Here is a 117,592-nt window from a genome sequence, read left to right on the forward strand (position 1 = left end):
CCCATTCGATTTTCAGTAACAAATGTTAAAGTATTGTCGTTCCGACGTGGACATTTTACGGCTTCGCTGTGGAAAATTTCAAGACCTGTTCATGAAACACGGAGGGGTCGATCCTTTGAAAGAAGCTTGCACCATTGCCAAAGCATGTTCCTTAGTGTGCAGACAACGATTCATGCCTGAAAACACCCTGGCTGTCATCAGTCCTCAAACGACCAACTTTGCCAAACGTAAATACTCGGTCAAAACCCTACGCTGGTTGCATTATTTGTGCGACAAGGAAGACACATGGATTTAGCACGCCCGCAAAGGAGGGGGCGAAAAGACCATCGGAACGTATTCGGTTGGTGGCTGGGACTTGGAAAACCCCGAGATTGTTTACGAGTTGAACGGTTGCTTATTTCACGGATGTCCCGTCTGTTACCCTGAACGTGGCACTAAAAATCAGTTTTTACAACGAACCATGGAAGACTTCTACCAAGCCACTTGTCAGCGACGTTTGAAGTTAGAACAGCAAGGATATCAAGTGGTGGAAATGTGGGAACACGAGTACGACCACCGTTTGAAAACAGATCCCGAGTTTAAACGCCTCGTGGAAAGTTACAAGTTGATGGACCCCTTCAACCCGAGGTATTGTTTGTACGGAGGACGGACAAATGCCCCCTGTTTGCTGTACCACGCTGATGAAGAGAAAGGAGAAGAAATCAAATACTTGGACGTGTGTTCGCTGTATCCCTACATGTGCAAATACTGTCGCTTTCCTGTAGGGCACCCACAATTGCTGACGAAACACATCGACTTGGACCACATTCGACAATACGAAGGCTTGATCAAGTGCAAAGTTTTGCCTCCACTTGTACCATCCCGTGTTACCTCACCATTGCCAAGGCAAACTGATGTTTCCCTTGTGCCGTACTTGTGCCGAGACGTGCAACCAAGACCAGCCTTGTCAGCACACACAGGAAGAACGTGCCTTCACGGGAACGTGGGTCAGCGTGGAATTGTTCAAGTCTCTGGACATGGGATACCAACTGTTAGAAGTATACGAAATTTGCCACTTTCCCAAGACACAACAATACCACAAGGGTGAACCAACTCAGAAAGGCATTTTCGCAGACTACGTGGACGTCGTTTTGAAACTGAAACAAGAAGCCAGTGGCTATCCTTCCTGGTGTCACACTCCCGAAGATGAAAAGACATTCAAAGAGACATATTTGGAACAAGAAGGCATCACTTTAGACCACATCGAGAAAAAACGAAGGCAGGCGATCGTTTGCCAAAGGGATGTTAAAGTGCTTGTGGGGAAAAATGACACAGCGACCGTGTTTACCTAAGACGCAGTATTTGACGGAACCTTCCCGCTACTTCCAGATGATTCACGACAAAACCAAATACATGAAACACGTGGACGTCGTTCGTGAGGATTTAATCTTAGTCAATTGCGAAGAAGATCTGGACTTTGTACAAGCCGACAAATTTGGAAATGTCATCATTGCGGCTTACGTGACAGCCCATGCTCGCTTAAAATTGTACGAAGCTTTAGAACTGTCAGGGAATCGTGTCCTGTACTTTGACACGGACAGTTGCATCTACTTTGATCGCACGGGACAGCAACACCCTGACATCGAAGGAGACCGTTTAGGAGCCTGGACAGACGAGCACCCCGACTAGAAAATATTAAGTTTTTCTAGTGGCGGTCCTAAAAATTACGGCTACGAATACCGGGACAAACAAGGAGAAGTGTACACAGAGTGTAAATTGAAAGGACTTACTCTCAATTATCGTACCAGTCGAGTGGTAAACTTTGGGGTGTTGAAAGAAGCCTTGCAGTCTGGAGAGGATGAAAACTTTAAAGTGACCACTTATCAACCGAACAAGATTGTACATTTACCCACTCACCAAATCGTCAGTCGACCCTTGAAAAAGGTATATCAAATCGTGTACCAGAAGCGAGTGAGGATTCCCAATCACTTCACTTTACCGTACGGTCACATCGATATTGGTCAGCATATAAAAAGGGACAATATCCAAGATCGATAGTGCATTGAGTACCAAGACCAAGCAAGCAAGATGAATTCTTTCAGAGAAGCACAAACGAAGTTCAGAGGACTGTCATGGACATTCCTGAAAGACCAGTTCGGGAGGACACTTGTGTTACATTACCCCCTGTAGAACCTGTCAGAACATTAACCCTGTCCCTAGGACATCTTAGTTACCAAACACATGTTGAACAAAGACTTGTTACTATTCCACTTTGATCGGTTTAATGTGCATTTTATCGTTGTACTTAACCCTTTGGGTTTTATGTATTTTAGTCTTTCGTGGTTTATTTTTAAAAATCAATAAACGTGTTCTGAAAAAGTATATGAACTCTTGTCTTGTCTGTCTTCGTGTCACAAGTGACATTCCTGACACTATGGCCACCTCTACTGTCTCTGCTCCCTCTTCCTCCACTTTCAAATTCATCGACGACCACTTAGATCGTGCCAGTTGGGAGGCTTTGTATCTTCGTCATCCCTTTAATATGCTCATTGCTGGACCTGGCGGTTCAGGCAAAACCGAATTTGTTAAACGTATGATCGAATATAAACATCATTTGATCGATCGTCCACCTCAACGTATCGTGTGGTGTTGCAAAGAGTGGCAATCGGCTTATAGACAATTGCGAGAAAGTCAAGGCGATTCCATCGTGTTTGTGGAAGACATTCCTAACGAAGACGACCGAATCGTGTCTGATGCCCGTCAAACCCATCTGGTCATGTTCGACGACATGTTAGGAGAAAACGAAGAAGAAATTAAAATTTGGTTTACGCGCAAAGGGCATCATTGTAAAGCCAGTGTCATTTACATCACTCAAAATTTGTTTCAACAAAGTAAAGCCCATCGTACCATCAGTCTCAATGCGCATTACGTGGTCTTGTTTAAAAGCCCTCGAGATAAATCGCAAGTGCAAGTCTTATCCAAACAGTTAGGAACGCCTTGGCTGACTCAGGTGTGCGCCGATGCCACTCAAACTCAACACGCCTATTTACTCGTTGATTTGAAACTCACTACCCCGATTATTTGCGATTTCGTACCCATTTGTTTCACCACTGGTGTCAAGACGGAGGGCTTGTCCTGTACATGTCTCCGTCTTCGACTTAACCCCCCAAAAATATCTAAAAACCTCAGATACTTTTCGTCTGTCTCATCCAGTGTCATCATGACGTCCCTTCAGTCTCATCTTCCCATCAAATTGATTCGTGGCTTGTATGGCATCAGTCGCGAAACAAATCCACAAATACGTGCTCGTGTCTTAGAAGCCAGTCTCAAAGAAGTCTTACGATGGTTCACGGTGACAGCACGTCAATTACTGCAAGGCATCATTCAGATTCTTCATCAAACCAAACGCTTTTTTGATAGAAACAAAGTAGCTCTGACCCAACTGGCCGATCCCCGCATCGACTCTCAAACCAAAAAGCAAATCATTTTGAAACCTGGAGGGAGCGGTACTCTAGGAGGGGTCATCATTCGCTCCCTCTTAATATGGGATCCTAATGTTCCCAAATTTCTCCCCAAGAAGAAAGCCACAGAGAAGTCCCCAGAAAAAGAAAAGCCTACAGAAAATAGCTTCTACTCGCAAGAGAGGCACTTCCCCCAGTAAGCAACCTTACATTTGCAAACCACGGCCTGCAACGACGGTGACCGCATCTCTGGTAGCCTCAGGTTCATTCACATATCCGTTGCTGACAATGCCTGCCCAACCCCATTTGACACCCGTTCGTCCTCAGTATATGACACCATGGAAACCCGTGTCTCCAAGAACTTCTCCTCCAGCGGTGACACTTTCCTCCTCTTTAGCTGCAGTGGCAGCTGCTCACAAAATACCTACTCCAAGAGAGATCGGGCATGTTTCAGAATTTACTGGATTTGTCCAAGCAAGAACTGACTCGATTTAGTCCGTTGCGAACCCTTTCGCGACATGTGATGCCTGTCATCAAGTTGATACGACGTAAAGACAATCAGTGGCGACGCGTTCCAGTATAAAAAGGGCCTGAGGACTCAAAGATGTCACCAAAAAAAAAAAACATCCCTCATGTGGTGGAGTACAACGTGGTGGGACACACATCCGTGCCGTTACTGCTTGTTATTCCTTTCAAAGTGGATAGTACCACGACCAATGACCAGTACACCGTGAATTTGTACATCCTCACTATTTGCCCGTCAGTAAATCGTATTTTGACACTGTCAACATTGCTATAAAAGGAGATCTGGGACAAAATATTCCGTTCTCCAAAGGGAAAGTCACGCTGAATTTCCATTTTCGAAAACGATTCTCTAACGAATTGTAAGTCATGTATCCAGTGTACCGAGGCGTTGCTCGATAGCGAGGACACAGTTTATAAGATATGTTAGAATCAGCCTTTCGTTCGGTGGCTCCGGTGTTGAAATCGATGGCGACACGAGGATTGCATGCCTTGAAAGATGTGGCACTGACACAAGGCAAAGAATTTCTCCAAAATGTCATCATTGACAAACAAAACCCTAAAGAAGCATTCTTGAGGGCAGGAAAAATGTCTTGCTGCAAACGGGTAAATACATTATGGGCCGACGAGAAACTCCTATAAATGCCCTGAACGCTAACGAGTCTGGCATTCCTGCTTCCCTGACGCACACAGTAAGGACAAGGCAGAAAGAGAAGACGAAGAAAAGACCCCTTCACAATTCTTCACACTTCTAAAGCTAGAAAGACAAACAAAAAAAGAACTGCTCGAGACTTAGACGTTTTTGATTATTAAAAATTAGAAACAGAAATGATGTACCGAGAGTCTTGCGCCTGTTCCAAGTCGGAACTGGATCTGTTTACCATCCCACCCACCATGATGACAATGCGAGAATCCCAATGGGTAGAATTTCATCCCGTTTCCTCTTTGACAGATTCAGCTCCCATTGAGTTTGAAATCAAAGGACAATACAAAAATTACACCGATCTGAATAGCAGTTACTTGTACCTGAAAGTCAAAGTGATCAAAACGGATGACACTGCTCCAGGAGCCGATGCTAGAGTAGCTCCCGTCAACAATTTCATGCATTCTTTGTTCAGTGAAGTGGATTTGTATTGGAATACCAAACTGGTCAGCAGTAGCATGGATACTTACCCTTACCGTACGTACCTGGAAAATCTCTTGACGTACGGAAAAGAGAGAAAGAACACTCATCTGGATGCTAGTGTGGTATGGAAAGCTGACACAGCAGGTGAGAACACGTTTAAGGACACAGCTCTGACAGCAGATGACGATTCTCACAATGTAGGTTTTAACGATCGTACAAAGAAAATCCTGCAAGAACGAAGTTTAGAACTGATGGATCGTTTGCATTTGGACACGTGGTTGCAAGAGAAGTATTTGCTGAACGGTGTGGATATCCGCCTGAGACTGAATCGTAGCAGTACGCGTTTAATTTGATGGCCCATGCTAACGAGTACAAAACCATCATCCAAGAAGCCAGACTCTACGTGCGTCGTGTGGAAGTGTTACCTAAAGTGGGAAACAACATCAGTCACACTTTGAGCAGAACATCCGTCAAGTATCCGATACGACGTGTGGAAGTGAAAACTTTCACCATTGCCTCTGGACTCCGAGCCAAGATCGAAGATCATCTGTTCCATTGACAGTTACCCAAACGTTTAATCGTTGGCATCGTGAGCACTGCAGCACTCAACAGAGCCCACGATCAAAATCCATTCGAGTTTAAGCACTACAGAGTCTCCAAAATCGAAGTCAGTCGCGATGGCAAGGCCTTGTGTACCCGACCTTTCGAACCTAACATTAACCAGAAGAATTACTTATCCCTGTTCGAAGCCACCGGACAGTTAGGGACCAACACCAGTCACGGCATTTCGTACGATGATTATGCAGGAGGTTACACTTTGTGGGCTTTTGATTTCACTCCAGACCAAGGCATTGACGAGGGACATTTCCACCCTATAAAATCTGGTCAACTGCGTGTGGAACTTAGTTTGCAGAAGCTCTACCCCAGACGGTGAACGTCCTCCTGTATGCAGAATTCGATAATACCATAGAAATCAACAGTTTGAGAGACGTCATTCTAGACTTTTAGAAGTCATGTAAGACTGTTATCCATCTTTACATAGTGGAAAATCTTCGGACATGGAATATAAGGAGACTGTGGAAGGAAATCCCCAAGACAAAGACAAAAAGGACATCGTAATAAAGTCCAGATGGCTAGAACAAGAAGAACATTTAGTCTCCTGTTTTGCTATACCTGTCAGAAAAAAATAATGAATTGATCAAGAAAGATTGCTATGGATGTCACAACGATCATCCCAGTCAAATTCAACACGATAAATTTTTGATGCTGAGTCAAGAAGAACAATTGGACGAATATCTGGATGAAGCTTGGAGTCTCATCTCGGAAGAAGACGTTTTGAATCAGTGGTATAAAGGCTTGCGTGAACATTCTTGTCCTTCATTAACGATTCAAGAGATCTATCACATCGAAACTCTCTTAGCTCAGAGTTGGGAGACGAGGCGTAGAAACGGTTACTTTTCAGACAAATTCAAAGAGAACGTCCGGATTGAATTGATCACTTATTATCACCTGTGAAGAAAAACAAGAAAAAGAAAAACAACACAAACATGGATACCTGGGAACTTTATTACGTTTTGAACCACAGTTCGTACACTGCTTCTTTGAATCCGGTCGTGTGCGCTAAAGATGAACTGCCTCATCGCAAACCTCAAGACCATCAAGCTTACGTGATCAATACGGACGACAGCCATCTCCCAGGAACCCACTGGGTAGCCGTCTATTTTCCTCAAGAAGGATGTGTGGAGTATTTTCATTCGTATGGATTGCCCCATTTGGAAGACGATATCATTGACTTTATGAGAAGAAATTCTCAGGTAATACGATCCAATAATGTGAAATTACAAGGCACACATTCATTGGTGTGTGGACAATATTGTGTGTATTTTCTGCATCAACGCAGTCTTGGATATTCTTTAGATCATTAAGTGACTTTTTTTGATCGTCATTCTTCTAAAAACGATGAGAAAGTAGATAAATGGTTTTGTGACCATTATGGTTATATTTTGTCTCTAGCTAGGAAACATAGTGTACATCATTGGCCCAATGACTTCCAACAGTGGAAATCTCAATTTAATTCACAACGTTGTCAACCATGTCCAAAATAGATGGTTATTGAAAAAATGTTTGTTATTGAATTGAATGGTAAATTTTTTTTTAAAAATCTTTATTGTTAGTTGTAAGTTATTTGAATAAAAATGTTGTGTTTTGTAGAAAAAAGCGTTTGTCGTTTGTTTTGCCATGGGTACTATGAACCATGCTCTTTGACTTCTCTCTATCCCTCACATAACACTAATTTAGCGTGCCGACTCGAAACCGTGTAGGGATGATTTCCTTCGCGTCCGCGCTTTTACCATAAAGTGGGCAGTCTCCTGTCTGACCATCCATTGTCGACTCATCCTCCTACGAAGATTAGCTCAAGATTAGCCAAGCTGAACGTAGCTTACGTGAATTTGCATCTGGTCATGACAAGTCTAATACCATGACCTGAAGAGATGGACAATGTTAGAATGTTGAAAGTCACTGAAGACCTGATAGAAGAGCTCTTCAGAGAGGAAATCAAGAAGGAGAAAGAAGAATGGACGGAAAAGTATAGACTTCAGAATCAGCAAAGAGAGCAGCAACAAGAGCAGCAGGAACCAGATAGAGGTTTTGTCGACTGCCGTGTCGACACCAAAGAGTTATCCTTCTCTTTCCGAAGAAGCAGACCCTATCCTGTGGGAAAGCCTGTCGCCAGACGAACCCGCAATTTTAGATCATAAAAGATTGCCATTGCTCCTCGTTCATACAAAAAACAGCCCTCTTCAGGGCTACCCCATACTCCAAAAAAATAAATAATCATTCCATTGCCTAAACTATGTTAGTCAGTTAGAAAAAATTAGAAGTGCGTCTATAAGCACATGAATTCTTTATCTTGGTTAGAAAGTGCGTGTATAAGCATTTTCTTTAAGTTGCTTGTCAAAACTTAAAATATTGATTGTCCTCCGGTTTTGGAAATCCAAATAATTTTTTAAGAAATGCCTTTGTTCAAGAATTCTGTATGAGTACTCAAAAAATATGTCCAGGGAAACGAATTAAACCTTTTAAATCCAAATACGCAGAAGAAAAATTAACATATAACTCGAAACCTGGTTTCAACAGAAAGAAACGACTTGACATGAAGCGTTTTTAAGCCCATACTGTGAGATCTCTCTCGAAGCAATGGTTTCAGACTTGAATAATGCATAGAAAAGATGCCCGGATAAGGGTCACATGATCATGTTTACATTTTTTAAAAATCACTCAGCCCCTGTATATCCTTGATAAGAACCAATCATTTTACTCCGATAATAAAAGCTGTTTACTTCACTAAAAACTATTTAGGGGGCGCTCGCCAGTTATTATGTACTTTCGAGAGAGTGACGTATGTAAGGTGAAGTTGTTTACATTTGAAACATGCACTGAGGAGCGAATGTTGGCATATCTCTATACTACTTTCATGTAATATGGCTGAGCAGCAGGGGGGGCGAATCTCACACGGTTTTTAGGCAAACAACCGGTTTTACCAATCAATTTACAACAGTATCCCGCGTTCGGGAATACAAACCCGCTCTTTAGCCACAACGACAGCGGAGATGTCTATTTACTAAAATAAAGGGTTTAATCGTGTAGTCAAATCAACAAAAACGTTATTGCTGCATCGGTTGTGTATGAAAACCATCGTAGATTCGCCCTCCCTGCTGCTCCCAATTTTTAACTAAAGGTTTATCGGTGGAATTAAAAATTTGGGATAAACAATAATGGCCAACATTGGAGAAGCACATTCTGCTAAACTAGCTCGAGAGCGACTAGAAGCAATAAAAAAATTTCTTCCTGTACGAGATTCTGTCAAAGAAAAATTACAAGCGCGTCAGCAAGCACAGGTTGAATTTGTAGCAGGTGCAGAACAATTATTTAAACCAATTACTGAGCCAACAAAAAAGATCGCTGAAGCCACCGCGCTGACACAACAAGTTATCGCGGAATTGCCAAAACAGATCAGCGAAGCAATAACGTCTGCTGATAAAACACGTGCTGAAATCGGAGACGTTAAGGAGATTGTCGAGGGTCTATCTAAACCAGAATTAAAAACTAAATATTTTTCTCAGCAGGGTTATGCAGAGGTTATGGCCAATCCTGTTGCGGTCGCTGCAGCGGGATATCAAATGCGTCATCGGCTTCTGAAGCCAGAATTTCATAACACTCCAGAACATGAATGGAACGCTAAAGTATTTCGCGAGCATGAAGGTATTTCACAGATCAGCAAAAAATATAAGCGCGAATATGATGAGTTTGTTGAGCGAGTTAATGAAACGAAAAAGGGTATTTCACCAGCTGCTGAAACACAAACGAAGCATCGATCTCGACCACGAAGACATCATCGCCGACTCCGGTAACCGGTAGTGGTCTCGGTGATATCTGCCCTGATAGCGTTATCAATGACGTATCTCGGCTGGAAATTCTCATCGGAGGAAAACGTGCTGGAAATAGCTCTCCGGAAATAATTAATGAAGCGGCTGATATCTGTCAGCGACTATTTCGCAGCGGCATCATGGACGCGCCCATCTATCGAGAACTTATTGATGAGCTTATCGACGATTAGAGAAATAATAAATAAATAAATGTTAGTACACAATTCTCAACGCAGACCAGTCATGGTCCACGTGGTAAATTCACGACTACCTGTATACAGGATGACTTACGGAAACGGTTTCGGTGATGTTGTTACGAAATTCTTTGCTGGAGTTGCACCTAAAGCAATTCCGTTCGTAAAACAATTAGGAGCAAAAGCTTTTGATGTTGTTAAAGATAGCGCTATTAGCGCCGTTGGTAGCGCCGCCGGTAAAGCAGTCTCGTGGGTCAGGGACAAACTATCACGATTGGTGCGCAGAAAGAAACCTCCACGGGTAGCATTACCAGCCACCGCAGACATGCCAGCGAATGTTAGTAAAGTAATAAACGAAGCCGCAAATCAAAGGCTGGCCGCGCTAGTCGACGAACTCCCTGAGCAAATAAACACAAGTTTGGTCGCGGGGAGTGGTCTTCGTTTTAGACGATAACTTTTACAATAAAATGTACAAATATGAATCTGACACGGCATTCGACGTAGACGAGCCAGCCTCTAAAAATGAATCAGTGCGTGATTATCAGTATTATTCGTATGACGCACGAGAACCAAACGGACGAAGACGAATTGAACTTCAGGTTCAGGATACAAGTAGATATTTCCTGCCTTCTGAAGCATTTATTGAGGTAGAAGGGAAAATTATAAAAACCGACGGCACAGAATACCGACCCGACTTTAAAGTCGGTTTTGTCAACAACGGAATTATGGCGCTGTTTAGTAGCGCTATTTACATGATTGATGGAAAAAATATCGAATCGATTCAGAATGATGTCGATGTTGCCACAACAATAGTTGGTTTAGCGAGATATTCTGACGATTATACAAGATCATCTGGCCCATCAATGATGTTTGCCAAGGATAATACTGATCATCCTAATCCAGATCAATTTCGTTATATACAGGTGCTGCGTGATACTGCATCTGATCCACAGCCAGCTGGAACTGTAGCAAGACCAGGTGCTGCATTTTTGATGCCACACAGCCACAACCCTGATTATAACCTAGGTTTTGCGACGCGTAAAGTAATGCTAAAAGGTAATAGCAGAAAGTTTTCGTGTGCAATTCCGCTGTCTCATATCTTTGGATTTTGCCGGGGCGTCAGAAAGGTAATTTTCGGAGCAAAGCATACAGTCGTGCTTGTTAGAAAAGGCGACGACAGTGATGCGCTATGGCGAGAAGCTGGTGCTGGTGTTGGTGATGATGGTAACGTAGAAATAACAAAACTGTCACTGTGGATGCCAGTGCTGTTCCCTTCACTTGTCCAAGAACAGCGACTGCTTTCTTTTATGGATCAAGGTGGCAAAACGCTGCTATCGTGGCTTACAACAACCACAGTTAGTTATCAAAGTAACGTTAATGGTTTATTCTCGTGGAATATAGCAACACAGCAGGGGGTTTCAGCGCCGCGACATATTTTCATTGCTTTTCAGGATGTTGCACGATTAAACTCACAAACACGTTCGCATATGATATTTGATCGACTTGGTGTCACTGACGTTTCTCTGAAAATAAACGGTCATCAAGAACCAGCCGAAAATATACAATTAAATTTTGATAACAACCATGTTGCACGTGCATATCACCGATTGACAAAGTATCTAGCGCGCGATCTAAATATCGACACTGGTTTGCAAATATCACAGTTGGATTTTATATCTCATTATCCTATCTATTACTTCTCGCTGGAGCATCTTGATTTAACCAGACAGTCTGTCGTTGATATTCACTTCAGGGCTACCGTGAATAGAGGAGCCATAGCTAATTACAGAGCCGTCGCGGTTATACTTTCCGATAAAGCAATGCTGCTTGAAGGTACTGGCGGCAGAATGAGAGTCATTGATGCACCAGTGGAAAATCTATAAGTTTTCGAAAGCATGTCAATTAGAACAATCCCTGATAAATAAAATGTCATATCATCACGCTAATGTCGCTCTGACTCCTGGTCAGATCAACAAACTGAAATCCAAGCAAGCATCGGCGTCTGGAACGTCAATAACACTTAAACACGCACAACTTAGTGGTGGTCAAAATAAGTTATCGGTTACTCAAACACAGCTTAATCAAATTAATCGCGCAAGAGCATCAGGAAGCGGAATCAGACTTGATTTTACTGCCACAGCTGTCCGTGACATGATTAAATCTGGCGGAATATTTCCACTTCTCGCAGCGATACCAGGAATAATCGCCGCAGCAGCACCAGCTGTAGCAAAGGCCTCAGCGCTCGGAGCAGTTGGAACCGCAGCAGGAATCGGGCTTAAGAAAGCACTCGGACAAGGATATAACAAACGAGGAGGAAATATATCACAACTAACAAGATCACTTGTGCCAGCGATGACTGCTGCCAGAGGCCTTCAACAATCTCTTTTTCCAACATCCAGAAGTCTTATGGAAGCAATAGCACCTGCGATAGCACCCCACATTCCGCGTCTCTTGTCAAGAATCCCAAAATCAGGATCAAGTTATAAAAAAACAGGCCGCGGTCTCAGACTCCCAGGGACTCCCGCGTCATGGTACCCAAAACAGTTTTAAAAACGCTTCCAGCAAGTAATTTTGATTTACTTGATGCTGTCAGAAAATTGCGCATAAAAAAATTTCGGGGGGTATTTATGCGAGATGAATTACCGGCACGACCAAACAACTCCGAGACAGGAATTATTAATCTTGAAAACCGAGAAGGTCCTGGAACTCATTGGGTTGCTTACGCGATCGATCCACGTGGAATTATCTATTTCGATTCGTACGGGCTAGCACCGCCAGTTGAGTTTCTCAGGTACATAGCGAGATTCTCCAACATTCCAGTTTGGCAGTCAACGTTGCCAACACAAACACTAACTGATCCACCTATCTGTGGGCAGCAGGTGCTAAATGTTCTCGACGCAATATCAAGAAATCCAGCAATCCCTCCTCACAAAGTCGTGCACGAATACACCACATTTGAAAACGGCGGTAACAAATAATGGTTGACATTTACGGAAGATCAAGCAGAACCAAGGAGCGCCGCGAAGACGTTGATTTATCGAAGTATGCAACCAAAGATGACGTTGATAATCTTTTAAATATAGCCGGGGTTGAACCAAATGAGGTCGTTGTTTTTCAGGACATACACGGCAAACTAAAAACCAGCAACGTTAAATTGGGCGACATAATTATCAAATTTTCTGGAGCTGTCCCGGACAACATTGTTGTATTTTCCGACGGCGGCAGAATCAGAGATTCACTGATATCAATCGCGATGATTCGAGATGATGCACGAAGAGTCGCAGCGACGCGTGTAGCAAAGACCGGCGACACAATGACAGGCGAACTCAGCATGAACGGCAACAAAATAACTGTATTAGCAGATCCAATAGGTCTCGAGGACGCCACAAATAAACAATATGTTGACGCGCAATACAGACTCGTTGCTGGCTTAGTCAATGACAGAGTAATAAAATCCGGCGACACAATGACAGGCGAACTTGTCATGAGCGGCAACAAAATAACCGCGTTAAAAAATCCCGAATCTGACCAAGATGCCGCAAACAAACAGTACGTACAGGACGTTGACGGTAAACTAGCCACGTTGCGGGCAGAGTATGATGTTCACGTGGGCGCGTTTACAAGATTTCGAAGAAACGCTCAAAAAACCAACGAGGCCGTGGATAAGTTTTTTTGGGACTCCTCCAGTCGTCGATGTGAAACTCGTTGATATCAGGACCGACATCAGCACGATCAAACAAACACAGCAGGATATCGTATCGGGAATTCCTGAGATCGTAAACAAAACCAGTTTGATTAAAGTCCCCACTGGAGTTACCCCCGGGCATATCACCAACATCGTATACACGGTATCATCGGGATTCGCAACATGGTCCCGACAAAATAACACTATCAAATACACAGCAACAGTTACTGGCGTGTACAGATTGTCTGTGTTTTCCGCTGCTAAGTTTGAAATCTTCACAACGTTTCCCTGGAGACATTCCACCGATAAATATTCCGGGGTTTGCACTGTAATACTAAACAGCGGAACCGAAGAAATATTTATACTTGAAGCCGCAGACGAAAAATTAACCGCAACATCTTACTGGTGGTGTTTGGAATTCGTCGCAACAACGCCTCAATTGGTTACCGCGTAATTGAAAATCGCCAGCGATTTTAAATAATGTCAACGACAACCGAAACATTTCCAGATGCTCAGCAATACCGGTATGATCAGGTACGCGAGTGGCAATCAACGTTGAAAAACACCATTGACATATGCGCAACAAAAATAAAAAAATACAAACGCCGCGTAACTGCACTAGATATAACAGTGTACTCGGTATCCGCCGTAGTTGCATCCACGGGTGTGCAATTGTCTGCGCTGACACCAGTAACTGCTGAAATCGCGATCACAATCACAATTTCTGCTTCAACGGCGATTGCGGGAGTCGCCAATATCATCGCGAAAAAAATATCCTCGTGCGCGATAACAAAATTGCACGAGTATCAACAACTAGCCAACGCGGCCAACAGCGCCTACTCGAAACTGTCCTCGTTGATCTCATCCAGCGTAGACGACAACAACATATCAGATCCCGAATTCACGCTGATGTCCAGTATTTACAACGATTACGAACGTGCGAAGAATCTTAATTTGAAAACGATGAAGATAAATAATGACGGAGATACTTCAAGAGATAGCCGCAAATACAACTCCGACAAGGACCACGATGATATCAATATCGTCGACGCAACCAGAGTTCAGCATTAATTTTCCAACTGCAATTCCAGTCAAAGAAATCGCGCTGGCACAATTACGAGTATATCACAGTTGGCCCAATATCAGGTCGACGTCATTTCACGGACAGTTGCCGAAAAACTCATTTGTTTTTTCGTATCAGAATAACGCTGGTGGAACACCAGATTGGAACGTCATTGTGTTACCCACTGGGAGTTATCAGATAGAGGAAATCAACAAAGAAATACAGCGTCAAATAAAACGTTTCACCGGAAATGAAGCAAAAATATCAATTACTGCACACGAGCCAACATTGTCCACGATCATCGAGGTTGCTACACCGGGTTACGCCATTGATATCTATAAAAGCTCAATCAGAACCGTGCTGGGGTGGCCAACGGAAAAACCACTAGCGATACCGCCTCCACCAGAACCTGTAAAATCAGATTATATCACCGACGAATCGGAGAAGGAGGAATTTTTCTTTTTCGATCGGGATAACATTGATAGAGAAAGGTTGCGTATTATCCCGGCAATGATTGATCCAGACGATTATAATGCGTTTTTGGATTTTAAATATCGGTTTGGGATAGTCGGCTAGGATTTGTTCTACAAGAGAGTCACTCAGCCCATAGTTTTTTTACAAGGAAGGGGGGATTACCAGTCTATTTAATCATTATCGTGAATTATACAATCAACGACTAAAGATATTACGTTCGCGTCTTCAATCACATATTAGCGATATAACAACCCCCCGTGATGATATCATCAGCGAAATCAAAAAGTTAAACAAAATCGCAAATTACATGGACACGCTGAAAAACAGAGTAGTTAAATCCATAGTCGAAGCGTTCGAGTACGAAAAAAGAACAATGAGAGAGGATGAAGAAAGGTTAGCAGAATTGAGGAGGGTTTATCGTGACAATATACCCCCCTTTCCTCACCACCAGCTTCTTATAGATAGAATAAAAGAAGAAAAGGGTTTACGTGCTATCCGAGAAGCACTAGTTAAACTTAACATTAACGAAGATGAAATTGCAAATTATAAACCCCCCGGATACGTTTCCACGGCTGAGTTAAAAAAATCAGTCTCTGATCTCATCAATGAATCCTTCACGAATATCCTTGTCGCGTACAAGAGAACACTGCCAGAGCCTGACATCTTGAAACACGACAATTCCACAAGAGGTGATGGCCGGCACATCTCTCCCGGGATTGTAAATATCACTGATGTCGTCGTGGTCAATCTTGTACGTGACGTCATCGATGGCAGCTACAGCATAAACACGAGCGAATCAAATCAAGCCCGGCAGGGGTTTATATTGTATTCGTTTACTCCTACACAACCGCCTGGATTTTTGATTGTGCAAGAACCAATTAATCCGGTATCGTTGCGGTGTCATAATCCGACGCTGACAAGAATAAATTTTAAAGTCACTGACCAACAACACAGACTGTTGGACCTGCGCGGGGAAACAATCAGCATAAACCTGCTTGTAAAATCCTAAAGGATTTTCATCGGAAAAAAAATCTTCAATTAGCGATATCAACGCGTAATAGTATATGTCTTCGAAACGATTTCACAGCGAATCTGAATCTGAATCACGAAGTGATTCCAGTGATTTCACCGACAGTGATTGGGAACCTGAAACTGAATCAGAATCTGAATCACGAAGTGATTGTAGTGATTCCAATGATAGTCCCGGGGGAAACGCCAGCGGCATCACAATCAACGACAGCAACGTCGTGATAAATTATGTTAAATAAACACAACAAATATATAATGACTGAATACCAGCATGTTCGCGTGCACATACTTGACGGAAAGGAGCTTGCCGATGCGATCAGGGCCGCATTTACGCGAAATGAAAATGATCGATACCAGCTGAAAGACACCCGGATACGCGTGGGTAACGCAGAGCGTTTCGCAGGCACCGATAAAATGTTGCTAAACAACGACGATATCACGCGGCTACGCGACCACGATCACATTGTCGTGTTCTTCAGCGATGATGAAATTTTAAACTACGCGCACTCGTGTTTGTCACGAGAGCAGTTAGTGGATGTTCTTGCGGGAGGAAATATTTAGCTGTTTTCGAGCTCACGCAATTGTTGTTCCCAGTCCGAAACACTTTGTGTTTTGGTGGATTTATCCGCGACGACACTTTGTGTTTTAACCACCACTGGCGGGGTAAATTTTACTCGTTTCTTTTTGGGCGCCGCCGTAGCGGGTTTAACCGTCGCAGCTAATTTGCTGTTATCTTGCTTTAGCTTGTTAAGTTTCTCGTTGAGTTCATTGTTGCGCTGTTGTTGCAGCATGAACTCGCGTTCGACTACAGCTCTATTTTTTTTTAGCTGTTGAATCGTTTTTTCGAGTTGCATAGTTACGCCCAGTTCAAGGCATTTCGCATCCATGGAGGCTATCACGCCGTTTAATCTATTGATTCTTCGCGAGCGTTCAACAGGTCGATGACGAGTTGGTCATTAGCTGCCGTTAATTGTGCCGCTGACTCCTCAAGTTGTTTGCAGCGTTCTACGGCGGAATCTCGTTGGCGTGTCAACGATGCTATCTCGGCGTGATTAGGCTTCGTTGAAATTTTTGGTCTGATCGAGTCGGGATCGCGTTGACACCATATTTCGTAAATTCTGTTATAGCCGACATGAAACCGTTTGGCGATATCAGCGATCGGAACAACCCCCCGCTGAAGCTGAATTTGTTTGACTTGCTTGTCATCAAGAATTATCTTCATATGGTAACAGCGATAAAAATTATCATGATAATAATTACGGCGGCGTAAAAAAAAATATCGCTGAAAATTTTTTTATCAAAAATGCTGCAATTGTTCGCTAAAATAATTGTTACGGTAATTATTTCCGGAAATTCTTTTCGGGAAATTCTTTCCGGGAATTGCTTCTGGAAATTATTACTCATCGATGAGTAATTTATCGAGCTTATCAGAAAGAACCTTTGAGAGTTTTTCTTGCTCAAAGATCTTCCCGATGTCGTCGAGGATCTTTTTCAGCGTGCGGGCCACCGGCACAAAGACCTTAATTTGATCTTTATGCTGGCAGATAATTTTGTACCTGAGCTCGTCGTTGAGCAGCTTCATAGTTCTGTATTCGCGCTTGTGAGTTTTGTAACCTTGCGCGCGAGCTTCTGCTATGCTATCGTACTGATCCTGCAACCAGTCAACGTTGAAGATCTCACTTGATGCTGTGAATTTTTTTAACGCGTTGATTTCATCGGTAAGTGTTGCAACTGTTTCCTCGTTCATATACCTATAGCGGGTTTGTCTCTCTAATATAATGTCAAGGCTGATCAGGTTCGTAAAATGATATGAACCTGTCGTACTTCTCTGAGTATACTGTTTTCGTCATAAGATTAATATTTGCGTAAATTGATCTCGATTGTGTTTGGAAATATTTAGCAGCAGAATTCATTGATTGAAATTCGATTTCATCGGAGTCCATGACGGCAACGACTGGCCTCCGAGGAAGCCTTTGAGCGACTCTTGTTGAGTTACGATTATTTTCGCTCTGAGTAACCGCTCTTAGATTTTCCACGCGATTATCCAACGGATTTCTGTTAATGTGATCAATAACTAATCCTTGCTTGATTGGTGCATGAAAACATTCAAAAACAAATCGATGAAGACGATAAGTTTTCTTTTTGCCGGATTTACGTACCGTAACATATTTATAACCAAATTTATTAATATTTCCTATTGGTTTTTTTAGTTTACAGTGCCTGACTGTTCCATTTGTGGAAGCTTTGTAGTTATCACAGATTGGGTGTCTTCTGAATTCCATTTGTCTATGTTAGATGCCTCTTGTTTGTCTAAATAGTAGATCGGGTGACCGTTGATGTATTCTTGTTCGGTGTACGCGCGATTGTGTTTGCGCCGATAATATCTGGCCAGCTCACGAAATCGTTTACCGCCACATCCTGAACATAACTTTGTTTTTCCACGGACTGTAACGTCGCAGACGACGCAATTAACTCCGCCGTTGGATCCTCGTTTAAAATTTTGATTATGAGATGCGCAGTATTCGCCAACACATCTTCGTTGGCATCGCTGTTTAGTTCCCGCAATTTTCCAACCACAATAGTTTTCAGACATATATATATGATATTTTTCTAATTAAACATATTTGTTTTACTGTTATATATGGATGAATTTAACAGATTATCATCGATAAGACCATCTCCCGGGCGCTTTGACCTTGACAGGTTAACCATCAGCGCGCCTCGAAGAAACTTAGCACCGTTTAATAGCTTCATCAAACTCGCGAAACAACAATTTCGTGACGATGGTGCATCTCACGTGTATTCGACATATAAAATTATTCGTATACCGGCGGAAGATATCCTTGACGATCTGTTTGAGATTCCAGAGGAAGATTTCATTGACGCCACGATGACGGATGCGCGCGCGAGATATATCATTGATCAGCTTGACGCCGATAGCAAGTATTATGTGTTAATAAAATTTATCTCTGTCGTCGTCGATGGTAAAACCGGCGAAGAGACATATATTATCCGTGATAAGCGCGATCCTGTCCTTGCCAACACGAAAACGGTTTTGTTGAGTCGTCATAGCAGACCAGGAATGCTTGTTGAAATTGATAGTCCATATTATGCCAGAGCGTATCCGGCAACCGCAGTCGTTTACGGGTTGCACAAGGTAAAAAAAAAAAAAAAATTGATAAACTTGCCCCGATGCGAATGACTGCGTCAAAATCCGAAGGATTTTCTGGAAACGCAAGCGTTTCTACGTTGAATTGTGTGGCCGAGCGAGTGATGGAACATTTCAACAACGCAGCGCGAGGCAACGGTTTAACGCCGTCGAGAAAATCAAAGATAACAGCATGGGCTAATCGAGTCGGCGACGTCGGAGCAACAATAGCTGATGTTGCCGCGTTAGAAAGCTCACTAAAATTTCCTATAACTGTAAAGTCGTTAACCGGAGAAGAACTATACAAATCAAAATATAACCGCCAAGGATCCCCGATAGCAATTATTGATCACAACGGCCACGCCTGGACTGAATCAGTTATGGTGTTTCCGCGAGACGGTGTTGTGAGACACTATCACGGAAACATATTTGATTACATCTATGAAACGAGCAAAACAGATCCTGTGTCGGTGTGGCTGTTTAAAAGCGAAGAAGAATCCGAGTATGATCAATTTGTGAAACCCAACGGAGAAGTATACAGAACTGAGTCGCTGCAACACGAAATGAAAACCCTCGCGGAAAAATACTCAGTTCCCGCTGACTCGTTAGATCAGTTGTTGACGCGCTGTTTTACTGTTCCTAGTGTTTCCGCGCACATAGCCAGGGATAGAAACTCGTGGAAACCAACCAGCGACAGATTCCTCGAGGATATCAAACTGAGCTGTGTCGAATATGGCCACGGCGGATTGTGGAATACCAGATATGATTACCGCGACATGATATCCGTGGATATGACCGCGTGTTACCCGGGAAGCTTCCTGGGATACGGCGAATGCAATGAATACTTTAACAGATTTGGCCACCCGACAAACTTGATGACAAGAGTATCCGTTGATGGACCGCTGCCTGATTTCGACCTGACCGGATTCGCCAGGGTAACATCGTTTCGATTCGCTGCGGGTTTGCATCCGATCAACTATGCGTGGTTCGGCAAGCATCTTGCGGAGCGAGGCTGGGCTCCGATTGTGTTGTTGCGATACATGCTTGACAGTAGCGTGCTAACATCGCTGACTGTCGGTGAAGCAATTATATGCTATCAAAGACAAACCCAAGTTTGGTTACCAACTCCAATTGTCTTCGTTGAAAAAGAAATCATGGAACAATGGACCCCGAAAGAGATCAAGACTTACCTTGCCAGCAGGGAAAGCGCAGCGAAGGATCTTGGACGAAGACTAATAGGAAAGTTTACTCAGGGCGCAGCATTTGATCACAAAATACATCACAGCAGATTAATCCTTGATGAGGCCGAATTGAATTTTATAATAGCTGATGCCGCCGCCAGAGATGTGTTTTGTCACCGCGAAGATGCGATGTTATCGAACGGGAAAAAATTGGGCACAATTGTTAGTTACCTTGACGGGGAATCGTGTCAGTATACACATTTGAGAGCCTCAATGCTGTCGTATGTTTCTATAAATCTGCTGTCGATGGTAAATAGATTTTCCCGGACCGCAGTGAGAGTTGCAACGGATTCATTTTATATATCACGAGAACACCTGCCGCTGGTAAACAGCATCGTACCGGAATCATCAGCGTGGGGTTGCTGGCGAGTAAAGAATGAAAGGTTACACGAATACTGTGAATCAGCTGATGTTGAAATTGAAGATGTTTATGTTGAATCAGCGATGACAGCGTCCAGCAAGTTGTTACCGTCAGTGCACGATCCTGTTGCCAGACACAGAACTGTGTACTTGAACGGACCAGGCGGTTGTGGCAAGACAACCAGAGTAATTGAGCTGTTTAGAAATTCTGACATGATAGTGTTAACCCCCACACACAGACTTGCGCGAGAGATGAAACAACGTGGAGTTAACGCTTGCACGTATCACAGTTTTTTCAAATACAGTGGAGGCGAATGGACTCCTGAGCGAATGCGTACAAAGTATATTCCTGAAAAGGTTTTATGGGATGAAGCAGCCACTGTGCCGCTAGATACACTAAAGCGGTTCCTCGAGTGGTTGTTGACGAAGAATACTGCAGTCGTTATGTGCGGTGATCACGGCCAACCACCGCCATTTACAGGCGAATCTCCGCATGATTGGTTGAAGAATTTTGTTGACTATTACGAAGAGATCGACGACGACATCAGAGCACTTGATGATAAACTAAAGAAGTTTAAAAAGCTGATTAGGCTACAGAGCAATAAAACCCAGTGCGTAGCTATGCGCAAGGTAATTCCAGAGACGTCAATGAAAGACTTCCTGGAAACGTGGAAGCCAAGTGATCTTATAACGGCAAGTAGGAAAGTAGTTAGAGATACACTTCAGCGGCGATTATTTCAACTGCATAAAGAAAAATTTCCAACGTTGCCGGTACCGTTATGTTACAGACCAACAGATACACGATTGCAAAATATCGATGTTACTATCCCAGGACAGTCGGAAAAGCAACAGTTAGTGTTAAATGACATTGTGTTAGTCGATATTGATGTTGTTGATGCTGCGCTTGCCGCGAACAAATCTCCGTGGATGTTAGGATACGCTATGACAATTCATTCCGCGCAGGGACTAACCATCGAAGACACAAGGGTCTGGATCGCTGATGATCACATCGAGTGGTCAAATTTAGTTTACTTAGCCGTGTCAAGAGTGCGAAGAATGTCTCAGTTGGGAAGAATTGTGTTAGATGCGCCAACGACATCGGTCGTCGACGAGTCAGCGATGATTGACACGATAAGAAAAAAATTAACCGATTACAAACACAGCGACAAAAAAAATAATCGGGAGTTTGATTTGGGTGTTGAATTCGTAATTACGCTACGACGTCAACAACGTAATCGCTGCGTGAATTGCAATTGTGTAATGTTATGGCGATATCAAAAAATGACCCAAGACAGTTCACGTTGGACAGAAAGCATAGCAACCTTGGCCACGTACGCGAAAATATCATGCTGACCTGTCTTGAGTGCAATAGACGCAGAGGCGCAGCTGCGCTAGTGGAATCACTTTAGTGATCGAAATCACTTCAGTGATTTGGGTGGTAATTGTGTATCATCGGGAATCACCTGAAGCTGCTCACGGGTAAATCCGCGCTGAGGAGCAGTTGAATATAATCTGTAGATTACTGGTTTGCCAGTGGATCTTGTCACGGTGGATATCTTATGTGTGGTAACACTCCAAATGGGATCAGTCGCTCTTCGTTTACCACCTTCAAGTTCGCCTGGTTCGTATAAATATCTAACTGTAACATTACCCAACACTGGCTGTGTTGAAATATTATTTCGTTGTATTTGTATATATTTTTTTGTGATCGCGATGGCAGGTTTCATGTTGATGGCTCGGGTGATCTCGTTATTTAGCGCAGTTATCACGCTTGGTAATCTTGCAACCCATTCGCGCGATCTCGCATCTTGAATAAATTCTTTCGCGTATTGATATCCAAATAATCTTTCGGCGAGTGTTCGATTAAATCTTTCAACGATTGCCTGATCACGATGAATTTCAGTATGTCCTCGTCGTATGGTAACGTTATGTTGCTTCATCAGCGATGATACTGCACCCTGATATTCCTTGCCAGGATCAACTTGTAGCAAATGTGGCCATCGTAGAGGTCCTCGCTGATAAATTCGTTTAAACGCATCGGCTACTTCAGATGCTGTCTTTGTTGTCAACGGCGTTGCTTCCTTGTATCTGCTTGCAACATCAACCACTGTTAACGCGTATTTGTACGTTTTCCGACGAACAACATCGTGAGGCAGGAATAGTATGATGATGAACTTCGTTGGGCACATTAACATCGAAATGTGCAAAGTTGATTTGGCTAGGCGGCGGTAAATAAATTTGCCATATTGCTTGTTTTGTTAGCCAATTTTTGGCAGTAACCGCCGTAACCCCTGCTGCGCTGGCGAGTTTACTGATTGCCGCGTTACCTCTCCAGTATCCGATCGGGGAATAATAAATCGCCTCCATTATTAATTACTGTTGCCTAATACTAGTTTAGCTTTCATTGCGGATTTTATTAACCAGTTAGCGAGTGATTCTCTGAGGGATTTATTTTTGATGGAGTTTAACGCGTGAATTAATTTCACATCTGCGACATGTCGTTGCTGCAAATCAGGGATTTTATAAGCTACATCATGAACATGACAAGCTGCATCGATAGCGTTTATCGGATACTCGCCGGGTTTGGGCTGGTTGTCGCTGTAAAGTCTTATGTCAAGTCTGGTTCCAGGGCCGCAGTAGTTGTATCCGGGAAGATGTTTCTCTCCGGGATACTTTGCCCAGGGAGTTCCAGGGAGCTTTCCAAGTTGGGCTGTGATGTCATCGCCGCTAAACTTTTTTTTTGGAATCTAAATGTCTTTGTACCACAACGAGCACATCTTCCTGTAAGCGCTTCTCGGTTATTTTTTGTTGTAATCGTTGTTAGATCGTTTGTGGGAGTTCGTGCCCGGCACTTCACACAATATAAATCCATAATATTATTTATTTGTATACAAATGGAAGTTACCGACTTTTCTGCGACGAAGCAGCGAGAACCAATTAAACATAACAGTGTGCTACCCAACTCTATCCGGATGATTATCATCGGGCCATCTGGGTCGGGCATAACACAGTTGCTGCTGAATATGATAATGAAGTGGATGAAGTGGGATAAACTGTATTTGGTAGCACCGTCCGTGGACGATCAGCGGTGTTATCAAGTGTTAAAAGATTTCAACGAGAGTGCAAAAGCAGCATTTGGGAGCGACGAAGACATAGTTGAATTTATAACTGATATCAATGATGCACCCGGCGTAGGAGACCTTGATGGGGAAATTAACAACCTGGTTGTGTACGACGATGTCATGCTGGATAAGCAGGCGAACCCGGCAAGAATATTTTCCCGCGGTCGCCATAAAAACACTGATGTGATTTATGTAACTCAGCGGTATACACAAATTCCAAAAGTGATCAGAGACAATTGTAACGTCCTCGCGGTATTTAACGGCGTTGACGCACACACGTTACGAAATATTCATCAGACCTGGTGCAGCGGAGATATGGATTTGGTCAAATTTAAAAATTTATTTAGTCGTGCACAGCAGCGCCCGCACGGGTTTGTAACAATAAATTTACACGACCCTCGAACACGGTATCGAGTTGGACTTGATACACTTTTTAGTTAAAAATTGGGAGCAGCAGGGAGGGCGAATCTACGATGGTTTTCATACACAACCGATGCAGCAATAACGTTTTTGTTGATTTGACTACACGATTAAACTCTTTATTTTAGTAAATAGACATCTCCGCTGTCGTTGTGGCTAAAGAGCGGGTTTGTATTCCCGAACGCGGGATACTGTTGTAAATTGATTGGTAAAACGGGTTGTTTGCCTAAAAACCGTGTGAGATTCGCCCCCCCTCCCCCCCCCCCCCCCGCCCCCGCTGCTGGCTGACATTTCTTTGGATATTGTACTTTTGGAAATTGTACATGATCTAAGCACACTGCTAACTAAAATGACTGCTCCCTTGTGCTAAGAAAATCAGCCTGAATTAGTCTAAAGTACACTATCTGTAGCAGCTATTAAAATAGGGAAAATGAAATATGCCAGACAAGACAATACGAGCTTCTGAAAGCGCAATGAATGAATTACCAAATATATAAAATGTAAAAAGGTTATCGGCTCTTTTTTTTATACAACTTACCTCTGAAGTTCAGGAAGTGAAAATGACCGAGTGGAGCTAGCACTTTTTTGAAAGATGCACATCTGGAGTAAGGCCAAGGTGTATACTCTATAACCCATATTACACCAATCAATCATAAACCAAAATAAAGGGAATTATAGGTTCTTCAAACTATGCCTAAGATATACAAGGTTTGTTTTAAATTACCAGTATAACCAGTGAGGAAAGCCGGGGAAATTATGTTTCTTTAAAATTCTAACCTTTGCAAAATATGAAACTTTAGAGCGCCACCTTACAAGTCCATGGTCACGTATCCAACACTCTCGATCTAGACCTTATTATTCCCACAATAAAATAAGTTTAAAAAATTGTTCACGTGGCGGATACTAATTTTAAATTAAGGTCAGGAACAAGGTCAGCCTTATGTGTTTACTAAAATGAACAGTCAAAGTCAAACTATTTTCTGGAAAAGAATCAAGTTCCTAATAAACGAAACTACACTATTTTGACATAAAATGAAGTTTAAAAAATAAAAAGATTTTAAAACTTACAAAACAATTAAATCAGATATAAATTAAATCAAATATACATAACAATATTTTGTATAATGCAAGAATACAATAATTCGTTTTAAATGCAAATTTGTTGCATAATGAAAGAAATACAATAACTTGGGTTTTGAAATGTGAATATTTTTTTAATGATGAAAAATTTAATATGTAAAATGTATTATACCTTGTGTCTCAGTTCTTAAAGAGATTGCCGAAAGGTCAGATCATTAACGACGGCAAACACTGAAGATGTCCTTTTTAAATGCTTATTGCTAGAGTAAGTGGTCCTGGGCAAACCAATTTGCCAAACGTTTTATAGAACACAAATCACTTGTTTTTAATCTTCCTCCACAACGCATCGGGCGGTCTTATAAAGAGTGACAAATCGGCTTACACGTTATTCAGAGAAAAGTCATTGAGAATCCATATCGTTCGTAGAAAGAATTCATCGCGAAGACGACGGGATCGTTTTCAATTTTCATCAAACACGTCTTGACATATTCCATCGCATGTTAGGATAAATATGAAGAAGAAATCAAACTTTGTTAACACGTGAAGGACATGATCGTAATTGGGGAAATAAAACCTTTTTCAACTAAATAAATCGCATTACACCTTGAATCTCATGGCACATTATACTGTGTTGTTTACAAGTCTAAAATACAAATCTCAAATGCAATTGTTGGCAATATATTCTTGAGCAGCTATCTAAATGATGTTTTTTTCAGTCGTTTTCAATAAAGACATGAATAATAGTTATCAAATTGTATGTATTTTTAAATATACCACTCTTTCTTGGTACCTATGCATTTAAGACATATTGTATTAGAACATCTCTGAATGATTCATGCTATGACAACGTTTTTTTTATATAATTTTGTTGATAACTCAAACATTTGAGGGAGACAGTGAGGAATAATGCATTAATATGTGTGATCCATAAGAATGTGTTCTGATTAGTTGGTGTAAGTGCTGGTCAGCAAGTTTGGGCATTGGTCAATAATGTAAATGTTTACATTCCCCTTTGTCCCAAGATCGTCTCACCTCATGAAACCGATAAACATTTCTTACATTACCACTTGCTCTTGTCATCATATCGTCCCACCATGTTAATCCTAATGCTAAATTTCCGCTTGTTTCCATATCTTCCCACCATGTTAATCCTAATGCTAAATTTCCGCTTGTTTCCATATCTTCCCACCATGCTAATCCTAATGCTAAAATTCCGCTTGTTTCCATATCTTCCTACCATGTTAATCCTAATGCTAAAATTCTGCTTGTTTCCATATCTTCCCACCATGTTAATCCTAATGCTAAAATTCTGCTTGTTTCCATATCTTCCCACCATGTTAATCCTAATGTTAAAATTCCGCTTGTTTCCATATCTTCCCACAATGTTTAAGCTACATTTAGATTTTTTCCATTACCATTCCAGTTGTTCAAGGGTCATACTAACGTCAAAACAAAAGACGTTTTTAACTTTGAATTTCTTTTACGCCTCAGGGAATACTAAAGGGAAAACACGAGCATGGTCATAACAATAACATTAATCAATATCGTTTTGTTGCTCTAAGTAGTAAATTTAATTTTATCGTGCAGTAGTGGTGTGGCTCAGCAACGTTCTTTTAATTCACCGTTAAAGAAAAGTGTATATTCTCTACTTTTTGTACAGAACATTAAAGACACGTGTAGATTTAAATCGAATGTTAAGTCTTACATTTTGAGTCAAAGTTAATAAATAGAACAGAAATCACGGACATTTTTTAAAACTTCGATTGACTTCTAGCGATATATTTTAATTATAAAACCAAATTTTAAATTTGTTTACACCAAAGCCATTTCTTCGCCTAGTGTATCTCTGCCCCAAAATGTAATCCGTCAGATCCGAATGAAAATCAATTTTAATAATGTGATACATATATTCATGTTGTGTCTGTGAAGTAATTTTTCCAAAGCAAGTATTTTGTTTTGATTTGCTTTTATAAAAATATGTTACTCATAATAGCAACGTTAAATAAAGTTGCTGCTGTCTTGTCGCGTCTATCTTCAGAAGCATAAAAGAAGTTGTAAAATAGTCTGAAACAAAGTGTTTCATATCGATCTTGACGTTTATTCAGTAACTTAAATATACTAATAAATTGATTTATTATATTCGAAAACGCAAACAAATCAACTCATATATGTATCAGTATGGTTAAAATCGAATCCCCAATGTACGTAGGACTGACGAGATTTGATTTTAATTATAAGAATCTACGAATTTAATATCCAATTTTGGATATTATCCCCACGCCAATCAGTTCTAAGGACACGTCAGGATGTTAAGAGTAACAAAATATTTCCAAACGTTTGGTCCCACTACTTTCTTTATTTTCATGACTTGGTGAGGTTATTTTAATATATGTCTGGATTATAATTTAAACTAAGTAAATTCTGCGTAAAAATGCGTTATGCACCTGTTTTGGCAAAACGTATTGATGATGCTTTTTGGACACTTCCGTTGTCAAATCTTTGGTTTCGGAGGTGCGTAGATTGACATGTCAAGCTCATCAATTTCGGAGGCAAGTAAATCGTGCAAACAGTCGGCAATCCCATGATGCCAAGAAAGATGTGATGGGCCCGAACACAATTAATTTTACTATATATTCTTTACATTTGTTTCTCAGTACTGAACTTTAACCTGTGTGACAATCAATACAAATCATATGTTAATCTAAAATACCATCAAAGATGACTTCACGGTGAAATTCTTATCATAGGTTCACTGGCATTTTATTTTAAGAGGTTGGACTATAAACAAACCAACGTGCAATGGAATACAGATTTCACTTCCGGATCATCACCAAGACATTATTACTCACTGTACACTGTCGCCGAAACACACAAGACAACCACACCATAAGCTCATATTCTAAAGAATAAACAATTACCTTTAAATCTATATCAAGAATGCCTAAATCCAACTATTGTATCAGTACCAAAAGGAGACTGAAAAAAAAAATGCTCTAAAATAGACTGAGACTACATTCGTACTGAACCGGAACTATTAATTGTGATATGATTCCTGATCAGTTTTTGAGAAAACACCGGAACTTGTGTAGTTTAGATATTTTATTTAGCTGGACCTTTGTAAATATAATAAGAGACCAGTCTACGATTTGTTTCCTCTCTGACATTTGTTTTTCTGCGGGAGTTACAAAGTGTCACTAGGCTTATTATTATAATCTTTAATTTTTAACATGACATGCTTTTAGGAAATGGATGATTTATTCTCCTTAATAAGATCAGCAGAGGGAAGCTTCAAATCTTCCAAATTTAAGGAGAGTTCAGCAGAAAATTTGAAGATTAAGTCAGAATTAAATGATGTCCAGAACGAAGCATTTCCTCTGTCCTTTCATATTGCTTGCGAAAGTAACATAATTGTGTGCGAATATCTTTGGGTAAATTGATATTTGACTGACAATACATTCAAATAAGATCAAATAGGTTAACCCTAGGTTTTAACGAAAGCTTACAGGACGTGTGTCGGTGTGAACCAATTAAGAGTCGCAAGACGTTTGGCCCCAAGATTTACCGGAACAAAAATGCAATTACCGGAACAAATATATATATATATATATATATATATATATATATATATATATATATATATATATATATATATTATTTTATGTACTTAATACGTATTATTAGTATTCATAACAGGTAATTATTCAGTCAAAGTCGGGATGAAAGATATTCTTTTTACATTATATAACATAAAGTTCATATTAAATTTGTCCCTAAACCACTAGTCTTTCAATGTAGCCTGGAATGCTGTGTTATCGCAGTACTTAATGTTCTTATCGGTACATATTAAAACTGTTTTGCTATTTCTGCTTACTTATAATTTATAAAGTTTCTTTGACTCTCCCTCTATCTGTTCCTATAAAAAAGTCTTTGTCAATTGAAGCTCATAAATGTAAATAAAACAGCATATGGATTAATGTACCATGGGGGCAACTCTATATTATCACAGTATTTACCTAACATATGTATGGTAGCATGCAGGTATTATAATAAACATAAAATATAACCTATCTATGAGAAGAAATGTCCACTTTTGTACTGGCATTATATTTTCACAATAAATTATAGGATCCAATGATAAACTCAAACACAAATGTAATTCAAGCGTAAATCCATGAATAAAAACATTACAAATTAAAAACAATTATTATTTAACTTTATATGAATTTAAAATACAATGTGGGCAAAGAAATGTATGTATATAACAACTATTATTAATATTATTACTGAAATATTTCTGATTTCAAGAAAGTTGTAACTGTTATTTTATTCTTATTTATGTATGAGAAGTATGATCATAAGCAAGATTTTGTAAATTTTGGTCCATATTGGCTACCATGAAATAAAATTGCAACCATAACCTTGTAAGGATATGTATGTCACCATCATTATATGACCTATAATCATCAAACATCAGATGATACACTAAATATATTTCATAATCAAAGCCAATGCAGGTCAACTGGAGTTTTTTATATGATGATCAGCATAAATGAATGCACTTTACAAAAAAGGGATGTTCATTCTTTTTCATTGTAAACATATAAAAAAAAGTTGACATTTTAGAGGAAATTCTGCTGTAAGATATTTGCAGCCTTACTGGCTACAACTTTATATTGGTAAACAACCACTAGACAGTGTGTGTCCAATTTTAATCGTAAAATCCTGTTTGCTACCATAATATAGAGTCTGTGATAATACAGCCTTGGCGTATAAGATGTGTCACATGTTATTTATATTTTGGTGCCACATTGTAGCATTGGTACTAATTCATGAATGTTTGCATTAAATTTTTTAAGTGACAGTGTTTGTATTTTTGTTGTTTTGTTTTGGCTGAAATTTACACATTCTCTTGAATTCCATTAAAAAGATTTCTTCATGAATTTTGAGCGATAAATATGTACAAGTAAGCTGTCTTGATGTTGAGGCATATTAGTGATAAATAAGGTGGGGATAGCCTGATTTGAAAAGGTGTTGTCTTCACATGAACTACGGTACTTTCATAAATGTGCAACACTAGAAAATCTATTTTGAAAACAAACCATTAAATGATCATTTTGAGATGAAAGCATGTCTTTATTGACATAAAGTGTTCAGGATTATTGCCAGTGTATTACATTTGTTTTGTTTTTCCACCATGACTTTTTAACTATTTGCATATGAAGTGCAAAATTTTAAATCTTTAACAAAATTTATCTGCTTGAAACTTATTTCTTAACCAGTATTACGGAAAGTTTGTAAAAGCAGTCCCAGGTGATTGAAATGAAATAGAATGTGTAGATTTCTGCTAGTTATAAACCAGCAAAAAGTACAGTCAATGCACCTTTATTCTATGAATTTTTGCCTTGATACTGACATCATTTTCATTTTTGCTTTTATTACTGATTGTGTGCCTTATGTAACTATGGGAATGTTATTGCAATACATTTATTTCTTTATTTCCAGGAGAAGCAGTCTTTGCAGCCTGAATGTAGTAGCAAAATTCTTGAAAAGGCATCTAGACAGCTTGAAGAACAGTTATTCAACATAAGAAGTACTTTTTTATGTGCTTACCTATTGCATGAATATTCAAGATTGCCAGAATGGGAACCAGAATTTTAAAAAAAAACCTTTTTCATGATTTTCTTAATACTTATATTGAGAATGTTGATTATTGATGCAGAGGTGATATCCACATACCAGCATCAGAGTTTTCATATTTTCCTCATCGGCATTTTGCAGATGGTTAGATATGAGGAAACTTTTTTGACATTATATGTTATAATTGTTTTGCAAGTCATATACAGTTGGGGTACATTGATCGGCACCCATAAAGGGACAAAACTATTAAACGCTCATCCTTTTTGAATGCACCAGCATTTTATATTTTCCATCTTTGACTTGACACTGTGAATGACTATGATGTAGTATTCTTTCTGATTGCTTAGTGAAAGGAATGAGAACTAAAAGCACAGCATGCAACAGCTGTTTCTCTTGTCTAACATTAGTTAAAGGAATATAGCAAATACAAATATGTAAAACAATCACATTTTATTGCATATTATATTGGCTTGTAACGTAATGTCTAAACAAAGATTCCACAAGGAAAGTTTTTCATTTATCTTAAAAGTTTAGATATAGGAATAGTGGCAATGGAATAATGATAAAGTGAACCATAATGATGTAAACTCCAATAAGCACAAAATAAGTTTCTTGTCAGGGGTGGCCAACTTCTAGAAAGCTGGCTGACAACAAGACACCAGGTTTGGTTATCCATCAATACAGTACCATTATAACCATAGGGGGCAGACTTTACAGACTATGAAACACCATCAAAAAGGAAATTTTGTATCCTGTTTTATTTGCTAATCTCAAACACATTAAGTAAGATTGTCAGTACGTGTGACACATAGCAGGACTGATAGAAATCGCAACCTTGGGGCAAGTGAAGTAACTTATCAGCCAACCTAAAAACTCATCTGGGCAACCAGTTTTCCAAACCTGGTTGCCCAGGTCAACCACGGTTTTAAAATTTTTTTACCCCTAAGCATATGAACTTGCTACATTTCTTTTTGGTCTAATAGTTAAATCTAGAATAGGTATGAATGTTGTTAGGTTTGCATAATGACATGTAGTGAAACTGTTGCCTAAAGGTCAGTCTTCAAACTATTTTTAAAAAAATTCTCACAAGCTTAATTGCCTTGAGATATAGTAGTCATTTTTCTCCCAGCAGGAGCATCGGCAGTTTTGAAGTTTTGCATTAATGTTTTAATGTTAGTCAGTAATAGTTACAGTGTCAGGCATATAGATGTTGAACATTTTTTACCCTTTTGTATTCTTAGGACTGCTCCACATCATCATTGATATTATTGCTTGCCTTATCAGGTGATTGTCTTAACTTTCCATTTATTTCATTATCACCAAGTGACAATCATCATTCCAAAAATTGTTGTGTTGCTTAATGTCTTCTCTCCCCTTCTCTCCACAGTTTGCTACAACATAATGCAATGATAAAAATGCTGTCATATGAAGAAATATTAAATTCTACGGCAAGCAAGTACTATATTTGTTCTTTTCCTGAAAACAATGTCCATAAAGATGCAGCATCAATTACTTTCTGATGACCATGACATTAACACTGGCTTAAAGTTGTAAAATTCAGCTTAGATCCCCATTGGATTGGTAACTGTTGCCATTCCATATGTAAACAAAACATGACCAGCTGTCCTTTGCATAGTGAATTTAGGAAGCAGTGTCAACATTGGATGTTCAGACCTCATCAGAGTGCTAAGATGTTTACTAAATTGCAAAACAATGGAATTGCTTGTTTGTTTGAACCAGTCTTCAGTACAAAGCAACATCAATCACATGACTTTGGAATAAATAAAGACTACAAAGAAGAATTAAAATTGCAATTCCACAACCGGCTTGATAAATAACAAATGGAAACTATCAGGCTAAAGGAAGATTTCACTGTTGAAGATGAGTATATGGTATTAGTGCAGTGCTTAAAGAAATTTTCAAAGACTTTAAAAAACATCATAAGCCCTGGCTGAAATTCCACAAGCCCAGTCTCCAATTTCCATATGCCCAAAATGTACCCATTTTTATATTATTTGTCACACAGTATTGCAATTGCTACAATTCAAATATTAATTCAGTAGGGGGTTTGAAGGTAATGCAAGTGTCGTTAGTCTTCATCTTTGCACTCACTAGGGACTAGATGGTCCTGGTGTTCATCACTACACTCACTAGGGACTAGATGGTCCTGGTGGTCATCACTACACTCTCTAGGGACTGGATGGTCCTGGTGTTTATCACTACCCTCACTAGGGACTGGATGGTCCTGGTGTTCATCACTACACTCACTAGGGACTAGATGGTCCTGGTGTTCATCATTACACTCACTAGGGACTAGATGGTCCTGGTGTTTATCACTACCCTCACTAGGGACTGGATGGTCCTGGTGTTCATCACTACACTCACTAGGGACTAGATGGTCCTGGTGTTCATCATTACACTCACTAGGGACTAGATGGTCCTGGTGTTCATCACTACACTCACTAGGGACTAGATGGTCCTGTTGTTCATCACTGCACTCACTAGGGACTGGATGGTCCTGGTGTTCATCACTACACTCACTTGGGACTGGATGGTCCTGGTTTTCATCACTACACTCACTAGGGACTGGATGGTCCTGGTGTTCAAACTTCTCTGCTGGATTCTCGGAACGAATCCTGGTCAGAACTAAGTTGACATATGTCAGTATGTTTTGTAGTATGTTCAAAGAATTATTTCCCCCCCCCCCATTTTTTCTGCTGGTAAAACTGCATCAACCATGAGCGCTGAAGTTATTTTTGTTGGGCTTTGCTATTAGTTAATTGCTGCCTAAATCATCTCAAAAATGAATCACACTTGAAGACTATCGTGACAATTCAAATGATTATTCTTTGCATTTTATATATGCAGTAAAATTCAGCTTTAAGAAACATTGCCCCTGTTCACAAACTTGTCAGAAAGCTTTAATGCACCACTCTCTCAATAGTTTGCACCCTGATAACTCATGAACCTGCTTATAACACGGGGTCAGGCATGGATCCTTTTTTTTAAATCAGAAAATACCCAAATATTGATCCTTATTTGTTGAACTTGAAGAAAATCGTGATCAAAATTGGCAACAGAAACTTGAAAAGATAGAACCTGGAAATTTTAAATCAGCATTTTGAAATATCAACTTTTAATATGAAGTCATATAATCTGTTACATTTTCTTTCCAAACGACATTCTTGTAACACCATTTTTAATGATTTTCAAGGAAATTTTTATCAATGAAAACGTCACTTATGCCTTGTGGAGGCAGTAGTTTAATAAATAAATACCAATTAAATAATTTTTTCATTAATTGAACTTTATGTTCTAGTTCTGCCTTTTAGTTCCTTTTAAGTGTAATCATCATAAGTGCAATGTGTTCTCTTGTAATTAAACGTAAAATGTGTCAATCTACCGTAATGTCCAGGAGAATTTCTCGGAGAACCTACTTAAGTGCCAACCATGTTTTCATATCTGACTAGCAGAAGCATTTACTGTATTGTTGTACTAAATTAAAAGCTGGCCTCTTTTATATTATCACATTAATTACATCTTTTGAATCAAAATAAAGGAGGTGGATTAAAAAAAAGCATTAAAAGCCATACAAATCCTACAGGCTTAAGAACCAGTGGCCTTGGTTGTATGTTGGGTAACTCATTTCAGTTGATAAGTCATAACTCATTTCAGTTGATCAAACACTGGTATAATTGTTATTGTGTACATAATCTAGTTAAAGTACCTTAAATTAACATATTTGATCATAACTGATTAAAGATAACATGACAACCAAGTGTAATGAATACGTCGTAAAATAACGAACTTTGTTTCACAGATACAGACTATTGTGAGGAAAACAAGTTTTTGAGAATTCATGAATTCGCACATAGACCTATCCTCAAGGATGATAAGAAGTTTCACTATTGCAATGAAATCATGGCATCAGTATTTTACTAATTGGACAATGCAAAAATAGTTTCAATGTAGATGATTCTCTATAGAATTTTGTTTGCATGTTTTTGATAAAATGTAATCTTGTTTGGTGGTATATCAACAGTTTGTCTGGTTCCTTGCTTCATCGACTCCTTGATTCGCACAATACAGTAAAAACTGTTATTAGTGACCTCTGCTATGAGCGACCACCTGTCATTTCCAACCGCAATCGAAATGCACAGATTAATTTTATTATATAAATGCTCTGTTATGATAGATTACCTGCTGAACTCGACCGGAGACCACAATGTCTTGGCAAAATATGCATTTCGACACTGCTGTGAATGACCGCATTTCAAAAACATGGATAAACTTCACCAATCTTTATTTAATCCAGTGACTGGTTATATGGTTATATGTTATTAATTTTGAAAAAAAGTGATTGGCTGTCAGTATCTGAAATTTTGCTTATTGCTTTTCCATTAGAACGTTCATGGGACCCAGGGAAGGCACTCACCCAGAGATTCAATTTTAGAATTTTCTTATTTTAATATGAACTCTGTGAAATCAAAGTAGCTTGGCATCTATTTTTTAAAAACTGCCTTCCCTGGGTACAATATATTTTTAAATGGAACAGACCTCATAGTGTTTTTATATTTTCTATCGTAAACCAAACTAAAGTACCTGTAGAGTATCCCAGCACTTAGCCTGGTTCCTGGACGTACAGTAGTTAGTGTTCATATGTGCAAGTAGGATCCAGCATCGAGCTCTATGAAAAAAACAGATCGCGAGAACAAAGATAGACACCACTGACCTTTATGTAATTATTTGTAACAACAATCGTTCGGTAAAGATTGTTCTGATCAAAAACACACATGAAAAGAACAAAAAAAAAAAGGATTATGGCTACCAGTTTGTATACAGTGACGGATGGTACAGTCTGTAAACTAGGCTAATGTACATGTCACAAATTCCCATTGTGTTGCCGAAATTAAGGTAGTGGTCGTTTATATTGTTTATCTATTGTTAATCCGTATTGCCTTGGGGTGAATAAGGTCTTTGTCTATTAAACCAGCAAGTGAGTATTGTTTTTGTGGGAATTGATTGATAGTGTTAAAGGCTTGTGATGTTTGTTGTTTTATTTTTTTTCCCCCAATGTTACATTGATTACATCCCAGTCACCAAGCTATTGTCTATTCAGGTTGGTGTGAACGGGTTACACACTTTGTTCGTAGAGTTATTCCCTGTATGTCTTCTTTGAATTCAGCCATTGACTTTGGTCTCTGAGTAAATTATTATGTTTCTGGATGAGATAACTGTTTCTTTTTATTTCATTAATTGTTTTATATGCAATGCACATGTATAGATTTTTCATATTTCCCAAAACCTAGTCAAAACTCTTTACAGGCAGTGTTACCTTAATTACAATAGTAGGACCTCCAGCTAAAAGGAGACAAATTTTAATGCTGGAGAAAATAATTATTGTAACTGAATGAAGTGAAAAACGTCTGTAAAATCAAATTTAGGCTGTTACAAAGTAGTAAATCAGAAACTGTTTCATATGCTAATACATGTACATGTGATCTTCAGATGAATGAATGCCATATTTTAGCAAGAACTATTAATAAAGAATATAATATATGTACAGTGATTGTAGTTATTTTACTTAAATATTTTCTGAAACTAGACCATGGAAACTGTTCTTTTTTTTTTTTACAAACCTGTTATGAGAGACTACCTGTCTTGACAGACCATTTTTTGTTGGCTCTCATAACAGGTTTTACTGTACTATTAAACACTGCTCCGGGAACCAGACAAATAAAAATCAGCGATTACATAATACACAAATGTTTTTGCATACCTGTGTTGGTTGTTGTAACCATTTGGTATAATGCTAACAATCGATCAGATGTTGGACATTTTGAAAATAAATGTAATTTATACAGAATAAGGAACAACTTCGTCAGAAAAAGTGCTTTATTGACAATTATTCATGACGAAATTATAAAACAAGGATTCATTCATCAAACAGCCTAGTTCCCACCCCAACACCTGTGGTTCTCTGGATGTCTAGCGGATGTTTTTTAGGTTCTTCTGTAACTTGTCTCCTTGCTTATAGTGCATTCTATGTCTTTGGACCCCATTGTGCACGAGTTATCGAGGGAGAGGTTTACATATGGCTTAAACATTCTCATTCATTCTCATTCATAGCAATGATAAGTAATAACTTTTGTTCTCCTACATGTATTCTCCTACATGTATCTAGCATCTCTTTGACAAACCTATATTGGGTTGTTCCACGTCCTGCTTGTACCTCTGCAAATTAGCACAGTGGGCTCACCCACTGCATTCTTCAAATGTATTTCACTAGCTATTGTTAGCCAATTAAGTAATATATATAATGGTATACCTGACCTCTTTGTCTTTTAATTGCTGTTATTTAAACTGCCTGAAGGATGGTTTAACATCAGCTCTATTTGTGACTGTTTATCGTATATATATGTTACATGTAATGGGCATATACTGAAAGTGGATTTTTTTTTCTAATTTCAAAGATTACAAGAAATTATGTTTTCTTGAAATACTACTGTTTCAGGGGTTTGGGAGTACAAAGTCATGTTTTTAGCATGACACACCGTGTTACAATTTGATTAAATTCAGATCTCCACATCACATTGGACAGTGGTGATCTGATTTTAATCAGATTGAGCCGTGTTATAGCAGGTATGTCAGCATCTTGAAAATACATTCATGCATTTCATCAGCACAATCAAAGTTTTCTCAGGCAAGTTTGATTATGTTTTGGACAAGCTTGACCAACACCTCTCTTAGAATACAGGGCGAGCCTGATCTGAGATTATAGGGTCCGTTGGCATTGGGCTATTGGATTTTTTTACCATTGTAGTGGATCTTGAAACCTTATCAGTCTCACTCGTTCAGGAAATAGTATTTAACAGTCATGTTGTTCATTTCATTTATTATGCAGGAATACAATTAGAATTGCTTCACCTGAAGAATTGAAATCCATGAAAATTTTTACCAAAATTTTTAGACACTCATTTGTGGACCTACAATTACATCCCATATTTCATAGTGTCAGGTTTCAAATACATGTACCATATTAGCATGATCAAACAAGATAAAAATGGACAACAAATTATGATTATTAAAAGCACTTGTTTTCATTTTCAAATATTTGTTTCATTTCAGGTTTGCCAGTAAACAAAGCTGTTCTACACGTAGAACTTGTTATTTTGTACAATTCATTGCATACCAGTCTTCTACAAACAAGAAATCTGACCTCAAGGGTGACATCAATCCAAAATCATAGCCAAGAACATGTCACCAAATCACTGTACAGAGGTTTGATCAACTTAACTGATTTCTCTTTCCTTTGTCACAATTACTAATATCTGACATGCATTCTATATTTTCAATTTTGCCACTATTCTGTGGTTGCCCGTGTCTGTCTTCCCATTTGTCCATCTCTTATTCAGTTTTCTTTGTAAATTGATCTCCACCTACATCAACAGGTCATGTTTTTGGTTAACAGATTACATGCTTGGACTGATACTGTTGGGGTGGGGTAACTAGAAACATAATGTAGCAGTTATATCTGACAGGCTTCATAGCATAACAGCTTTTTAAAAAAATATCTTTGTGAGTTTATTTTGTAAGAATTTTTGTTCTTCATTTTGTTTATTTACACACTTAAACGTAATGTTTTGTGTGGTCCCTGCAAGTTCATTTTCTAGCTAGGAAGAAGACGCTGTATTTAATTTTCAATTTTCACTTAATTTCAGTTTGCAATCAACTCTATTCAGCACCTGATTTGTAAATCATTTTCAAACACAATTGTGGTGCCAGATAAAATTACTGCTCAAATTTTGTTACAATATTACATAAAGTTTGGTATTCTCTAACAGGCATGTGCCTTTTGTGGCATAGTATTACTAATACTTTATGGATGACACATAACAACAGGTGATGTAAGTTCAGTCACTGACAGTTTCCTTCATACATGTAGAAAACTAATTATGAACAAGTTATTACTAGAAGTCAACTTTGTTCTGTTTGGAGTTTGTTTTTAAGCATTTCTTTTTGGGTCCTTGTTGATTAAATAAATGCATACTAGACTGTTTATGGTTGACATATTATAAGGTCAGTATGTACACCTTGATGTGGGGAGAAAGCAAATTTTTAGTAAATTATGTTTCTCCGAGAATACTTACCCGATCACATTAACGTTAGGGATATAACCCTGCTACCTCTCGAATCCAGCCCTACTCAAAGACGACAATTCGTCTTTTCTGTCTATCTCATATAGACCAAAGGGCAATAACTCTTGCCCCTTACCTCCCCTTGCCACCGCCAGGTGTCACTAGTTTTTTAAGCTGAGCAATATATATTATACAAGGATGCTTGCATAGCGGGGTGGTTGGGAGGGTTTTTAAGTAATGTGATCGGGTAAGTATTCTCGGAGAAACATAATTTACTAAAAATTTGCTTTCTCCTTGAAATATGTTCCCCGATCACATTAACGTTAGGAGAATAGGTAATAGGAGGAGGGAATGCTGAGCATCCTACCTCCATCCCGGGTACCTTCTAGGGAATGATGGCTGGATTCCCCATTTGAAAGATAACCCGTTCTCCTAATTTCATCAGCAACACAGCCTAGGGTCCCGTGATATGTGACCCCTATATACGGTTAAGAAGATAGTTATTGAAATCTTCTTACCTATGAAATTTCACTGGCGAATCCAGCGAAGCCAATAGGCTGTGCTGATTGTTTTAAATGGGTCTGGTGGTCATCTGGGCTGCCGACACCGGACCTACCAGATTCAAGGTTTGCCTTTGTGAAGCCAAATCTCTGAGATAAAAACTGGAGAAGGTTGACTCTGCATGCCAGCCAACAGCTTCTATTATATCTCGGATTGAAACATTGCGTTCGAATGCAAAGCTCGCCGCGATTGCTCTAATCTCATGAGCTGTAATCTTCATGAGGCGACTCTGATCTTGTGAGACCTCAGAGTACGCTGAGCGTATAACCCACTTCAGCCATGAAGCAAGGGCTTGAGGGGTGATATCCCGTTTACCAGCTTTGACCGGAAGAAAGAGGCACTTACGTGTGTCCCGACATGCCTCTGTGCGTTTTAAATAGTGCTTGAGTGCACGAACAGGATCTTGCATGGCTGTTGCTCTTGACTTATCTATGGAAGAGAGCGAGCGAATGACGATTCTTTGATTGCCAATGGATGGTAACCTATTTTTGGCTATAAAGCCTGGTTGCATCAGGAGGACCACCGAACCATCTGATCTGGACTGAAGAAAGTTCGGGTCACTGGAAAGGGTATGTAACTCACTCACCCTGCATGCTGAAGCTAAGGCTATCAAGAAACATGTTTTGTATGATACTAGCTTTAACGAAGTGTGGGCTAAAGGTTCAAATTTGTCTGAATTGAGCCATGTTAAAACCCAGGACAGATTCCATTTTGGAAACAGGGTGAGAGATTTTGGTTGATTGAAATCAAAATTGGCTAAAAGATCTGATAGATCTTTGTTATGCCCAATATCACATCTACCATGATGGCGGAATGTGTCTGATATCCTGGAGCGGTAGCCTTTGATAGTAATTGGGGCCAACTGTTTCTCCTCGAAAAGCCAGTGGAAAAAAAAGGTCGGCCAGCTGAGGGATTGTGACACTCAAAGGGACGATGTTATTGATATGGCACCAGTCCCTGAAAACACGCCACTTTCCCTCATAAGCCTTCAGAGTGGAGGGCCTTCTTGCTCTTGAGATTCTCTCCACAATCAAAGGTTTAAATTGTTTGTCTCGCAAGGCTGTCCAGACAAGAGCCAAGTGTGAAGAAGAAGACGGTCTGGGCAGGGGTGGAACACCCGTGACTGTGGTTGTTTGAGAAGATTTGGGCTAGTTGGAATCTTCCTGGGTAGATCTGTCGCTAGATCGAGTAGATCGGTGACCCAGGACTTGTTCCATCTGAGAGGGGCAATCAGAATCATCTGACAGTTCTGACCCCTTAACCTCTGGATTATTTTCAGTACCAAAACCGTGGGAGAGTAGGCAAATGCTCACAACCCCTCCAAGCTGATTGACGGAGCGTCCACGGCCCAAGCCTCTGGGTCTGGAACTGGAGAGACGAAGGTGGGCAACTTGCGATTCCACCTTATCACAAAAAGATCGATCATCGGATGCCACCCCAAGTGTGCAAATCCAAAGAAAGACTGATTGATGGAGTGACCATTCTATGTGAATGACTTGACCTTTCCTGGATAGAGTGTCGGCCAAGACATTGAGTCTGCCGGGAATGTGTCTGATTTGTACGTTGATGTGGAGGTTGTCGCACCAACGTAGAAACTGCCAGATCAGAATGCACAGGTCTGGTGATTTGGTGCCCCCTTGTTTGAGGAGGTAAGTCAGCACCAGAGTTATCTGGCATAATGAGGATAGTTTTTCCTGAGAGTTGATCCTTCCAGAAATGAAAGGCATTGATGCCAGCCCTCATTTCTAAAAGGTTGATGTGGAGAGGCCTCTCCCCTGGCTCCCATGTGCCGCTGACTGTAGCAAAGTCCGGCAACAGGTGGGCACCCCAACCGTAGGTACTGGCATCGGTACATACCGTTATCTTGGGGCATCTCTAGAGGAATCCCCGTGGACAGCCAACCGGGGTTGTGCCACTGACGCAGGAATGATCGTATCTCGGGCGTGGTCATTATTGTTTGATTTATTGGACTTGAAAAGGGGTGCCATTGTGCCAGTAACGTCATTTGTAAGGGACGCATAAAAAGACAGCCAAGTGGGATCAAGTCCGCCGCTGCATTGAATAATCCGAGGAGGTGCAAGAATTCTCTTGCTGAAATCCACATCCTGTTGGAAACGGACTTGACGAGTTAGAAGATCCGGATTACGCGAGCGCGAGGAAGCCGTACCAGATTCAGATCGGTGAGAAACTCCATACCCAGATGGACAATATGCTGGGATGGACGGAGATCGGACTTTTTCCAGTTCACGAGAAAGCCTACATGATCTAAAAGTGCTAAAAGATCGTTTCTGCCTTTGAGCAGAATAGAACTTACCATATGTTTCTGGAGGATGTCGTCCAAGTACACTGCGTCCCTGAGATGAAGTCGAGCGGAACAGGGTGACGACACAATCCATAACCTTGGTAAAAACCCAAGCTGATGTTGAGGCCGAATCGGAGAAATTTCCGTGACGCAGGGTGGATTGGGACGTGAAAATATGCGTCGGTCATATGTAGACTGACGGCATACTCGTCCCGCCGGATGGAAAGACGGATTGATCTTGCTGTTTCCATCTTGAATTTCGGTGGTAAAATGTATTGGTTGAGGCAACTCAGGTCGATGATCGGCCTGAACTTGTCGTTTGCCTTCTGGATAAGAAACAGCCTGGAATAAAACCCCGGCGATTGCGTTTTTTTTTCACAATCTCCACCGCCCGTTTTTCTATGAGCAACTGTATCTCCTGTTGTAGAAAGGTATCCTTCTCCCAATCGGATGGTACATCCATGAAGAGGGGAGAGGAGGACGGGGAGGGGGTTGGATAAATGAAATTCGAAGTCCCTCCAAAATGACCTGGATCACCCAATTGTTCTGAGGAAAAAAGGTGGTCCAGTGGTCCTGAAATTGCAGGAGGCGGCTGCCCACAGGTAGGCTGTCCACGGGTGGTGGGGAGGGTATGTCAACTTTTAGAGTTAGGAGGCTTGAAGACGGAGAAACTTTGTTTCTTACCGCCTCTGTATGGTTGCCTCCTAGCTTGATTACACTGTTGTCTCCTGGCATTGGATTGGGATCTATACTGCACATTTGATTGTAAGGATCCCTTGTCCCTGGTCCGCCAGTCATCCCTCCGCTGTGGCAGGGGCTGATTTTTTATTATTTTTTTTTTCTAAACGCCTGCGAGGGTTGGGTGGCAAGTTGGAGGGGCAGTTCCTGAGCTGCCTGCTTCCGAACTTCTTCAATTTTTCCTCCAAAGAGTAAAGGCGACCCAAACGGAGTCATCCGTAAAGCCAGAGTATGATGGGGCTTGAGCAACGTGGACCGTAGACATGTGTCACGTCGTATCAGGTCTAAGTTGGCAGAAGCAGTCAACGCATTAGCCATGGAATGGTGAACTGCCCTGTTAATAACTCTAGCAATCCAGGCTGTCGCTTCCCAAGCGTGGTCATTGTTCGGATTTTTCTGCAAGTCGGAAAATGGCTAATGAAGCCAAGTCTAACATTGAAGACGTAGCGACTACGTTCCGGACTAGCTTTGACGTGGCTTGGAACACATTTTTGTCCACTTTGTAAAACAGTGGAGCGGACATGTGAACTGCTGCCATATTTTTGTCCAGGGCCGGAAGATCCGTACTGAAGGCGTCTGAATGAGTTTTGTACCAGCGACACGAGAATGTCGCTGGTACTTGGCTTTCTGAAAAGAATGCCTTAGCATTCCCTGGATCACCTATTCGTCCTGATAGACGATCATTGATCTCCTTAATTTTTGCCGACTGGGGAAGGAGCCGAAAGGAAGGCGTCTCTTCCTCCCCGTCAAGATCTACAGATGCCTTAACTTTGTAGTCTTGAGTGGCGGTAGGAGGTGGAGGGCATTCTGAAGTTGCCAACACCCTATAAATTTCTTCCACTGCTGCCTTGAAGCCAAACTCAGTCTGTTCCATGGTTGGATCTGTGTACGGCTTATTTGCAGTGGTTTTGTCACCCTCACTGTTTGCCGAGTCATGTTCTGGAATAGCTTGCATCTCTGGATAGAGCATACCAGGTGGCATAGATGATGCGATTCCATCATCCCTGACACTGTCACTAACTCTCCCTTGTGAATAAGCCATGAAGATATGGATTACCGGCCCTGCCGGCTGGTTTGTCTGGCTTGTGGTCGGCCTGAATGTTGGCAACAGTCCTGCTATCACCGGTACCGGCTGCTCCAATGGCCTGGCTGGACAGACAGATTTCTCACTAAAATCTCCGCCATAGCATTGGTATGTTACTGGCGGTACACCTTGACTGACGGATTTATCACTAAGATCCCCGTAAATCATATTTGGTCGGACCGTTTTAGCAATAGGGTCTCCATGCTGGGACAGCTGGACGGCCGGTGACGTAGAGGTTGTATAATGAAATGGATCCAGTAAAAACCCCATGCATCCTGACTTACAGGCCTGAAGGCCATGCTCGGACATGCGGAGGGACTTACGCCCACTGGGCAGCTTAAAATTGGGGGAACATTCCCCCAAAGAGTCAGAAAAAGCTGTGGAAGCGAGCGAGGGAAATAAGGGTAATATCTGGCCTGATGTCAATAGCTGCGTCATCGTTTCCTGGACCAATGACGCATGTGTTCAAAGGTGGACTGTTGTACCCTGTCAACATTATTTTCCTCCATTGCCACTGATGTTACTGTGGCTGACGGTTGCAAACGACGAACTTTAGGTGGAGGGGGGACCCCAACGTCCCCCCTGCCTTCTGGACTACATCAGCCCACATTTGCTCTGTCCAAGTATTACACACGCTGCATGGTATAGATGATGTACACTTGGTACATACAATACAAGAGTCATGGTTGTCTTCTTTTGCTTTGAACTTTTTGCATTTCATGCATTTAGTTGACATTTCTACTGACACGACACAAGAAAAGAAAACAAAGCACAAATTAGCAATTCAGCATGTTATTAATTCGCTAATACCACAACCGTTACTAACAGAGTAAGCGAAATTAGTCAGTGTCGCGTTAACTCTTAATTGACAACACGAGTTCAGTGATAGCGTGTGTAACATGGTCTTCAGTAGACGAAATCCGTAAGGGTGACAAAGTCACTCAATTTTGAAAAAATTTTTAAAATAATGTATACAACCTGTAGAAGAATGATTGTCCAACGCAATAAATCCAAATTTAACTTCGGATGGTCCAATTTTAACGCTAAGATGGCTTGGATTGTTTGGAGGTATAATGTACATGTTATCAGTACAAGCGAAGCTTAAAAACTAGTGACACCTGGCGGTGGCAAGGGAAGGTAAGGGGCAAGAGTTATTGCCCTTTGATCTATATGAGATAGACAGAAAAGACAAATTTTCTTCTTTTAGTATGGCTGGATTCAAGAGGTAGCAGGCTTATATCCCTAACGTTAATGTGATCGGGGAACATATTTGAAGGAGAAAGAGAGCAGAAGAAGAATGAAATGGGTCTAAATAGGGCAATACGGGTCTCAGTAGCACACATAAAGACATATATCTTTGGTTTTGATTATATTTAGTATGGAAATTTTCTGCTATATTTGGTGTATTGTTTCATGACGATGAGTAGATGACAATGAAGTTTATATTCTGGATCCAGCCCTAAGTGGAGGAGGGGGATAACAAGCAAAAGGTCACATTTTTGCAGAAGCTGTTTTTGCAACCTGGACTCCATCTACACTGATTAAATATGGCAGTGGGAGGGTGGGGGCATATTAGGTATAGTATTTCACCAGATGTGTAGGTGACATCAGAAGTTTCAGAGCTTGAATGCAGCCCTTGGGAGAAGGTTGATGGGGAGGGTGCTACATAGAAATAAGTGATTTCTCTCAGACCATTGTTTATATTCAGTTTTTGACACATGTAACAGCTGTCAGTTAACTATTACATATAGACTTTCTAATAGATCTCTGGCCAATCCAATCACTCAACAAGCTATTTGCAAGAAAGAAACCATTCCCAGAACAAACTTACTCTATTTTTTTCATGTTTATTGGTAATTTTACTTGGTGGCAGGGAGGGTGGAGCTTTATTTTCTTGCATTGTGGTCTCATTGTATCATTAGATCTGCTTGTCTGTTCTAGTGTTCAGTCACTACTCGATGCAGAGAGAAGGGTCAAAGTCACATGAGCAAAGTGAAGCTATCAGAAGAGGAGGATTTCAGTACCTAGCTGATCTTTGTCTCAGTATTACAGGTGAATTAGTACCATATGGTTATATTAACCAAATAGGTAGCTAATGTATGAAGTTCAAGATTACATAGTTAGACGGAAGTATTGCCTGATGGAAGAGTTACCTCCCCTTAATCACCCCTTCTTCTTGACATAAACTACATATGTCAGAACCATTGCATTATTTATCACTCAGTTCATACAGATATATATCTTGCAATTAATTTACCTCTGTATTCATTAAGAGATAATATTACCAAAGATTTAAAGAGTGTAACAAGGTTTTCCAAATATTGTTGGGTTTAACACAATTTTTTTAGCACATGGCAGCCAGTATATTTGGTGGAAGAAGAACCCATCAAGAATGATTTACCCGTGGAAAGTTGCTGGCAAGTTTATACGACAAAAATATAGGCACCTGGTGCAAAATGCATTAGACAGAAATATTCCAGTTGCAGTGACAGATCCAGAAATATCTTTGGGGAGTGTAAATAAGTAGGCAAGGGGTGTGTGGAGGTGTCTCAGAGGGCAAGGCCTCCAGAGGGTCATGCATATTAAGCATTTTCCACATCATAGTTTTAACCATTTAACTGTACAAAGAACACTATTCTAGGAAACAGAGTTGTTTGACAGGAATTGTTAGGGGGCACTGGGATCGGACATTGACTTGGACCCTTCTTGTCTAATCTGCCTCTGGGTTGATTTTGAAATGATGTGGTGGGGCCTGCTGCTGAAGTTGATGAACATGGCAGATAATGCATAGATGTTCATGTTATTGCAGATGGTTGTGCAAGATAAATAATGCAAATATGATGCAAAGTTTCAATTGGTATGGACTAAACATATTCATGGTTGAAATTGAACAAAAAATGTTGCATGACATGTGATCTGCATGTCAGATCAGGAAAAGAAAACCTCCTTTACATCAGATAATCACATACATGTCCTGACAGCTTCATTAACACTTCACACAGAATCATGATCATGTTTGGTTATTGAGAAGAGCCTCTATTGAGCAGATTTTGCTCACACACAAGTGTCAGCTGATTCAAGGCAAATTTCAAAGGAAAAATCTTTTGTTACTGCAATGAGAACTGCATTTTATATTGCAAAAAAGAACATTGCTGTCAGGATCTATACAACATTTTGGGAATTTCAGTAGAGAAATAGTTTGGATTTGTAATGGAGAAAATGTTACATATTCGTTTTTCCAGCTTGAATTAATTAAATTATTTGCTAAAGCTTGAAAAGAAACTGCAAGCTAATGATTTTTTAACAGTTATGATTGACAAAACTCAGTCATCTCTGTACAATGAAACTTTTAATTTATGAGAAAGTAGCTGATTACAATCCTAATAAAATGTTTTTTTTTTAAATTCTTAATGTTTTAGATGTTAATGCAACTTTTTAAATGCTAATTGAAATGCTGGGGTTATTTCTGAGTTCAAAATATGTATCCTGGAGTGAAGATGTAGGACTTCACACTGTACTTCCATTCACTGCATGGCTCAGAGACTGAATATATGTTCATGAAAAGCAGCAGATGAGGTACAATATTTGAATGAAATGTTTGAAACAGTTATAAGTTCACAAGCAAGATTGAAAAAGTAAAGGTCCAAATGATTCTTTATTTCCTGATGATAAAAATAAGATGGTTCTGTCTGTCTGCATCATAAAAGTTTGTTATAGTGTTGTTTCTTTTATTCTTTCTATTTAAATTAGCAACAGGAAGTATAACATTTGATACCAAGAGTAGTCCCTGAAAAAACTAAAAATTTATATTTGAAAAGTCATTCTAAAGTCATTGAATTTCATTTCTTATCTATATGTAACAGAAATTAGTGTAACTGAGAATGGAATGTTTTTTTCCTAAAAAAAGAAAGAACAAAAATTATTTAATATCATTATGAATTGTTGGTTGTAAAATAGCAAATAACAGAAAATTTGTTGTACAGAACGTAATGACATTTTTGCATTTTTGTAGATGATGGACATTTTACATTTGTAAGTGTCTTTCTTAATCTGGTGTCATTTTGTAGATGATGGACATTTTACATTTGTAAGTGTCTTTCTTAATCTGGTGTCATTTTGTAGATGATGGACATTTTACATTTGTAAGTGTCTTTCTTAATCTGGTGTCATTTTGTAGATGACAGTGGCCATTTTACATTGGTATGTGCCTGTCTAATTCTGGTTTCATTCCTGAACATTCTGTTTAATGAAACAGAAGATGCCTTCATTGGACTACAGTCTATCAGAGAGAAATGTGACAGACTTAAGGTATTGTATTTGTTATTAGTTTAATTATATGTATCACTTAGATATGTTGTTTTTTCTGATAAATTGTTTTACCCAACATTTGGATAATTTACTATCTGATTGTAGGTTTTTCTGTTTAGTTCATTTTGATGTTGTTTTAATAGATGTAATACGATTATTTCAGTTAATAATGTTTGCCAGGCAGTTGTTGTGGGTGTATTATTTTGCCTATATTTGTGATCCATCTGTCTTCCATTTAAATAAACATCTGAAAATTTTTTGCGAAAATAAATATTTACAATAAAGAATAAAGAATAAAAGATATCTTATTGATAACAGTTTAGAATTCAACTGCCACAAAACTGTTAAATAAGAAAGTTGAGATTAGGACCTCAAAAATAGCATGCTGTGTTTTCCAAGAGCATTGATAGGTTTATGATGACCAGTCCTTGCCATATACCAATTGTCACTCTAGGCCAAAATTAGGCTAATATCTCATTAATTGACAAGAATATTTATTAATTTTTGTGTAACTTAAAAGAAGACCATTTTGTGAGGTACATTTAAATGTATGCGTTATAAGTAAACATTTGCACCTATATAACATATAACACTATGGCGGTTATTTGTACATGGTAAGATATAGTCTTGTGCTGGTACTGTACAGGACTCTAAATACAAATTCTGCCTCGTGAATTGGAGAATCTTAGGTCTAAATCTGTGGAGTCATGTTACTGTATTAAAAAATACAAAGAATAAAAGCTTTCTGTAAAATCTGAATACTTTTCATGTATGCAGTGTTAGCATTTGTGTGCATGTAATTTATGTGAGAGAAGTGTTTTTCAACATAAAACAATCATCTTACAGGCTGAAATTTAAGTCCGACTTGAAATTTGCAAGGGAAATGCCTGAAGTCTAGACTTAACTCAAGAGATGTTTTTGGTGTAACTGAGGCCAGGTTTATCTCTCTGTTTTTAGATTCCCCCAGAAACTGTGCCTGCCTACGTTCTGCCTTGGGGAAAATTATTGTCAGAGATTGTATACTCAGATTTGATTGTATCTTCAGTCCCTAGCAGCTGTTACCTGTCCGACTTTGTCAGTTTGTTAATGGGAGTCATCAAGTTTCAACTAAAGAAACCAGTAGAATGTTTAAAGCACCTCGATGAGATATCCACAATTTCTGATTTTCCGGGAGTTGCTTTTATTAAGGGTAAATTTAGGATCATTAAAATAATATTTCTGTTTATAAGAAACTTAAATACAGTTGTATATCAGTGAATTGTGCGTTTTTTCTTCTGTATGCTGTGTTTTTTCCTAGCATGGTGGAATATATGTTTGGTTGTCACCAAGACGTGGAGGTATAATATAATTACAATAGATCTTAATTTTTGAAAAATATATGCAAATATTAACCTTTTTATCAGATTCAAAAGTTTTAGGAAATGTGCATTTTAAGGTCACCAGTGAGAAATAGACCAGAGATATTGGTCTATCCCAAGAATCAATATCTGCACATAATAAGCACATGTGTATGTACCACCTTGCTGCATCTAAACATTGTAATTCAAGGCCCTAGGTAACAGTTTGCAATGGGCTTATGACATCTATCACATGGGAAGGTTTCTACAGGGTCAAACTTTATACATGTTGGTGCTATGGGTTTCATACCAGTTTTCAGCGTGTGATAGGCCATACATTGTGGCCAGTATATCTGGTGGAGGAAAGCTTTCTAACATACCCACATTAGCTGAGCCCATGGCTTGAACCCATGCAGACACAGGTGAGTTGCCCATGGTTGGTATAGGTGGGCACTTTAGGTCATTTAGCATTCTGTGTTAGTATTACACCCCTACAACTTAGAAGGTGACTTTGACCTACATTTTAATAGCAGTCGAACATTATTTGCTAGTATTGCATTACTGTCTTTTCAAGGCACTTATCCACAGTCCAATGACATTATTCACACCAGTTAATAATTAGAGTTCTAGGGTTAAAACAACATGATCCCAGTATGATACATTGGTCGTGTTTCAGTAATTAGACTGTATTCTGTCTTGTCCTTGGGCTTAATGCATTTATACACAAGTGTCTCTTGCTCCATGGACCACTCCAGTGGCCTAGTGGTTAGAGCATTTGCCTCAGATGTGGGTGGTTGTGGGTTCGATCCCTGGCCAAGTCATACCATAGACTTACAAAAATGGTACTAACAGCTGCCTCGCTAGGTGCTCAGCATTAAGAAATTAGTGTTAGGACTTGTCGGCCTGGTGTCAGGATAATGTGACTGGGTGGGACATCATGCTACCTGTCTGCGGCATGATGCCTCTGTGCTAGACATCACTATAAACTGCCACACTGCAGACATCATAGCGATATGACTGAAAAATTGTTAAAGTTACGTTAAAAATCCAAATCACACACACACACACACACACACACTCTTGCTCTATGGATCAGCAGACTAGGCATGCTTTAGATCCTTTGGCTGCATTATCATGGACAGAGGAGTGAGACTACCACCAGTGCCAAGAGGCAATTGTCAGCCCATTTTTCCAAGAAGAGAGCTTCCAAGAGTATGTCCCATCTCACAAGTAGAGATGTGATGACAGATCTCTGGTCAGGAAATCCCCTTCACCCAGGTAGGAGATGAGACAAAATTGTGCTGCCTTCCCCATCACACAATGACAGGATGATGAACTGTTGATGTCTGTAGACACCACCAAGTTACAAAAAGGACTACTCATACCTGACCTTCTTATAAGTAGGGTTCTCTTTTCTCATCCCACCCACCAAGCCAGGTGACAGAGGAGGTTGAAAGATATGGAATTTTGATAAGGCAGTAAATGAGATTTACCACCTTTTCTCCCCAATTTATGTTCAAAGTCTGTGAAATCTTCAGAGGCTGGGATCCTCGGCAGGTTGGAGAGGCTATCCAGGCTAAGTAAAAGTCGGACCTGTTGCTAAACCAGTGAAGAAATATCCCACTTCTGCAAGATCTATGGCTACCCCTCCTAAGTGGTTTAAACAGGAAAACGATCAAAATTGAAATAATGTTCAGTTTACACCCGATTCTGCCCATCATGTCAAGGTGGCATGAGGCATCTGTTTTCAGAGGCGTAGTTGGCTTTCTTAGGCAAGACATGGGCCCTTTCCACAGTAAGGTAGGGTTACAGGTTTTTCACTTCTGAGACCCTCTCTCTCTTAAGAACACCCATTCTGTTTTGCCAGTCTCAACTTGTATCCCTAGATGAAGAAGTGTACCCACTCCTTAGAAATGGTGCAATAGAGAGGATGAAGGACACAAGTCCTGGAGTTTTGAAGAGAGTGGAGAAGCTTTTGACTCATCATCCTTTCCCCTTTAAATAGATGGAGACAACTACCTCAGTCAGGAATACCTTCAGGCTGTACAATCGTGCATTCTTCTTATATCTTCCTTGTCCACAGTAAATTTCTATGGCTATGTCTGGAACAGGATATTTTTCAATTATGGGCACTTCCTTTAGTCCTAGCATACATCCTCAGAGCCTTCGCCAGCTTAATAGTGGTCCATTTAAAGTACTTAGTAGTTATCATCCATCTGTACTGCAACAACTGGTTGATGCACAGTGTCTTCAAATGTGCCTTTATGAGGGATCTCTCTAAGACTCACTGATAGAAGATGGTGACTCAATTAAACCAAATCCCCATACAGGGTATATTGGATCTTATCCCTTCTCAGAAATTAATTTATATTGTGATGGAATTTTCTCACCTGTCAAGGAACAGTCCTTGTTTTTCCCAACAGAAACTCACACATACTTGCTCTCTTTGAAAAACTGGATGAAAACCATCGTTTTCAAATATTTATACCACTCTTTTTGGGGATACATGACAGATTTAGTTCCCCATGGAAAGTTTTATATGTGACCACTCCAGGTCTTGCTTCTTGCACCTGAAGACGTCACAAAGACCCCCTTAGATCATTAAATTGAATTTGTGTCTCTTATATGGCTTGTTATGGCTATTTACTGGTTTCTAGATTAAAGTATACTAAACAGCTAGAAGGTTCACTACATACTGTTGATTCATTTATTTTTATGTATTTCATGGGTTTGCAACAAAATTATGTATTTTCTTCATATATAATTTTCTAAATATGCCTCAGACAAAAATAGATCTCATTTTTCACAGTTGATACATTGTACATTGTGCATATGAATTCCTGATTTACAAATGCCATGACATTTTTACAAAATTGATACATATGAATGAAAGTGAATATGTAGTATTAACTTTTATGATTTCGAAAAGGTACAGTTTAAAAAAGAATTAATAGTGGCTTTTTTTTCTCCTTTTATAAGGTTACCTTCGATTTGAGGCTGGGGAATATGAAGTTGCTCTTAGTGATATGACAGAGTTTCTGAAAAAGTTTGGTAAAAATGTCCATAAGAGACTTCGAGCAAGGTTGCTGCACCTTTCAGCTTGCTGCTGCGAAAAGATGGTTTGTACAGTGAAATGTCTAATATCTGGACTGTGCCTGCTTAAGTCTGTTACAGCTTCCTACCATATTTGAAAATAAAAAGGATATGACATGTTTACAATTGAATCTCTACTTTGATGACATTTACTCCTCTAACATCACTCTTTACCTGGAGTTTCAGATTAGTTCTAGTTTCATTATTTTTCATCTGGTAGAACTCTGCTAAAATCATACATAATGTTTGCCTCTCACCTTTTTAAAAGAAAAGCTGGGAATATAGCTTGTGCTCAGCATGCTTTTACTTATGCTTTATAATGTTACAGTCATTTGTGATTAAGAAATGTTGTATCCTTAAAATCATCATTAGGATGTCTCATGTACCACATTACATATTTTCAAGTATTTTAAGTTTTCCATCACCTTTGCCCTTTGTGCTACATCATTAGAAGGTATGTCTATACTTGTACTATAGAAGGTATGTCTACACTTGTACTACATCATTAGAAGGTATGTCTATACTTGTACATCATCAATTAGAAGGTATGTCTGTACTTGTAGTACATCATTAGAAGGCATGTCTGTACTTGTACTACATCATTAGAAGGTATATCTATACTTGTAGTACATCATTAAAAGGTATGTCTGTACTTGTTGTTGTTGTTGTTGTTGTGGGGTTTAACGCCATTTTTCAGCACGCTAGGCTATACATGGCGGCCAGTATTAATGGTGGAGGAAGAACCCGGAAAACCCCGGAAAGAACCACCGACCCACGAGAAGCTACTGGCAGGCTTTCTCACATGCCCACATTGGCTGAATCTTAGACTCGAACCGCCGCAGACAGAGGTGAGATGGCAGTGATCCGTAACGAAGAGCGCTTTAGACCACTCGGCCACTCGGGGCCCCTATGTCTGTACTTGTACTACATCATTAGAAGGTATAGCTATACTTGTACTACATCATTAAAAGGTAAGTCTAGACTTGTACTACATCATTCGAAGGTAAGTCTATATTTGTATATCATTAGAAGGTATGTCTATACTTGTACTACATCATTAGAAGGTATGTCTGTATTTGTACTACATCATTAGAAGGTATGTCTGTACTTGTACTACATCATTAGAAGGTATGTCTATACTTGTACTACATCATTAGAAGGTATGTCTATACTTGTACATCATCAATTAGAAGGTAAGTCTATACTTGTACTACATCATTAGAAGGTATGTCTATACTTATACATCATCATTAGAAGGTATGTCTATACTTGTACTACATCATTAGAAGGTATGTCTATACTTGTACATCATCAGTTAGAAGGTATGTCTATACTTGTACTACATCATTAGAAGGTATGTCTATACTTGTAATACATCATTAGAAGGTTGTTGTTGTTGTTGTTGTTTAACTCCATTTTTCAGCACACGATAGGCTGTACATGGCGGCCAGTATTAATGGTGGAGGAAGAACCTGGGAAATCCCCAGAAAGAACCACCGACCCTCGAGAAGCTACTGGCAAGCTTTCTCACATACCCACATTGGCCGAATCCGAGACTCGAACCCACACAGACAGAGGTGAGATGGCAGTGATCCATAACGGAGAGCGCTTTAGACCACTCGGGGCCCCTCATTAGAAGGTAAGTCTGCTTGTACATCATCATTAGAAGGTATGTATATACTTATAGTACATCATTAGAAGGTATGTCTATACTTGTACATCATCAATTAGACGGTATGTCTGTACTTGTACATCATTAGAAGGTATGTCTATACTTGTACTACATCATTAGAAGGTATGTCTATACTTGTACATCATCAGTTAGAAGGTATGTCTGTAGTTGTACATCATCAATTAGAAGGTATGTCTGTACTTGTACTACATCATTAGAAGGTATGTCTATCCTTGTACATCATCAATCAAAAGGTAAGTCTATACTTGTACTACATCATTAGAAGGTATGTCTATACTTGTACTGCATCATTAGTAGGTATGTCTATACTTGTACTACATCATTAGAAGGTATGTCTATACTTGTACATCATCAATTAGAAGGTATGTCTATACTTATACATCATCATTAGAAGGTATTTCTATACTTGTACTACATCATTAGACGGTATGTCTATACTTGTACTACATCATTAGAAGGTATGTCTATACTTTTACTACATCATTAGAAGGTATGTCTATACTTGTACTACATCATTAGAAGGTATGTCTATACTTGTACTACATCATTAGAAAGTATGTCTATACTTATACTACATGACTAGAAGGTATTTCTATACTTGTACATCATCATTAGAAGGTATGTCTATACTTTTACTACATCATTAGAAGGTATGTCCATACTTGTACTACATCATTAGAAGGTATGTCTATACTTGTACTACATCACTAGAAGGTATGTCTGTACTTATACATCATCACTTAGAAGGTAAGTCTATACTTGTACTACATCATTAGAAGGTATGTCTATACTTATACATCATCACTTAGAAGGTATGTCTATACTTGTACTACATCATTAGAAGGTATGTCTATACTTATACATCATCACTTAGAAGGTATGTCTATACTTGTACTACATCATTAGAAGGTATGTCTATACTTATACATCATCACTTAGAAGGTATGTCTATACTTGTACTACATCATTAGAAGGTATGTCTATACTTATACATCATCACTTAGAAGGTATGTCTATACTTGTACTACATCATTAGAAGGTATGTCTATACTTGTACATCATCACTTAGAAGGTATGTCTATACTTGTACTACATCATTAGAAGGTATATCTATACTTATACATCATCACTTAGAAGGTATGTCTATACTTGTACTACATCATTAGAAGGTATGTCTATACTTATACATCATCACTTAGAAGGTATGTCTATACTTGTACTACATCATTAGAAGGTATGTCTATACTTGTACATCATCACTTAGAAGGTATGTCTATACTTGTACTACATCACTAGAAGGTATGTCTATACTTATACATCATCACTTAGAAGGTATGTCTATGCTTGTACTACATCATTAGAAGGTATATCTGTACTTGTACTACATCATTAGAAGGTATATCTGTACTTGTACATCATCATTAGAGGGTATGTCTATAGTTGTACATCATCATTAGAAGGTATGTCTATACTTTTACTACATCATTAGAAGGTATGTCCATACTTGTACTACATCATTAGAAGGTATGTCTACACTTGTACTACATCATTAGAAGGTATGTCTATACTTATACATCATCACTTAGAAGGTATGTCTGTACTTGTAGTACATCATTAGAAGGTATGTCTATGCTTGTACTACATCATTAGAAGGTATATCTGTACTTGTACATCATCACTTAGAAGGTATGTCTATACTTGTACTACATCACTAGAAGGTATGTCTATACTTATACATCATCACTTAGAAGGTAAGTCTATACTTGTACTACATCATTAGAAGGTATGTCTATACTTATACATCATCACTTAGAAGGTATGTCTATACTTGTACTACATCATTAGAAGGTATGTCTATACTTATACATCATCACTTAGAAGGTATGTCTATACTTGTACTACATCATTAGAAGGTATGTCTATACTTATACATCATCACTTAGAAGGTATGTCTATACTTGTACTACATCATTAGAAGGTATGTCTATACTTGTACATCATCACTTAGAAGGTATGTCTATACTTGTACTACATCATTAGAAGGTATATCTATACTTATACATCATCACTTAGAAGGTATGTCTATACTTGTACTACATCATTAGAAGGTATGTCTATACTTATACATCATCACTTAGAAGGTATGTCTATACTTGTACTACATCATTAGAAGGTATGTCTATACTTGTACATCATCACTTAGAAGGTATGTCTATACTTGTACTACATCACTAGAAGGTATGTCTATACTTATACATCATCACTTAGAAGGTATGTCTATGCTTGTACTACATCATTAGAAGGTATATCTGTACTTGTACTACATCATTAGAAGGTATATCTGTACTTGTACATCATCATTAGAGGGTATGTCTATAGTTGTACATCATCATTAGAAGGTATGTCTGTACAGTGTAATTGTACATCACAACCAATTTTCGTTAACTTTGGCTATTTCATAGCAATGCCAAATTGGCAGTGAAAATCCTAATTCTTTAAGAAAATACCAGAAAATTGCCATCAAAATGCCCTCATTAGTGGAGATGTGAAAATGTGTCATTTAACTGCAAAGATTAGGTCATCATCACTGTTAGCCAGGCGCATATTCATTTGCATGGTTACCAATTTTAACATTTACAGGCACTTTACTAAACTGAGTCATTTACAAGCAAAAACACTGCAGACTTAACTTAAACCTCCCGTTCCAAACCATTTTTTTTTATCCCATTGCCTGACAGTAACAGTCATGGCAAAAACATTACTTTTACATTTGAAAAATATGACTTAATAGTTTCAGTGTCCTGAAAATTTACATGTAATGTGGTTGTCAGTGATGTTTGGAACTAATTTAACAGCACGTGTGATATGTATAGGTTTCTACAGTTACTACCAGAAGTAGTGATCTGCTTTTAATTTAAATTTGTATAACTCCACTAGACACTCGCTCACCCAATACTAGTAATTTCCACATTTGCTTGTGCTGATAATTTTGTTATAAATCCCTTCATAAAGATGTCGACATTTCATCAATTAAATAATGATGTATTGGTTCATAACAAACATTTTATCGTACATATTTATTTGTGCACATCAAAAGTGTAAATGATAACTGGAAAATAGTTGAGTAGCTGAATTGAAGCCTTCACATGATTAGATGTCATGTTAGTTTCAGTGTTACTATGGCACAAGAAAATTGTCATGTGATATGTTTCTTTACTGTTCCTAAACCTTTCATCGTGAACTGATAATCTTATATGTAACAGTAACCATCAGTGTATATTTATAATAGATGACTATACATCATTATATATAAACATACAAACCTAACTATCTATTTAATCAGGACAAACTTCAGCTGGCTATGAAGTTATTTCAGGAGTCCCTGAGGGAGTGTTCGGAATTTTATGCACCTTTGTTCAACATATCCTGCCTGTACAGACGGCTTGCTTTACAGGATGCTGAGCTAGAAGCTCTCAATCTCCTTGTTACAGTATGTACAGTCAAGTAAAAGAAAGTATTATTTGAATTGTTACAGTATGTACAGTCAAGTAAAAGTATTATTTGATTAGTTTCAGTATGTACAGTCAAGTAAAAGAAAGTATTATTTGATTTGTTACAGTATGTACAGTCAAGTAAAAGAAAGTATTATTTGAATTGTTACAGTATGTACAGTCAAGTAAAAGTATTATTTGATTAGTTTCAGTATGTACAGTCAAGTAAAAGAAAGTATTATTTAATTCATTATACTTGTACCATCAAGTAAAAGAAAGTATTATTTGATTTATTACAGTATGTAGTCAAGTAAAAGAAAGTATTATTTGATTTGTAACAAGTGTACAGTCAAGTAAAAGACAGTGTTATTTGATTTGTTATACTATGTATAGTCAGGTAAAAGAAAGTATGAATTGATTTGTTACAGAATGTATAGTCAAGTAAAAGAAAGTATTATTTGATTTGTTATACTACGTACAGTCAAATAAAAGAAAGTATTTTTTGAAGTGTTACAGTATGTACAGTCAAGTATAAGAAAGCATTATTTGAATTAATTTATTTCTCAGTTGCAAACTATTTAGCTAAAAGGTAGACATTTTTTAAACAAAGGGTTACTCAGAGAAAGCCCTGGTCAATGGGATAGTGGACTATTGATCAACACACCTACCAAAAGTGAAAAGTAAACCAGAGATAGTACAGATGAAAACAGTACAGCCCCCCTAAAACACTGATGCACATGTCAGTCTTTCTATATAGAAATATTACATTTATCAAGTTCCTCAGTGAGACTTGTGAACTTTTACTGAATTGATACTATGATTCAGGAATTCATGAGAGTTTCTCCACATTTTGCATTGCCATTGATCACTGGATTTGAGATGCATTTTATCCCATCTGAGATATTATACTTTTTGATTTGCCATTGATCACTGGATTTGAGATGCATTTTGTTCCATCTGAGATACTCTACTGATTGTATTGCCATTGATCACTGTTTTTGAAATGCATTTTGACCAATCTGAGATACTCAACTTTTTGCATCGCCGTTGATTACTGGATTTGAAAGGAATTTTGTCCAAATATAAAAATATGATTATTTTTTAGCCCATCATTTGATTTTTGTTTAAATGTTTGAGATCTGATTGGTTTCTGGGTTCCCTTGCCCATAAATTTTGCAAATATTGATGAAAGTTGGGGCAAATTGGAAATTTTCAGCTATCATTTGATGATAGAAAAATATGTAACTGAGTTGTAATTAAACATTCTCAGTTTGCAGAGCTCTTCAGTGAGTTAAGATACAATTGCTATGTGGATCATTGTTGTGTATGCCCTTGACATATTTATTTAGTCAATCTAAGTGCTCAGATGATCAGATTGGTCATGTATAGTACTGTATTTCATGTTATTTTTCGTACACGAAAAAATAATTATTAATTTCAATGTATGAAAAATTATATATAAAATAAATAATTATCATTTTGTGGTAATTACCGTGTACGGAAAATAAAGGGATCATACCTGACAAGGCCTGTGGAACACACGACACTCGACAACCAAAGGTACAAAACTAATGTACAAAATCGGTGTCAGTTGTGTTATTCTTTATGTAAACACTACAAGGGCACTATTATATTCCATTGGCAATTAAAACCTGAATAAATAAATCGTTTTGGTTGTAATTATGAGATCCATTGTCACTGTCCCACATGTCTATGCAGAGGTAATATACATGCTAATTAAATATGCTTGACCTTTAGCTTGGTCTTTTCCAGTAAATACTGGATTGAAGACCAGATTCACCTCTACAGATCAAATTAAGGAGGCTGTACGTAGGGAAATGAGGCTACCTATGGGGTATTGAAAATGTGTATGACAAGTCTATTAGCTCAAGAAAAATATTAATTTACTGATACTTGTTCTGAAGCCAGTTGAAAAAAGGGCAAATGATTTTAAGAGAGAGAGAACAACAAATCAACGTGTATATAAAAATATTTTTGTATTATAAACATAGCATGTTATTTTCAAGGACATAATTTGTGATCCAACGTTGGACGAATGCACAAAACAAATACAAAAACATGATGCAATGAAACATTCATAAAAGTTTCTCCCTTTGGCAAGGGTTTGAAGAAACTTAATAATGAAAATATGCCCAAGCATGAACAGACCAAGATCTTTGAAGATATTAACTACCAGTATATATAACTTGAACTCACGGAGTCAATGACTTTTGCATTTATGAATAAAAGTAACTGGGTTTTTATAGTTTTTTTTACTGCATTACTATATTGAGCCAATAAGATTAATTGCCAAATGGTATGTGGTCTTCACGTCTTCCTGTATTGAGATATTATTTTTGCTGGATAAATAAACTCAAATATATATTGTTATGACAACAACAGAACAAATACATCAATCATTATATTTTCTTGCCGATACAAAAGACAAAGAAGGTCAATAAAATGAATGTGAATAGATTCTCAGTTAACAAAACAGTTGCCCTTTCTGAGTAAGCTGAGCAACGGGCTTTCTACACACTTATAATTGGTGAATTCTTTGGAAATCTTTCTGTACATTTGAAACTTCAGCACAGAAGGGGCTTTTTTCGGATTTCTTGGAATTATTGGAATTGAAAGGACTTTTAGGAAACAAGAATTCATTCACCATGCTGTAAGGTAATTTAATTCTTTCACTTCTCTATTTTGAGAAATAAATTATTTTCAAATATGCAAAACTTGTTTGTTTTGCTATTTCTTGTTGCGTAGATTAAGACACTGGAGTCGTAACATGGTATTGATGGCAAAAGTAAAAGATCAATGAGCAAAATTAACATACATGTATTATTTACCCCACCTGGATTCATGTTTGGTGACACACTCCTTCTTCAAAATATCTCAACCAGTTGAAAATGAATTGACGACTTGTGCCTCAGTTAAGAACATGCCCAAAGTTAGTCATTACTCATACCCTAGTCATTTGATGTACCTAAATCGAACTTTGGTATAGTTTTGAATCCATTTGAAATGGGAACCTGTCTTCATTTTTAACAAAATGAAATAAATATAATGGATAAATAAAAAATAAAAATGCAACTAAAACAATGATTTTATCTCTTATTCTAGGCTGTAAAATTTAAAGGGCCATACTTTTTTTATCACATTGGCAAAAGTAAATCTTCACAGAAGATTGTTTTATGTACGAAAAATAATAGGATGACCAAAAAAATATTAAATTTTGTGTACGAAAAAATGTGATAGAATTAATCAATTATTATTTTTATGGCTTGATGGTGTACGAAAAATTAAAGGGTACAAAAAATAACATGAAATACGGTAGTTACTCCTTAATTTACTCCATATTAGTATAGTTTCTTTTGTGGAAGATAAGACCAACATATCTGCAGCATGTGATCTCTGTTAATGTAGAAAAAACAGATTAAATTTTATCTTTCCTAGTTCTCCATTTTAATATGTAAATTTAACGAAAATTTATCTTGATCAGGCTTTGCCTATTATTTGGTAATTTGCACTGGGAACATGGTGTTAAGCAGTATCATCAATAGTAACCATCGACAACCCAAATTCATCCTTGCCGTGAATTCTAAATAGATAGAAATCTACTGACTGTTGGGGTAATTTTCAATGCAGAATCCCACATTCCAGGTATCCTTGACTATGACCACATTAAATATACAGTCCATAGTCTGGTTACATTGAAACTAGATAGTTAGGCACCAACAAAACATAAACAAGGCCCATGATAATCAATTTGTCCTCTCATCCTGACTGAATTAAAATTGCCAAGGAAAGCTGTACACTTTATTCATCCCTGGACAGAGTAGAAGCAGATTCACACCTTGAGCATTTTCTACCTTTAACAACCAGGGAAGCTCAACATTGCTTAACAGCTTGTGCATGTCAGTTATCAATTAATTTTGCTTATTTTGCCAATTTGTTAGTCCCTGTTGCAAAGGAAGTTTACTTGACTTTTTATACAGGCACTTGCCACAAACTTGAAACTAAAATGAGCTAAAATTATGAAAATGTTATGTTCATGGTGCAGACAGTAGCTTACAAACCCTTTTACTATCAAGCTTGTGTCGGATGACAGTGGCTTTGTTTAGATAGAGCATTAGTAATGTTGTTATAAGTGTAGTATTTTGAGTACATTGATGACATGAACAAGTAACTGTCGCAACTCATTTGGCTTCTTGTAATTATATAAAGCAATCCTTTTGAACATATGCAGTTAAGTGGAGTGAAGTTAATATTTTTATACTGTAAATTAAAATGAGTTATATGCAGATTTATACAAATTTCAAGTTACACCTGATTCGTGTGATACGTCCTGTGGTTTACTAGATGGTTATATATCTAATTTAGATACTGTTATACTTGTAGAGCTTCAAAATAGAAGCAGATTTTGATTTTTAAAATATATATTTTCTAAGTCAAACGTTTCTTAAATTCCTTTCAGTAATGATGATAAATAAACATTGAAAAATTAAATTTAATCTTGGAATAAACCTGGAAAAGTTTTGGAAATTTTTTGTTTCAAAATGTGTAGGAAACTTGTACTTTTATTTTTGTTGTGAGCAAAATGTTTTAAATATTTTTTAGCTTCCATAATAAAGATTCAGACTTTTTTTTAATACCCAAAAGTTTTTAATTTCAAAATGACAACTTTAATGTAAATCACAGTATTCTATTACATATAAACTCCTGAAAAGTGCCTGTTTGTTAAACACTGTTCTGATTTTCCAATTGTATTCCTTTGGAAGGCTCAAGAAAAAGTTTTAAATTTCCTGAGTTGGGTTAAGATAAATATGTCTGCTGTTAATAATAACTGGGCAATAAATTGAGTGATCAGGTATACATTTACCATATATGCTCGCTTATAAGTCTACCTTTTTTATTGAAAATTTTATTTATGTAGAGTAATGGTTGTTTTTTAATCGTGACATAAAAAAAAGATTGATAAATCTGGAAGTAATCTTGGAAGCTCTAGATGTCTTTATTATAAAAAATTACTTTCAATTCAAATTCATTTTACGTTTTGATGCTGCTTTTCCCATTAAGAAATGTGTATCTGGTATGCACAGTGTTTATCCCTTACATGAAGGTATTCAGTACACAATACTTGTATCTATTTGATTTTAATAATTTGAAATTATTATGGATAATCAAATACTGCCCACCAGAAAGTGAAGTGTCCATCAATATTGTTTACCATGGGTGTTTACTGGCAAGTATTTTGCTTCTACACAATTGTTTCCATTTTTGTGCAAGTCCTAACAACCTGTATTTGTATTAATATTTGTGTTTTGCTGTATAGCTAATTTGTTAATGCAATAAAAAGTTTAAGTTGTATTTTCCTTTTCCATAAGTTTGATTTAATTCCAAAGTTATATTTCCCTTGTTTTCTGCCAATGCTTGTGTCCTCATAAGCCCTTGGCTTGTAAAAGGCAGTACTTACTTTGTATTCAAGTTGACAATCTTTTTGATCAAGCTAAGAATTTAATACATGTACTAGTTCAGTGGCAAGTAGAGTTTTGCCTGTTCCAGTGACCTTTTGACCTTAATCCCTTAGCTTGATTTCCCACTTAACATCCCTTTCATTGAGCCATGAGTATGATATATGCTTAGTGGAAGTAATAAAGAGCTGCAAAATTGATATCATATTGAGTTGCGAGCCTTTAATAGACTTCAAAAACTGTATGTTCAGGTTGTACACATTTAATAAACTTTCCCTTTGATTGGGTACCCAGTAGATCTTTACAAAAAAATTTGACTGCCTTGAAGATAAATAAAGATATTATACCATATAAAACTTTTGCAGATACTGTCTATTTCATATTTTGTCATTCACAAATATATCATGCAAAGCTTGTTTTATTTACATTTCTGAATTTTTTATCTTTATGAATTTGCTTGCAAAGTTCATAAAATGTTTTAGACTACTCAAGATGTTCTTTTTTTTCAGATCCTGGAGGATGGTAGTAGCAGGAAAACAAGCAGACAAGCTTCAATAGGATGTTTTAACTTACTGAAACTGTCAGACATTGAGGACAGAATCACACTTCCCTGGGTGCTGTACACATTGGCTAACAGATGCATGGAGCTTGGGAGGTAGTTCAGGATTTGTTGTAAAAAAAAAAAGTAAAAGTAGTTACCATTTGTGTTTTTGTCGTGAACTCAGGTTCAAACTGATAGAGCCAAGATTCATGTAAATGTGCATGTGTGTGCACAATGGGAAGCTGATACAGTGTGGATTCATGTGTTAAACCTGTGTAAACTAAAATACTTCTCTGTGTGTGAGTGATCAATAGCAATGACTTTCGATCTGTCCATAGATGAGGTGGCTTTCTTCATTGTATACATTTTCCAATCACATTAGCATTAGAAAATATCTCCACTACTTTTGAATCCAGCCCCCTGGGACAGATGAAAACTGTATAGATTTAGTCTTTTCTGTTTATATTTCTTCTTCAAATATGTTACCTGATCATAGGAGTACTACCACTACCTCAGTTACTACTTTTACTCATTCCAAGTAGATCGATCTCTTGCAAGAGAAAAAATGTAAACTGCAGAGGAATGGAGGAAGCTGGTTATTCGGTCTTGTGCGGTACCCCAACGGTCTACCAGACTACGGGACTGATGATGATGATGATGATGATCTACATTTCTGTCAGGATGGGTCATTATCACTCAAAATGTATCAGAAGTAGGGTAATGACCCTCCATGGAATCAAAGGCTAGAATTGCAAAAGTCATTTACAGAGTGTCAAACCCATTCTTTGGTTAATGCTGTGACTGCCTGTACTAACTTAGACATAGTGCATTGACATACATGTCTGCATTCAACATCACTTAAGCTGCAACATGTCTTGAGTTGTGTATGATACTCTTTTGGGTCACCATTAATGTTTGGAGGCAAAATCTAGTAAGTAAGGAGTCAGGCAGCACAGGAACTGCCCCTCTAACTTGCCATTAAACCTTATCAGTCCTGTAAACCCAATCAATTTCAACTGCAATTTAGAGATGGATGGAGACAATAAGAGAGATGGGATCATTTACTCTTCAATCACAGAACCAGTCTTGACCCCAGTCAAATTCCAATCAGATGTGACGAGGCAACAGTCTACTCAGTTTAAGGGACAGCATTACATGTGGGCAAGAAACAGGGTCTCTCATTCCTCAAACGTCATAACTGTTGCTATTGATTTGCCATCCTGGCTGCATTTCAGACACCATTTGATCATTTGTCCTTCTTGCTCTTGAAAGACATACCATCATACTCAGAGAAGCATGTAATTATGCAATGGAAGATGTGATCATTGCCCTCAGTCTCATTGTTATCAGTGCATACATTCACATTGCTATCCATCTGGTGTCACAGAAGTTTTACTTAAGTTTGCATATTTGAGTGAATCTTTACCAGTTTCGAGCTCTTCCATTTGGTCTGAACATCAGCCCTTGGGCATTTGAAAAGGTTATGAACTGCATCCTTACTCCGTCCCAGTCAACTTCATCTGAAGCGACAGTGGCATATTCGAATGACATCCTCCAAAAACAAATGGTATTGTAATTACAGTAGGTCTTTGGGAGAAAGAAAATAATTATTATTTTTATTGTTTCATGAAAAAGTAATTTCTGTGTTCCAACAGTTTTAGACACAAAAAATGACAAGACAAAATTGCAAAAATTGTCATATGTCATACAGCGATGACCAGCCCGTTTGGTGACCATTTTGGTGAACTTGTATAAACTACTGTGATGGTATTTTTGTATTTATTTTGCATGCAGATATGTTTTGATTTCTCCAACATGAAATAAACTAAAGACTTCATAATTTCCAGGCCACTTAGAGTTTGGCAAATAACCAGCATGTATTCACAAAACTGTCATATGTTCATCAAAGAATGACCATAATATAGGTTTAAATTCTGAATATAGACTGACTAGACCATCATCAATCTATCTAGTTTTGTGTTTTTATTCTACTTTAGAATTTTATGTTTAATGTTTCTTGGGTGGTTCCTTTTGATTATAATTGCTTAATTTGTCTTTTGTTTCCTGACAGAAATCTTTACCAGTTAATTGTTTAAACCCTGAAACTAGCCTGGGTAAAGTCGGAACTTTGTCTAAATGCAGTGCAGATAGCCCTTTTCATTATGGCCTTACGCTACATAATGCTAGCACGATTATCAGAGCAGAGTAAACATCTATCTATTGATACGTTTGCTTACACCAAAGCAAACTACCACTGCATTATGTTTGCAGTTATTTTCAAAGAATTATTTCTATAACTACTTTATCATATTTTGAGACATTATTGAAATTTGGTCAGTGCTGCCTATGATTTGAAACAAGAGATGTACTTTATTCAGCACAAAAGTTGAAGTCTTCATTTTGATGTAAGCAGATGTAGTGATGCCAGGGTCACTATCAATGCATGTGATTAACCATTTTTTCCATTGATTTTATACCGATACAACATTTTAATGAGTTAAGTATTTAAATCAAATTTTCGAATAAAAAAATTTAATCACAGATGCCTTTTGACAATTTAAATGCAATCATGCATACACTTATAACATTGCTAATGCTCAATGCTTGTCACTGTCTGATGAAATTATATGTGTTTGAAATAGGTAGAAATGATAGGAAAATAGAGGAAAATTAAATTTAGTTTTAAACATTTTTAAGCAAATTGTTTCTAATAATTCATAAATATTAGTTCCTTTACAACAGTAGTAAAATAAAATGAGCATTCAGGAGGAAAAAAATGTCTGATGTGTCCCAACATTTGTAGTATATGAAAAGATTATTGTATATTTGTGTCCCAACTATTATCAGTCATAAAAAAATTAATTTTTTAAAAATAATTAAGGGTGTCCCAAAACTTATAGTGTCCCAAGAAATATATCATTACCATAAGTTCTCTTCTTCTCAAAGGCAGGATCTCCTATCCATTTTGAGTTGTCTGAGTTTCCTTGTGAACTTTGAAAAATCTGTCCTCCATTCATACCAGTGTTTTGTTCACTCTGGTATGGAGTGTCTCACCAATGTCTTTCTCATATCACTATGGATTATCAAACCTGTAGAATCAGTTTTCAGCAGGAAATGGATAGCAGTGATAGAATTTTGCAACATAATTTACTGAAACATTTGTTATTCCTGTGGGCATCACACTGGAACACAGCATTTCATTCTGAGACATATTAGAAGTCATTGGCTGGCATGGACAGTCAGTCTTTTCAGGTTTATATCTCTGAGATCCAGCAAACGGAACTGAATCTGGAGGATACAGTGGATATGTTCTTGATGGTCACCATACTCACTTATGGCAGCAGAACCAATTTATGAACATAGATGCTGTTGCTGCATGTGCCGGGAAATTTTCTTATCACCGAAACACATTTCCCATTATTGGTTTATTAACATCATGTCACATAATCACTGATTGTGTTGCCATCACATTAGTGGAAAGTTTATGCTTCCTATGGAAATTCTAGCTATATTTCCTTATGAGGGGTAGAGGGGTACCTGTGGCAGAGGTTTGATGCTCATGCATTTCCTTCTACAATGATGATCAGGGAATGCATCATAGAAAATACATTTTTGAGTATGTTATGTTTCTCCATAAATGCTTAAGAGTATATTATGTTTCTCCATAAATGCTTATCTGATCACATGACTGTAAAGCCCTCCCTCAAGTATGAGCACCTTGTTAATTTTTCACTACAAATTAGGACTAAATAACATCATGTATATGGGTAGCTGTCAAAAAGTTGATAGGGGAGGCAATTTGCAAGAGTTTCTACCCATTGTCAATTCAAGTTGTTTTTTTTTAAAGGTAATCTAGGCCACTGGCCCATAATACTATATATATACAAAGACAAAATCTTTCAAGGGAAATGCACACACACACACACACACACACACATATATATATATATATATATATATATATATATATATATATATATTATTGAGCTAATATTAAATATTGTATGTATTTTTTTGTCTGTGCAGCAAATGGTAGATAAATAATTCAACTCTGAACGATAGAATTTTGTTTAACTGCTCCGGTGGCCTAGTGGTTAGAGCATCTGCCACGGATGCGGGAGGTTGTTGGTTTGATCCCTGGCCAAGTCATACCAAAGACTTACAAAAAAAGAACTAACAGCTGCCTCACTTGGCGCTCATCATTAAGAGGTTATAGTGTTAGCACTGGTTGGCCTGGTGTCAGGATAATGTGACTGGGTAGGACATCATGCTACATGTCTGAGGCATGATGCCCCAGTGCTAGTCATCACTATAAACTGCCACACTGCAGACATCATATCAATATGATTGAAATTTTTTTAAAGCTACGTTAAAAAATCCAAATGACAGAATTTTGTTTTGTTCCATGCATTTTTTTAGAGATGGATTATTATACCAGGATTTATGTATATACTTTTGTCTAAAATCTTGATAGTTGTTAAAAGTGAAAAATGCATGATTTTTTCTTTTTTTACAAGAGACAGTTTAGAACAATAATAAACATTATACAAGCTGTAACAGCATCACATTTACCAAACTATAGAAAAGGTTTATGACTAGAATATCATGAGATGGCTTTACAGGCATACAATGGTAATTCCATGGAAAGATAATTCTAAACATTTAATTATGTTCTATAATATTGAAAATAACCTACATTTGGACATCTGAGTGAAATATTCACTCCAATTCTGACATTTGCAATCTTTCACTCTTTAAAAAAAAATACTGTTTCAGATATACTAAGTGAGGTCAATGTTACAGTCTTAGAAAATGTACTTACTCAAACTTTTGATCATTGGGGTCAAGGTCACACATTTTACAGTAATGCTATGATCGATCATGCAGTCAACATCCAGACCCTGGGCTTCCTGTTTTTGGCTTCATCACTATAATAACAAGTTTCTTTGATCCATACATTTGATAACTATAGGTAGTAAAAACATGGCTGAGATATGTCCCTATTCATTTTAGGAACAAGTGATCAAAGGTCAAGGTCACAGGAGCCGATGTTGTGATTTTTCAGTTCTACATCATAAGTTCATTTTCCTCAAGTTTCTGACAGCCAGTTGGTGGTGGGGATTTGTTATTCTTTTGATGGCATGGAGTATTTTTTTTTCATCTTTAGAAGTTAGGATTCCTGGTATTCAAGGAACCTGTGGTTTGAATTCTTGAGTATTTGCATGAGTAACAGTCAACAAGAATCAAGACTGATTTTTCAATCTTCTTTGCTAATGAGAAAAAGAAAGAATAAAATAAGCAGATTGTGTTTGTGTTTGAATGGAATCATGTTTTTTTGGTGTTCATGTATACAGTTTTACATTTATATTACTATGTTCATTTTTCATATGACAATTAGTTGAGCAGAAATTTGCATGATTAAAAATATATTGTACAATACAATGAATTAGTTAATACCAAACAAATGCTGGCCTTAAATATTTCCATATATATTTTAATGTTTTTCACAGGGTTAGAATTGTATAGGGTTCTAAGTTCCCTAGGTTTACTCAGATATCATGTAATAAAGAAGTTTCTTCAGCCTTCATGTATCAGTTTAGCACAAGCATCACGTGAAATTTTGAATCTTTTAGTTCAACTGCAGATGTTAATTTGTTTGTGACAGTCATTAGCTTTAAGCAGATCAAGTAAATGATAAAAATGTTTAGCAATGTAAAATTGTAGCAGACTAGCTATTTATGCATTTTTTTGTTGAGCTGATGTTAATGGCAAGCTTGATATAGTAGTCACATTATTGGTATTAGTAAAGATTAAATATACAAGTCAAAGGAAATAATGAAAAATTTAATAGCTTACAAATAAAAGAGATTTTTAGTTTCTATATGCAAGGAATAATTTTGAGATACCTTGTATGACAGTGACGTCTTTTATCCATTTCCTTATCTCTGATGCTTAATTTTACTTTATGCATTACAATAAACTTCATCTTCACTTGACAACAAATTTCTTTTTCAGATATTCTGCTGCAGCCGAGAGGTTTTTGACACTCATTGCCCTCTTATCTGAGCCGGAAAAGGTTAACTTTTCATCTGAATTCTACATTTGTCAGTATAAGTGTTTGACACAGTATGTTGTGTGTTATTATAAATGAGGCCAACAGCATCAGAAATGTCATGTTAAGTTGAAAAATTACAAATTGACAGAGATTACAAAACCAACAGGTGTGAAATTTCTGTTCAGCCTGCCTTAATGGAAGCTCAACATGGTGATCATTTTGGCATCAGTATGCACGCCTGTCTGTACATCTGTCTGTCTATATATCCATCTAGATTAGCCTTATTTTTAAAATTTGTATCCTTTCTACTTAAATTAAAGCCCTCATTAACAAAGCTTTAGGGTCAACATGCAGGCTTTAGTAGAGTTCTTAATTATTTATCATTGGAATGGGCTGGCTTTCTCTGTTGAAATAAAGAATTGAAGAAGCAAGGAGTGGCATCCCATTTGTCTCATAGGCACCAATTACCAAAAATGTTTTGAAGAAATCTTGGAAGATGTTTTGGATAAGGTCATAGACTTTAGTTCTTTAGATAGTCCACTTATGTAAAATCATCACTTACTGTGAAATTACTTGATTATTACGGTGATTTAACTTCAGCTTATTTTATTAGTGATATGAATACAGGGAGAGATATCACAGGGAGAGATATCATAGATGTTGTGGCTTCTGTCTGCTACTTAATAATGAATACAGTTTTAATAATTGCAGTAACACTCAGTCCATGTGAAAGAAATGATAAAGTCAGTGAAAAGTATAAAATAAATTTGGAACTTGTTTGTAATTTATGATCTTACAGAAAACAGATGTGATCTCAGTAATTGTGCCAAACAAATGTACGCACCTGCATACCCTTTTCCTTAAGTATTTGATAAGGAGTCTATAATCTTTAACCTTTAATGACATTTTTAATTTTAATTTAGCTTTATGTTAGGGATAGTTTGTTTCAGGGTCCTTTCCCCATGCTTTTCATTATAATGTCTTAGAAAAACACACATCTTTACATTTTTATGTGACTTTATATTGTGTGGAACTTTACCTGTTGCATGGTTTGATGTCATACTTTTGTGACACCAGTACTCAAACATCAAAATTTCTTGTGCTTTTTGAGTACATTTAACTTTTAGCTTTTGTTTAACAACTCCATTTTATAGATATTTTTGGTACATGATTTAAGTACTTTGTAATTGATAGGAATGTCAATGATATATTATTACATGTAGAAACATTTGCCATAGGACTCCAAAAAGACTATGAACCCCTTTGGGATCGAATACTTTCTTTGTACTTCAGCAAATATTTATATACGGTACACTATGTGTTACCAGCTAGAATTATTCCGTCTTATAGTAACTGTTCAAGATAAGTTACTCTGTACATGTAATGGCCAAACCTGTTTCATGGAAAAGCAAGATATTGTGGTCACTATTTTACGTTTGCAACAGATTTGTAAAGGATTTAAGATTTTCATTTGTTGTCTTTCCTTGACAACTTGGATTCCATTGATATTGTGTCAAATTTTACAGCAAATATTATACATACTGAAGCAAATTTTATGGCCTCATGAGCTTTGGGTTCAATATTACAGTCATAAAAGAGTTGTATTGTTATGGTTTTAGTTGTAGTTTTCCTTTGCTTTTATTTCCTTATATTGATGTCTCATTACAAAGTAATGGATATTTATTCTGTAACATGTACTGGTTCAGTGACATATGATTCTGTTACTGACTGAGGTGTCAAGATCGGACACAGAAGATAAAGCATCACATCCTGAATATGTCTGTGGGCTGAGCATGCAGTTCATGGCCTTATTTCCTTCCACAGAATCTAGAACTTGGGCTGAAATTTACCATAATTAGAGAGTTTTAGATTTAGTTCACATTAGGAATTATATGTATGTTAATTGTCAATCAGAAACATAATGCCAGAATTATATATTTATTTTGATCTTGTTTAAAGCTGATAAAAGAATTTTAAAAAATTCTGGTACAAAATCATTAAAACCTGGCATTATCATTACTGTTTTGAATAGTTTGAATACATCTTCAGTCATGACAAAGTACAAAATAAAATAATTGCACATTTTGCTGTTTCAGGTTGAGGTATCCCCACACCTTCCTTCAGTTTCAAAGATTTACATGGATACAGCTAGTACCTTGCTCTCAGCACAACAGTATGAGGAGTGTGTGTTGACATGTGATCATATTCTGACATGCACTTTGAGTGAGTCCATGCAAGAAGAAAGTCTTGACACAAACACACCAGATTTGTCTCAGTCTAGTCCTATATTCACTGGGAGGAGGAAGAGGCCCAGACTTCGATCCATGGACTTGTCACAGTCATGGCCAGAGGTTAATCAAAATGTCCTTGACCTAAACACTGAGGTCAGAACTCTGATGTGCAAAGCTGAAGCGCTTTTTCATCTAGGGGAGGCAACTACTGCTGTGACAAACCTTCAGAAGTTTGTGTTTATTTTCAGTATATTTGATCACCAAAGTACTTGTGTAACAATGTGTAAAGTTATTTGAATGACTCAAAAATAATGTAATTTGTTATCATTTTTCTTGTAGATGTCAACATAAAAGCATAATTGTTTTGTATTATCTCACTACAGAAGTCTTCTTTACATTATACATTTTAAAATCATTAAGTTTTATTCAGGCATACATAATTTTTCCATTACTGCAGTTGTGTAAGCAAATACATGAGAGATCATTAAAGAAATATTTTTGAGATCAAACATCAGAAGGATCTACAGAACTGCCAACCCATCTTTCAAAAATGACCGTTAACATGTGGACTTAAGGATTAAAAGCTAAAACTACAGAAATATGATTGTTGCAGTAAAATCCAGATAATTTGCTCATCTGATTTGATTTAGATCTGGTTTCATATTAGATTTAGTGGCGTTAGGTAACCAGACTTACTTTACCATAGTACCTTGACTAAATTTACAGTAGTTTTTTGGACACTTTAAACTTTACAGTAGTTTTTTGGACACTTTAAACTTTACAGTAGTTTTTTGGACGCTTTAAACTTTACAGTAGTTTTTTGGACACTTTAAACTTTACAGTACTTTTTTCGACACTTTAAACTGCTAATATTTTTCATGCAAAACGTCTACATGATGAAACTATTGATCATATAATTTTTTTTAAAATGGTGTCCAGCAACTGATACGTGTTGAAGACAAAAGGGAAATTTAAGCCTCTTAAAAATGTTTCAATAATCAGTACAGAAGAATAAAGGAATATTCAGATTCATGTGAATAAAAGCAGGAAGAGACACAATTACATTTATTGGACATCACATGTCGATATAAATATGTGTCAGGGTAAGGGATATGATTGTCATCATCATGTGAAATGGAGAAGAAAAAAATCAAAGAATTACGCATAGGATGTTTCTGCAACTGTACTAGAGGTAAATAAGGTCTACGTTTACTTTTTCAGACTTTTCAGTTGTACATAATGTTCACCATTGCTACATGAGTTTTGAATCCCAAACCTTTTAAATATATGTTTTCCAACTTTACAATAGCAGTGCATGATATCTTGTTACACCTTACTGAAAACTGGTCAGACCTATGGGGAAAAAACCCAACTGCTTTACTGAGGTGGTCTTGTTCAGGTTGGCAGGTCTGGATTTGGGATGAATTTTGTGTATGCACTGTAGTTTAAAAATTTTGATCTACTCAGTGAGGTTATGGGTTGGTGTGAGTATGACTAGGGGGTTGTGTGTTGTAAAATTTTATCCATTTACTGAGGCTGTTGCTAAGTGAGTGTGACTAGGGGTTGTGGTTGGTGATTCACTTAATGAGGTTGTGGCTGGTGTCAGTGTAACTAAGGGTTGTGTGTGGTAGCATTTTGATCCACTTAGTGAGGCTGTGTCTTGGTGTGTATGTTTGTGTGTGGCTAAGGGTTATGTGTGGTAGAATTGGTGGGGTTGGAAAGGGGAATCAATAACTATTAAAGCTTGGGACACAAGCTGAAGATATCTTCTTGTTTGATCACAATTACACAGCATTATTTATCAATCAAATATATTTCTTGATCACATTACCAGTAGTGTTACTCTCTGCTACCTCCGAACCCAGCCTTCTCTAAAAATGAAAAATGTTGTTCAGTCTATATATCATGTAGAAGGGAAGTAACTTTCTGGTTAACTACCAGTTGTTCCTGCTAGATGGCTATTTATATCATTAATGTAATCAAAACTTTCACTTGAAACTGCTCACACTACCTCCAAGAATCTGTTGCAAATTATATTTATATCTAATATTTATTATTATTGGTATAGAGAGTCAGAAGATTTCTGTACCTGGTGTATAAAACATTTGCCTCTTTCCTGATGACTTGATTTGTTTTTGTTTATTTTTTACAAATTATCAATCAGTGCACTCAAGTCTCCACCAGTGTAAATTTATTTTGCTATTAAATTTTAGTTTATTCCATGCTTCTTACATCATTATTAGCTACAGCTTGAATGCTGGGTGAGCTGGGGATTTGAACTATATGTAGTTCATTTTTCAACATATCCTATCAGTGACATAACCTGGTTTCATTACCAAAACCAAGGAACCATTGATAAGCAACTAGTAATAACTGTTCTCTCTCCTCAGTTAATCCATCAATAGAGTCAAAGCTGAAGGACCTGGTTTACTTTTTTTGATGCTATACACCTTAAGCCAGTCGCATTACTGTCAATCCTTCCTGTCCTTCCTCAAAAGTGTGAGCACTCTGTCATACGTTTCACTGAAGTTTATACTGGTGACATTCAGAATACTGGTGGCCTTATAGTGAAAACAAGGAGTGTTACCGGGATAAGAGTTACCTTCCTTTGTCTACATGATATATAGATAAAAAACTGTTTGTAGTCTTTCAGGAAAAGCTGGATTCAGCTGTAGTAGAGAGAACATCTAATATTAATGTTATCAGGAAATGTATTTTGTTTGTAGAAATATAATTTACTAAACAATTAACTTTAATGCACTTCCAACTGGAAAAAATTGTAAGTTTTTTTGCAGACCTATTGCAGACAGAAATATTGTCAGGTGTTTTAGTTACTTTTTCTGCACAGTAGTACATATGTGTAGCTCAAAAGTACATGTGTATGCTTACTTTTGAAAGTCAACTATTTTTTAATGAATGGCCTTGAAGTGAAGGAGATCTGCATTATTACAGATATTACTTCATGGTGTCACACAGGAAATAAGTCCAACATTTTAAACATACAGGTGTTAATAAAGTGACATTCTTGCCTTATCAGGAAATTATGTGATGTCAGTCATATTCAAATGTCAGAATTTCAAATGCTGGTTGAGTATAGTTTTCTTAATGTTTAATAACTCCTTTTGTACCTATATTCGGCTTTATAATTTATTTACTCAGCAATTGATTGATGTAAAGATGACAGGTCATGCACAGTTATAGATGGTGGTAAATAAACTATTACCTGCAGTTTTTTGTTATGTTTATATATATGGGCTGTTATTTATTAATGAGCACAATATATGTGAATAACATGAACTATAAAGTTCATTTGCAAATAACTGACTTGGAAAGCTAGGTTTGGTAGGACTACACTTTTTTTATCGTCTGAGTCATAAAACAAGAAAAATGCAGACTTCTGTGTGTATTATGGTTGAACTTGCTTTCAATGAAGTTTATTGTTATTTTACCACCAGAATATTTTTTCTTTCCCAAGGGCATTGGATCATATCCAGGAAAACCTCACATGTGATGATGAAATGGCTTTTTCCTCTTGCCTGACTGGTTCTCAATCCAGACACCCAAGGTTTGCAAGCTATGGACCAGAAAACACAGAACCAGTTTTATCTTCCTTGAGTGCCTTAGTGTACCAGAAACTAGGAGCAGTCTTGGCATGTATGTCCCAGTTCTCTGATGCTCTGCACTACCTTCGACTTGGTCTACAGATTAATTCTGGTAAGTAATAATCCTTTATGTTAAAATATTGTAATATTAAGTTCATTTTTTTTAATCCTCTATGCAGTTCATCAATTGAATAGTTGTTGTTGTTGTGGGGTTTAACTCCATTTTTCAGCACACAATAGGCTATGCATGGTGGCCAGTATAAATGGTGGAGAAAGAACCCAGGAAAACAGTGGGAAGAACCACCAACCCATGAGAAGCTACTGGCAAGCTTTCTCACATACCCACATTGGCTGAATCCTAGACTCAAATCCACGCAGACAGGTGAGATGGCAGTGATCCGTAATGGAGAGCGCTTTAGACCGCTCAGCCACTTGGGGCCCCTCAATTGAATATTGATAATACATATATATATATATATATCTATATATATATATATACAAACACTGTAAAATCTTATAAACCAGGTCCTTTACATAGACAAAAAGTTTAACTAATAACCATAACAAGACCAGCTACTTTATATAAATAAATAGGTACTTTAGATAAATAGTCATGTTAACCACCATAACATTGCTGGGTACTCTACTTAGATAATCATGCTAATCACTATGGTAGCAGCAGCTTTATCCAATACAGTGGAGCCTCGTTAATCCGGACACATTCGTTCCCAGCAAATATGTCCGGATTAACGAGGTTTCCGGATAATTGAATCATGCACATTTTTTAGTTCACGATATCATCACACCGTATTTATGTACATGTATATGCTAGCTTTAAATGTAATGTACTGTATATTCAATAATGGTTGAAATAAATTAATGAATACATCTATTAATTTGTGTTTATTTCACATTATTATAACATGTGCTTGTACGTACATATACAGTAAATAGAAGTTTAGACAATTAACACATCGAACACATCACACTACGTTCATGTACATGTATTGACTGTACATACATTTATTATGTCAGTTTCCTGAAGAAGTCTGTAACCTTTGTTTGCCTGGATTCTTTGAAGCCCTATACTGTCCACAGCTTAAAAATGTCAACTGTATTTGCACAGCAAACAATAAACTGTGATTGTTACATACAATTGGTAAACAACAAAGAGGCTTAATGACACTTTTAATTTATTTACCATATGTTATGTCAAAAAGCGTGGACGATTTGATCCCAGTGTGTTTATTTAATTATTAACACCCCCGTCAGCGACTAGCTAAAACAGACATTGTTTATACAATCGCTGGTTACAATATGGTCACGCTACTTAGTTATTGATAGTGGCCATAGATTCTCAAGGGCTTCACTACTGTTTTATGTATTATTTTTCTGATTGTATTTTCACATACGATTTTTCGAATTTTCTTATTTTTGGACAGATTATTTCCAGATTATCGAGACAAGTTTTAATGTAATTTTACACTTTGGTCCCCGATTTTAATTTCCGGATCTAGAATGCAGATTTCTTGATTAATGGAGCAAATTATCGTTTAGGAATTCTGTTCCCATTGAATTATGTCCGGATAGCGAGGTTTCCGGATAAACGGAGTCCAGATTAAAGAGGCTCCACTGTATATATATCCTAACTGAAAAGAAAGAAAGACATAACTAATTTTATCCCAGCAGATTTGTACTGACAATAAATACTGTAGTTTTATTAATATTTAATTTACTTGACAAAAGTTCGGAATATCTGATCAAATTTTTTGGGTTATCCATTGCAGGTATGTTTCCTTTATTATGCTTACTGTTAGTGTTTGAGCATTTCTAAAATTAATGAACATGTTCTAGGATTTCAGTTTTGGTTCTTGTATAAATCCTGAGTAATGTCTGAAACATTTTCATTTGAATTTTATGTTCAGCTCTTGAATTTTCATATTTGCAGAATGATAATGGAAAAATTGTTTGAGATAAAGGAAGCAAATTATTTTTCGCAGATTTTCAAAGAGAAATTTATGTATTGATCATTCATTGAATGTATGCATCATATGAAAGGGTCTGAATATTGGATTGATCAGTTACAATTTTCATGCAAAAATAAAGCCTCAAAATTACTCGTTTTGGCTTCACCTCTTACACTCCCTAGTCAGCCCCCTTGACCCCCACCAACTTTTCAGTATTGTGGTTTTTCACAACTTTCATCGATGTAGGTACTGTATATAGGTAAAACATAATGCCAAACACCATAACAACACTAGTTACTCTACATAGATAAATAGTCAAGCAAATCATCATAGCAAGACTAGATACTCTACATGGACAGATAATCATGCTTATTACCATAATAACACTAGCTACTCTACATGGATAGATAATCATGCTTATTACCATAATAACACTAGGTACTCTACATGGATAGATAATGATGCTTATTACCATAATACCACTAGGTACTCTAAATGTATAGATAATCATGCTTATTACCATAATAACACTAGTTACTCTACATGGATAGATAATCATGCTTATTACCATAATGACACTAGGTACACTACAAGGGTAGATAATCATGCTTATTACCATAGTAACACTAGCTACACTACATGGACAGATAATCATGTGTATGACCATAATAACACTAGATACATTGCATGCTTATTACCATAATAACACTAGGTACTCTAAATGTATAGATAATAAGCTTATTACCATAATAACACTAGGTACACTACATGGATAGATAATCATGCTTATTACCATAATAACACTAGGTACACTACTTGGATAGATACTCATGCTTATTACCATAATAACACTAGGTACACTACATGGACAGATAATCATGCTTATTACCATAATAACACTTGGTACTCTACATGCCTTGGATAGATTATCATGCTTATTACCATAATAACAATAGGTACACTACATGGACAGATAATCATGTGTATTACCATACTAACACTAGTTACTCTACATGGATAGATAATCATGCTTATTACCATAATAACACTAGTTGCTCTACATGGATAGATAATCATGCTTATTACCATAATAACACTAGGTACACTACATGGATAGATAATCATGCTTATTACCATAATAACACTAGTTACTCTACATGGATAGATAATCATGTGTATTACCATAATAACACTAGGTACTCTACTTGGATAGATGATCATGCTTATTACCATAAAAACACTAGGTACTCTACATGGACAGATAATCATGCTTATTACCATAATACCACTAGGTACTCTAAATGTATAGATAATCATGCTTATTACCATAATAACACTAGGTACTCTACATGGATAGATAATCATGCTTATTACCATAATAACACTAGGTACTCTACATGGATAGATGATCATGCTTATTACCATAATAACACTAGGTACTCTGCTTGGATAGATGATCATGCTTATTACCATAATAACACTTGGCACTCTACATGGACAGATAATCATGCTTATTACCATAATAACACTAGGTACACTACATGGACAGATAATCATGCATATTACCATAATAACACTAGGTACTCTACACGGATAGATAATCATGCTTATTACCATAATAACACTAGGTACACTACATGGACAGATAATCATGTTTATTACCATAATAACACTTGGTACTCTACATGGATAGATAATCATGCTTATTACCATAATAACACTAGGTACACTACATAGATAGATAATCATGCTTATTACTATAATAACACCAGGTACTCTACATGGATAGATAATCATGCTTATTACCATAATGCTAGGTACACTAAATAGATAATCATGCTTATTATCATAATAACACTAATTACACTCATTGACAGATGATGATGCCTATTACCATAATAACACTAGGTACACTACATGGATAGATAATCATGCTTATTACCACAATAACACTAGGTACTCTACATGGATAGATAACCTTGCTTATTACCATAATAACACTAGGTACACTACATAGATAGATAATCATGCTTATTACTATAATAACACCAGGTACTCTACAAGGATAGATAATCATGCTTATTACCATAATGCTAGGTACACTAAATAGATAATCATGCTTATTATCATAATAACACTAATTACACTCATTGACAGATGATGATGCCTATTACCATAATAACACTAGGTACACTACATGGATAGATAATCATGCTTATTACCATAAGAACACTAGGTACGCTACATGCTTATTACCGTAATAACACTAGGTACACTCATTGACAGATAATCATGCTTATTACCACAATAATACTAGGTACTCAACATGGATAGATAATCGTGCCTATTACCATAATAACACTAGGTACACTACAACTAGCTACACTACATGGGCAGATTATAAATGCTTATTACCATAATAACACTAGGTACACTACATAGATAGATAATAATGCTTTTTATCTTAATAGCACTAGTTATCTACATGGATAGATAATCATGCTTATGGATTGATATTCATGCTTATTACCATAATACCACTAGGTACACTAAATGTATAGATAATCATGCTTATTACCATAATAACACTAGGTACACAACATGGACAGATAATCATGCTTATTACCATAATAACACTAGGTACGCTACATGCTTATTACCTTAATAACACTAGGTACACTTCATGAATAGATGATTATGCTTAATACCATTATAACACTAGGAAAAGTACATGAACAGATAGATAATCATGCTTATTACCATAATAGGACAAGTTAATATGGATTGAGAAATAGTCCTGCTAATCAGCATAAGAACCCTAGGTAATCATGCTAATCATGTAATTAAAACAAAAATTATCACTAATTATATGCCTGGGTTTTACAATTTGTTTTGAAACATGGAAATTTGCTTTTATTTGTCAGAAACTACCGGAGAGCCTGTGTTCACTTATTTTCTGGACATGCATATTTTCTAGGTACACCTGTTTTCTGTGAATACATATTTCCCATGTACACTTATTTTAAGTGCATGCATATTTTCTGGGTACACTTACTTTCTGTGCATACATGTATTCCTTGAATACTTGTTACCAATGTATACTTATTTTGCTTATTTGTTTCCATGCATTTTTTTTCTGGGTCCACTTATCTTCCCCTGCATATTTATTGTCATACTTTGCTTGCATTCATATTATCCAGGTCCACAGTATGCTTTTTTACCTTTATACATAACTTACATTCCTTTACAAAAGTTCTGATATTGAAATTACCTTAACACAATGCCACCAGCTTAATGTAAATTCTGTGTGGAATGTATAGGTATCTGTATGACAATTTTTGGGGAATAGATTTCCCCTTTTTTACTTTGAGGAGATTGCAAAACAAAATTTTCAGTTAATAAGTTTGAAAAGGGAAGAAAACATTTTCACATAAATGAAGATTCACTGTATAGTGATCATTTAATAGTGAAACTAAATTTATTGGATTAATATTGGACTTATCTGGATTGTAAATTCACAAAAATTCAAAATTTCTTAACTTGTAAGGATGGTTTATTTATTTTTGATATGCTTGCCATGAGATTTTGCATGTTATAATGTATGTCTGTTACCAATCTAGATTCAATGCAAAAATTTAAGATCGTTATCATCTACAGTTACCAAAACTGTGTGGATGGCCTGCAATTGGGGTTTTTTGGGCTGAAAAAATCAAAAGTTGATGTTACTATGACTGACAAAATTGTCTTTGTAATGAGAATTTCATCCATCTACATAGAGGACTATTAAACACAGGGTGGGCATATTATATGTCATTTTTTATGCTTTTATTCTTTTCTGATTTTACTTGTAGAAGATGAAAAATCCATGTTCAACCTGACACTGGTTTTATTTGGGTTGAAAAGATCCCAGGAGGCAGCTTATGGTTGGATCAAATCAAGGGACAATGACTGTGTATCCATGAATCTGTTACAGCTGATGACTAAGTTGAAAGAAAAGCAAATTATACTAAGGTAATTTATACACTCACCTAGGTACCATGTATAATTACTGCTTCATCTTGTCCAACAGCTGACAGCATAGACTCTGTTCTGCTGTCACATTATGCACAAGCAAATCAGTGTCTGTGTTGATTCTTTTATTGATTACTCCTAATAAGCTGCGTAGACCCAGATATGTTAGTGCTCTGTGTAATGGCAGATCTGCATCTATGTAGTTTACAGTCGGATCCAACTTATAAGCAAGTGTATATGGTAACTAGATTCATACAGCTGACACTTCAGTTATTTCTGCAATATTGTCCCATTTGAATGCATGCTATAGAATAGAAGTCTTAATGATTACAGTCAAACCCAGTAATCTTGATTACTTCGGGGGGTGTAAAAACATCTTGGACATAACTGGGTCCCGAGATGTCAGGATTTAGTTGACAAATGTACCGCAGAACATTGCCTATGCATCTGAAGCACCAAAAATTAGGAGTTTTGTTTCTAAAACCAACTGTCATTTCTAATGCACAATAAAATAATAATTAAATCATACCATCCTGCAAAAAAAAAAGAAAAGATTGGAGGTCTTAAAAATGAGATTAAGTAAAAAGTCACATTTTTTCAACACTTATATTATTGTACGAATGTCAGTGGTTTAAAGTTCTTTTTATTTCCGTGTGATTAGCCTCATCCCTTTGGTAGCCTCAGCAAGGCAATTGTTTTCCTGTGCTGACCAAAATCTAGGCGTTTAAGTACATGTACATATAGAAGTGGACTGTTTTTTTGTTTTTGTTTTTATTTAAAGGTATTTTCTTTTGTAATTGTTGACATTAACTAGTAGCATAATGTAACTGACCAAAACTGTGCATGAAAATCAATCGCTTTTGTTGATCATCAGAAATTCTTTTACACTGGTATACCGGTTTTTACTGATAAAATTTGCCTCTGTTCCGGACAGAAAGATGAGGCTGCCAGTATTCATATACCAAGAAACTGTAAAATGTAAATTTAACCACCACCTAAACATCAAATTCTGTAATAAGCTGACTTATTCCATTCATACAGTTGTAGTACCATGCCCCTCCTGACTTTGATCAGTGACCGTCAGCAACAAAAACAGTGCCAGAAGGAGTGTTAGCTTATCACTTTGATGGATTGCAAGACTTTGGGATTTGATTCAAGATAAAATAATATACATGAAGGCAATCCTCTTTCTGTTTCATAGACATTACTCTTACCAGTCACTTTCTGCTTCATTCCATTTGTGCTGATAAATCTGTAATTATGCCACGGTGATGGACAACTTCGTAAAAAAAAAATACTGGCTGCTATGATTTTTAAATAAATACCAAATGTGCTCTTATTTACTCTTGTTCTAAACAAATTAATAATTACGTCACTCTCTTGTTGGTCATGTGGTGGGTGCAGTCTGGGTTGGGAATTTTGCTGGTTTCTATTTATAGGTGATTGAAAGTCACATGATCTAGTCATGCTGAATTTGAAGGCTTACACTCACTCCAGGCATGGAAACACTTTAATTATTGACTTTAAACTATGAAAGACAGTTGTTAATAGTGATGGATTAAGTTGGTGACTGACCATGACGATATTGGAAAGCAGTTCGTTCCAAAAAGCATCGTGAATTTTATCCTATCTGTAATTCTGTAAATTTTCAGGTTAGCATCATTAAATGTAGCTAAAAGTACCTAATTCAAAATATATAGTGCAAAATGAATTAGGTATTTTTAGCCTAATGATGCTGACCTGATAATTTACTGAGTTACAGATCGGTAAAATTCATGATGCAGTGTGGAACGAACTATATTAACGTGGTGTTGACATACGATACTGTCCATTATGAATGCAGCTCCTGTAAAGGTCAGAAATGCATTCATTAAATTTCCTTTCTCTAAAATACTGTTTGCAATATAATTTTCTCCACTCTATGCAAGTGATAAACCAAGCATTGTTGAGATTGGTTGATTAGCGTTTGTACCAGTAAAATTTGGTCTTGTACCGACTGTTTACATCCTTGCAGTACGAGGTACCGGTAGTAGCAGAAATGCCGGATCAGTAAAATGCCTCCAAGATGGACATTAAAAGTTGCATTTCGTGGAATTAAGTGGCTCCACATGTTACTTCTGACCTAAACTTATGCACAACATAATGAGAGTTATCAAATTGACAGGGGTCAAGATAAGCAGTGAAAAATTAGCATAACAAAGAAGGATTTGTTTGGGACCGGACCAAAATGCAGAACATATATGGGTTCTAGAGATAACCAAAGTCGAGATAAGTGGGTTTGACTGTAACTAGATAATAAAACAAAATAATTTTTGGATAATTTTAAATGACTATAGATTTAAAAGAATTTGGCTAATATTGTTCAGTAGAACACATTAGTATTAGATAAATTACTTTATGAACTATCATTTTTAAGTGCACTATTGCATGTTTGGTCCTGAAAAGATCACAGAATATGCTTGTTTGCACTCAACAGATAATGTACTCTTGTCTAGGTTTTGGTCAAGTTTGCTTGTTGATGTAGACAAAGTAGCATCAGGAGCACTCAGAAAGAAATGAACATGACCAAAATGCAGCACATGTAGCCTTGTAAACTATTGGGTTGAGTGTTTACCTGTAAAATGCATGTGATCTATGTGTTGTTGTTGTTGTTGTGGGGTTTAACGCCATTTTTCAGCACACGATAGGCTATATATGGCGGCCAGTATTAATGGTGGAGGAAGAACCCGGGAAAACCCCGGAAAGAACCACTGACCCACGAGAAGCTACTGGCAAGCTTTCTCACATACCCACATTGGCTGAATCTTAGACTCGAACTGACGCAGGCAGAGGTGAGATGGCAGTGGTCCGTAACGAAGAGCGCTTTAGACCACTCGGCCACTCGGGGGCCCCGATCTATGTGTTTATCTTCACTGTCAATTAGGATAATGTATATGATCATTACGTTTTATTCACCTGTAATTCAGCAGTCATCAAAATTCTTTCCATGTCAGAGAATCTGTTTTCTTGGTTCTGATTACAGGATTTTCTGCAAGGATAAAAGTAATGTGCTTGTTTCTTTATTTCGCTGTGAATTTTGCAAAGTTATGCCATTCACAGGCCAAAACTATGAAATACGATATGGTACTGGTTGCCATATATTCACAAAAATACTTACAAATAGGATCATTGAAATATTTTTGCTCTACAGGTCCATGTGTGCTGCTTCAGATGACGTGGACGTCCTTCAGCCTCAGATAAATCCTATCACACAGAGAGAGTTACTCCACCTGGATATCACATGTTTGGAGGAATTAATAAAAGACAAACGGAGGCACCCATAGGTGTTATTTGTTTTTGTGCTTGACAGATTTGAAAATAAATAATTTACTAACTCATGCATTGAGATTGTTTCATCTTATATATGTTGCTTGGGGGGGGTAGTTTTAGAAAGGTTATAATTGGCAAAAGGAGAAAAGACTGAATCCCAAACAATAGCAGCACTTTTGACTGCAGTCTAACTTCATGTGGCAGGAGGGTTCTCAGTTTTGAAGGCAATATAATTATAGGGGATAAAAACCTGAGATTATAATTCCCCTAAGTCTCTCAACAGTTGTCAGTGACTTCACTACAACTGCTTATTGTCAACCTGCCTATAGATTTTGTTATTTTAATAGCACTGATACAATACCTCCTATTATTGCATTGCTGTATCTTTTCCTGGTACTAGTGACTTGTCAAGGTGAATTTCCTTGGGATACAACCAAGGTGATCCCAGTCTATTGCCTTACTTGCTCTCATCATGTCAAATATCATCGTTCTTTTCCTTGGACATTGTTAAGATATCACATGCCTCTGTATGATCTACATTTTTTATCATTCACTGTGTTATTAGGAATAATTGATGTCAGTCATATATTTTTGTGTTGCATTTGATACATTCTCCCCAGTCCTTGTGTAATTTTCCTGTATTTGTGCCCCTTTTTGTTATTTTGGAGAGCTTTTATACACTGGCTAGTGAAGCAGAACTTCTTTATTATTATCCCCCCAACTAGTAATTGGTGTTTGGGTAAGTATTACCTACCCCAAATTTGTTTTGGTTTGATTTGGTAATTTTTTCAGCATTTGTTTTCAGTATTTCAGCTTGCTGGGTTGGCAATTCTAATTTGGAAAGCTATTTTGCATGCACTATGTGTGTTACACATATGGATGTCTTTTCTGTGTCTAACTTTGGGTGCTGGATCCAACCAGGTGCTTGGGTTCTGCCTGGAGCTTCTCTTTGTTGAGGCAAATGAACCATCACCTTACCTTGACAAACAAAATTGGCTCCTCAGTATACCACCAACTATCATCAAATATTAGCATCAACGTTGAATTTACACAGTCAGTACAAAACCTAGGTGTCACTCTTGACAGTACACTTTCATTACACAAATATGTAATGAAACACATGCAAGGCTGCTTAAAAGGAGCTGAGATGCTTCAGCTCCATTCGCAATATTCTTTCTGTTGATGCCACTGAAACACTTGTGTGTTCCCTAGTACTTTCAAGTCTGGGCTAATGTAATTCACTTCTGTATGGTTCATCTCAGTATCTACTACAAAACCTCAAATTGTTCAAAACATATCAGCTCAGATCATCCTTAGAGTATAAAGAACTGAGTACACAACCACCCTGCTCTGTAACCTTCACTGTGTACACATTTGATCCTGAATCAAACACAAATTAGGATATAACATGATTGTGGCATGGTTCCCAAAATTTCATAAGCATGTATTTTTCTCGTACATGAAAAAAAATGATTTTTTCCTTCCTAAATATATGAAAAATAACGTGTAAGAAGTTTCCTGTCCTTTTCGGGATGAGATCATGTACAAATTCTTATATAAATATGATCATGTCATAGCTCCTGAAATTTCACATGTATTATTTTGTGCCCCCAGTACAGGGACGTTTTTTGTGACAACTTTGTTGGCTGTTTAAGCTGGTATATACAATCTTAGGTTTGGAGTGTAGAAATTCAAATGCACCATGAAAGGAAGCTGCAAACTTAGATATACAATGCACTGGAATCTATATATTGTCACATAAACAAATTCTTTGCTTATGTTGACAAATAATCTTAACAGTGCATTGTGATATCATAATCCACTTATGCTGGCATCTGGCCTGAGTACTGTATGCTGTGAATACACTGAAATAGTCGTGCTACCAGACTAGCTAATCGACTAACCTTTGAAGGCAGGAACAGGAAAGACTATAATCAAACAGATGATGGCTAAGTTTTTGAAAAATGTACCCAGAAAAAAAAGTTGCTGAAACTTCTAAGAAGACTGATTACCATTGAAGCACCGATCGTTCTGTATATATACTAAGCAAATAAAAATATGTCAGTCTTAATCAACGTTGTACAATTATTTGATGTTACCGCCAGAATAACAACCAGGCATTTGTTTAGTCCTCCAAAGTGAGCAGTGATTCAATAACACATGCATCCTCCATCGGAGCAAGCTGTCTTCAGTTGTCAATAAAAATAAAGCACCTTTCATCAAAGGAAGTCAGCAACAAACTTAAATAAATGCAATGGAATCTGATGAATTGTTGCATTTTCCACGATCATACCAATGGCGCCATAAAACTAAAATCAAATTTCCAGTCTTTTGAAACCTTAGATATCTGACCTTCAAGTTTACTTTTATTTTGTTCACATGTTTTCATTTCCCCATGAATAGCCTTTTCTCACCTATGCGACAGAGAAATATAGCTGTTTTGCTAACCTTACTTTTCTTATCTCAGTCTAGTTGTCTCAGTCAAGGTGTCCATGCGCTCAGAACTACTTTTAAAAAGGAAACTCTTATTGTCTTCTGCTGTGCCTGACGTAGTTGTTCTAAAATCAAACAACAACAAATATATAACAAAAACATAGCAACTTAAGGTAAATCCATCTTTGAGAACACACCTTACAAAAACATTTCGAGAGAGACAAAGACACGAATATAATGTCAAACGTTTTGGTATTATGCTAGTTCGTTCCACACTGGATGGTCAATTTTATTCTATATGCAGGCCTAGCTCAATACATTTTCAGATCAGCATCATCAAATGTAGCTAAAGCTACGTAAGTAGTTTTAAATGCTTCGTGTGCAACAATTTATATAATGTTGGGTACATTTAATGCCGCTGACCTGAAAAATGACTGCTACAGATAGGATAAAATTCTCAGTGCTGTGTGAAATGAACTATGACAGAAAACACTGATTCATGCACATAGACTATAGACCTATACACTTCATAGCCTCCCAACCCCCTTAACAACTACAGAAAACTTAGTAACAGCCAGAAAATGTGTTATGTGAAGCATGCTTTTTTCTAATTTTGTTAAGCATCTCCTTTGTGCCACAGTTGAATAAAAAAATATACCTATAATATTTAATGACAAATAATGCACTTACCAGCCAGAAGGAATCATTTATCCATCAACACATAAATTTCACAGTAGCACTTGCCATATTTCCAAGACAGAAAAATAAATTTTGAAAGAATCTGTGAACGTGAAAGTTTCGCACATGGTTATCCGCTAGGGTCCGTATTTGGAGGGTCTTTTATACACGGGTATAATTTTACAATCAATATTAATAGCAACACAAGTATGTCACAAACAGTTTCACCTCCAAAAAAGAAAAGAAGAGTTATATACGATAGTGACACTGATCACTAATTACCCATGAATAACCCACTCATGGACACTCATGCTACATGTAACTTTTTGTTATAATAATAGCCTATACTACTACAACAGAGGTGTGGGCCCAGTATTGTTTCATTATTTACAATATAAATTTTCTCATGGGGAGACAAATAATATAACCCCTTGACTGGGATTTCCTTGTCTCGGTCCTAACCCCAACATAGATTCTATATATATCCCCAGGGTAGCCATGGGAAGATGATAGCTGTCTCCAGCTGATTACAGTCTAGGCCAGTTTAGCATGTTTTAAGTACATGTACAAGTAGCATGTAAACAACTACAGCTACGTGTTACTGGCAACAATATTGTAGTGAATTGTTTAGTGACGTGTTTGTTGACAATGAGATATAGATCAAATGAGGATTATCATTTTTCAATATGTGTTATTTGTGTTTTCTAAATGGATGTGACTGATGCATGATTTTTATAACGTGAGCTTTTCTCTAATTCATGGATTTTCCATATGTATGTACAGTACTTAACTTATTATGGACTGCACTACACAAATGTAGGTTGTCAATATACAAGTGTATTTCAGACTAGTTTTGTCTTCCTTTAATGAAAAGCATGTATTTTTGCACTTGCTTTTATTAAACACACACACACACACACACACACAGAGGCTATCTTTTTTGTATATACATCATTTTCTTCAGGTAACTGACTTGGTTGGTTATAAGACAGTTTGGTCTATAACTCGGTCGGGTACTATGGACCCCAACCACATACCTGTCATCTTGTACAGGTTACTTATAATTTGTACGTTTGTTTTTCATTTTCGTAAGTGTACAGCCATACAACTATTTTGTTCGATTTTTTCCCTATAAAAAATCAGGTTTATTAAAAAAAAATTACAATTGGAGGGGAGATAATCCAGAGAGTCTGGATGGAATTTTTTATGTATGTGGTCATATATTAAGATTCCATCAGAGTTTTATATTTATGAAGAGTTGTCAAATAATTGTTATTTAAAATGTGCTTATGATTGTGAAGTGTTGCCAATGGTAGTGATTTCAGTTGTGCTTCATGGTTTAAAAGTGAGGCCAAGGAAAGATATTTCAAATGGGCAAATGACTGTGAAAGTTGTGAATTACATATGTGATTGTGATTTGTGGCATAAAGTTGTTAATGCAATAGCGCCTAAGATTCAGAAGTGTGGCTAACGATTTTTTTTATACCTAATCCACATATTCTTGTCAACAGTAGTGAAGGATTATTATTCCAACAATACTTTATGCTTGTGATATCAAAGATTGTTATTCCTACTGCGCTGATAATTTTGAAATGAGGTCAGAGCTTATTTCAATATTACTTCATGAATGTGAAGGTCGTTATTCCAATGGCGCTTCATATTTGGTCCAAGATTTTTTTTTTATCCAAGTGCTTTTATGATTGTGTGGTGTTGTTATATATTGCTAATCCTTAAGACCATGTGCTTTATATTTGTGAAATGTGGTCAAAATGCGCATATGATGTTGAAATGTTACCAACGATAACGATTCCAGCAGTGCTTGATCATTCGAAGGTGTGACCAAAGATTGTTATTCCTCGATTTCTCTTTTAGTTTGGAGGATATGGTAGATTTTAATTATTCGACGAAGTTGAAGGAAATACAGAAAATGCTCTGCTGTTGGAGCAGAAGACATTTGTCCCTTATTGGAAAAATTATTTTTGATAAAATCCATGATTTTGTCCAAAATAATTCATCTTGTTGATGTTCTTTCAAGTCCTCCATGCCATGTAAAAAATGAACTGAATACATTATTTTTCAAGTTCTTTTAGGGTGGCAAAACCGAGAGGATAAAAAAAGATTCACTTATAGATGCCTTTAAGGAAGGGTGGTAAACATTCACTTGCAGTAACTTGTGTGTTATATAAAACTTTCCTGGATTAGGCACATTTTACTTGGCATCCGTCCGTCTACGGGAGACGATGGCGTAGCTCCAAAGTAAGCTTTTGTCTATCCTTCTTTCTAGCTCTCTTTTCAGCTTGTTTTATTCTTCTCTCTTCCTCTGCGTTTTGAACTCCCTGACTGACAGCTAGGCGCCAGCTGGAACGGTTGTTTGCACAGCTCTCCCAGTCGTTGACATTGATGTTTGCCGTCTTCATATCCTTCTTGCAAACATCTTTGTAGCGCAGATGTGGTCGTCCAGTTGGTCGTGCACCTTCTGCCAACTCCCCATATAACAGGTCCTTGGGAATGCGACCTGGGTCCATTCTTTTGACATGGCCAAGCCAGCGAAGGCGCCTCTCGCTGAGAATGGAGAACATGCTGTTCATGTTGGCGCGTTCTAGAACCTCTGTGTTGGGTACTTTGTCCTGCCACTGGATGTGCAGAATGTGCCGCAGACATCTCAGGTGGAAGCTGTTGAGTTTCCTCTCGTGTCTTGCATAGGTGGTCCATGTTTCGCTGCTGTAGAGAAGTGAGCTGAGTACGCAGGCTTGGTAGACACGCAGTTTGGTCTTCTCTGTTAGGTTGGGGTTGTTCCAGACTCTCTGGTTAAGTCTGGCCATCACTGCTGCTGCCTAGGCAATCCTGCCGTTCACCTCAGAATCAATGGAGAGTGAGCTGGAGATGTTAGACCCGAGGTATGTGAAGTTCTCGACAACTTCCAAGTTGTACCCATCGATGGTGACAGAGGGAGGGGAGTCTGCGTTCTGCGCCATGACGTTCGTTTTCTTCAAACTGATGGTCAGTCCAAATTCCTTACAAGCATGGGAGAGGCAGCATACCAGCTGCCTCTCCATTGGAGCTGTGAAGCCTGGACAGGGTGGTATGGAGAATCAGCTGTTGTCCATGCAGCAGATCCCCCTTCTCCACGCAGCTAGTGTGCCCAAGGGAACGACGAATGCCGATACAGCTTGGCACCAGCGGCGTCGCAGGAGTTGCCGGAATGACATTGAAGTCAATGTCAGACCGCCTTAGGGACTCCATCTCCGGATTTTCTGTCGGGGTTTACTCCCTTAGCCTTTCCCATGAGTGGGTATAGCCACAAGGCAGCAGAGGTTTGGAATCGGAGTTTTCCTTCTCCTAGATGAGCTACCATCCAAGGTTTACGAGTCCCATCTACCCGAAGCAACTGGTTTTAAGGCGCCAGTGGGCCGCCTTCATCCCTTCTCCTGTTAGTAGAAAACATGGTCTGCCGGGCTTCACATCTAAGCCACTCGCGAAGGCCAGGAGCTGGATTTTAGTTGACAGAGGCAGTCAGAGACGCAAGCCGTATGGGGCATTTTTTGGAGGATTGGGGCGCTTGTCTCCCACTCCCACCCCGGGCAATGTCAACCTTAGACCACAAATATTACTCACAAATATTATTTATTATCAGGTTTTCATATATATATATATATATATATATATATGGGTGCATGTTTCGCACTGTTTTGTATGAGTGAAGTAAATACTTTTTGAGGGTGCTCTTCTTTCTTCTTGCTATGTGTATATTTCTATCATTTTGTTCTTCAGAGTTTTTTATCTTTTTGCTAGATGTAGGTAACGCTTCCTGCTGTTTGGGCTGAGCATTTTGATTTATTTCCTTTGGATTTGGGTAGGGGTAAGTTTATTTTCTATAGTGTCCGAAGAAAGATTTTTTATTCTTCTTGCTGTTGTCTCTTCTGCTGTGTTAATTCCTTCATTATTTTCTTCCTTCTCTCATCATCTTCCCGAGTATTTATGTTCCTTTTTCGTTCCATTATCTTCATTTTGATCTACCCTAAGTGGTTTCCTGCCTTCTGCTTCTTCCTTGCTTATTTGATATTTACTGCTTTTTGGTATTTACGCGTGGAAAAGAAATAGTTCAAACTTGTTCCAGAATCGAAGCTTAAAAGATTAAGCACAACACCCTCCCCTCGAACACCTTCCCTCCTCGCCTTTCGTAGAGTCACCTCACTTGCATGGGGTGATTATATCATTGACTCATGAGAACGATAGTTTTGGAATGACCTAACCAGTCGCAGTCAATGACTGTTTTTAAATTTGGTTAAGTATTTAATCATATCTGACTAAAAGCAAGTCAGGATATAACTTCGTAGAGACGCGAACGGCGGCGTGTCAGATTTGTTCAGCAAAAATTGATTACTGTGTATGAAATGTAATGCTGTTTCTATGTATTTGTTCTAGCTCACAGCGTTCTCGTTTTTGTTGCTACTGGTATAACTTCAGTAGACACGCAATGAAGCGTCGCATGTCATGACTAGAAATTTTAAAGTCTTACATGTGAAAATAAAAGGATATTTATTTTACATTTGAAAATACAGTATTGAGAGTTTATAATCATTTCGCCAGTAAGTTTCCACATTTCACTCTTAAGTATTCAATAAAGCTTGTTTATATATATATATATATATATATATATATATATATATATATATATATATATATATATATATATGATTTAACAATAAATATTTATTTGCTGAGATATGTGTTAAATAAGATATCTTAAACAAATAATATATGAGATATCCTAATTGAGAGAACTAGTGTAATAAATATAGTACGTAACACAGTCATACACTTGCGACTGAAGAGCTATCCTTTTTTGATTTTGTCTTGTTTGCACTATGCTTTCCATGTCTAAACCTTTTAGAATCTAAACTGTGAAGTTAAGTTTGACAATTATGTTGATTGCTGCTTATTATTATAGTTCATAACTCCAAGGTTATACTTAAAGTTTAGGATATACTATGCACTCAGACAGAAGCAGTGTAGACGAACGGGGATAATAAGTTAGACAATAGAAGATATAGATTAGGAACATTATCATTGTTGTATAGTACACTTTTATTTTATCTAGGTCTTTAGTTTCAGATTTTGAGTTTTAGATGTACTGATCAGTTAAAAAGATGTGTGAAACATTCGAGTTTAAAAAGGAAAGTAGGTAATTGTGATAGCCAGTGATGCAGCAGAAAATTTAAGATACTTTAATCTTGTGACTATATTTTGAATAAAAACTAGTTGTCAATGGGGAAAATTAGTATGACGTAATTTTAAAGGCCCCTTATTTCAAATTATTTAAAATTAGAATAGCCAAAGCCTAAATTAAGGTATAATTTTTTTTATTCCATGTTTAAAGGGCATGTGCAAGCTTCTGCCCTACTCCCAGTACAGCGCTAATTGTAATATAAAACAAGTATTATCAGTGGTTTCCTTATAAGATTATTGAATTCTATAATTCTTAATCAGATAATCCAAGGTCCTTTTTAATTTATGTAGGCTGATACTTTTGTAGGTACAAATAACCAGGTATTATAGAGTCCGCCTCGGATGCGGGAAGTTGCGGGTTCGAACTCCGGCCGAGGCATACCAAAGACCTATAAAAATGATACTAGCAGCTACCTAGCTTGGCGCTCTGCACAGGATAATGTGACTGGGTGGGACATGATGTTACATGTCTGCGGCATGATGTCCAAGTGCTAGACATCACTATTAACTGCCACACTGCAGACATCGTAAAGATGCAACTGAAAAATTGTTAAAGCTACGTTAAGAATCCAAATGACTCTCTCTCTCTCTCTCTCTCTCTCTCTCTCTCACACACACACACACACACATCAGGTATTATACAAAAGTTTTTAAACTCTTGGTGGTGTTAAATATTATTCGCAAACTTACTACCAATGTTAATGAACTGAGGAATAAAATATGACAACAGGATGTCTCTATTTACTTTGCTCTACACACAGCAGTAAAGGAACTACCGTGAACGTATTTGATTATCAAGCACACACCATTATACCTTTGTCATAATTGATGACATTCGATATTTATGGTTATGCTGCTATAGATTGTCAACTTCAAAAGAATTATTGACATTTTATGGAACGTTTAATATCTATTTATATTTTATGTATCTTTTATTTTTGGCAAGTAATGGAAAGCTAAAGAGAGATTATAATTGTAATTTATGTATTGTTCTTTTTAATGTAAACATATCACTGTTTTGGGTATGAAATGAAAAAAAAATATTTACCGTTTTGACTTCGTTATTTTGTTTTCACTTAAGAAACAAAGGCAAAACAGCCGTGTCAAAATTGAAAATGGGCTTTTGAACCTGGCTGGTTCCGTATACAGCTGAGAGGTTAGGCCTGACTCTTCAACAATTAGGGACAATATTGACCTAATCAGCGATATATTCAGTCATCCCGAAAATGAGTGGTCCCTATTAAGGCCTTTTTTCGAAGATAAAAAATCTGAATCGTTTTAGACTGTCTATTATAAATCTGGTTTTTATAGTAATTTTTGTAATTTTAGTATTTTTCTGTCTGGTATAATGTCGTTAGCAAAATTAGAACTGCATTTGTTTAACAATTACCATGAAAATTTGTAAATGCTATAGTATACAAAAAAGTTTGCATATTAACAAATGAATTTGCTTCTACCATACTTGCCAGAGCCCTTTTGCTTGATAATCTCGTGAACAAAAATAGCGCTGCAGTAATTAATAGGATGCTATGAAAAGTGGTTAATATTATAACAAATATTTCAACATTCATATTATTAATCAAATGCTATGAAAGGTGGTAAATATTTTAATAAATACCTATGTATTCGCATTTCAACAGACCCTGTTTGTACCTGCCACATTTATTAGACACGCGTGAATGAGCCATGATCTGGGACCAATATATATACAAATTTTGATCAGTGAGTGGCTTCTAGTACAGAAGATTGTTTCGCCAAAAATTTTACGTTCTTTGAGGGAAATGAAAATAAATTAAATGTATTAATTTGCCTTAGTGTGTATTCTAATTTATTGTTTATTTCTTGAGGTTTATAGTAGTGTCTTACACACGCAAAAACAAACAGCTAGTGAGTTATTGATGAAGTGGGATTGTTGTTAAGAGTTGTTGTCCTATTCGTCTTGTAGCTTAATACAGCCTGTAGCACAATCTCCTTAGCGCGAGTATTTTTGTTGTTTGTATGTATTGATTTGAAACTAAATAGCATGTTTATCACTTGAAGATGCACATACTGAAAAAGAGTTCTTGTCTTTTTTGCTCTGCAGCTGAATGAGTGTTAAGATCAGCTGTTGTAACTGCAACTTGTCATCAAATTTTTATGGATCGATGAGAAACTTGGTAAATAATATATTTATCAATTAAGGCATCTTCGCTAGCCAAGGTTCCGCTACGTTAACCCATCTACAATTTGGCGGATAGATCAGATTTCTCAGTGCTTTGTCCAAGCGACATCTGTTGGATCTCATGAATTGCCTCCTTTAGTGTGTAATATCAACTAACTAATAGCGTGTAACAGTTGTGCATTGCACATTGGCCGAAAATGTTGGAGGAAGGACGCTTTGTAAGTTTAAAAATCGAAACTATGACCACGTAGCAGAGAGAGACCTTTACAGGTGTACTTGATGGAAAGCATGTATTTGTGCAAACACGGTTCAGCAGTAAAAACAAAATGCTTATTTATGAGTCAATTCTAGTTCCATGTTCCGTTTGTCTCGATCTGTAGATATAGTTATCAAATCTGAACAACTTGATTTTGATTGAAATTCACAAACTCGAACCACTGACTTATCTGATCAATATCGAAAGCGTAGACAAGTTAACATATGGGAACCTAGGCTAGCGAAAATGACATTAAAGATGTAAATATTGACAAATATGTATTCTGCTTAATTTTGTTTAAATTTTGACAGGGTCGTTGCCCTTTTTTGCTTACAGCAAGATGCCATTTATGACGGACTTTTGTGAATGCAATTAAGTATGTGGCTTTCAGTGAATGGCTGCGAGAATGAGTTTGTGCTGTTACTATCATTAGAAGATATGCATGATACCGGTCATTCTACTCGTACTATTTCCACTAGAGTTGTACCCCATTTTGGTCAAAAGTCTATCGCTCATTATGGATTAGGGCTGGGTGTTTCGAGGTCGGTGCATATTTATGTGACCAAATTGTTCACCATTCCTTACGTTTATGCTCATTCCACAAATATTCGAAATAGGCACAAGTGAAATTTCAGATCAAATTTTAATAGTGAAACATCAAAAATGACTTCTGTTTCGTTTTAAGCCAACCTGGCTGTAAGTCAAAATGAAATTACGGCGCGACACTGTCATCAGCTATGCATCGATCAACATTTTCTCGTTTCACCTCTGGGGGCCATATTTTTATCCAATATTGATCAAATGTGAATTATAGGTTTATATTATCAAGACCTTGGATGCGTTAGATAATGATGGAGATATTCAAGTAAATAAGGTGATATTACGTCTGATTCGATAAGCTTGTTATCAATGCGGGGACAATATTTATGATCCGATTGTGATCGAACATTGAATGTGGACTTAAATCACCAAGATATAGGAAGAGTTCGACAAAGGGTGAAATGCGCATTAATAAGGTGAACTTGCCTATGATGTTTTAAACTTATTACAGTGTTGGAAGATTTATTTCAAATAAGAATTTTATCAAACGTGGAATATGCGCTGATATGAACAAGGCTTCATACAAATCTGATAACGATCAAGATCCATAGTAAATGAAGTGACCATACATATAATTAGCTGAAGTTTTATGCCGGTTCACAGGCTGCAAACTTTGTTTCAAATAATATTCAATATCATGTAAGAGACATTTTGGATTTTCATTCAGGCAGTTTGTTGACATTTTCCGAACCTAGATTTTACAAACTGACTGACTTTTTTCCAGGGTTTTCTGCCATGATACAACTGTTGTATATCGTACGCCGAGTGAATAAAGTCACCAAGAATTGTTGACAAGATATTGTTGACAAGACCTATTTTGGTATCTAGTTAACATTATAGAGAATATGGCGTACTGCAAAAGTTTTGAAGGATTTGGTATGCTGCAACACTTTCTTCAGCACGATGGTTGTCTTACTGGGTGTTTTGGTCTTTTTTATTTTTGATTTTTGTTGTTGCTTGTATTTTTTACGTTTGCTTTTTCTGTTTTGGTGACAGATGTTACGAATCTGCCTTCCCAGTTTTATGACACTGACAACCAAAAGAATTCACCACTTTGCTACACAAGAAAATAGTATCATGCTCTTTAAAAGCTAATGATTGTATATTATTGGAATTATTTCTCTTCTGTTGTAATTTTGTTCTCTGTACAGATGCATAGTGACTTTGTTAATGGTCAAACAAGAGGTGCAGCAAAATGGATATAAGTTTCTGCTAAACCAAAAATGCATGTATTTATGTTTTGACGTCGATATACAACACGCATTTGTATTAAAGAAAATAGATAGTCATAGTGTTCACAGAGCAATGTCTAAATCGACATTGTTTCTAAAGGCATCACATTCAGAACAAGACATTTTACGTTTTAACAATAACCCAATTAAAAACAAGGCATTATACGTTTTAAAAATAACCCAATTAAAAACAAGGCATTATACGTTTTAATAAGAATCCAATAATGTGTTCATGAAGAAATATGCATAATATGTGCATACACTAACAAATCTGATCTTTGTAGTCTCACATTATTGAAATGGGTGGATACTAGATTTCTTCTCATCAAGTCGATATTGTCTTCCAGGGGAGGTAATTCATATAAATCAAAATATTCTAGTTTTGTCATGTTTTGTACATTTCACTGTACATTTTAGCACATTCACTTCCTTTATGTGGGTAAGCCAAAACCAATACCTTTTTTTCTGTCCAAGAATAAAATACGTGCCATTTTCATAGAGGTCGACCTTTCGTCGTGATGTCAATGCTCTTACTAGAATCGTTTTCACTTCCAAAAATGAAATTTGTTTCAGACCGGTGTGTAAGAGACTTATCCCTGACCTCTAACATCGTCGTGTCATTTATTATCTAATGACCTCTTTTTAATTTAGGAAAAGGCTAATCTTCCGTTTTCCGAATTTAGTTTTGTATTGTATGGTGATCTTATTCAGTTTCGATAATGTCTCCGTATGAACGTCTCTTTTCGTCGTAAGATGGTTAAGTGGTCTAGACCCACCTGTACCCCAAATATTGCTGCTTGGGTGGAGTCTAAAATCCATTAAATAAAATCAGACAGAGTACGAGCCACGAAGTGGCTTTTTACGTCTTCTTGGAATCACTCTACAATTTCGACAGTGATGGAATAGAGGTTCTTGAATGCACTCGTCGCAAGCAGAATTCATCATTCATGCATCAAAATGAATATCGCTTTGTTTTACAAAGTATATTCTATGAAGATCTTAAAAATAGATTCATACCAGAAAGTTTTAGCAAGAAGCACCCGTGTTGAGAAATCTACTGATTTCTGATGAAGTCAAGAGACCATGCCATAATATCTCAACTTTCAACATGTCTTTTCAGCATTCCACGGAAAAAATCAAATGTACACGAAATTATATTATTATTTTATTTTAATATATTTATTGTTTCTCTACCTATATGGAAGATCACAACTATATAGTTATAGAGTGTTAGCTCAGTTTCATTTTCTGCTTATTTCGGGCGGGGGGGGGGGTATTTTTTAAACTTGTTTTTTATATTTGTCTTTTTTTCTTCTTTCTTTTTTACCTTATTGGGTTCAACCTATTTGCAATTTGGCGATGTAGTTTTATGGGCCTATTGTGTTTGTCATTGTTGTTGTCGCAAGCACGATGCGTGACGCAGAGGTATGGTATGTGAATTCAAGTCTCGCTGAAACATTCAGATTCAATACAGATAACATCCACGCGATGTTGGCGCAAAAACGACATCGTTTCTTTCCTGTACAAACCTATTTTTCTCCTTGTCCTGTCTTTAATTGGTACGAGCATGCTGTTCACAACCTCAGGTGCAGGTATATCGATACTATCATGCAACTTTAAATCGTACTAATATTAATGGAGATGGTACAGTCCCTATTCTTGATTAAAGCGAATGATCGTGTAAATGCAAGTGTACCAAAAGCTCAGTTACCAACTTAACAGAACAATACACTCAGGATATAACAATCGGAGTTAATGAATCGTACATATTAGACAGCATCGGTAGAGGAAAAATCAAACCTATGGTCTCAACGTGAAATATTATGTAAAATGTTTTGGTCGTGTAGTCTTATCTTTATTCTCCAAATATTGTACAATTGTTGCTTTGAATATAATTCTTTATTTTTCGTTTTGCCAAATCAAATGTTGAAAAAGAGACAGTAAAACTGTCTCTTTGATTTCAAAACGGCAAAGGTTAAGTACATATTTTCAACAAAGAGCTAAATTTATCGTTCCGAGCAAGAGAAAAGAATTAAAAATGTCTTTTTAAAAAATATAAATTGTATTATGAAAGCAAAAGCATGAAGTGTTGAGAGTCTTTTCAAATTTAAATTTGTTGCGCGATTAAAAAAAAAAACATGAGTTTTCTTTTCTGAAATCCAGATTTTTTTGCACTATGAAAGTAAGAAAACGTGAATTTCCTGGCACATAAAAGAAAGAAAATGAAAATAATTTTACATGGTATATTAAATATTCCTAGCAACGTAAAACGTTTTCGTTCATGGTAAACACATTTCCATTTTTTTCCTATTGCAGTGGACTCTTGCAAATTTGTATGTTTTTCAGACAATCAAATCGACAGTCAACTTTTAGAAAATTGTATCAGATTGTTTGCAACAAAATGGATCCGACTCCCCAAATACAACAAATTACCGTATGGACACAAATATTTCCAGAATAATAAAGGAGAAAGTTCCAAGGCAGAAATATCATTTTGAGCACCGATTTTCAGGAAGAATGATGAATTATTTGTCCCCAAATTCAATTAAGTTGAATAGTACCCTGCAACCAGAGTGACGTAATACTCAGCGACATTAGCGATGCAGAAAGATCTTGGCGATATGCTATCGAAGGTGATGCCATTCATGTGCCCATCTATGGATATCAGCCATGCACCCACCAACTAGCCTAGATACAGCACGTTTATCGAGAACCACAAATCTAAGAAGAAGACATGTTTCAACTGGCTTTGCCTGGGTATTGCAATTGTGCCAATACGTAGAAAGGAAAATGGCTTAAATTGTCTGAACGAACAACCTAGTCCCAAATCTTAAGCCAAGCAAGATTTGTCTTCTTGAGACATCGAGATAAAATACGGTGTTTTAGTTATGGTGTGAAACTTCACTCTTGAAAATATTAAGATTCAGTTTATGTTGAACATTTCATATGGTCTCTATGTTTTCGTTATTTTTCCTTAGTTGGTCTTGATTGATATCCTCATGGATACCTTAAAGAAGTTGTAGTTCACCGTTCAATCTGTGGGGAATGACTTTGCAAGGCGTATTTATAGATTTTAAGTGAAGCGCAAAGAACAGTTGCATCTTCTATGACATAGACGTTTTAACCATTAGTATTTAAATGTAATAAGAATTATGATTAGTTTGAATGTGTTCAATTGGTCGTACATTGATCAACTATTAATATAGATTTTGGATGTCACGACTTCTACTTACAATGTTGGAGTGATACATATAATTCAGTACGACGAAGTTCGGGAAAAGGTAAAAGTTGTGCGGAATGAAAAGAAGAAACTTAAAAAAAATCAAAACATTAAAAGAAATAACGCCTCAAGATGTGACCTCTTCACGATGTTTGAATTAATGATGAATTTCTTCCATATGGTTTACCAGCAGATTCCGTGATGCAAATTTACGAATATTTCCTCAAGAAGAAATTATATTAAATCGATAGTTCAGAACAGGACATGCTGAATTTACAATTGGAACTGAGCGAGCGCATTTACCACTACTTCGTAAAAGTTAAAGTGAAATGCAAACAACAAATGTTTTCAACATATGAAATTATCGCTTTCTAAATAGAATGATTTGCAAAAAGACCATATCAGAGAGAAAGCTTCAGGCAGATATAAGATTCTCGATGCCACATGGTCTGCCATCCGCGTGGCACCGAATAACTTTGAGTGTAAATGGACAACTTAGAAGAAGACAGTCACATATCTGGGAACTACCTTCAGTGCTGTCTGTGAGAACGCTTTGAAAGAGAGATTATCAACTTTAAAGAGAAATATTACGAACTATTTTACTGTTTATCCCAGGAATAATTTTGAGTGAAATCTATCTGATTGATCTATGAATACATAGATTGAACAATATATTTGCGTGTATGTGTATTCTTCTCTCCGTCCTGTTTAATATGTACGATTCATAACTTCGAATGTTATGTGTCGAGTAGGTTAGTGGGTCAGTGGGTTTTGTTGAACACATGATTTGCATAACCGTTTGATTTAATCATGTATAGTGATTTTATCATCTTCCATCTTTTTAAAATATTTAAGATAACATGATGGAGCATACCTGCACTTGAGCTGGTGAGTAGCATGTACGATCCGATAACAAACATGGATTAAGTTTTACGCAGGAAAGAACTTCTGTCGTTTTTTGTGGCCACGTGATCGAGCTGAATCATCAGAGTCACATTCCTGGATAAGACAATAAGCTCGAAGCACCGAATATGGACACGAACAAGAAAAAAGGAGCAGAAACATTGTGTGCATATTATCGTTTATTACTTTGATGTTCTCAAGAGACCAGAATCCACATCCTTAACTTTTATGTGGTTCATCGTGCTTGCCACTGGTACATTCAAGAACCTTTGTTCCATCACTTTCAAAACCGTATCGTGATTCCAGGAGGACGTAACATGATAGTTTGTGGCTCTAGTACACCTTATGAGTTTGCTGAGTAGATTTTAGACTCCGCCGAGGCGGAAGCGTAACAGGAACTGGTGGATTTTTGGCCACTTAACCGTTTTGAAATTATAAAAATCGAACAATATCATCATGCAATACAAAACCGCATTTTTAATCTTGTGGATTCGGAATATCAAAATGAAACATTTTCGTAAGTTTAAAAAGGCAATTAACTTTATCAATGACACGAAAATGCCAGTAAGAGATTAATCAATCCTTAACTAGCAAGCCTGAAGAAACGTGTTCATTTTTGGAGGAACAAAAAGACAATACTTCTAGCGAATACATTTGTATCACGACAGGGCATTTGCTATAAGAATGTCAAGTTTTGTTTTTGGAAAAAAAGGCTTTGGTCTCAGACTATCCATGTGAGGAAACTAAATATACTAAAATGTACAGAGAAATACAACTGATGCCAAAAATGGAATATTTCGATTTATATGGATTACATCCTCTGAAAGGTGATATAATCGACTTAATGAAAAGACATTCAGGATCCACTTAATCCAAATATTATGCGATTACAAAGATCAAATGTGATGGTGTATGGACAATATTAAGCGCACTTACTTCATCAAGGCAGTCTTGTATCAGACGTAAATTCTTTAGAAACGATGCCAAAAGTCATAAGGTTTTGTGAAAATTATAGCTATCCATTTACTTTAAAACAAGGGGGCCCCGAGTGGCCAAGTGGTCTAAAGCGCTCTCCGTTACGGATCACTGCCATCTCATCTCTGTCTGCGTGGGTTCGAGTCTCGGATTCAGTCAACGTGGGTATGAGAAAGCTTGCCAGTAGCTTCTCGTGGGTCGGTGGTTCTTTCCGGTGGTTTTCCCGGGTTCTTCCTCTACCATTAATACTGGCCGCCATGTATAGCCTATCGTGTGCTGAAAAATGGCGTTAAACCCTACAACAACAACAACTTTAAAAGAAAAACTTATTATATGTAGATAGCAGTATGTATGATATGACTGGAAGTATACTCTTACACCATCAGGTGTAAATGAAATTGAAAAACATTATCTATACTCGAATCTTTACATATATTCATGTTTCAGTTAGCAGAGCTTACTAAAAATGTTGATTTATATAGATATATATATATGGTTTGTCCAAATACTGTCTCTCTCGCTCTCGCTCTCTCTCTCTCTCTCTCTCTCTCTCAGAGTGTAAATACTTAAGTGCACTTTAGTTTCTCTTTTTTCAAATTTTAACAGAGTCACTCTGTACTTTTACAAAAAATTAAAAAAGATCTCAGATGGTATGAGTACAAAGTTTGATATTTGTAAAGCGTGAGTTTTTTTTGTGTTGTTGTTTCTTTCAAAAGTATTTTGTTGTTTTCTGTATTTTCTACAATTCGATCAATGAACTCTTTTGTGCAAGCAATATTATTTCAGTACCTTAAATCTATGTTGAGAAATTCGTAAATGTTGTCACCCATATTGAACAAATCAAACAAGTGAAAAAAAAGAGAACGCTCGGGCTAAATAAAATATTGGAACAATGCTAAATAAAATATTGGAACAATACACGAAATATTAATTGCAGCAGTCAAAGTCTGCCTTATGATTAACAAGGTAGTACAATTATCTCAACAACTCTAAATAAACATTTAACTCAAAATAAGATAAACAACAATTGTGACACTGTTTAAGACCTCGGATATTATAGGTCGGTTAGTGTATGAAATCTTTTTGTGGAAAATTTGCAAGAAATTACCCGAATGAAAAACCTAAATTTGTCTCACTTAACACTGAATATTTGTAAAACATAACTTGCTACCAGTTAATTGGTAAAATACAAAAACCGAATTCCAAAAATTCTAAATTCTACTTATGTTTTATACAGGCCAATTTCTAAACTAAACATCTGGGATTCGCAAAATCTGAAAACATAAACGTAAGGTAAGATCATTCATATCTAGGGATGGTATATTCGAAACATATGCGACCTTAACAAAATATAAATGAAACTTTGTCTGACTTGATACTAAATAAGATAGAAATATAACTTTTTGTCAGATATATCTTATATCTATATCAATTTATTGTGAGAATATTAAATTTGGGATAGCAAAAAATGTGAAACAACCCCTCTCTTCCTCCCTCTCTCTCTCTCACGCACACACACACACACACACACATAATCGGGCTAAAGTACAAGATTAATTTCCAAGTCGAAAATGTTTTCATGTTTGGAAATGTAAAAGGTAAGCCAGCTTCCTGTTTTGAGTGAGTGGTTTTTATTATTCTTTCCATCCTGTCTATTCTCTATGCTTCAACTTCACCGGTAGAGTTGTAGAAATTATGGGAATGGGAAGTATATCGATGTTTTGTTTAATAGGACGTGATGGGGGGGGGTGTGACTTTATTTATAAGGCGATACTATGGAAGCTATAGAGATAAGGGAACAGTATGATGGATGTGATAAAACATAACTGTGTACTGAATAATAGATAAATAAGTATCGGTCATAAAAAGGGTATTTTAACTCATGAACGTTTTGACATTACGTTTATCGTTTAGGGGTCAGAGAACCCCACTATGTTAAATTCCCATTAGAGGATATAATGCAATTCCCATGTTAAATTCCCCAAAACGTGCAAGTGACATTTCCATGCTAAATTACCCTTTTACCCAAAGCGACATTTATTCATGATGAAATCCCATTAAAGCCATATCGCCATTCCCATTTTATATTCCCATTTCGCCAGATGCCATTTCTCCATGTAAAATTCTCAGTTTTTCACGCGTCATTCCTATGTTAAATTTCCCTTATGCCTCATAGAGCCATTGCCAAATTAATTATGTGGAAAAAATTTAAATTACATTTTCCATCGTCTCTGTACGCTCATAAAGATGGCGACCTAATGTTAAATCCGACTGTCGCCACAATGCCACAAACATAATCCTCAGACCTTATTTAACATTAGATTCCCCGACACCCCACGTGCCTCACTATACAGATAACATATCTAAATCAAATTAAATTAAATTGGATGTGTGCCCGTGCTATATTGGTCCTAAAGAAATTGCTTCCGCGTGAAATTTGTTAGATATTCCCCACATTTACCTGATCAGGTAATCAAGTTGCTTCCCTTCTTCGCTGTCTGTCTTCAGCACTAAGAAAAACATTTACAGTTGTTCTAAGATCAAAAGAAAACTAACACCCATAAAGCTTTGATTTTAGCCTTAATTCAAACAAAATTGACTCAAAGCCCTAGAGTGTCATTTAATTAGATTTAGATTTGAATAACGAATGTACATTCGGTGTCCGTAGATCTTAACACCAGTAGTTAGTGTTTCATTTTCGATGTTGGGTTTTGATAATTGAAATGCAATCTGCAAAAGACAAATCACTTATCTAGTAAATGAATATCCTTTAACTTTGATTTCAGCTATGATTTGTAAAAGCAGCATAACTCAGCCCCGTTCATCACTGAGCAGCACCATCTGAAATACGCAAATAATGGAAGTACGTTGTTAAGAAATACAGAAATAACAACTCTATTAACATGGCTACGAATGAGATTAAATGTTTAGAGCCCCTTATGAAAACTATAAGAAAGCACCGAAGAAGGAGAACGTGTTGAGTTTCCTCTTTAATATTTACCCCCGATGGCTAGCACAATCACACTCTTTGAAATGTGGAAACGTTTTCTGGACCACCGATACCCATTAAAATATTATATAAATAGCAATTTTGCCACACAAATAGCAGGTAATTGTACAGTTTGGATGATGATTGATTATACTTTGGGCTTTTGATATGTTGTCGATATCCTGAGCTGCAAGAAATATAAAGTAACTATTATGTTTGTTTGCTCGACGTTTGTTGTCTTCACTTGTTTTATTGTGAGAACTCGCATGGGAGAGGAGAGTAATTATTGTACAACAATGGGTTCTTTTACTGAACATTTGTAATATTCTCCATTTATATTTGATTTTCTCATAGGACTTTTGAATGCATCGCCTTAAGCACCATCACACTTATTGTTACCACACAGTTCGGTCGTTGACCTTGCTGTTTTGTCGCTACATGATAGTCTTGACAATAAAATCAGCTTAGTTTGATAACATGAACTGAAACTGACTCCATTAGAGAACCACAGCAGGGATAAAAATTTGCGAGAAAATAAAATAATAAAATAACAATAATTCACTATCATGCGATGCACGACTGCCACAATTACTACAAGCAAGTGCAAGCTAGTATGTTTTTCCATAATCCCTGTAACAATTTCTCATACACTGTAGCCAATCAAGTACATCGTAAAAATCTTTTTGTTTTTAACAAAGCTATCAGCCAGGCATTTAGTGTTACCCATGACCCTTCGTCAGCTCATCTTTCCGTCCGTCCAGACATTCTTAACTTACTTATATGGGATATATTATTGCACACTTTAGGTTAATGGTTCATGTGACTGGCTTTTTAAAAAAAAAAATCATTAAACTTCGTAAAGAAAAATTTAAATTTTAGTCCCCATTAGCTCCGATGTACTTGCAAATAACTGCTTCTTGTGTACTCCATCTCCAGAGTTCAACATTCTTCTGCAGGAAAAGGTGATTGCAGTTTAGTTTTCACGTTTGATTTAATTCTAAAACAAATTGTTCTTGGAGTGTTGCACCACAGTGTAAGCTCATGGTGATATCAATTTTTATGAAGAATGACGTTTTCTCCATGTCAATAATCTTGAGTGTTAATGTCAGATTTAAAATAAATGTACATTTTTATAAATAACACATAAAATAAAATGATAAACAAACAGACACTTTTGCGTTTTAATTCTTCTGATCGGAAGAATCTCACAGTTGACAAAAAATGCAACCCTTCCACTTGTCGGTTTTTACTTCAGTATATGTTCTATTATTCTTATCCTAACGGTTGATAAATCACTTGCGAATTGTCATCAGTTATAACTTCTAATTCATGTAGACATATCCCCCTTGCAGGCTTGGTACTAGAACTGATCCAATGTGCCTTCCTGCGTGCCGTGAGAGGCGACTAGTGTATGCCACCTTTTTATCCTACGATGTGTTCCATGATGATGTACTAAGAAGATCTTGAATTTTCTTACAAGAGTGCAGTTTATTTCAAATTTTGACTAATTTTATTGATTTACAAATTTTGGCTTTATCTTTGTTTTGTCTACCTTTCTCTTGTTTTGTCCACCTTTCTTGATATATCTAAATATACTCATCACTATATAGCTATGATTGTGCTGATGTGTCGCTACTTACAAGGTCAATGCATACAAACATACAGACATACATACCTATGGAGAGATTAGCTCTGTTTCAAAATGGTGTCGATAATAGCACGCACTACATATGTTTCTTTAAAGAAAACATTCAAATAGAATGAATGCCTTCAAGATACAACTTTTATCCCTCCATAAGAAAATGGATATTTAAAACTGTGCTTTTTGGTGGACTAGACGGTAAACAAGATAGAAATTTCCCGCTTACGGGGAACAAGCTTGATGCAATGGACTCGAAAAGTCTCATTCCTTGGAACAATTCTTATCCATAGAGTGGGATTTTCCAATAAATGTCACGTGGGGAAGATTCTACGAATGAATTCCATATTGGCTCATAGTGCATGTATTCCAGACTAAGAGCTAAAGGATAACTTTGTGCCGTCTTAATGATCTCAGTTACGATGAAAAGTAACCAACTTATGTTTAGAATTCTGCTGAACAATCACCATGAAAGCCTTAGTTTCCTTTTTAGACTGAGCCATATTTCTGGTCACAAAAGTGAAAAAGAAACACAGGTGAGTTGGGCACACCGGTCTCTTTCTGCAGTGAAAAGATCCTTATGAAATCTCAAGAATAGTCTAACTGCTAAGTCATTCGTCTTACCTGTAAGACAGTATGCATATTATTTGGTAATATACCTTGAAATAAGCTTGAAACACTTGACGCATAGTTAATTTCTACCTAAATGCATTCACAAATCATTGATAATATGTTTGAGGTTTTTTTCTTTACGTTTTATTTTGTATGGTTTCTTGGGGTTTTATGTCTATTTTGGGCTATTGTTGTTATTGTGTTTCTGCTATTGGTTTTTTTTTGTAGGTATATTTGTTTAAGTTTTATTCTGGACGTACACTAAATTCACGTGTTCAAAAATTTGAACTTTCTGACCTGATATGCAGTATAGTAATAATCATCTTTGTCTAAATACTCAGTGTACGTTCATATTGCCAGAAATTAATAAATGAGGCACATATGCTTTTTTGGAACCTGAAAATTATTTCGATGCTATTCAATATTAGCTCCTCTGTGTATAAACGGTTTCATGGTTATTGAAATCATGGGTAGAGTAGAGATGAACAGCAAGTATTCCCATAATGAAATCTTTCTCATCAAACCCAGCGTAATCATCCTGGAAATGTATACGCGAACTTGATACGAATAAAGATCCCTCATATCACTATTATCCATTTAATGTAATGAATCCCGCCATGCTGGACGAATTACTGATATTCTGTGTTTGTTGCTTTCAGACGTAATGGATATTGATCTATCACGATTAAATTTGCTTGTAAAACATTTCACTTTTTATTAGCCTTCACTCGAGCGTGTGATTTGTGGACATACTGCCGGAGCAAATTTGTATTGATGCCTGCTCACAAAACAACATTCCACCATTTAAGGATTCAAGTGCATGCAAATATATCTTTTCCGTTTCCGTTAAAAAGAGTTCACACCGTACAGGGTATCTCAGTTAAACTTCGGTACGCATTTTGGACTAGTGGTCCAGATATGTGTAGTTTACTGTTCAATATGCTTTAGTTTCTTTATTGTATTCCTAAAACTGTCTGGATCGTTTTAATGCCCATCTACCCATCCATTATACAGCCTTTCGTCTCCGGAGAATTACCCTAAAACCATGCATGGTATCCAATGAAACTTTCATACACATATTAGCAATGATAATGTATGTTTTGCTATTTGCAGTTTTCCAATTTTAATATTTTATAGCGCTATTGCCCGTTTATCTGTTTATGAGCAATCCACCATTCGAAAAGATAATAAGCAACAATTGTGGGGGATGTAGTGAATTTCGTATACATATCCCTGCCCCTTATGTTATACAGATTAAACAAATATCGCAATATATCTCTCTATCAGGCGACATTTGCTTTTCTATTACATAACTCACACACTGGTCAATATATCTATAAACAACTTGGTACATATAGCATGTCTTTTGATAGTAAGAATGTCTCGCATTCAATATTTCTTTATGTTCTTTTATAGAAACAAAGTGTTACAGAAGTAGTTTATGAGAGTGTTGTACCATATGATACTAGCATTAATACGAAAACATTTGTTTGGACTATTCAGTGTACACGGAAAGTGCTCATTATTTGGACTATAATATTATTCTCGAGCTGTAACATCGCATCTTGACAACGGCACGGTGTTTGGAGGACCAGTATATTTCCGTGTTTGAAAATTATAAAGAATTTTTCATTCATTTTGGACTTTCATAAACCTTTCTAAGGATTAGTTTGGGTTCAATTCATACTGCTGAAAGTTCCTCTCACATTTTCATTTATAACTTTGATAACTAAATTGTTTGTTACGTTTTGCAAAACTTGTTGGTTTTGCTTTCTTCTTGTACTTAGTTTATGACCATACAGTCGCAACACAATATTGAGGGGTTCGTCCGGGATACGAATTTCAGAGCAATTTAAATTCATTTTATTTCGGAATTTTCTTAGTCCCTAATCGTTTTATTTTACACAGTGACACCAGCAAGGTCCCACAATGTCAACTAAAGTGTAAAACCCTTGAAAAAATACTAATTGCTCCAACTTGTCAGATAATGTGATCTTTCAGAGACCAAACCGTCTTTGTTAAAGCAAGAAAAAATATTTTGCTTCAAACTTTCGTAGAAAATGATATATTTTTTTTATTATTAGATTATTAAGACCTGCACCCTTAGCTTTCTGATTGCCGGTAAGATTATTAACACCTGCATTCTTAGCTTTCTGATTGCCGGTAAGATTATTAACACCTGCATTCTTAGCTTTCTGAATGCCGGTAAGATTATTAACACCTGCATTCTTAGCTTTCTGATTGCCGGTAAGATTATTAATACCTGCACCCTTAGCTTTCTGATTGCCCGTAAGATTATTAACACCTGCACCCTTAGCTTTCTGATTGACGGGAAGATTATTAACACCTGCACCCTTAGCTTTCTGATTGCCGGTAAGATTATTAACACCTGCATCCGTAGCTTTCTGATTGCCGGTAAGATTATTAACACCTGCACCCTTAGCTTTCTGATTGCCGGTAAGATTATTAACACCTGCAACCTTAGCTTTCTGATTGACGGTAAGGTTTCCATCAATCATTATCATGCAAGCGAAACCGAGTCAACAATAAATACCAAACTATCTGGACAGGATTGATTTGTTTATACGAACCTTGTATAAAATTTAAATTATGTCTTCTACATTTTAAATTTCAGAACATTTTACCAATATAAAAGATAAATAACTCATGAATTACGAATTTTAAAGCTTACCCGAATCCATATGAACATAGAACTTGTTTGTGTGCAGAGAAACAATTATCTTCGTTTATCATCTTGGTGACACTTTGCATATTTTAAGCTGAAACTTCGTAATATTTATTTAGGCTAGAAAATGTGTGATATTTTAAGTCTATCACTAGAAATTAAGTTCGCATAGAGCCAAAGGTTATGAGAGGGTTAGATAGCAAACATTTTAGATAGAAAAGGGAAGATAAGAAAACACGCACGATGTTTACTGTTTTACTGTTATCTGAGCTACATTATTGATGGTCAAAGTCATTTTTCTTACATAACCAAATTATGGTTTAGACTGAAGACGACAGAAATAGAATTCTTTAAATTTTAGTAATAAATATGTTAACGTACGCACATGGTATCTCACGTGACCTTTATGCCATGTGAGATCATTATATAGATGTGCGTGCGTCTTTGTGCGTCTTGTGTTGCACGTTCGTCAGCGATTATTTATCACTTGAAATATTTAGATTAAACATGGCATGTAAAATTTTAACACCTTGATCTAAGACAAGCTCTTTTCAAATCAAGATTGTTTCTATCAACGGGGAGTTTTATTTTCGCTGGGAGTGTTATTTCATTGAGGTTGTAGTTTGGTATACAGAACAAATTTTTTTTAATGTCATTTCAGACTGTTTACCTGGGCATTTTGCTGTCTTCTAGATTTTGTTTTAAGTGATTTTGGTCAAGCATAGCGTATATGATTCAATGAGTTCAATTTTGATCATGAGCGACATTTGCTCTTATTTCATTAGTGATCTGAAATTTGACTGGTTGAACATCTTACCACTACAGTGTTTGTATATCGGAACAAATGTTGGTAAAACTAGGCGTATAAACCTATTCAGAAGACCTCTAATGATTCCGATTAACGGGAACACCTGCGTCTCTTCGTGAAGCTATATGGCGTCTAAAAGGCGTAGTTTGTATCTACAACAAAGGCTATATGTTTAATTTATAACTATAGCTTATATCAATCGTGGTCTTAGATGAGCTTTCCTATAAGATACAGCTGTGCATATAAATGCGGTGATATGATTACCATCATCTGAAGCCTTATATTTTTTAATAGATTTTGAGCAAACTTCACTGGCACGCTTTAGTGGTGGAAGTGATCAGACGTTTAGCTGAGATTAATGTCACACTGACGACTAATCTGTATGATTTATCCATGGTTTCTAAATGCATTGTGACACTTTATATATATATGGTATTAGTGCTGAGAAAAGAAATTACATTATTAGATGCAATAAAATGAGTTTGATGAGTGATATTAGCCTGATTTTTTAAAAATGACTTTTTCTGGATACTTTATAACAATTATAACAATGTTGCGTTGCATACCGTTGCTGACTGAAATCAACTCTATGTTAACATGAGTGTGTGTTGGGCTCATTAACACTCATGAAAGCCCTTCATTCAGGTCGTTATGGACATATAGTCCTACGACTTGCGGGCTAAATTAGCAGTGCTCCTTGAGCACATAAACGCCTGTGGGATGTGGCACTAATACCTTCACCCAGGAACATTTAGCAACCCGCTGTGCGGGAATAAACTCGTCGCACATGCACTTTGGGGCGCACGCGAAGTAAATCCAAGTAAACAATCAATCAAATGTTGCGTTATTTATATTTAATTGTGTGTTTAACTTTCGTCCGAAATCATAAGATGTACTTTAGATAATGCAAACATGATGTTAACATAGTTATCATATGTCCATGATTGTAAGTTGCAAACAGAACGTTTACATGGCATTTCAGTTCAGGACATTCTAGGCCTAGTCTAATTTACATTTTGATTGGATTTTTCTGTAGAAAATGAAAATGTGTATAAATAGGTATTTGATAAACAAATATTTCCTATTTTAGGCCAGTCTGTGGGAATCAGTTTTGATCATGGTTTGCGGTTGTGTTCAGATATAATTTCAGAGGAATTATTTATTTCAAATATTCATTAGAATTACTAAAGTGCTCATTCACATTTGGATTTATTTACGCTACTTAGGATTATTGTGAACTCATTCAAAGACATTCTATTTTGCATCATTGTGTTATGTCATGACATTTAAGACTTGGAATTCAATCAGAACAGTCTATATTTTTGGATTTGTGATAGGACATTTAGGGTTATTTCGAATTTAATTCACAATATTGTGTCTCTTGAATTTTCAATTTGTATTGTAGATAAACAAATTGCTTGTTGAATTTACGTAATTGTTGGTTTCACTTTCTTTCTGTTAAGTAGTGTAAGATCTAGATTCGTAACAAGAGAAATACCGACGGTTGGTTACTTTCGCTTGGGAGGAGAAGGATGGAAACGAAGAATTACGTATTTGTTTATAGACTGTTAATCATCTTGTTGCTTTTCGCTCTGTACCTCCTGACGCTTTAAAACTAAGTACAAGTGTAATATATAGCCGCATACTCTTTACAATGGGTTATGTCCCCTTCCAATAATAAGCCCACTGCCACAGCGCTGTATATATGGTGATAAAATGCCACGTGGAGAAAACCTCAGGGTGAGGCTCGCCTGAACTGCCGTAAACAGTCTGGTTATTTAACTTTTGTTTTAACTGACTTTTTATCTGTAAATATATATGTAAGGGCATAAACCAGTTCACATACAAGTGTCTGTGCAGCGACATATGGACCCAGAATACAGTTAATTTTACTATATATTCTCTACATTTGTTTCTCAGTACTGAATTTTAAACCGTTTGACAATCAATACCAATCATATGTTAATCTGAAATACCTTCAAAGATGACTTCACGGTGAAGTTCTTGTCATAGGTTCACCGGCATTTTTTTTTTTTTGAGAGGCTGGACTCTAACAAACCAGCATGCAATGGAAGACATATTTCATTTCCGGATCATCATCAAGACCTTATTACTCACTGTACACTGTCGCCGAAACCCACACAGACAACCATACTATAAACTCATATTCTAAAGAATAACCAATTGCCTTTAAATCCATACCAAGAATTCCTAAATCTAATTCTTGTATCACCACCAAAAGGAGACAGGAAAAATGCTCTAAAATAGAATGAGACTACATTCGTGATTACTGAACCAGAACTATTAATTTTTGTCTGATTCCTAACATGGACAAACCTAGAACTTCCATTATGAATCTAGGTAACTGTCACTCTCACTGGACTTATGTAAAAGACGTTTTAATTGGATGATGCCAAATTTGCACTTAACGTCAACAGCTGCATTATAGGTAGGTACGGAACAGCATGGCAATAGATAAGTGCGTCGCAACGGCAGTAGACATGAAATTCATTTTCAAAGATATTAATGTAAAGTCCAGTACGATTTTCATTTCATGACAATAAAATCAACATCCTGATAGCAATTGGTGTTTAGAATGAATGACGCGTCTTTCGTATGAACAGTTTTCAAGGAAGGTAAATATAGCAAGAGTATATTTTTAGGGAATTTCCTATATAATTATTAACTGAGGAGGTCCGTGATAGTATATAGATGGCAAGGAGGAGACCCATGAACCGCTTTAGTAATGAAATGTGTGATTTTAGTTCTTCATAAATCCCTTTAAGAGTGCAGTTTGAATGGAACTTATGTGGCAGACTAACGGGGCCTAGGTTGATTTTTTTAAACAACAGTTATAATACCAGTTACTGCAGTAAAATGTCTTTAACAAAGTACAAATGCCATCAAAAATTAAAACTGAAACGGCGAAAAGATCAAATCAAAGTACTACAGGTTTGTAAATAATCTAATACTGGACTTTTATCTGTTTTCGAGTTATTAGCACATCATGCCTAAAGAACGTAATCTGTTTAGTCTAATCGTAGAGCAATGCATGAAAAATCTACGTTTGGTATAATTACATGTATCTATTTTTAGTGTACGAGAAAAGCAGTTATGACAGGGGTCATTTATATTGGACTCCAAGACAAAGCTGGACCCGAAATATCGACCATTTCAGCACTGTATAATAGGTCCACCTTTTCGGTTTTCTGAAGAAAAAACATACTGCACTAAAATTAAGAATGATCTATACAAACTTTAACAATATCCGAACTCGGATCATTTAGAGGAGATAAAATAATGTAAATTTCAGTTAGAAGTAAAATTGACGGTAGATTCACAAATTCCTCTTTTTCACCATTCATTATATTTAATTTTCTGCAAGGTGTTATAACCCGCAAGAGGTTATAACAGCAACTCACTATCGAAAGAATACGGGACCGGCATAAGGGTGTCTTGGGATCGGTGTTTCCTCTGTTTCGAAGGACAATAAGACCACAGTTACCAAGTAAATCATTATTAAACAGGCTTGCATCACAAATAGTTTTCAAGTAATGACTGCACATTCACGATGCTCCAATTTCACACTTGCATCATGTCCTTGATCTACATTCATATTTATTTATTAATACACTTTTATCAGCTGCAGAGATTTATTTTATGCCACTTACTACGAAATATGGCAACAACAAATAAACTTACACACAACATTATTCATATCGCATTTGGCCAAACAATGATACGCGAGAATGCGCATCGAATTCCTTATGTTAGGAAACTAAGTGTCCATAATACAAAACTAGTCCATGTTACTATAAAGTCTAGTAAATGCAGTACATTATGACATCCGCTACTCTTATTCGCTGATTACTTGTTTTGAGGAATAACTTCTCAACAAACATTCCCCATAATTAACCAACAAAAATATCATTAAAAACAATACTCTATAAATGGAGACGTTAATTTCCAAAACGTCGAGTACACTTGTTTGTTTTTCCATAATAGTGTGAGCATGACAAGTATTATATTTATTCTTTGAAACCAAACACATGGGGGGAAGACTAGTAAAATTTCAACATTGTACCAGTATTTCCCACAATGCAGAAAATACTAACAATGTCTTGCGATTAAATAGCCAGTTGATATATATATATATATATATATATATATATATATATATATATATATATATATATATATATATATATATATATACACACATACATACATACTTCAGAGGGTATTCACTGATATCCATACAGAGCTTAACAGGGAAAAGAATATGCTTGGCGCTGTTCTACAATGCTATTTTGATAGTGTTTTAAAGACTCTACAGTGATATATTAATGTTTTAAAAAGGTATAAATGGTAGTTTTAAAAGAAATTTTCAAAGATTTTTTTAAAAATAATTTTATTGCGTGGAAATTAAAACGTGCATATATTAGAAACTAAGGAATTGTATACTTTTAGTGGTTAAGGTCCCTTTGAATGGGTTTTGATGGAGGATTTCAGATATGTACGAATGATATAATTTCGAAGTTAGTTTCAAATATTTTAAAATACTTTTCTGTGAAAACTGAAATACAGTCATACCTGTTAATAGCCTTCACTTATGAGAATGTCAAAACTGGCTGTTGCACACAGGTGACCACTGAACATAGGTTCAACATTCAAAATTGATTTCTGAACAACATCTATGCACCAAATGTTATTATTATTATTATTATTATTATCATTATTATTATTATTATTATTATTATTATTACATTATCAAGATTGTGCAATGCACAACAAAGTCATATTTACGAGTATCCCCCTTTCTTTACTCGAACCGAAAAATTAAATCATCACCGACTTAAAAATATACACCGATATTAGTTTGTTCACGCTATAAAGTCAAGATCTGGATTAGTCAGTTTGCTCAACTCGCCAGGATCAAAAGACAGTTGCCTTTTATGATGAATAGAGAATCAAACGAAGCCTTATAAGACTATTCGTTGTGACCCATGAAACAAAACTTCACCTGTCTTCACGGACACCTTTCGAATATTGTATGACCTTTGACCGTAATGAAAACGAATCTAATTTGTATATTTTCACAAAGTTAAACATTTTTCTTCAGACATAACTTTAACTGAAAGGCAAAGATTAACCCTCTAGCTATACATGTAACTGACATACAGGGAGACTTCCATTCCTGCTGCGACAACACAACTACTGTTCTCACCATCCAGCAAATTGCTTCGATCCTCTCCACTAAGGATAAAAATTGTCTCGCTTTTGAAGTTGTCATGTCGACACCTTCGAGTCTGACTGACGGTGTGACTAACTAAAGTAAACCAATCGAGTTATGTAATGCTTAAACATTGATTCGCTTGATATGGCTTTTATCTAAACAATACCTTCCAAATCAAACAAAGTGTTTCATTTTCACTCTTGGAGATGTCACTGCTATTATTGTCCACAGACCGTTTAAGGCATGAGCCCATTTTTGGTAAGGATAATCTAGGTGATCGCCAAAGGCAGATGACTGTTCATTACAGTGCATTTAGTTAGGAAATTTGCCAGGGGAAAATATAATGGTTATTGTGACCATGTCACCGTTGTGTACAGGTGAAAGGGCTGTATGTAGGATTTGAATCTAAAAATGAAAACTTTTTTCGGGGTTTCCTGAATCTTAAAAATGTAATCCAGGGAGATAAAGCTCTCAAAGGATGTTTTAAACAAACAATTTATATAGCTTTCAAAGAATGTCAAATATATCAGGATTGATGTAGGCTGTAAAGGGTAAAGAATACGTTATTTTAATACTTTGTGTCATGTGGTTATTCTTCTTCTTCTTCTTCTTCTCTCGCTCTCTCTCTATCTACCTATATACATACATACATACATACATATATATATATATATATATATATATATATATATATATATATATATATATATATATATATATATATATATATGTATGTATGTATATCTATATGTATATATCTATCTATATATATTTGTATATATATGTAAAATTCAACAAATACCTTATTTCCCTAGAATACAAAGTGAAAATTTAATAAGAACTTGCAGTGTTGTGAATTGAATCCTAAATAATCCTGAAAGTTCTATCACAAGTCCAAATGTATGAAGCTCCAATTGAATTCCAGCTATATTCCAGATAAATTAAAATATTGAATGTGTTGGTTTGCCCGTAGTGTCGAATGTGCTTATATGACAATGAAATAAAATATAGCGATATATTAACAGTCTTTTC

General features: G+C 36.8%; 1 protein-coding gene across 1 annotated transcript; it reads left to right on the forward strand.

Moving 5' to 3' along the window:
* Positions 1 to 28,480: 28,480 nt before the first annotated feature.
* LOC149786350 (uncharacterized) lies at positions 28,481 to 84,971 on the forward strand. Its single transcript, XM_089976763.1, has 14 exons — positions 28,481 to 28,759; positions 30,834 to 30,921; positions 38,097 to 38,249; positions 45,733 to 45,843; positions 47,969 to 48,099; positions 49,057 to 49,288; positions 52,416 to 52,555; positions 57,566 to 57,712; positions 63,697 to 63,842; positions 69,744 to 69,804; positions 71,880 to 72,244; positions 75,490 to 75,728; positions 81,435 to 81,594; positions 84,785 to 84,971. Exons 1-14 carry the CDS (start codon positions 28,577 to 28,579, stop codon positions 84,915 to 84,917), a joined length of 2,289 nt encoding a protein of 762 aa, XP_089832889.1. The 5' UTR covers positions 28,481 to 28,576; the 3' UTR covers positions 84,918 to 84,971.
* The last annotated feature ends 32,621 nt before the right edge of the window (positions 84,972 to 117,592 follow it).

Source organism: Sinohyriopsis cumingii, chromosome 12 (genome assembly GCF_028554795.1).
Source record: "Sinohyriopsis cumingii isolate HCF-2022 chromosome 12, ASM2855479v2, whole genome shotgun sequence".
NCBI classification, from domain to species: Eukaryota; Metazoa; Mollusca; class Bivalvia; order Unionida; family Unionidae; genus Sinohyriopsis; species Sinohyriopsis cumingii.

Coding starts and splice junctions, on each gene's coding strand:
- LOC149786350 (XM_089976763.1), top strand. CDS start 28,577: ATGGATGATTTATTCTCCTTAATAAGATCAGCAGAGGGAAGCTTCAAA. Junction 72,245..75,489: donor GCTGTGACAAACCTTCAGAA/GTTTGTGTTTAT, acceptor TTCTTTCCCAAG/GGCATTGGATCATATCCAGG. Junction 75,729..81,434: donor TGGTCTACAGATTAATTCTG/GTAAGTAATAAT, acceptor TTTTACTTGTAG/AAGATGAAAAATCCATGTTC.